We start from the raw sequence: 117802 nt of genomic DNA, 5'->3' as shown, positions 1-117802 counted from the left end.
GAAAGCCAAGGGGCCCAGACTCAGACCAAGAGCTATATTTACAACCCCCGCCCTCCTTTCAGCAACCTGCGCCCCCACCTCACATTGATCCACCACAGTGCCCTCAAACATAGATTGACATCTAAAGTGGTGGTCTCAGAGGGACAGACAAGCAGAAATGACATTCATAATGATGTGAACAGCTTTCAGGAACTGTGACATTTAAGGCAGGGCCAAACAGAAATTATTTCCTCAGGGGTATGGGTATGCTTACTGCACCTTTAAGTGACATAGAGAGTATGTAATCATATATAAAAGAACATGTTTTGGTTTTAATTATTGCTACAGTGATGGTGTAAACAGTCAGCAAAGAGATGTTAGTGAGAGCTTTCTGAATTCAGAAGATGATTCTGAAATTCCCTGACAGCCATTGAAGTGCATGTGGTTTTGTGATTGTGTGTGTATGTTGGGGACGGGGGGGAAGGTCGTGTGGCAAGAGGCCAGAAAAAGAAGCAGACTTTCACACTGGGAATTTCACCATCTTCTACTACACCCAAAAGAAAAAAAAAAAAAGAAAAGACCTAAAACCCCAAACCCCACGAGATTCACAGACACCTGCTTCCACTGAGTGAGAAGGCAGCTGCCTGTGTACGAGTGTGTGTGTGGACGGGTGGTGGTTTATTGGCAAAAACAATATACTGGAGACCCAGATGAACACAGTAAGACATAACATCCTGTACTGTGTAAAGGATGGATCGATGTCAGGGCAATTTTACTATCCAAACTGAGGCCAACAGGAAGAAAATTGTTGGTCATCATAGATCTTTACTATAAAGTGACCACTGATGCTGCTGACCATTCAACATGTGACCACAGAAAACAAGAACTCATTGACTGAACCATGAAACAGCTCTGAAGTGTTTGCTCATTTTATCAAGTGACAAATTAAGGAGTATACGAGGAATGTGATTATGTTATCATTAACAGTGCAGCCTGGCAATCATTGAAGAGAGGCGACGGGAGAGTGTGATACTGCACAATATCATCAAAACACTGGCCTACAGTGTATTCATGCTGATACTGTATTTTGTCAGTGTTTTTTCATGCTAAGTTCATTTCAGTTCAAAAGAGTTATTGTCCTCAAGAGGCAAACAAACATTAAAATAGTGCAAAAAAAGTGTAGTTTATATACATGTAAATTAGCATTTGACAACAAATAGACAAAGTACTGTATGAGCAAGTAAAAGGCTGAAGTTGCTATAAAAACACAGCCCCTCAGTGCACTAAATAGATGATAAAGGTCAGATTCAAAAAGGTGACAAAGACTTTAAGGTTAAGGTGTATAAATATGTGCAGCCACTGTAGTCAGAAAAAAAACTGACCTTGCAAAGGATTTCAAAAATATCAGATGTCACTGACACAGGCCCAAATATGGGTTCTGTGGTTAGTGTTCCCAATAGAGATAATGTGATCTCTCCAGTTGTATCCTTACCTATTTGGATTTTGGTTTTGGGCCAAGGTGACATGGCAACAAGGATTTAAAGACTTATGGTACGGTAGGTCAAGAAAAACATGATCTGGGTGAAGGGTGTGACTGGTAAAAAACTTTTTGGATGTAAACAGGAGTTTCAGGTTTTCAGAATTTATTGGACCATGTTAACATTTTGACAAAACCTGCAAATGTCAAAGGTTAACGTTCTTTTAAGAGCTTTCAAATAATAATGGTGGATTTTTAGTAGAATATTCAGCTCTAAAATGTCACTCTCACTACTGCATTTTTTTTTATTCAATTCTCCTTTCCCTTTTCAAATCAAACATGTCTGTCGCAAGCAGATTGGCTCATAAATTCAGTTTGACGTGTCACAATAGATTTATAGCCGGATGTTGCAGAAGTGGCGGGCTCCTGAACACGCGCGTGCATGTTCCCAAAAAAAAAAAAAAAAAAGCACACGCATACACACACTCACTCATGCACTCACATGATGGCCAGTGTGCCCTGGGCCTGCATAGATTACTCTAGCCTGATTTCCTCATTCCCTGGGTGCTGTTGTGGTCGGAGATACTCAGGCAAGAGCAGCCGCTCCCTGCTGGCAGCGGTCAGGTAGGAGGGCTGGGCTGGGCTGTCCGGGCCTGATAACTACCCTACCCATCCATGAGGAGACGAGCTGGGGGCAAAGAAGAAGAAGTGATGAAGAGACAGGAAGAGAGAGAAAGAAAAACACATGGGGGTACAGTGGGGTTAAACATAAGCAAGCTAATAGCTGTCTGGTTTCTTTCTCTATTTTATTCAGCACATGCTTGTAATTGTCATGGGGGACTGGGGGGCAAGTCACCCCCAGTGTATGAAAGAGGGAAATTTGACCCCCTCTGCCCCCCAAAAAATTATTAGTACACTCAGTCAGGTGGGGGAGGCATTTATTGCACTAAGCGTTGTGGCGCACCACAAAAGAAACAAGAGAAGAAGATACTCCACTCATGAGCATGTGTGTGTTTGTGTATGTGTGTGTGTATATGGAAGCATGATGTGTGCTGCATCGAAATTCATTATTTCAGTTCGTCTTGGGCAAAGTCTCTGTCTGTCTTTGACTTACTCACATCCATACACAGTCGGATACATTAACCTCACCCCCCAGGCTTCCACGCAAACATACAATCTCTCTCTCTCATTTGCTCACTCACTCCCCACTCAGTCGCCCCCCAAAGTCTGAGTGAGGATTTCCCCCCTTGATTCGGCACCGACAAAAAGTGAACCAGAAACAAATGCTGCACATAATACAGCTTGTTTTAAAGGGATAGTAACACAACATTTTGGGAAATACAGCCGTTCACTTTTTTTTTGCCCAGAGTCTTGTGTTGGGGTATGAAGTATGGAGCTAGAGCTGGGCAGTAGTTAGCTTAGCTTAACAGAGAGACTGCAAACAGAGGGAAAAGAGCTAGCCTGCCTAACCTGAAACAGATATTTAAAGGAGTTACTGTAAGCACGTCTAGGTAAACATCAGGCTGGTGGAGTAACTTCTGGTCTTGTTGACTCTGTGAGGACAGCTCTTCCTGAATTCACAAATTTTTTTTGAGGTGAAGCTTGGATACAATCAGTCACCTCACATTAAAGTTTGAAAGTTAAGGAGCGTGGGCAATTATCTGTGGTTTCATGTACAGCTTATAGAAAATACTGTATGAGCTTGATCTTGATTGCAAGGTTCATCCAAAAAAATGCTTACTGTGGGGAAAAAAAATGTGGGACAAGCCTGCCCTCCGTAGACTCAACCAAACACACAGATGGGATGGTATAACCTATATCCTATATCTGACCAAACACCACTATAATATTTAAATTCAACAGTTACAACAGAAATGATGAATGCTGCTGAGATGTAACTTGTTTGTATATATGAAGAAGGGTGTGTGTTGTTCATCTTGGGTCCATCTAGGGTAAGAACAAACAGGCTTTGAACAGTTTTTCTGTTTTCGGTTGTCCGTTTTCAGATAGAGGTAAAGGTGCAGGACCCCTGCCCAAAACGTCCAAGTCTGCCTGCAGCCACGTGAGGACCATAACACACGGACAGTATACAGTATGACCCACATGTACCCACTGACTCACAATCACAAAATGCACATACATGCATATACTCACACACAACCAGAACACACAGATTGAGCAGATAGAGCATTGTCATGTGGAAAGAGAGACTGAGGGTGGAGAGATAAGGGGGGGAAGAGAGGTGAACACATGGAGAGAGAGAGAGAGAGAGAGAGAGAGAGAGAGAGAGAGAGAAAGAGAGAGAGAGAGAGAGAGAGAGAGAGAGAGAGAGAGAGAGAGAGAGAGAGAGAGAGCTATAGAAAGCTACAGAGACAGAGAGCGATGGGGACTGTTGGAGCTGCTGCTGAGGTGATTAGACTCGTCTCTAACAGTTACTGTTTGCCCAGATTTGGCTGCCATTCGTTGGGCCGTTTGTTTGTTGTTTTTCAGGACCAAAAAATGTATAGAGCAATGTGCCTGCTGCAGATAGCCCAAAACAATAACTGTAAACATTTCAAAAAGTGGGTCAGGGCTGCCAAAGTAATGCCAACATCGTCAAAGGGCAAAAAACAAGGGCCATTTAATAAAAGACCAACCAAGAGGGGAACAACAAAATAAGGGAGGAGATCTGAGGAGAGAAAAGCAAGAAAAGATATTTGTTTACTGACATCTCAAAATAATGGAGGGCCAATGGGGTGACATATTTTATTAAATACAGCCCAGACATAGTTCTACCATGGGTTCCCTTGACAGATTTCCAAAATAATTTTTACATTAGGTTTTGGATGAATAATGAAAATAAGATCTGTTGCAAACAAGGTCTTCATGTATGCACACGTATTATGAAAACCACCCCCGTTTTTATGATTTATGAACCACACTGGTTTAAAATAAGTATACAGCTACATACAATTTCAAAACAAGGGTGTAACTCATGTTAAAGTCTTCAAACTCTGTTCAAAATTTCTTCTTATTACACGCTGATACTTTATTATGGGCTCTCCTTTACATCTGGGATTCTTTTTACCATATCTTTATATAATTTTAAGCAGGATTACACAAAAACATCTTGTTACTCTAAAATGTATCACCAGTGGTAAGACAAACTAAAATGGTCCTCAACGGTCTTTTATGTGCAAATTTCCAAAGATATTGATTTCTTTGAAATATTTATATCCAAGATATGAAAAGACGTCTTGCATGTTTCCTCTGATTATCATGACAATCCAGCCTGAGTCATCTGAAATAAACTGAGTACTTTATTAACTTAACTATTATAATGTAGACTGGAGAAGAATGCGCTTATACTTTGTTGTTAACCTCTGACCACCTCAGAAAGCAGTTTGCTACAGCCCATTCAAAGTCCAGTCACCCAGGATAAGGTGCTCACAATAGGTATGAAGGGCCATACATACTGTATATGACTGTGTTCATGCTGCACATAGAACAGTACATATGACAGAAAGACAAGAACCAATTCCGGAGAACATGATGACTTTTGCAACTTTTTCTTGAAGCGCGAAGAGAAAACAAGAAGGAAGATGAAAAAAAAAACCTTCATCTACGCTGCAAATAAATCTAATTCATTGAAGCAGGTGTCATGAGTTAAACAGGCTTTTTATAAATAACCACAAACACACTGCACAGAAATGGACACACACACGCACACGTAGACATCCCCACAGCCTTCTGGTACTAAATGTGTGGTCAGGTTTGTCACCCAGTTTCCTGACATGCTGAGGCTATAAGGCCTTTTCCCAGTAATACCCCCAAACACACGCCACACAAACACACACATGGCAGACACTTCAACCTAGACCCCGTTTTGTCTACTTTCACATTGGCTCTGTCTAGATTTTCTTCATTACACGCATGAAAACAGAAAGATAAAGAGAGAGGGGAAGAGAGTGTAGAAGAAAGATTTTTGTCTAACAAAAACTTAAAAGTAGTTTTATGATACTATGAATTCACAACATGTCTGGGAATTTCTGATGTGTGTGTTGTTGTGCTCCCCTATGTGTGTCGGGTTGTGTAGGGTCATGTGGCTAACTTTTTGTCTTGAGAACTTGTGCTTACATACAGTCACAAGTACCCACTCACCCACACAAACACACACACACACACATTCACAAACATACACACACACATTCACAGTACAAAATGGCATGTTTTCCCGCTCAGGCTTGGTCCAGCTTCCCTATTCACCTGGGTAAATAGAGCAGAAGGAAGCGCCTTTCAGTGGAGCCCACTGCGCGCATACACACACACACACACACACACTCACCGTAACCCCACCCCTACTGCCACCACTTACCAACACTGCAACTGCACACAGATACTCATATTTCAATTCTTCCTCAAACTAACATGCAATAACACAGACACTCACACACACTTATAATTCTCTGGTAAAACACCCTTCTCCTCTTCTTGTTTCCTCTCCTCTCATTTGTCCACTTCACTGTTGTCGCTAAGTGATTCTGACAAGTCGATTCACATGGCATGATCACGCCTGACCGCCCCAATTTAGGACACTTGTCACCAGGATCCCCCACCCGTCAATAAATCTGCCCTCCATCCGCCCTCCGCCCCTCCAAAACACACTCACACACCCCCTTCAGATACACCCCCTACTGCCCTTGAACTCATTTGGAGGGTGGGTGTGGTTGGAGGTAATGGGGTGAAAGTTGTGTGCATGTGTGTGAGTGGGTATAATTGCACCAGTGAGATAACAATACTCAGATCTCAGGCTTGTTTGTGGTCTTCAGTCCAAAACACAGACAGGCTGAAAAGGCAAACACACACACACACACACACACATGGATAGGCGCACACACTTGCTCTTTGTATGTATGACACCTGTTATGAAATAAACGGATGAATAGAGCTATGACTGTCACGTTCTGACATCATCGTTGTTCCAAGTCAGACAGCTGAAGCAAGCAAATGTTCCTCCATACAGGCACGTCACTCTTCCTCTGTTGGAAAGGACATATGGGAGGAAAGTGCATGATGGGAGAAACAAAACAAACAAAAACAAACAAACAAAAAAAAAAACAGCAGCACAGCTGGCAGTGAATGCATCATGCAGCTTTATAGGACAGTGTTGCAGTGTTCTGTGAAATGGTCATTATGGACACTCACTTTGTATCACATACACAAAAACACATAAAACACATGACTTCTATTTACGGTACCAGTCAAAAGTTTGGATACACCTTCTCATTCAGTGGTTTTTCTTTATTTTTATTACTTTCTACATTGTAGATTCAGACTAACAGCCCTATTTGACTACTGTTATAATCCATATTGTGGCAAGAACCACTCAGCAAAGTAAAGAGAAACGGCAGTCCATCATTACTTTAAGATATGAAGGTCAGTCAATCCAGAAGTCAATCCGGAAGACACTTCTGAGGAAGAACAACGAGAAAAAGAGAATTGTTTAGGCCAAGAAAGGTGTGTCCAAACTTTAAACTGGTACTGTATGTTTATGTGATATATAAGACATACTACAGTCACTGTAAGAGGCTATGGTATGTGATGTAGCCATAAAATAAATATGGCCGGGAAACAGGGAAAATAGTAAGATAAACCCATTGCTTGATTGTGAGACAGAGAGACATGAGAAACAGACACTTCGTTGGGCCCAGGCTTAAATGTGCCTAGTCCTGATTTATGAATTCTGCCTTGTTCTGCAGCTCAGTATGAAAAATTAAGGGCCGATTACAGAAACATTCACACACACATACACACACACACTCCGTGGCGACTCTTGACTAATTTCACATCAATTTTCAACATGAATGCTGATGTAATTTAGTTTCTTTCTTCTCATTTCTTCTATGGAAACTGACAGGAAGAGGAGCAAGTGCTGACAAAGTACAAATTAACCCAAACATATGAGTGTGAATCTGAGTTTGCACATTTGGTATGTACAAATCCAACATGCTAATAATATTCTTCTTCAGCTTTAAATGTTAACAAAAGTTGTAAAAGGCCTGTGTGCTCAGCAGTCATGGTGACAGAGGAGGTGCAAATGTAAATAAAAGAGGAAAAAGAGGCTTAGTTTTTGGAGAAGCAGAGAAGTCTTAAGAAAGTGATACACTTGATAGTTCAAAGAAGATACTTATGGCAGTCTACTTTTTTTCATACATTTGTCTAAAATTGTCTTTTTTCTTTTGGTTGAAGATGTCTTGAGCTGTATATCATTCACCGTAGATATATGTTCTTGGCTGAAGTTTAGAGGGCAAAACACAGGAACACTGTAGCAACACTGAAAAAAGCTGCGCACACAGACTATTCAACAACAAATATTAAAATTACTATATCTCAAGTATTGTTCCCTGTGTGGGTTATCCACACATCTCCAGTGGCTGAAGAGAAATGATGTTATCAATGGCGGGAAATTCTAAGCAAACAGCTCTGTATGTGCGCGTGTGGGTGTGTGGGTGATAAATGTACTGAGCAATGCAGACGGCAGGCTTTGAGACACCTGTCCCCCCTAAAGATAAGACCGGCAGATATCAGAAAGGTGGAAGGTGTGTTTCAGAGGTCTTATCTGAGCTGATGTATCTTGAGAGTCGGGAGGCTTGGAAACATGGTGTTGACACACACATGCACACACAGTACACAGATTATGCAATATGGGGCAAAGAGCATCTATCCATCTAGATAGATAGATAGCCTTTACTTAGAAAGTGTCTTAGTAAGGTTTTGGCCACCAGAACAGCTTCAGTACGCCATTGATTCCACAAGTCTCTGGATTCTACTGGAGGGATGAACACCATTCTTCCAAAAAATATTCCTTCATTTGGTCTTTTAATGATGGTGATGGAGAGTGCTGTGTAACACATCAGTCCAGAACCTCTTATAGATGTTCAATTAGGGTGAGATTGAGTATTTTCAAACTCATTAAACCATCTGGTGACCTCCTGTACCCTGCGGGTGGGGGGAATTCCAGGATGGCAGATCAGAATGGTACAAAAAAAACAAACAAAAAAAAACAAACATCCAGCGAGCAGGAGTTCTAGAGGAGAATGTAAATGATCTGAGGATTGTTTTCTTGGCTCACTTTAGGTCCCTGAATATTAATCAGTCATGCTTTGAATGCCACAGTCTGAGTATTGCTGCTGACCATGCTCATCCCTTTATGGCCACAACTTACCATCTTCTAAAGGCTACTTCCAGCATGATAATGCACCAAGTATGTGAATGTCAAATATATTATCTGCTAGAGTAATGAATAAAATGTAGGCAAAATATCAGTGCCATTACCAGTGCTTGTCAAAAAAAATGAGAGATGCATGTATGGAGAAGGTGATGTGTAAACAAGTCCTGATTTACTCTGATGAACATGTTGCGTCACAGCGCTTTTAAACAGATGTGCTATCGTCAGCATTAAGACTGATGAACCAGCAATGTACAATGTGAAGAGAGAAGAGACATTTCACACACTGCTTGTTAGCCAAGTTTTTGTCATTTCTTATTATGAATCCATTATTAAAATAACTGATTGTGATGTCATATGTCCTGTTTCTCGATGATCAGCTGCCTTTATCTCTTTTACTAAAAAACAATGTTAACTACAAGGTTTACTAGTTAACACAGGCAAATGAAATGCAATACACCACAATAAATATTACCTGATACATTACACTGATGAAAGCCATTTTTACATAAAGTGGATTATAAACAGATTTAAAATGCAGCCAATATACAGCTTTTGCAATTTTCTTTTTGTTTATTTTTTAGGTCTATGGACTTTACATTTTATAACTAATCTGCAAATGTAAATATACAGATTTTCTCTCTCTCTCTCTCTCTCTCTCTCTCTCTCTCTCTCTCTCTCTCTCTCTCTCTCTCATAAAACCACAGGCTTCACAGTGTAGTTATCTGGATGCAACACTGGGGTAATGTGACCAAGCAGAGGCGCCTTAGCTCATCAGCAGAATAAGAAGGGTTTGAGGTGTGTGTGTGCGTGTGTATGTGTGTGTGTGAGGATGTGGAGAGTGTGAAGAGGAGGGGGGTGGGGGGCAGGATTCAGGGTGGTAGGAACACAGCCGTGCACAGAGATAAGAAGTTGTGGGATTGTCGAGTCGAGAAGGAGAAAAAAAGCAGAGACAACAGATGGATGTAGAGACTGTGTGTATGTGTGTGAGTGCGCGTGTGTATGTATACCACAACTTCACAACTTCATTGCAGCCATGCCAATATTAGAGGTCATATTTTGAGCAGAAGCCCTTCAGAATAATAACTTATTCCTTTTCTTTAATAATATTTATTGCAGGATGATTAAGATGTTGCTTTCATAAACAGAAAAACATTGTTTACAGTCAACATGCAGCTCAGAAATGACTTTTGTTGCATAAACAGAGGAGCATCATTTTGTAGTGGTTTTGAATGCTAGTGAAAATACAGGGAAAAAACTAACTCATGATATCTTGGACAAGTAATGTGATTTACATAATGTCAGTATTTTTATTTCACTTTATGCATCATGCTCAAACCCAAATTCATGCCACTCTAATAAATGTTTAAAGCCTCTTTTATTCTGAGAGTTAATAACACACATCTGTCATGTGCAGCCCTTATCCACTCACCACATACCATCTGCTAGGTGCAGCTCTCTACCTTTCTATTATCAAAGAAGCCGTTAGCTGGGGGTTCCCAATTCCTCCCAGAGTCTTATTCCAGTGATTCGAGGATGAGAAGTCCAGTGTAGGCAGAGAAAAGATTGAAGGTGAAAGGTTTGTGTTAGATAATATTCCTCAAAGAAGAGACAGTGTTAGAGAGTGGACCCAGAGCTTGAATGCTGCTCCACATGACACTGATATCCAAATAAGCGGTGAGGATTATAGTCCAGGTAGCGCATGCGTGTACGCACTGTTGCTACAAATACATGGACGCACATTCATGTAGGGAAGGTCACACAACAGTGACATAGCTGCTGTGTGTCCTGCATACATGTACATACACACACACACACACACACACAAACTGGCAGATCTGTCTCACACCTGGCTTTCATGTACATGTACAGTGATAATGTTAAAAAAAAAAAAAGTGAGAAAAAACACAGCAAAAACTGTTACAATACTTGCACACGCATTCTCCCCAAGCAGGCATTCTCACTACACAGAGCTGCAGCACAGCTCAGCTGAGGTAAGCAAATTTTGTCTTTGTTGTGAAAACCAGCTCTCTGTCTATTCTCACACAGTGGCTCACGCCCCTCAACACATGCACGCACATACGTAGAATACCTGTCATTTCCTGTGTTCCAGAAGAAAAGCGTGATTTACTCCTGAAGGACATCCACGCGCTCGCATGGTGGACATTAGGGCAGTGGAAAACCATGGGAAGCGAGATGAGAGAGCATGTGAGGAAAAGAGAAGCAGGAGTTATGCAAAAACAACCACACGGCATAACTTCATCACACAATCAGCATGTCATTATCTGGATGTGTAAAGAAAAAACGACTCATTCTTCAGTAAAAATGCTGCTTTTGGATTGTAATTACTAGTATGTTTTAGTAGAGGAGATTACTGTGAATGGGCATTTATGCAAATGGAAAAAATATCCCACACTTTTATGTGTCCGTCTGTCTCTGTGTGCACACGCATTGCAAGCAGCAAAGGTAGGTTCAGTTTAAATCATATTCTGAGAATCTGTGGGCCCACATCAGATACATGTGCCAAATGTATTAAACACACACACACACACACACACACACACACACACACACACACACACACACACACACACACACACACACACACACACACACACTGTCATAAACAAAGGGTCCTGTGGGAGGAAGTGTGAGGGAGGGAAAGTACCTCACCAAGACAACAACAACAGCAGAGGTGCAGGGAGTGACAGCTGCTCACTGAGAGAGAGACATGAGGGATCACCTCTGTACCATAACAATAAACACAACACCGCACAGCATGGCTGCCACGACTCTGGCTAGCAGGCAGAGTACACTGATAGGCACAAATGTCAGGGACAAAGTCCTGTTATTGGGTTGCAGCCTCTTTTACACAATGCACATCACGGTTGTATCAGAGCCTAAAAATTTCTTCTCTAACTTCACTGATTAAAAAAAAAAATTCTAAATCTCCTCTTTCATGACTGGTTTGGATTTACAAAGAGATTTCATCCTGCTCCTGTTCAGCTTTTTAAATTTGCAGTTTTAACCTCACTGATCCTCTGGTCAGGCTCAACCTTGCTTTGGTAAGGTCACAGAGGTCAAACCTGAAGATGCTAATTAGCATAGCAAAAACATGTGAGCACATGTGAATTTGAATGTTGCCTCTGTCTCCCATTCACATCATGTTCAGGTTTCCTGTATCTATGCAAACTCCAGCAGACCTGTAGTTCAGAGTTCACCTTTGTTTGACTTTTTCCCTCCAACAGGAATACTCATGTGCTGTGTTTGGAAATGGAGAACTTATTCTTACACACAATCATCCTGCTTAAAACAGTAGTTTGTGATCGATCTGCTCAATATTATTTTATTACCTGCATTTCGAGTTTTAGGAAAAAACAATAGCTTAGGAAACTTCCTAGCTTGCCTTACCCAGTCCGTGATCACAAATGTATATGTAAATGCATACTGCATGACTGACTGTCCGATTGTTGCTAACCAGCAGTTCACAAAGAAGAAAGGACTGAGTGATCCAGCAAAGGCATTTTAGTGTAGACAGAAATCTTAGTAATAACAGCCTGAAAACACTGAAACTTTCCAAATTTAGCCAGCTTAATGTGAATATAGTCTCTGGGTGCCATTATGTAAAGGCTTATAAACCACAGTTTGTTTAAAGTTTCATACCTGTCTTGTGAAAATCATGCAACATCAATCAGAAACATGTGCATATGTGTATTTTTAAGTTATGCAGAGGAATTCCCTCTGTTAACATCATTGCCATATGAGTTTGTTTTGTCTTTCTTCACCTTTACAAAAGCTATACTCCAGAAACAATGTATTTGCTGAAACACTGAGGATTTACTTCGAAGTACTCTAAAGAGTGCAGTATTCATCACAGACATAAACAGACTCTTGGTCAGACATCATGGGCATTCATTCGACAGACAATGCATTTGGCAAACAGTTGCTGTTGCTTTGGCCTTTATCACTTTAATTTCTCAGTAAAGAGGCCCCAGTCTTTTGTGGGTATGATAGGGGCAAAAGGCCCTGCCCAGCTCCACCCATCCTGAGCCTAAACCACATGAACACACACTCCCACACATACAGTATCTGACCACAGTAGGTACATCTCTTGACCACAATTGACTACAATCAAACCTACCCCCAGCATAAACCATGGCCACACCTAGAGGCCCCATGCTGGTCCAGCCCTGCTATTATGTAAGACAAAGGCAATGGATATTTAGAAGTGATAATTATTTCACTCACAGACACTGTCGGTAGTGTTTGTTGTTACACTGGGAATCCCTGACTTGCTGTTTGGCTGCTGTAATATGAGTCTTACGTAGTCATTTACTCATTTATCAATCTGTGATATTGATAAGTGAAAGTTGTGAATTACTTACCTCAGGGGAACTCCTGGCTGCAGAGTCACTCTCACACACTCACCCATATGCAAACATGCACACACCTGCCTCCAGGGGAAAGCACCTAAATGGGCAAGACCTTAGATAAATTGATTATTCATTACAATACACAAAATGGCAGCAATAAATGTGGACAGAAAACCCCGGCAGTTACATATAACAGTGGCACCACAGAGGTATTTGGCCTGACTCAGCTGTCATTAGTTGTATTGTCTGACACGTTAGTCAGATGAGTTGTAAAGTACAGGTGCACAGCCCTCTGGACAGATAACTGCAGGGTGAGGAGAATTTTTCAATATGCAAACACTCATGCACTCACATACATGCACAGGTGCATCCAGGTAGATAACCTGGTGTCATACAATTTTATCATCTTGGATGACGTTACAGTTTCCCACCTGCAGCATAAAGATAGCCACTCCCAACACCCACACTGTGCCAGACTCTTTTGAAATGTATAGGTTGCTTTTTGTGCGAATTCCCAGCCTTTTTGTTAAACTGAATAAAAGAATAATAATAATAAACACTTGCACAAACCTATTCAAGACCTATTCACAAGGAACAAAGATGTAATTTTCCATGTCTTAGCCTCCCCGTAGGAGTTAAATTTGACCACTGAACTGTTTGTGCAGCCAGTGTACAAACATTACAAACTGTAGCTAGCTCACAACATTCAGCACTGTGTTTATGTGTATTGTGTGAGTGTGTGGCACAGACTGTTCTAAAAAAAAAATAAATAAATAAAATAACCAGGAACTCCAGTTCTTTCTATTACTTCATGTTCTACACAGCAGTATAAGGAAAATGCCTGTTTTCTATGTGAATTATCAACTCGTGACTTTCTGCCTACAACAGGTAGCTTCAGCCTCAGCCATCAAAAGCATGTTTAAGACCCCTTTTAAAAGATTCTTGTATTAAAACGAGTTGGAAACAAAGCTCATGAAAACTGTTAGCGAGAGTTGTCATTTTCAGCAGGCAAAGATCTGTGGTTTTTGGCCAGAAATGAAAAGCCTATTTTTGTCTACCTGTCTGAAATCAAGGATCCACTTCTTCAAAATTTACGTAGAATTTCAAGTTACAATCAGCCACTGTTATCATTCATCACCTGCATATGTAGTGTACGAGAAGGGACAGCTTGGCAGTTGTGTTAAGAGTAACTGTGGACAGTGAATTTGCTCTGCACCTAATATTTGATTTTTGTTCTGTCATGACACAGCTCTTGGAGCCCTTTATCTTTAAGTTTATTATTCTTGTTAAAAGGATTTGGATCATAACAACCGTATTATGAGAAGAAAGACACAGTCATCCAAAACCATTTTATTGAAGCGATTTGTAAACGTAAATCAGATATTTATGCTACACTTTTCTAAGAGGCTGTATATGTACATATGCCTGAATGACCCTTCTGAGGGGGGCAGAAAAGACGCTGTTCCTGAAGCAGCCAGAGGCAGACGTTTTCTGGGAGGGCATGGTGAGGATTGCAAAACAGGAAACACAAGCCCTTGATAACTCAGTCCCACACATGCATGCACGCACGCACACGCACGCACGCACGCACACGCGCGCACACACGCACGCACACACATGCACACACACACACACACACTTCCAGGGCACTTGCGCATACAAAAAGCAAAAAAGTGTGTGGGGATGTTGCATAGGGCCTTTGGAAATGGGTTAGAGTGCAAAAGAGAGTATGTGTATGTGTCACAGCAACAGGGCCCCTTCTGATGCTCTTCTCTACACACCTCAGTAAGTACAGGATGTGTGTGCGCGTGTGTGTGTGCGTGCAAGCTGTGAAGTAGAGGATGCATTTAGGGCTTACGGTATGTGCCAAGATGATCACAAGGTGTGATTGATGGTACTGCGGCTGTTAGCTTGTGGACCCTCAACAGGACAACAGGTACCAAAGCAGGGAGGCCTAAAAAAAAAAAAAAAACATACAGAAAAAACGTCATAAACGAAAGAAGGGAACAGTAACATGAGAAAGTACCCATTAAGATGGATGAGTATGTCCTTCTCTTCATCTCTGTCTCTGTTGTGTAATACACACAAACACACACATTCGACACGCTGTTCTGTGAATCTTGGACAAGTTTAAACATGCACATTGGCCCTTGATGACTTAAACACACACTGTACACACAGATGCTGAACCGGTCAGGCAGCACTTAGCGCAGCGTAACACTTCATCAGAAACATGATAGGGTTGTGTCATGAGGGAGTTATTGTTGCAGTTGTTATAATTGTGCTAGAAGATCCTACATCCTTGAGTGGTACAGTTATTTGGCTACCATTCTGTTTATATACCAGTTTCCAAAAAATGTAAAATATAATTAATAATTTTATCTACCTTGATTACATCTTAAAGGTTAATGTTTTCCTCAAACTGCATTAAACACCCACACCTCTTTCTTTGCCTATCCAATTATAGCTTTTACTTTTATTTCTTTTATCTCTTAAGAATTTACCTTTAACATTCTTACTGTTCACAAGCCTCTATATGTTTTCTGAGCTGTTGAATAGATTTGTGCAAAATGTGGATTTATCAAAACCTTTAACTGATCTACACCTCTATAGATGGATCAGTAGGTAAGTCAACACATTGCAGCTGCTTCACAGTGAAAAGCCCTTTTCAGACATGGAACATGTAACATTGCTGTTGAAGTAATAGCATTTTGTCATTCAGACATGGCAGTCTGTTGCCTAAATGTTATGACTTAACCACAATGCTCATGTGATATTTTGCTCCCAGCGCATTTGAAAACTGCTGGAAAACAGCGATGCATTGAAAAGTTTAATGTTGGTTTAACAGGGTTGTGTCTCAGGTGGTAGAGGAGGTTAGCCGCTGATACCTGGGTCTACTACCTATGCAAAATCAGATATGCAAAAGGTGATCTGCTATAATTTAAGCAGCAGAAAGACAAAAACAATGCAGAAGCCTCCTGGTCTCAACTCTGGGCTGTTTGGTTTTGATCTACTAATAAACTCAGCTGCACTTGGATATGAAAACTGCTTTATCCAAAGTGGGATTAATGCCGTCTCTCCTAATCAGACTAGGTCTTCCTCAGAATGTCTGCCAATTATCTACAAAACCCACACTGTTTGCCAGACACCACCTCAACAGCCAGCAGCTGAACACACTCATGTCATCACTAGTTGTCAGGGTTGGGCAGCAAGGAACACGAGGGAAGAGAGGACTCAAATGCAAAAACCCCAGGAGAGGCGGATGAATAACTAAAGGCCTTTTAATTAAACTCAAAATCACTGGAAGAGTCCAGGGTCAGAGAACAAAACAGAAACAACTAAAAATCATCCACACGTGGAGAAAAAGGCTCAGGAAGAAAACTAAACAAAAAGACAAATGTCCTTACTGAAGCAAGCTAGGTGCAGAGGAAAATCCACAGGCAAACACTGGGATACACTGGGAGACAAAACCAGGGGGAGAACATGGGCAGGGGAACAGGAACTCCACAGGAATGAACAAAGGTAATACAGATGCAGACTCGGGAACAGACACAGATGAACTGACCAGAACAGAGGCAAGCAACCAGACTTATATACACAAGGTAACAGGCAACAGGTGAAACCAATTAGGGCGGGGCAGACAATCACAAAGGAGGGAAATGAGACAAAGACAGGAAGTAGACAAAGACAAGATACACAAGGGCTACCACTTCAAAATAAAACAGGAAATACACAACACCCAAAACGAGTGTGTGTCGTTTAGTGGGGATCACCTGTTTGAAATGTGAATGAGTTGGTGGTGAACCATGGGCTTTTGTTCAGGGCTATGCTTCCTATTTCGGACAGTCACCCACCCACCACCACTCCTTAGCAGCTGGAAATGATACTACACGTTTCCTCAGCATGTCAGAACGTCAGCATCAGTCCGGTGTCTGTTGTTTGACATTGGTTGTGGCGATGGTCGGAGCTCTCTGAGGTTTCTTCTAGTTACATTTATTTTGCCTTAATTAATGGTCATCATGGCCTTTTTTCCCCCTTGCCCAGTCAGGGAAAAAGATACTCAAATGAGAGACATCTCTTCAAAAACTTGAAATAGCCTAATTTTGATTCATTGCTGCCTAGGTATGTAAATGAGTGTACAGTATTGGTTTACATCTTTTACAGTTAGAAAACAAGCAGTCACCGCCGCTTTATAACTGTGAAGCAGCCGGTGGAGGCCTACGCATTTAGTTTCTGTCATGTGATGTTCAGCATTTTCTTTAGAGGAGAAGGTAAGGAAGACATGTATATTATCAGAAAGAGATCAAAGTGCCGCTGCACATCTAAAGAGCATTTATAAGACGCAGTTATTCAAATTGAATTGTTTTTTTTTTTCATCCCTGAAAATAACATGAAAACCACTACAGCACAAATCAAAATAGCTTTTTTCCCCCTGGTAAATCAAGAGGTAAAGTTATGAAGTCTCCTACTGGAGCTGGACCCTGAGACAATATTTATCTGGCCCCTGTTACAAAAAAAAAAAAACTATGCAAAGGAATGGTTTTATCTTTGCCATTCTGGGGAACTTACCATACATGCTGTGGGTTGTGTGTAGGGGGGATTCTCTGGAACAGGATGTAGATGTGCAAACGCCTGAAAGCTAGCTTGTTTTACTTGTGTTTGCACAAGAGATGAAGCAGCAAAAGAACAGGTCCTTTACTGTAAGCCTCAGGTCCACAGTGGCAGGGACTTTACCACAACCTGTCATCCTGTCAGTCTGAGGGAGGAAAGAGTACTAAGAGATAAAAATCTCAGTTTGGGATTTAGTTTATCATAATGTCGACCTTGAGGCACATGCTTAAATATTTTACAGATGTACTGCTGAATGGATAACTTGGCAAGCAACAAAGCTGAATGCAAAACTATGCAAATAAGATGCAAAGAGTGAGTCAGAGTTCGGATGGAAAATTTCTCTTTGGCTCAGAGACACTCTTTCAACATAATCGTGAACTATTAAAATATTACTAATCTCAATGTTTTGATCATGACAATACTGTGATGACAGTAACACATGTAGATTTATTAAAATATTGTACTTAAGCACAGTTTTGATGTACTTGTACATTACTTGAATACTTCTGTTTTTCTATTGTTCTCTACTCTGACAGCTATTACACAAGACCCCTGACCCCTGCTCTGGGAACCACACCAGACACTGACACATCAGTGTTAACATAATATCAGTAACAGGGGCCTTTTTTTTTTTTTTGCTTTTGATACTTTAAACACATTTTTCCAAAAGTACTTCTGTACTTGGGATGCTTCTTTCCTCACTGCAATAATGTTACAGTTTAACCTATTTTCATGTAATAAATTTAGTTTTTTGTTTTGTTTTCCTGTTTTCTGTTTTGAATTGACTTAACTGAACCAACCTGAGAGACAAGTGCAGCAATAAAAAAAAAAAAACAACACATTAGGTAGGTAGGTCATGTTGTTGTTTTCCTTCATGAGTGTAACGTTCTTGTTTCAGTTGTACCCTCCACAGGAAGGTCAAAGGTCAGGGTCAGCCACAGTTAGGAACCTTGCTGGAAGGCATCTTGGCTGAGCAGGTGCTTGTCATCACCAGTCTGAACCAATCCCTTACAGTATGTTTGTAAATTATGTGGTATACATATAGTATATACAGGGATTAGGAATCTAATAAACTATGTATGCCCTTACTTAGCTCATAATAATTCCCCTTTATGTTCCTCAAAAGAACAGGAAGAGGTGGTGAAGGAAAGACATCACTCCAGATCCAGCTGATAAATGAAGAAAACGAACAGGTTTGACAGCAACAACAAAGCCAGCGAGGGATGGATGGCCTTGTTGGGAGGAAGATGGGAAGAAGAAGAAAAAAGTCACGTCACCGCAGTTCCTGGTACATTAGTGGGTCACATGAGCATGATGCACTAGATGAGCCACACCCTGGCATTTTGTAAGCAGGTGTGTGTGTCTGGTAAACATCAATGATGCACTTCACCTCTTATGTTGAGCGTTTTCTTGGCATTAAGTGTCTCTAGCCAAGCTGAACACAACTCAGCAGACAGTTATGAAAACTTTGTGGTCCAGAGGTGGCCAGCTGATGCCTATCTACCTTTTTTTCTCATGAATCTCATACTTAATCCCTTTGAGTATCTGTCTGCCTGGCAGTCTCCAAATGTCAGGCTGTCAGACCTACACCCCACCCACCTATAATACATCGAAACATATTCCTGGTTTTGTCTCCCATGCTGCCGCATGTAGTAAGTATCTATATATCTATCTCCCTTCTCTGCTGACTGTTTTTTTTTTCCTGGATTGAAAAACGCCGCAGGTTTTTCTCGTGGGAAACTCTTGGGAGGTATGTTGCTCCGTGAGCAGGGAGTGAGAGTGGAATCCCGTTTTTCTGGGTCTAGTCTCACTCCCTGTTCCACGATCCCATCCCGGGCTCGGTGTCACGACCGGCATCATGTCAGGACTCGCCGTGGTGTTAGGAAACTCTTGTTTGTTCTCGCTTAGCCGGATCTTTGGGTTTTGGTTGCACAAGGCAACCTCTGCACTATTTCACTTTGACACTGAATCTCTTTTACTCTTTTTCTGCTTGCTTTGTGTTTTTAATCATCCTTCCTTTAATCATCATCATAATTTTCTCCTTTTTCCTGTATGCAGCAGAATTTTAGCCCTACATTTCCATGGAAGGAACACATTAGTAGTTAAACATTCAAACTTCCTGATTTCTTCCATTCAAATAAAATTCATGCTGCTTCAGCACCTTACGATGACTATTATCTGTTCATGTTAATCAAAAGTGAAAGTGAACTAAAACTAAAGCCTTTAAAAGAATAATAAATTACTTTAACTGTATTTTTTTTAAACTCATGATAAAACATAACTAAACTATCTATGGTGGTAAGTGGAAAAGATCTACTGTGTCTGTGTCCATGCATCTGCTGTCAGACCTACTCATCAGACTCCCCAGTCAAGTCAAACAAAGGGCTTCTTCCAAGTCACATGATTTTCAGTAAGTGGCTTCATTATCAAGGAGGAAAAATTATAGTGAAAAGCAAAGTATGTTTTCCAGCTGTACCATTCGTCCAGATTATACATGTAAAACTGATGGTAACGCTCACATATTATTAGTATTTCAAAGGATATATCGTTATAATGTCATTATTCTGGACACCCCATGAATTCCTCTCTGGCTTCAGATTTTTACACTTGTTTTTACAGTTGTTGTTTTTTTTTTTTTCATTTACATTCATGTAAATTGGTATTTAACAAATCAGTGTCATAGAAAAAAGTTAGTAACACTCTTTAAAAGATGTATTAGATAATTTTCACTCAGTTATGTGAATATGAGATGATATTTTTTAGTAATTTGCATGTGAAATCTCAGATCAGACTCCACTAACTGCACTAAACTGAATACTTCTGAGTTCAGTTGATTTAAACAGACATTTCTGTGTTCTGGAAACCTGAAACAGGACTTGGGCACGTAATGATATCAACAACATCAAAAAAAAAAAAAAAAAAGAAAAGGTAGATACAGTCTCTCCTACTAACTTCCTCATTCCTCTTCTCTTCTCCTCTACCTGTTTCCCAGAAAGTGAAAAGGAAACAGGATTAGCCCAGGAGGAACCCTTGAGTGTGTAAACAAATTTATTTTTGCAATACAGATGTGTATGTATGTTGGCATAATCAACCTGGCAAACTATGAACCCCACTAGGGTCATTTTTCTGGATTTTTTATTTAGATTTTCATATTTCTCACTACAAGAGTCTGTCATTGCTAAATTTAACACAGTTGAAAGGAAACCACCAGCAATAGCCACTGATGTATTGTTACTCTGAGATGCTTTCGAATTTCCCGAATTTCAATGTACGGTATACCTTTAAAGAAGTAGGGCAGTTCCACATCCCCATACTGCTTGCAGAATCGTGTTATTAAAACAAGAAACATCTATGCTTGTAGTTTTTCTGCTTTGGGTCAAAATCAGCCATGATAGCATGGAGATAGACATCCAATCACACAGCAAAACACACAGGCACAGACAGACAGGCGGTCAAGCAAGCCATATGTCCACACTTCTGTGGAAAGAGGGACTCTTAAAACAAGAGACAAAGACAAGAGAAAGGACAGGGAGGTGAAGAATGAATGAAGTCAACAAGATACAGTCACAGACTCACTTTGAGATGACACAACAGCCGATGTCCTTTCGCTTTCGTTGTGTGGAGACATGAAAACAACAGGAAACGAAATGAACCCATGGATGTGAGTCTGAATGAATGGACGCAAAGAAGGTGGACAAGAGGAGACAGCAGGAAGTGAGTGCAATCAGCTGCGGGGGGGGGGGGGGGGGGGTAGAGTATGAGAGAGATGCAGCAGCGCTTCCTGGGTCACTCAGACAAACACACACGTGTGCATACATGCGTGTGTGAGGACGAACGCAAATGGTGATGCAAGTGACACCATGGCAACATAACCCCAATTACACATCAGACTCACATATGTTAAGAGGTGTTTTCTATTTCTGCTGCAGTTTCACACAATTACAAATATTCTCCTGCATCAACATCTTTCACACATGTGAAGTGTAATGATGAGTGTAAACTGGAGAACACTGGTCTCTTAACTAGTGGAGAAGGTCATGGCAAAGGGTCAGATTCAGACTTTGTGAGCCTGTGCTGTTGGGAAGTAAAAACGTAAAACCAAATTCAAGTTTTATTGGGAAGCAGTTTGGGCAAAAAGGGGGAACCATCTTAATTTTATTGTACAATCACCGCATGGAGAACCTTGCATTAGAGGAAGTGTGATACAGGAGGAACAACAAAAGCAATATCCAGTCATTTTATATGTGTGTTACACTAGTAGTAGGGCACTGGGTGTATCCTTCTTAATGCAATATGCACACACATGCAATAACAATAGACAAACACAAGAGCACACCCACCCTATGGCACATGCACAGAAGAAAAAGAGGAAATTCTCTTTCAATGAGGTGAACAATACTTGACATATCTTGACATATTTTTACTACACACTTCCCCTCTTTGTGACAACTTCCCCACAGTTTTCACTACCAGTACTACTTACTACCAGGGGCTGCATATGAATGAAGAAAGATGCGCATGCACAAACACACACACACGCAGAGGGAGAGAGAACGAGAAGAGAGTTGTTTTGCAACTAGAAAGAGGAAGGTATATGTGTCACTCATTCTTTTGTGATGCAACATGGACAGCTCAATGAACACACACTCTCACACACAGCCCCACGTTATCCCCATCTCTTATCCAAACTTGTATGCAAAATATTATGGATTGCCTGGGTACATTACAAAAAAAAAAAAAAAAAACTTGTTAGCCCAGGTACAATGAGGAATCTGAGGGGGGCAAGATAGAGCATGCAAGCAAGAATCCCTCTCTCTCTTTCCACACACACACACACGTTTGGACTGACCCACCCTACTGTGTGCACTCAGTCACCCATCTCCCCCTGCGTCCACCTCACTGGCACAGAAAATTTGCATACAGTGATTTGCCAGTCAAATGAGATGCATGGGAAAGCAGTGTAGCTTTGGAGAGCAAACTCCCTCAGAATTCCCCTGGAGACTCCCAAATTACTTTTTCCGAGAAAAGGGTCACATAGAACCAGAGTCTTGTGCTCTTTGTTATTCGTGCTTATGATGGCGCCATCATTTCTGGGATTGGTTACATGGATTTACACAAAAAGATGCGCTGCACCTGCACACATGCATGCAGAACTTTGAAACAGCTACAAATACACAGGAACATTACACAGTAAGGTGCACGTGCGCACATCTGTGTTGTTCATATTTTTTTGGGGGGGATAAAAACAATGTGTTGATGTTCTCAGTGTACCTCACCCTAATCAGCTCAAGGGCAGATTCCTGAAACCAAAGCTTTGTCACCGTCATTTGTTTTGCTTGTAGATACACTGTTGATAGAGATGGAAATGTCGTCTTTGTTTCCTGCTAATTGACGCTTGAGGGGTCAAGAACTTGCTGCCCTTCGCAGGCTCAGTGTACGACCAGTATGGCTGTGACCCCTAAATGTGAGGTCAGGGTTTTAAATGTCCCTTGTTTTCCAAGTTTGCATACAGGACTTTTATTTCTCATAAACAGACTAAGAGGTACAATGTTTCAGGGGTTTTATAAGCTGTTACCTTTATAAAAATGAATATTGTATTTATTTGGCTGGTTTGGTCAAGTTCACAGACAACCGTTTTACATTTAGCTATATTTCAAACATCTAGGTATTAGTTTTATCTGACAATTTTAACTGTTTTCCCATTACTTTGGCTGGTTTGTTTATACCATTACTTTCAGTTAATCACTTTATAGTGCCAGTTACTAAAGATCAGCACCACACCAATTTGTAATCCTGTTTGGTTGTTTATTTTTCTTCTTGATACAAATGTGTACTTTAATTTTGTGAAATTAGCAGACTCCAAAGTCTTTCCACATAACCTCTTGAGAACTGCAGTACTCCTGTATCTTATGTTGTTTACTTAGATATTTATATAATTAAATGAAAAACAGGTACTGTACTGCCAGGAAAAAAAAATCTAATTACTGAACAACAATTTGGATAAATGAATAAATTACAAGAATTTTCATAATGGGCAGTTTATCACAATTGAAAACAGTAATTAACTTTCAGCAGTCAAGCCTCTTTGAATTGACCGGGTAACATTTTGATTATGCAAATGTGGGTCTGCCCTGTGGCCTATTTGGTCCTTAAGTTAAAATACCATTGAAGCTAATGCTACTCTATTTTGGGTAATTAAGGATTCTTTTCAATCTTCCACAGGCTCCATATCGGCCTGTTGTTTAAGCCTGGTGCCCTGTCTGGCTTCATTTCAAAGATGGGGCCTTTTAGTTTAAAGGAGAACATGACTCATACTGAGTATTTCACACTGCTGTTTCTGTAGTTTAGGGTATTCATATCTGTGGGGCAAACATGAACACAACGCTCTTTTTAGTTTAAAATGCAAACTCTAGAGAGTGAACTGCAAAACAAAACAAAACTTAATTTAAAATGATTCGGGGGGTGGTGGTAGTGGTGGTGGAGGGACTTTTCTGAAAATAAAGGTGTGTTTCCCAGTTTAAAACTACTAATGCAACCCAAACATAAAACTCGACCATGCAAACAACGAACAGGCGTAACACATCCTCAAATCCCCCTCCAAATCTAGAAAAAATAAACAAGAGCATGCACGGATTAATCCAAAAACGGAGCGCTGTGTTTACAGCAGCAACAATATTACTGAGCCTGTATAATTGTGACTTTGATAGCAATATGATTTGACTAATGATGCAGAGCCGGAGGAACAGGCCAAGCAGGTTGGACTGTACTTGTAATAACAAGAGGAGACGTGACTTACGGGAAGCTGCTTGTGCAGTATTCCCTCAGCGGGCCTGAAGAGGAATTTCACAGAGTGGGAAAGATTTGGCTTCATGCATATGGTGAATGTATGTAATAAAGCATCAAAAGTGATTTTGAGGGCCGCCAGCAACACAACAAAAATAATACCTTCTCATGTATTAGTAAGAATTCCTTCAACATATCTTGAATTTGAAGCCAACCAAAAACTTGAAAACTTGAAATACTCTCAAAAAGCCTTTTAAAGGGTACTCTCCACAAGGAATTCTAACAGTCGGATATTGTCTTCTGTTGGTAATGAAATTACATTGTCAGTTGCACCATGAGAATTGTAGGATCCAGCATTCTTGGAGCTTGACCCACCCTATAGGACTTAAACATCAGGGCATCTCGGCCTCTGCTACTTTGATTGACAGTTCTTTTTATTTTTCTCTTTTGAGTATCTCAACTTAATGGGAGTGCAAAAACAAATCACTGAACTACTCACTTAACTCGCTGTTTATTTCTTTGGAGCACTTTAATTGTGCAAAATAATGAGCAAATCACTTCACACTAAACTGTTGCTGAGACTTGTGTCAAATGGTCAGAAAACACTGGAAAACCCAATATACATCATGTACTTTTCAGATTGTAAAAAGTCTCTCATCTGCCCACACATTCTTACACATATTTGCAGTATGCAAATTGTCGAAAGCAGCCAACAAATCTGTATGCATACTTAAATATTAACCCCAAAAAAACATAAATCACCATAGTGTGAAAATATGAGCACAAATGACTGTACAGAACTCACTGTCCATCTTTTACACACACACACACACACACACATATAAGTGGAGCAGGTGAAATGTGGCAGGTGTGCTTCTACAGAAGCTGGGGGTTGTGTATCTTTAGGTCAGACAGCAGAAGGATAAGGGTTTAGAAAGTGAGATAAGAGATCTTAACATGAACACACACACACACACACGCACACGCACACCCACACACAGTCATTGCTGAAAACAGGCTTTGCTCCTGGATATTGATCATGTACATATTTGTTTGCAGAGTGTTTGTGAATGTGTGGGTGTTGCATGTCACATACTGCATGACAAATTAACCCTTTATTTCCCCTAAGTGTACGCTTTAGTCATTCCACAACATAGAGCGCTGTTTGGAAACCACCTGCTGCACAGAGATACTCAAATGCAGGGATGTACTGGAGTGTAAACCCACCACAACCCAGCCAACAATTAATTTCAGGCAGTCTGTGTGACCTAAATGTATAGTTTTTGTTATAGCAAACAGATGTAGAAATTATTTGAGATTTAACCAAAAACATTAATAAAATCTGAAAAGTATTAAATATATTAAATATATGTGGATACCTTTGATGATTAGTATAAATGGATTCTTACTTCTTACTGACCACTTGAAGCCTAGGAACAAGAAACATTCAGCATGTAAGAACAACACAAAAGTCAGTCAAAAAAAAAAAAATCTCCAAAAAAATGAAATAAACAATTTAGTCTCAGCACAGTTTGCAGTTCAAGGTTCATAATTACCCGGAGCTGGTTCTGTCAGGATTGGTGAATCCATTACATGTAAAATATTTAAGGTTAGGAAGTTATTGGATTGTGTGCTGAAGGGTTTAAATTTAAGAAGAGCTTTGTAGATGAATGACATGAGGGGATTATTCTTAGCACATACAGAGTCTATAAGGGGCACTAGTTATAAACCATACTGCACACACAGGATTAGGTTCACACTTATGTTTAGTGGTTTTTTTTTTTTTTTTCCACACAAGGTCAAAGTAGAGCACACTAGAGGGGCACTTCAACGGCCCCTCCAACATGGCTTTAAGGGGAGGCTGAGTTCCTCATTTTATGAATTTGAAGATAAAATACTCCATCTGGTCTCTACGGTGACATTTACTGTACAGTGCGCACTGTATCGTACTGTATGTGCGTGACAGTGGGTTAAAAGGGAGAGAGAGAGAGAGTGAGAAATCCTTCTCATAATTATATTTCACATGTGACTTCCTCCTGCTTAAGTAGAGTGGAGTGAGCAAAATAAGAGACATGCTTCAGAAAAGTAGTGTTTTTCTGCTGTGTTTTTGGCAACTGATTGCAGAAAACAGACAAAAAATAATGTTTTTCAAAGAGAGAAAAAAGAAAGGAAGGAAGCAAAGGCAAGGAACATATACAGTTTATATGGCAGGTATGCTGACTAACAACAGGAGATTAACCCTTTCAATGCAGAGCCCCACAGACAGACAAAATGAGACAGACACAGCATATGAACACCCCAAGTTTCATTTTTCGCTTTCTAAACACAGTCTTTACTCTTCATCTCACAGTAGTGAGACCAGGGAGGAGTCAAAGCATGAGATTTTCAGCTCAAATTCTTTTACTTAGGTAAAATGGTTTATAGATGTATTCCATATAAGGCAGCGATCGATGCCTGTATAATCCCACACAGCTATTGATGACAAATGCCAAAAAGCTCCATTTACAGGTTTGCATTTGGAGGTAGATGTTTATCAGCACAATGGGCCGATGGAGTGAGTGTTTTCATAAAGGGAGTGGTTGGATTGGTTGACTGTCATTTAAGGGGCAAAAGAGGGGGCTTTGTTTGCAGTGTCAATATTTACAGTGACACATGCTGGATGAATACTGATTGACTGGGATGAATTGTGTGTGTGTTTGAGTGGGAGTCAGAAGGACGGAAAGACAGCATTATCAGTGCCAATGGATGTCAGATGTCATGCTCTGATGAACGCAAGTCTTAAAAACATAACTTCTGTCTTGTCTGGAGAGGCCCTGGGCATGTGAGACCCTGTGAGTGTGTGCACTCCCATCTATCTAACAGCAGTACCAGTGAAGTCCCAGAGTATTGGAAGAAAAAAGCTGAGCGGCAGCATCTGAAAGAAACAAGATAAAAGTCAACCAGTACTGTCTCATGTGATCTGATAGGTGACTAATCACAAGTGGACTCTCCCTCTGCCACAATCTACATCGTATTGTATCTCAACCCTGTATTTATAGTAGTTTCACATTTCCTTATTCTTCTCTTTAAACACCAAGTCCACATTAATCCTCTTCACATTTAATTTCCTTTCTCTTACTGTTTTTTTCACTTTACATTTCCCTCCCTTTCCCTTTTTTCCCTCTACTATTCTGCATCAAATTCTCCTTTAAAAATGTTCTGTGGTCCATAAAAGTATGATTTTCAAAATGCCAGTGATGTCCCTAGAGTATCTCAGTGTACAGTTTCATGATTCAGCAGCGTGACTCATTCAGCTTCTCAAATTCTGTTGTTTGTTCTGCAAACTAGAACTTAACGCAATTTTATGCTATGTGATTCCAGCCTGTCTTTCTTCTTACTTCTTTTTTTTTTTTGCCCCCAGCTATGCTTACATCAGAAATTGTCACGTTGATTCACAGGCTGTCTGTTGTATTTATACTGTATACAAAGCAGCAGGTAGGAGCACACACATAATGTGTCCCCTGCCATGAAGAGTGATGGTGCTGTCCCCTGCGCTCTTCTCTTGTGCACAGAGCCGCTGAAATGATGTTGTTGCCATCTAGTGGTCAGTTGCACTCATAACATTTTCTTGGAAGACAAAAAAAAAAAAAAAAAAAAACCTCCATACAAAAAACACACACAGGGCAAAACGTGTCTACTGTTAATTGAAAAACATTTATTTTATTGTTCACAGTGCTCAGAGGTTGGTTGTCAGAACAGAAATATACAGTCAAGATGTCACATGATCCGTTTTGGATACAATGGGCTTAATCTCAAAGGTTTCATTCAAAAATTCTTTAATAGTTACTGTGCTGATGACAACTTGCTGATGATTTCTCTCCAAAGACATTAAGTCCTTAAGGTAGCTGGCATCTAACTAGCTAGCGCGTACATGAAAAAACAAGAAACTAATTGGACATTATGAAGAAACTGTTTTGCTGATATCAAGACCAAGAATGAGCTCTGAACTTGAAGCCAACATGAAAATGGAATACAATTCCATGACCCCTGGGTTTGGGAAGATCATGTGATATGATCGACACAAACGCCAGAGCTGCTACTAAATGGACGTTGTGGTGAGATTGTTTTCTCTCACAGCGGCATGTTAAGTTTTTCACATGGTGCATCACTCTCAGCGCTACTCCTTTCACATCAGGTTGATCACAGTAAATCAAAGGAAAAACAATAGTGGAAAAACAGAATTTAAACTTCTCTCAGTAATAATGGCCCCAGATTGACTGTAACCTTTTAGGTCAAACAAAGAAAACTACAAAAATCCTTTCAAGTTTCTACTGATTTTTGGGAACTGGTTTGACAATCTTTCAAACCATCAGGAAACTGATTACACAAAGTGTGACAATGGGAATCTATTATTGGACAGCACGGTTGAATCTGAGGTGGAACTGCACCACAGGATTAGTTTGTTGAAGTCAGTGATTATTTTTGAACATTGATGACCCTTTAAGGGGGCAAAAAAATGGGAGAACATACCTCTGCCTCAGTGAATATGCATAAAAATGTTCATAGTTTACAGACAAGTTGGTATATCTGATAAATTCTGTGTCTAAATCTTACAATGGAAACTACTGTATCGTATGTGTGTATATATATATATATATATATATATATATGTAAATACCAGTTGGTTGTGATTGAATCTCTTTTGACCATCACAGTCAATTCACTGATTTTATGAGAATAACTTCTTTATAATAAGATGATACTTATGCTGAATCTGATATAATAATCACTCTGGTATAAAAACTTTTATTAAAGACATACAGTACATATTTGTACTTGTTAGTAAAACCAGTATGGCTCAGTGACCCTGTATCAGTGCTGATTCTGAGAGGTATTCAAATACAAGGCAGCCTGAGGCCCGCTATCCTGACTACGTCTACACTACGGCAGTAACATGTCAGTTAGAAAGAATAAAATACTGCAGTTTTAGGTAGCGTTAAGTAACGTTTCAATGTTCTACGTTTACAATTAAAAACAAGTTTGCTCTTGACTCCAAAGGCTGAACTCGGAGGAAGGTCTTCAAAAATAAAAAATAAAATCCGAACAAGACTCAATTCCTCAGAAAGCTTTCTCGGTAACTACGGTCAATCGAAGAGGCAAGTCTGTAGCTTAGAATCCGTCAACAGTGTCAGGCTTTTCAAAGATAGTCTAAGAAAGTAGAGACATCAAAAACACTGACAACAGTGTGCACTTCAGACATGTAAGTGGCTCACATATAGTTGGGAGTTTCAGCAAAGCCAACAGAGTGCTATAGTGAGGACAAAGGAATAATTTATAAATAACCAGAGCTATAGATAGATATGAATACGGCCACTTTCAAACAACTTGGCCAGTGACTTAACTTTATTGCACTGCGCCTAATAGAAAAGGCTTAGTTAGTGTAATGTTTTTAAAAACTCACAGAAATTCATTATCATGTCACTGGTTTTAAACTTTTTATGAGCGTAGCTTTTCCATTTTTGAACTGCGATAATGTTATAGAATACACCGCATGTAGAACATATTGTGGGTTGGCTGGGTTGTTAGATTCATAAAGCTCAGGTTATTCTTCTATTATGGTTCAGGGAAGACGTGGGGCCTGGGCCTCTGTTAGCACTGTGTGTACGCAGCCTCGACCATGCCGGACGTGAATCTAAAATGTGACAACCTTATCTATACATATTCAGAGCAGAGTGGCAAAAAAAAAAAAAGTACTGTTTTATATCAGTACATCTTCCACTTGGCCCAACTAGTATTTACAAATACTAGTATAAATATATGCTTTAAATTACATCAGCTACATATGGATCAGTTTCACCAATGAGATTTTATATATATAAGTGCCATTGTAGACAATGAATTATACATATTTTTTTTAATGATAAACAATGGTGACAAACATCTTAATTGACTAGATACTTACTGCAGGATATAATAAATTAGATAATAGAATTATAGGTATCTGTAGTTACTAATTGGCCCAAGTCTGTTTATAAGATACAGTGCACACAGTGCCTGCAGCAAGTGTAAAAAGAAAGCAATATAAAATCCTTAGAGAGGTAACAGAGCAGTGAGTCAATGTACCAGAACTGTACATTGGCACCTTGGCAATGTTCACTGAGTGTACGGCCCAATCTGACCCTAATACTGGTTGAGAGATCAAACAGGAAACAAACTGCTACAGTACTCTGTGCGTCCATGTGTGTGTGTGTGTGTCTGTGTGTGTGTGTGTGTGTGTGTGTTTCAGTATGCTGGTATGGCAGAATAAAAACAGGCAACAACAATTTGAGTGTGTACGAAAGCTTGTCCAGAAAATGGTAAAACACCATTACAAAATGTGTTTCACAGACAGACCAAGTTGCTGTTAAGGCTTTGTTGTATATGAGCTTGTAAAGTGAGGTTATCAGATAAATAAATGCACCCATTAAGTTGTAAGAAAGGTAACACCAGTGTAAGGAGAGTTATGTTTCCCAGTATCTGTACCCAGTAAGAAGGTTAACACATTGCTGAGATTTTGGCATGTGAAGTGCTGAGGTCGTACATCACAGTATATACAGATTATACTGTTTATAACACTACATGAAAAGAAAAAAAAACAAAACAAACCAAAAACAATAATGGCTCTTGTTTGTGTTCTCCACGTCGGTGAGTCAGCTCAAGTCTGAAAACATCTGGCTGACGGCTGATAACAGTTCAAGCGGCTCAGCAACACCAGCTGAAGCTGCTTCATTAATTGTACAAGTCAGTCTTACAGGTTACACAGTTAAAACAGAATACATGTTACAGTTTACAATACCTTGACATACCAAGTTAGTGCTTGAGTTAAAACAAATTTCAGTGAAAAGTAGACAAGTGAGACACTTGTATGAAAGAGCATCCAATAGAAGTGCAAGCTGTACAAAAAAGAGAAAAAGTGAAAAGAGCTTAATATGTATTGTCTAAAAGTTTAAAAAGCATAGTATAGTTTTATATATTCATATATTCCTCTTATTTTTTCATATATTTTATAACATCTTTGCCAGAACAGTCCAGCTGACTTGTTAGAATTGTATATAATTTTGGCTTTTCCTCATTGTTCTAGCAGCATTGTGCAAACACATTAATATTTGTCTTTGCTGATCCCTCTTCTGCCATTAGCCATAACCCTTCCATATCTACTCCTGCTTCTCAGAAACTTTAAAGCAGATATCACAGGGTTAAAGAGCAAGGCATGACTTTGTCAAATTGGCATTTATTTACTAAGATTATCCATCCATCTCCTCTACCATGGATCTGTCTCCATCTTTTTTTTTTCCCCCCGCAGTGCTACAGTCCTTCTCTTCTCCCTCCAAAAGAGGGAGCCATTTCTCATTAATCCAAGTCAGACTCTCAGCCTGCACTCCCACTGTCAGAGCCTGTGAACTCCCAGGAGTGGGAGGAAAATATGCTGGAGGACAAACGAGGAGGTTGATAAGCACTCCTCTTCTCCATTTACAAAGGAAGATGAAACACCCCGAGAAACGAGGGAAAGATTAAGGGATGCTTTCTCCCTCTCCGCCTCCTCCCTCAGGCTCGGGCTCGTCAGCGTGGGAGTGTGCATGCGTGTCAAAAGGTGTGTGTGCGTATCGTTGGCGGATCCAGCGGGCCTTGTTCTTGTGCAGGTGATCCATCATGGTCTGGCTGAGCAGGCTGGGCTCGGTGAAGCGGTGCCACGCCTCAAACAGAGGCTCCACAATGTGGGAGATAAAACCTGGGACACACAGTAAAGTCAGGGAGAGTGAGCACTGCTGACTCTGAGACTACATACAACCCCTTGCCATCACTCACTGAGTTGAGGCACATCTTCCGTCAAGGACACATGATAATATAATGTTCTTGGTGTATATGTGTGTGTCTTTTGTACTCACCTATCTGGATGACTGGGACAGAGTCAGCCAGCTGGTTACACAGAGGACTGATCTCTAAGTCAAACTTTCTCTCCAGGTCACCTGATAATAAATAAAAATATAGATAAAAATAAAACACTTGCTGGAAAAACATGTAAAAGCAAAGAAGAGACAGAGAAAAGAAATATAGAAGAAGAAGAGGAAGAATTCATACTGGACTTCAATTAAAGTTACACTAAATGTTATGACTTTTTTTCCCTAATTTATATTTTTTCCTTGAATTGAGAGAAGACACTTTACTCACCCTGCCTGTAGAATTCCTCACACACCCTCTCACTCCACTGTTTGCTAAGCTCCCAAATCCGACACGGGTTACAGATGTCTGCACACTTCAGAGCAATCTGAGGGCAGAGAGAGTCTCACACACTTTGGTTTACTGTTTAAATGCAAGTTATGTGATTAAGTATACATTATGATTATAAATTCTGTGAAACATGCTTGGATATATCATCATTGTTGGGTGGGCGTCCAGGATACCTGCAGCATAAAGTGCCTATGTGAAGCCAGTTGAAGGTCCAGGTCCTGGTTGCCCAGGTGTTCTCTGAAGGTCAGCAGGAACTCGTTCTGCCGGCTGATGTCTGTAGCCAGGATGAGAGAGCCCAGCTGCTGCTCTATGTCTTGCCTATAGAGTGGGAGGGTGGACACACTGAGCCAAAAACAGGAAAAGCACATGCTAACTGACCCTGACCTCTGACATCGCTAAGTAGGCTGGTAGGTGAAAGGAGATTATGATACTAAACACATCATGATTATTTGATTTTTATGTGTGTGGTTATAAATTATGAGTGTGTGTAAATTGGGTTTTTGAATATCTGGATCTTGGTTCCAGCCCCTTAATGACCAAAGGTGTGAGGTATCCTTGTAATATATTTCTTTATGTTTCTGTGTATGTGTGTTTTCTTACGACATGTCAGCAGGCAAGTGGGACAGCAGTCCTGACTCTCGCAGCATGCCTACAGTGGATCTCCAGTGGTGACTCTCCAGCACAGATGTGTTCTGTTCAGGACGAGTAAGATTTAAAAAAAAAAAAAAAAACTTCTCCAAATAGACCCCATTGCAGCTTTGACACTAAACCTATCACAAGTGTTGAAACACACATTTACATACAGCACCGCTCCTGGTGTGTACCTGGTAGAGTGATGCCAGGTGGTGTCTGGTCTTGATGAGGAAGGGCTGGTTGACTCCAGGATGGTCCACATCGTGGGCAGCTGCTGCCATCAGACCCAGGAACACGTCCAGGGGGCTCAGCTGCTCTGCTAGCTACAACACAGGAATGGTCCATAGACTCATGCACTGATTTCAGATTAAACCTGATTGCTAAGCAGACTTTTTTGATGATGGTTATGTAATGTAAGAGATGTAGAGGACATCTGGTGAGAAGTAGAATAGAAAAAGCAGATATAACCCTGTCAGCTAAGAACAGGAAACTCAGGCTACTCTGCATATTGGAAAAAAGCGGCAACATAATTAAAGTAAAATAAAAGACACATTTTAGATGATTCTAGAAATAAATTTACCTCAGAGTTTAAATTATCTCATGTCTTGCACTCAAACCTGAAGTGCTCACTCACAGTTATGGATTTTAGCTCATAACAGGTCTAGGTGTGAGTCACAGTGTGGAGATGAGAGCTTAATGGTCACTAAAGGGCAAAATGGTATAGTGATTGCTTGTCATCTTATATGAGTGTGTACCAGTTACCTAAAGCACACCAGCGTGAGTGCTTTTAACAAAATATGTGCATCACAAAGGACACAAAACAATTACTGCAAAAAGGGAACAAGACAGAGGCACTTAATCTGGTCAGAGGGCTTCGGGGATTTCTCCAGGCTGTGGATGGATGTGTTGCAGAGTCTAAGTGAGCAGGAATTATCCCTCAGGGAGCGAAGCTAATAGAATATGTCAAGGAGAAGTGAATCGCTGCAGTTGTGTGTGTGTGTGTGAGAGGGAGAGACAGAGAGTGAATCAGAAAGGGTGTGTGTGCTGTGAATACCGTATTATTCATTACCTTGGGCTCCTTCAGGTAGCAGTACATGGCTTGAGTGACATCCGCCGCATGAACAGCATTGTGATAGGGATTCTGGGAGTGGTAGTCCTCTTGCACCATGCCTGACGGGACAGCCCAAACGCGATTAAACTATTTAACCTTTCACATTTTAATCTGATAGTAATGCAATTCAGGCAAAATGCTGAAACTGTCACGTAAAAGGCCTTAATTTGATTATCAGATCAGTATAATCCAGTTAATTCATCAAGATGTTCTGATCTAATTATGCAAGTAAATGCAGAATTTAGAAAAAAACTGCATATGTTCACCAACAGCTGCAGCAACCCCCTAAACAAATAACTTGACACAATACAGTAGGAAAGCTGAGAGTACCAGAGGTTGCCGAGATTAAAGCGTTTTCCATGTGATAGATGTATGGCACAGGGAGAAACTGAAGTCACAACACCTCTAGGTGGTAATGTAACATGAGTATTTATACTCAACTGATAATTATGAGGTCAACCGCAACAACGGAAAACAAAGTTTGTGTTTTGAGCAATACAACAGTATCAGCTCCCAGTTTCCACTGTCCAGTGACATTCCATAACAACACACAGGTCATTGATGCTCTGCTGTATCTGATAGCCCCTCTTAGCATGCTATGGACACCGGATTAATATTCACTTACGAACACAATATCCCCAGAGTTACTTTATCCATATTTGTTGTTACTGTGGGGAAAATAAACCCAGTGTCCCCTTTGTGATGACTTTCTGACTAACAGAAAAAAAGCAGTTGACGTCAGTCTGGGCTTTCCTGAAACATTAAACCCTGCTCAGCTTTCAAGAGCGTTCTGCTCTGCCAAAACAGCCGGCGGGTGAACCTTTTCCACAGCAAATGCTTTCCCTTTTTTTCATGTAAATGTGAATAAGCCATCATTCTTTTAGCCTAAAAAGTTTTATCGAATTTCTTAAGTTAGTAGCCAACAATATTGGGATGTACTTTTACATCTGTTTTAGCTTGAGAACTAAACAGGACGGGGGGGTGAAGGGTGGAATCACTGCCACTTTCCTGCAGCTTACCCAGAAACCTGTGCAGTTTGACCATGTCCAGCTGGAAGTGATGAATGAGGCCGTAGACATTGAAGAGATGGCACATCAGAGTCACCAAGCTGTTACCTACAGCACACACACACAAACTCATAGGTGAAAAGACACTACGATAAAGTAGTTTAAGTCAACAACAAAAATTTAATTTTATAGCATATAGTTTTAATAGAATGTGACAGTGAAAAAAATTATTATAATATTATATAAGTTGCATATTAAAATACAGTAGTAACAACAAGGTAAAGAAAACAACGACATCTAATGGCAACATACAGCAAGTAACATGATTTTATTTCACAAAAATTAAGAAAATGAATAACCTTGATAAGTCATCTTACCATTTGTAAGACGGTCGAAGAGGAAAATGTCAAAGTTCCATGTGCCTACTTTTGATAGCATGTGCTGTAACAAAAAGACAAAGTGTCACAATCAGTCTGTGATTCACATGTAGTGTATGCGTGACCCAGAGAGCTGGGGATACCAGTCTCTCTGCCCCTCTGTCTGGACGTGGACGTGAGTGTGTGTCCTTACCCCTGCCTGTCCAAGGTAGTCGTCGTCTAGCAAGTGCAGCGACCCGGGGGTGTGGGGCACCAACCCCCTCAGCAGCCTGGAGGCGTGGCAGTACCTCTGGAAGCTCAGCAGACGCTTCACCTTTCTCCTGGTGCCAGTCTCTACCTCCCCCTGCTGGACATTGGCTGAAATTACAAAGACAAAAATTCATTTTAACACACCAAACGCACACAGCACCTGACAAATGTTATCCACAGTGCTGCAGTAGTGACAGAGACACATCTGATAAATGCAGTTAAAAGTTTTTGTGAATTGTATGCGGCTTTGCCACCAGCACCAAGAGTTTTGGTCTCGAGTAATCAAGTGAAAGTCCGTGCTCCCTCAGTGAAGTAGACAACTGTGTGGCCCACTTTTGAAAAACACACAGTCCACTTAACCCACATTTAATGCACAATTACCCTGATTCTGTCTCTGAGCTGTATTCAGAGACGAGTGTATCCCATAATTCATCACGGTCTACCACTGGCAATAATTAACAAGCACAAAGAAGTTTGAAGTTCCTGACCTCTTGGATTCAGCCTTAACACAATCAAATGCTGATTGTCTACACCTGCTCAAATGATTAAATATGCCAGAAATATTATGAATATTTTATGAGTACATATCATATGAGCTTCCTTCTTTTATTTTGAGTGAGTTTAATTAAAAAAAAAAAAAAATAAAAATAATAATAATATCATCTTATTTTTCTTAATTTATGTACAAAACCACTCAATGTGACAACCTCATCAAAGAAGAATCAGAGCTGGAGCGACACATATCCATCTGTTTATATAAGCGGTGGGATGACCTCATTAACCACGTGTTACCCTAATGTTCTCTGAAAACCCTCCACACATTTACAGTCTTAAAGGGTATCTGCTGTCATTTCCAAGAAACTCATCACACTAGTAGTATGTGACTAAGTGCAAACACTGCATGCGTAGGTACTGGGACAAAGCCTCTGTCTCATTTTGAAGAAAGGAGAGTGAACCGAGAAATGTGTACTCAAGAGTTTCATTTACTGTATCATCCTCGTACAACTGAAGTACCTTTATGAGAGCATCACATTTAATATACTTATTATTGTGGTATGGGCAGTGGCAAAAAATTATCATGCTTTGTGTATCACTGAATAACCAGACAGAAACATTCCTGTAATTCTGAGTGGAATTCCTGGAAAATAATATCATAAATTTTACTATAATGAATAGATGGGAGTTGTGTTACTGGACTGACATGGTCAATTAATGTGTACTGTGTTGTAGGCTTACTTTTCAGGATGTGCAGGTCAATCAGCGGGTAGGAGCCTCGTCTCTCCGCCAGCAACACACCAGCATGACCAGTGCTCAGTCTGCCATCAGCTAAATGAGAGAGAAAGAACAAGGGGAGGATAAGGAAAGGGTGGGATAAGTTGGGCAGCCGGCGGGGTGACGGGAGGACAGCAGAGCGAAGTGTTCCCCCTGGTGTCGTACATAGATGTTCAACATAATCAGCCTCATAAAAGCAGATTTAGAGTCGTCTTTAAATCAATGTCCATGAAACAACAGGATCTTTGACTTCGCTGAATCACCAGGACATCGTGCATCTGGTCCGAGTTTGCCCGAAGAGAATGGATTTCATGCCATGGTGCAGCTGTTATGGTTGCAGCTCTGACTGGTGCTACTTCGACAGCATATGTTCTGTTCATGCGAAAATTATTCTTGTTTTCACTGTAGAGTCACACAAACGCTGATTGTTTGATATGATTCATTTTCCATCAGAGGTGGTTCATAACCTGTGTGTCGTAACAAAAGACCAAACAGTAGCAGTAGTTACAAAGAGTTTCTGTTTGAAGAGTTTGATTCCAAAACATGACTTTCACTATTTAAACCCCTGACAAACATTTCCTTACAAAGAAAAGGAAATGTTTATTTCTCACATCTTTGAAATGCCCATGTATTTCTGACTAGCTGACAGCACATTTTCTCCTAAAAGGATATCAAGAGTTTTTATCTACTGAAATTCTTTCCACGGGAACTGTCTGCAGTCTCACAAGTAACCTTCTGGGTTTTAATCCTTGCTGTGTGAGCACCTATCAACACAACAGCAAGAGCACAACAGATCCCTAAACACTGAATACTGCCTCTGTTTAAAATGCGCAATCCACACACCCAGAGGCCTGTGACAACAAGGCACAACAAAAGCAGGCTTTAAGTCACAGCACACATGCACACACAAGAAATTTACACTTGAATAAACTAAAAACTATGGGAATGCTGAATAATTTACAGATCAGATGAGAGGAACTGGAGCGTACTATGTCCCAGAGGTTGCCAATTCACATCACCTCTGTGACTCCCACTAACAAGAGCAGCCAAACTACCTGTTAATGGGGTTGGAGTCACTGTGGTAACTCCCTCGGGTTGCCAGATCTTGCCTTGCGAGTACGGGCTGCCAAAGAGGCAGAGTTTGCAGGCAGGTGTTGTGGGTTTGGTAAAAGCATGTGTCCGCTGTGTAAGCAAGGCGGCTATACATAAAACATATGGTGGAAAAGTGGCATCATTCCCTATTTATGCTTGTGTTATAGTCCAACAAATAAATATAAACCACTTGGGGGAAGTGAGTCAGCCTGTTAAAGCGAGGCAGAAGAGTCCTGCTGGCCTAGTTTGAGCAAGAAAAGGAGAAAATGGGGGAAAGCCTCTTTGCTTTTTTATCCTGTGTGCTGGCGGGGAAGAAGGGGAGGAAATACATCATCTGGAAAAACCACCGCAGTAACACTCAGATCACCCCCTTCTAACACGCACACACCACCCGTCCTTCGCTCTAGCTATCTCTCCATACTATTTTATGTATCAGTCCACCTTTCATTCCTCCTCTACTTCTGGATCATGTCTCCACATCCTCCACTCTCTCTCTACCCCCTCCACTTTCCTATCATCCTTCATTCCTTCCTGTGCAACAACAACACCGCCTCTCACCATCTGATCCATCCTTTCGTCTCGCCACCCCCCCCCCCCCACCCCCGCCCCTCTCCTCTTTCCCTTTCTCTTCTTTTAACTCTCCGTGTGGTAAATAGGTCATTGTCTCCACGCTAAGCAGAAGTGGGTCATTTAGGATGAAAACGTGAATCAGTCGGAAAGGGTGCTTGTGTAAAGACGCGGCAATGCGTACACGCGCCGCGTCATGGACTTCTGTGTGAACACTCATGGCACGCACACATACACACACGCACACACACATAAAAACACTTGCAAATGAGGCTAAATCCCTGATTCCAAAAGCAAAAACAAGATCGGACACTTGGCATACAGCTCGCACACACACTCACAGACACACACAGACACACAGGGCTCTGATAGGAATATGTTCACTTGGCTTCACTGAATCTGTGGGTGTTCACGGCACAAATTGTGCTTTGGGGCTGTTTTCCTTCTCAGAAAGAGACAGTCAGACCCGAATACAAATACATTTTAAAACACACAGTGACAGATGATGTTTCCTGCTGCCTGCAGCTGCTGCTGCTTTATCTGGATGCATAGATACATGCGGTGCATCTGCATCCAGATACAGTTAACTCAGTGGCGGAGCTAACAGGTTCTCTTTCTTTGTGTTTGCACTGAAAATGATTTGTCATCCTTCTGATCTGCCAGTGACGAGCAAAAACATGACATGCGTAAGAAAGGTCTTAGATGCTTTGTTCACAGACTCTCTAAAAATCCACGTTTTAGATGTGCTAAGCTCAACTCCAAAGATATATTTTACTGGTTTATTTTTTGCTATATTTTTATCTAATCACCAACAGGCAGAAAAAACACCAGTGCTCAAAGGGAAATGTCTATAATCTAGCTAGTTATTTTCTCTATTAATTGATAAACTATTTAGTTGCCAAAAAATACCAGAAAATAGGTAAACATTCTTAAGACCCATGTTGACACATTCAAATGTTTTTTTGTCCAATCAGCAGAACCACATTCCAAACATATTGTGTGTAATAACACAGAAAGACAGAACCTGCGAATTTTTGAAATTTTGGATTCAAAAATGGTTTTAGTAAATCAATAAATCAACATAGTTGCCAGCCCGTAGGTGAATTATTCTTCATCTGCAGCACAGCCAACCCCCAACTCCACTGCTGTGTTATGTCCAAAATCCTAATGTCAAGAAAGGAAAATTTGGCAATTATTAATTACACTTTAGGCATTAAAAAGATCACAGCCTGAGCCTTCGGTAAAATGCTGAATTCTAAAACACTGTCAGTTGTACTTTTTCTGCCGAAATCTCCCTGAACATGGTAAACCCACTTTCATTGTTTTTTTGTTTTTTTTTTCAGTCTACAATTCGTTCAATGTCAGAATGACTCACTATCACCACAGACAAGGTATCTCACAGTGTCTCCACACATGTTGCATATGGTGAAATCAAATATTGCGCAGACTTTCACACTCTGTAAGGAGTAATCAAATGAATGGGTTCATCACGATTCAAAGGAAAAGTCACAGGCAGTGAGCAGCACACATCTGTCCATTTTCCACCTTATGAGTCAGAACTTGCGCACAGGTAATTCCCCACAGTGTGAATCATCTCTTCACCTTAACTCTTCACAGCACATTATGCACTTTTTCCATTTTTTGATCAGCTGGTTACGCTAATATCTAAGTCAAGTCTTTCACTGCATCATACTCATAACATTAAACGGTAATGCGATCAACATTAACAATAAACATCTGACAATTAGATCTGACATTAACAGAAAAATCCTATCAATATATGAGTCAGAAAACCTAAGATCAGGCCAAAAACACCACTCAATAAAGTCAGCATTACATGTGTTTCCATAGTCAACATACTGTTAAATATCAATGCAGTCACTGTTGTAATGCAATGTCACTCATTACCATAACTGTTAAATATAAAATGACCTTATTTCCTGCCATTACTGTTGACATTAAGCATTGGTTTATTGTCAAATCTGCACTAAAGTAAATTCATACCAAACTGTAAACAATGTCACTTTGCGTCATGAGTGTTATGCTCCCAACAGACGGACAGAGGCTCGACTGATGGCGTCACATCAGTACAGCTGCAGCTCAGCAGATGGTTACACAGCTTTATTTAACGGACACTCTGGGCTTTACAGACCAAATCCCTCACTTCACCATCCACTCTGCCCGGGCTGTCTGAACTGCTCCGAGCCGCGTCTCGACCCACGCCATTTACGGACACACACGCCCGTAAACATACGGCCAGAGGCGCGCTTGTCAGAGATAATCTGTCACACGCAAACACCCACACACATGCACCCAACATGCACTTGTCACAGAGTCAAAAAGTCGAATATTCAAATGCAAAAATGGACACATAAAAACAAGATAGTGATGATAATGAAGGAATGTTCCCAAAAAGCCCAATGCAAAGTCACACTATTTTCATGTAGGTTACACAGCTGCTGGGTCAAACTAAAACAGACATGAGACGCATGAGACATTAAACATTTATCAGAAATCTGACTCCCATAAGCTTTACTGTACTTGTAACATGTATTATGTGGAAGTTACCTTCCAGATGTGTACTGTCCTCTGTGTCCTGCTTCACCTCCTCTACCTCCTCCTTCTCTGCTTCCACCCAAGTGCTTGCCTCGCTTCTCTCTGACCCCCGAGGGCCCCCCCTTCGTGCCCTCCAGGCTGCCCTGAGCTGCCGTATGAGAGCCGGAAGTTCCAGGGCCAGAGACAGGCCCCCGCAGGTAACTGGAGGAGTCCTGAGAGGACCCCACACCGGCGAGCGCGAACCCTCATCTGGACAGACCCCAACGTCGACCCCGACACCAAGACTAGAGTCCCGCATTCTAAGATCGGGGCCCCAGAGCTCCTCTAACACTGGCATCCTCACAGAACACAAAGAGAGATAGATGGTGGACAAGTGCAAGGAAAGCAAAGATCAAAGTAAAGAGGGGAGGGAAAAGGAGGAAGAGGAGAGAAAGAGGGATGATGGGACAAAGAAACCAGGAGAGGAAGAGACGACAGAAGTAGAAGCTCACTGTCAGGTAGCCATGGGTGAGACAGAGGAGGACAGATTGAGAAAGTAGCAGGTCTGGATGTAGGACAGAGGAATAAAGGCTGCAGAGAGAGACAAAATCAGCGGTAGGAAGAGGAGAGGGATTGAAAGATTGAGAGCAAAAGGAGTGCACAGTGATAAAAAAGATGAAACAAAAAATGCAAATTGGGGAAAAGCCAGAACATGGAGAAGAGAGTCCCTGTCTCCCAGAGTCGGCCACTGACGGTCTGCTCCCTCCTTCTGCCGCATTCTCTCTCCCCTCTACAGCCTCACTCGCGCCAGCGTTGTTGTGGAGTCTAAAAGCCCCTCCTCTCTCCACTCTGAGCTCACCAGCACGCTCCCTCACTCTGCCTATACGCTGCGACCCCAGCGACAGACCAATAGGATTCGTGTGACCGTTCATAGGGCTCTGGGTTCACAGACACATCCCCTGTCTCACTGTCAGGTCAGTGGGACCACAGCTATGCGAGGTGAACACACACAAAAACACTTTAATTTCTATAAAATATAGCAATATTAGTATCCAACATAAAGTCTGTTTTTTTAAAATTATGTTTAAAAGCAGATTATGGGTTTTTTTTCCCCCAAATCATCAACTAATTGTTTGGTCTATAAAACGTCAGTAAATAATAAAAATAAAGAAGGCTGCCAATCTAAATTTCCCAAGAGCCCCAGGTGAGGTCTTTTTTTTTTTTTTTTTTAGGAATTACATAAATGTTATTATATAAATAGATCAGCTAATCATTTAACTGTCTAATCGTTTCTGTACTAATTGTGCACATTGTTTGTTTAACCTTTGAGAACACAAGCTCACACTGCGGGAGAACAAAATAATGAACTTGTTCTGCTTGAAGGTAAAACAAGGTACACGGCACAATGTGAGTCACTCTTCATTGAGGCTTCGCTGGCACAGAAACACTCGAGCGGGGTAGTTTTGATTTATTTGTTCCGAATTCTCCTGCTCAGGTGACTAACCGGCCTTGGGCTTAAACACAACTGTCATTTCTGAAGACAGAAGCAGAAGAACAGGATTTGTTCGAAACATTAAATTCTTGGAAAACGTTCAAAGAAATGTCAGAGGAAAACAGCGAAATGGTTAAAATCGTGATGACTAAAGCAAGCACCGCTGTATGAACACTAACTGTATCCAGGACTTATCTAAACCAATCAGATTCCCACTCTGTACCACTTTTAACGTTCAGTGCCTTACTTACACTAGTATTATCTTCTATTTGTGCTCTGCTACTGAGTCTCATACCATGATTTTAATAGCCTAAACTGAGCCGGTTTTAACTCAGATGAACTGTATGACTGACTGACTGAATATTCCTTTGGGGGTGAAACCACTCTCTGTCTGTCATCCTCAAATGTCACAAACACCCGAAGGCTTTCCTGTGGCTGCTGAAAACCAGACATTAATTATAATACTGCAATTGAGTGAATGTACACAGACCTGTGTGTATACATGGAGGGGTGCAGTGCTGCAACTACTACACTTTTCCACTGAAGTGTTCCCTTGAGAAACAGTCACATGCTGACAAAAGTACAGACACACACACAAACACAATCATAAAGGCACAGGCAGACACATAGCCTTGAATGTCACATATCAGACGCAAGGAGTGAAATGCGTGGAATTATGAAAGCGTGTTAAGATAAAAGATACATGCTGTGGGAAACGGTGAGAGGCAGTCAGTGAGATAATGTACAACAGGGTGAACATGCACCATGACTATGTACACTACAGCTTTTGTTGTTACTCTGATCAGCAGTTGGTATTCAGTGTGAAATATTATGTTTTCTTATAGGGTGCAGCGACATCATGAGGAACAACGCAAAGTCTCTTACTTTGTATCCTCCGAGTAAATTCTATAATCAACAGAGAGAACCTGATGTTTTCAGACCTGCTGATCAGAGACAGTCGACGAGTTCTTCCTCGGTTCCTTCCCTCGGTTTAGGAACATGTCTTAAGATGACTGTGGGCTACGTCTGGGCTACGCCCACCAGATGAGATGGTAGATGACAAAAGCGCCGTGAACTCTCCAGAGAACTGGAGGTGAATGAACTGGGAGACTGAGGTGAACCTTAGGTGAGCTGAGGCTCCGCACTGAAACCTGATGAACTGGATCATAACATAATTCTCATTCACGACATTTTGTCTCTCCTGAAACATGACGTCTACTCATTGTAAAAATCTGGCACATTTTAAAAGAATGACAGGCAGCGACAGGATCACAAAGCAAACTGATTCAAATTTTTGAGCACCACGCAATGTATGATTTTTATCTCAAGCTGTGACGGACTTTACAAACCTAAAGCAGCCTTTATCTGCACTATGAATGAGTGCAACAGTGGCAACATGAAGAGGGATAGTGTTTCTCATTGCTGGCGCTTGAAAATAAAATTACTAAAGTCTGTGTAAAGTGACAAAGATGAGAACATGTGAGTTAATCTGCAAAAGAACAGTAGCAGCATACAAACGGGTATAAATTGTAACTGTGTGAATATGTGAAACTTAGGCATGTGGCAGAGAAACAGTGATATAGTCACAGAACGAGAGAGAGAAAGATATCAGAGAGTCGACGAGGTCAGTGGAGTCTTGATGAGTACACTTTGGGAGTCGGCCAGTGGACTGCTGGCTCCAAATGACCCCTCGCTCCCTGTCAGACACACACACATACAGGGTATACAGTACGACTGAGGCACCACTCAGTCTCTGCACCCTGTGGTGTGTGTGTGTGTGTGTGTGCGAGTGTGTGAGCGACTCTTATTTTTTATTCTTTTTAAGATGCCACTGGTCACGTTTTCTGGCAGGTCACTGTTGAGAAGTGGGTCAGCTGGTGAATGAAATGGTCCATCTAAAGAAAACACTGCCAAGTGTTTGTGTTTGTGTTTGTGTCGACATTTGTGCTTGTTTGTGTTTGTGCATGTGAAAGTATGTGCACCTTTTTTTGTCATTTGTTAAAGGCTGCTTCACACTTTCGCTTTTTTTTCCCCACTAAAGTTTTAAAACAACTCTGACATTAATGTGGAAAAATAACAGCTTTGGCTATAGTTCAAGGTCTGAGACTGTAGTTATGATAAAGTGCTACTTTTCACTGTCTCCAGCTCAGGCACAATTTCGAAAAACACAACTAGGAAAAAAACTCAACACTGTGAGAACACTTGCAGGCGAAGAAGTTGGATTTGTGACTTTTACAGAGTTGTGAAACTTACTGTATTGAACAGAAGTCATTCAACTTGACAGTGTAGAGAGTATACACAGATAGCAGAAATATGCTTCTCTGTTTGACACAGAGATTACACTGGGCCAAAGGTTAGTGAAAGCCTGAAGCCGAGCTCCCAAATATTTGGAAACATTCTCCTCCACCAATTTGCAGCTGACAACATATATTAACAACCTTTTGGCACGGAGGTATTCAGGTCAGTTAGCATTCTTACCCAGCATGCGAACTTGTATGGCATTCTGCTCCGACCTTTTAAATGTGACAGCTCCACACCTCTGTGGCAGAGAGAAGGAGACGAGAGAGAGAGAGAGAGAGAGAGAGAGAGAAATACGGGAGATTAATGTTACAACACCCAAAAATACACACTGCTATCAAAGAGCATCAATGAACCTGGCTAATAAATAGAAACTGTGCCAAAAGTCACGGTGACCCTCTTTGCGAGGCTTCACACACTCACAGACCTCTTTCGCACCCGGTGTGCCACCCTGCCAGCACTGCACTGTTTTCCAAGCCCTCAAAATCTACAGCAGGGTTTAACTTAATATTTTATTTATCTAAATTAGTTAAAATATGGGATACTGATTTAGACTAAATGACTGAGTATAGAGGTAAAAAGAGGTGAATCTTGTATCACGTTTGTCAATGTAACATCCTCACTGTCTGTAATTAATAATAAAATCCCAAACTGAGTCGTGAATTTGGAACTGGATTACAGACATCTGTTCAAAGAGTATTCATCGTCTTAGTGAATAAGAGAGTAGGCGCGTTTTGGCCACAGCGGCATCTGCCGTTCTGGTAGCGACATGTCTGCACGTTAGCCAACAACACTGGAAAAGTGGGTCAGGCAGCAAACTGGCATAAACTAGCAACAATCTGCACATTAATCACATGCTTCCACATGGTTGGTCCTCATGGTCAGGGGCTTTAAGTCATCCTTTGTTTTTTAAATTTCCCATTAAAACGTGTGTTTGTATCAAGTTCAGGTCACATGTTTATCTTTTTCTTTTTTAGAAAATACAAATTAGACAGACATATTGGAAAAGATGCAGTTCACAGAACTGTTCATCACATTAACGCAGTATCACTTTCCATGAGAACTTGACCTCACTAACAGCCTTTTAATAGTGAGACATTCATCAACACCACTGAAAGTTGGTGAAAAGTTGGTGAAGACTACAATAACCATAATTAAAATAGCTGTGACTAATATGTGAAATATTCAGAAAAAAAAACCTGCAGTAAAGCCTTAAATTTGAGAAGCTGGCACCAAGAAATGTTTGCTTGAAAATGGATGAAAATATTAATGGATTATGAAAACAGCTGCTGATTAATTTTCCATAGATCGGCTATCTGATTAATGTCAAGCCTCTATTTGTGAATCCTGACTGATCAAGACTTCTGTCGCGTCACTCCAACCCCCTGGAAAATGACGTGAGTGGTAACAGTAAAATATTTTCCATCGACAGCTCTGCCCTGCTTTTGAGTCAGTATCAACACTACCTTTCCCATCTCTGACTGATGAGTTAAAACTGATAAAATACATCAGCTGAGTGATAATCTGCCACTGTACCCTGATATGAACTCGGTTCTGAAGCCTAATTAGAATCCAATGTACTGTGCTGCAGTTCAGGCAGACTGAGCTTGGTACATTTTACCAATTGAGGTCATCTATTTATAATAGGTAGTAATGGCTATAATAGTTATAATGACTAGACATCTGTGTGCATAATAGACAAGAGTTAGAGTTGACCGAGTGCACCAAGCAGTGTTGGTTTAGAGAAACATGACAGCAAAGACACACACGTGTACACATTTGATAGAAACCAGGCAAACACATAACAAATCATCTGCTATCTGTTTTTACGTAGCTATTTGTTAGAACTTCTCTGGAGAAAAACAGTCATAAACAAGCACCTTGAGTAGGAGGATTTACGTCTAAAGTAGCTCACTGCTGTTTACTGGCGGGAAGGAAACGGGTGGATGGAGACAAACCAGAGGCAACGACTGCTCACTCATCCAGCCCACGTGGTTATCGCATGTTTACAGGACGTCCTCGTCTTTTTTTGTTTTTTTCCATGATCTGTCACTCTGTGCTCGCATCATTATTCACCTCATCTGGCCAACTCTACAGTCATGTCTCTATACTGTATCTGTTTGTGTGGGGCCATCTGCAGTCAGACTGTTTAGATTGAGTAGGTCCACTCACTGTCTCCTCTATGTTCACAAGAGTTTGGAAAAAAATAGATTTTGATTTCAAAGGCTTTTGCTGTGCAAGTATCAATTGCAGCTCTGTACTTTAATCACACATTAAAAGACAAACACAATGTGTGTATGGCCAACTTCTGTTGCACAGATTCCGTGATATGTATATTCTATTAAATAATACTTAGTATATTATTTGAACACAAAAAGACAAGAAATGTATAGAAGGGGATTAAAATAAGGTTGCACATACACCCCTTTTAAAAATTCTCAATTAATTTTTTAGACAAGAAATATAATTACATATAATTGTAATAACACAGGACAGAGAAGAAATTGGAGAACAAGACAAGTTGGAAAAATGGGGATGCAAGATCTCCAACGATCAACACACATTAAGGGCTTATTTAAAATATTAGATAGTGGATGACAGTACAGAGTATACAAGTAATGGCAACTGGGTGATCTCCATGACAACCGAGGAAACTCCATCTGCCAAGGAAAATCATAAAATGTCCTAGAAAGCTCTGGAAAGAAGTAGTTGTTAGCCTAAATTGTTTTTGTCATACCATTTCCAAGCTCAAGAGGAAAACTCTGTTTGAAAGCTCTGTAAAAGGCTAGAAAGTGGACCTTGAGTTGAAATTTTCCTAACAAAACATACTGATTCTAAACTCAAGAGTGAACTCTCATGCTCAAACATGCTAATTTGTCTACACGGGATAGTCACGTTACATGTACTGTAAATAATATTAATAATTAGCTGCCTTGTTTTCACAGTCAACAGTTTTCACAATATCAACTTCTTCATACTGTGTATGTGAAGATGCCTCATTAAGCATTCAGAACTAACATATGTTTGTTATAAGTATGTACACATACTGCCTGTATACAGTATGTGACAGTCTATACTGAGTTAAACACAAAGACCAAACCGGCCTTATAATGTAGCCTATTATAGATCCCTCCGCCATACACCTGCCCCCTTGACTACATGTGGTCTGCAGTGTCCAGGCTGCAGGTTGACTGCTGTAAAGCTGTCAATACACTGACGTGGGACATTGCAATAATACACAAAGCCTACTGTGGCTAACACTGCAGCTTATGTTATATACATAAGGAAGTCCGCACCAAAAAAAAAAAAAAAAAAAAAAAAAAAAAAAAAGAGGCTATTCCCTTACCATTAGACCCCAAGGTCACCATAAACTCACTACCTAGAATCAAAACAGGTTAGCCCTTATGAGAATACTACCACACTCATACAGGAACATTAAAAACGCCGTAGCACATAGCATTCACAACGCAGACTTCAATGCGGTCATATTAAACTCTCTAATGAGACTCAAGACATCCTTACGGGTTCATTATAGGAATGTAACACAGGTTTTTCGTTGGGTCTTACCGGGCCTGTTCTAAAACAGCTCTGTGTTTACAAGCCTGTATGTGTATATGTGTGTGTGTGTGTATGGCTCAGGAGGCTCGCAGCACATACGTCTTTAAAGTCACAGTCTACGTACCTCGACCATTAAACAGGACATTTAACCATCGTGGCTGCTCGTGGACAGCGAGTGAATGCGACGGAACCAGGCGCGTGCTGAGTGTTTTCATATCACGGGAAGCGCAGGACTGGAGCTCGAACAGCAGGATGAAAGCTGACTGGATGACACCTGTTTTTTCTTTCTTTCTTTCTTTTCTTTTCTTTTCTTTTTTTAAATTAACTACTTCATCCTCCCCCCGCGGTTGTGTCTGACCTTACTCGTCCTGTGTGGACAGCGTCGGCTTTTAGAGAGACAAGGTGAAGTTGCTGTTTCCCCCCGCCGCGCCTGTCCGCGTGCAGTGTGTATGACTTGGTTGTGAGCCGCAGAGAGAGGAGAGGGGAGGGGCTGGTTGTAGCACCACAGGGGCGGGACATGGGGAATAGGACCAATCAGCGCTGTTTTGAGTACAATTAAAGTGTTTAATTGGGTTTAGAATTTAAGTATCAGGGAGTAAATTTGCAAAGCGTTTTTCCCAAATGAAAACTAGACTGACGCAGATCCTAGATCTACCCACAAGGAGGGGGAAAAAGAACCTGTGGGCCCCTGTTGACCTCCATAGTTCTCAGGTTCTCTGTGCATTGTGTGCACACTTCATTAGGAACACCTGTGCTCCAGCTTATTCATGCAGTTAACTAATCAGCAAGTCGCGTGGCGGCAGTATGATGCATAAAATGATTCAGATAGAGGTCAGGAGCCTCAGTTAATGTTGACATCAAACACAACAACAGGGTAAAAAACGTGACCTCAGTGACTTTGGTATAAATGTAGTCTGGTCTCATGAATCTGGATTTCTGCTGTGGCTGCAGAGGGTAGGGTCAGATTTAAGCAGAGTATAAATTTGTGGACCTAACCTGCTGTATATCAACAGTCCAGACTGTAAGGGTGTGAGGAATGTTTTGTTGGCTCACTTTGGGCCCTTAATACCAATCAATCCTGGTTTGAATGTCACAGTCTGTCTGAGTTTTGTTGCTGACCATGTGCACCGTTTTATGGCCACAATTTACCATCTTCTAACTAGTATAACAAGTATGCGAAACACCTGCACATCTTGAGCACAAAATCTGTTCACGTCAACACACTATTGGAACACACTGATGCTTTTATTGCAGTTTTAATAGCCATCTGGATAGTGAACACTGTTTTTATAAGTGCAAGAATTACTTGTATAACTTTTGTCGTGTGTGTGTGGAAGAAAAATGCTGAGTTTGGATATATTTAAAACGCATACATGAGGTAAACATGTAACCATAAGGAACGGAAAACTGCTCACACTCACTGTGAGGGCACATTTAAACTCTTCAGTCAGCATTTCAGGATAAAAGAAGATGGTAGTTTGACTGAACCAATTTCTTGTCAATAAACGTGTTAATTAAAGTATAGTAAAATATGGTAAAATTACCTCATAAAAATGTAGTCAGCTGAAACAATGAGAAAATGTTGTCTTAATATGTAATGCTGACACCTGGTGGAAAACAAGTTAAGATACAATAGAGAGTACATACAGTACACTGTACACTATATGTACATGAGTGAGCCAAGGCCATTCAAAGACCTAAGAAACACTTTTAAGTGTTAGGTGAACAGCTTGCTCTATAGCAGTGGCTATAGAGTGGCTTCTACTTCACAGGTTCAAAGGTCTTCAATGTAAGTTATTGCAAACTTTAAGTCACCTACCTATCTCAGGACAGAGGGTTGAAAATGGAGCACTTCGTGTACTTTTTCTGCACAAAAATGGTGTTTTACCTTAACTTGTATTTGGAGGTTTTCTAGTAATATTTACAGCTTGTCTGTTGTTATGCACTTGTTTTGAGTTTTGTTTTGGGTGAAAGTTTCCCATTTCCTGTTTTATTGTGAAAGCTCAGCATATTTCTAACAACACCCAGCGAAATTCTGCACAAGTTTTGGTTGTTTTAGAAATTCTGTACGTGTTCTGGTGGCACGTGCAGAGCCAACACCTTACAAAGACACTTTATGTTGGTTATTACTTTTATCTATGGTTGCATTTATTTAGAGGCTGACTTTTTATCACTGGATTGAAAAAACGTCACATCATCAATAATTGTTTTCATGTAAAAATAAAATTTATGTTTGTGATCATGCTTGGTATGTTACTTACCATGGTTTAGATTTATATGTAATCTGATGAAATATTTGATTGACCCACTGTAGCTAGCTGTGAGTCATTTTCACAAACATTTCCAACCAGGAGAAATTAAGCTTAAATGCATTTATGCACAGACACAAAATTGTGATGGAAGTGCCAGTTTTGTTCTATATGTTTATTTTTTTCTTACCAGCCACCACTTGTGGTTGAGCCATTAATTGTTATAGCTGTCTTCAGCAGCATTTTGCAATGAAGCTGCTATGATACTGATGAATTGACTTTATCACCACAGCTTCAAATACACATCCTGTCTGTTTTTATAAGAGTGATCTTCTGTGGGTTTTCTACACCACCATCTTCTTTGCAAAGTTTCCTCTAAGAAGTGAAACGAGCCAACTTGCTCATCTGTAACATGCAAAAGGGAAAATACAGAAGTCAGATTTCATTTTTGCTCTTCATCATAGGAAAGAGCAGGTCTCCTTTGGGCAGTCCAGTGAGCTTAGATGGTATAATTCAGAAGATAGATACTTATTAGAACATAGGATTTTCTATTCCAACCAACAAGTATGGATATTATTTATCTTTTTTTTCTCTATATTGAAATGATGGACCAAAATGAACCAACATGACCAGATGAAAAATCTTAATAATCAACGTTCTGTAGGGTCTCAAGAAAAAAGGTATGTATTTTTTTTTTTTTTTTTTTTTTTTTTTTTTTTTTTTTAGGGTTCTAAGGGGAATTAATAATTTTATGTGTTTAATTTGGAAACATATGTTAACTCAAGTGTCATCAGTATATAGGGAATCCATAGTTGTGAAGGTGCTTCAAAAGTAGTAGTTTTGGTTGTTTTAAGATTATAGAGGAAGGGATGTATTTTCATGTTTTTCGAGTAAATGTTTTATTTTAAATAAATCATGTTTTATTTTATAAGGGAAACTAAGAAGAGGTGCATTCTTCTGAAAATGAAAAACAGTTATCAGAAATAACTTATCAAAGGGTTTTATTTGATTATTGAAATAGCACTTTAACATTCTCAACATTGCTGGACATTTTCATACATCGCAATGCAATGTGTGACACTAACATGGTCTGACGTAACTACGCCTGTGACATAAAATGGCTGCATCGGATAAGACAACTTGTGTACGTTTTTTAAAATAATTCAGGCTGCAATGCACATACTTGTTCAAGTATCTGGTATAGTAATGAAGTTGTAGTTTGGGAAGTTACTGTTTGTATTTGGATGTGAGTTTGGTTGTGACTTTGTGAAATGACTGAATTAGAGTCTTGTGCTCCTTTGTTTGATACATTAGCATCATTAGCCTGTAGAGTGATTTAACCACACTGGGGTTAAAGTGGTACAGTTTGGTAGTGTAACACGGCCATTGGAGGGCAAACTTAATTTTCAGACATTTTTTGATTTTGTTGCAGATCTCTATCCAGTGTGTGGACAATCCTCATGGATATCGTGGTGTAGTCGTCTTTGACGATGTAACATTCCCCATTTCTTCCCATCAGGTAAGGTCCCTACAAGCCTTTTTTTAAAATGCACATCAAAATTCAACTAAAGATCTGGTTTTATACAATGGCTATATTTTTTATGTGTTTTGTGTTTTTGCTCACTGCTTGGTCATGATCCTGCACAGGGGACAGGGACAGGGGACACTGGTGATGGACAAGGCCCTCGGAGGTTAGTGTAGTCAGGTCTATAGTCAGGTCCACTACACTTTGCATATGCAGCACACAGACTTAATTTCTTACTTATTTTAAGTTTTACTGTGACTGTATTACTGTAGTTCTGTGACGGTTTTCCAATTGGCCTGTTACGAAGATCCACGGCTGTGGAGCTCTCCAGAGACTGTCTTGGATTCCAACACTAGGTAAAAATAAAAACTAACCTTTGATTTTATTGATAGACCTACTTGTTTTCTAAAATAAGGGCAAAGAAAGAGTTAATATCACCACAAGCAGTGTTTGGATCTTCTGAAAGCTGTTCGTAAAAACAGTAATATATTTTATAATACATAACACATACATAATATAATACATTTATTAAATCACAAAAGCATCAGTGGAAAGTTTTAATTTTTTATTCATTTTTCTTGGTGTGTCCCATTACAATAAGTTTACTTCCTGTAAGTCTATGTATTTGTATGTATTTACTATTTTTATCTCTTGTCTGTGATGATTCTGTTTTCACAAGGTAGCATGCAGTACTGTAGAACTGGATAATGTGATCATTGCATGTGATTAAGATACAATGTTTATTAAGTCACTCTAAACTTTTCTATTGTACTTTCCACAGTGTTGAGGAGGATGTTGATGAAGAAGAATAACAAAAAAACAGGCATTAACATACTAGGTTTTAAATGTCTGTTACAACTTTATTTTAGATGATAAGCTTTTTGCATTTTCTTTATACTCCCTACTTTTTTTGTGTTTGTGTTTATGTAATCCACACTAAGAGTTGTTTTTTTTTTCCATTCATATACATTTGGTGCTTTTTGTCTGAAATTAGGATTGGAGAAAAGGAATGTATCCTACAAAAAAAAAAAACAATTAGGCTGTCTTTCATTTATTTAAATTGATTTGTGTGTTTTTTTTTATGTTATTAAAGAGATGAACACTCAAAAGTCCAGTGTGCATTTTAGTTCCAAAGAATGCGAGTCTTCTGTACTATGGAATATTTGATTCCTTTCATGCTTTAAGACAAATATTAAGTTTCAGTTGAACTGTAAAATGCATTTTTTGGATTTTACAGCACTGTGGATTTTCAAGGCTAACATGGACAAGAGGGGCAATTGCAATAATTCTTTCTTTGTATGGGCAAGTATGTATCATATGATAAACTAATAGGTAGACAGGTGGACAGGCAGGGAACAGGTAACTAGATACAGGTAGCAGAATGTCATGACTGAGCAAGGACTTGAACCCAAAAGCACGACTCCACAGACAAAATCAAAAGCAATGATTTTAACAACCATAAAGGATAGTATTTTCTCTGTAGCTGCCAGGCATACCAGCATACCAGCAGTGTGCATGCACATGCTTTTTACATGGAAAATAACAAAAATAAGTTTCAACACTGGACAGGTCAGAAACTACCTTCCTGATTTCCATAGGCAAAAGTTAAACAAATAAACAAAGTATATACAAATGATCTATACCTGTTTTCCACCAGAGCTCATACAGAAGAGCACAGAGGTTTCTCCTCGAATTTAGACGATTTAGTATTACTTAAAATCTTCTCAGGTGGGATATTTTTCTCTCAACAAAGACAACCATGAACAAAGGAAAACCAACTTTATCAAGATCTTGGACTTTTTTGGGGACTTTGAAACAAAGAGGTGAGTTTTTCAGGCTTTGGGGAGGACACACTTCCACACTTCATTCCACTTACACTGATTAGAGTGTACAGGGAATGGCAATTTGAAAACATTCTTAATCTTAGGGATCTGGAAAACATCAATACACACTTATCAAAAATAATCTAGGCCAAGTGAAGTTTCATATAATTGTCTTACCATTCATTCATTCATCTTCTATACTGCCGTCAGGGTTGTGGCAGAGCTGGAGCATATCCCAGCTGACTGTGGGCGAGAGACAGGGTACACCCTGGACTTGTCGCTAGTCAATCGCAGGGCTGACACACAAAGACAGACAACAACACATGCACACACTCACACCTAGGGGCAATTTAGAGTAGCCGATTAAGCTAATGTTTTTGGGGTTGTGGGAGGAAGCCGGAATTTCTGGAGAGTACTAATGCAAGCACAAGGAGAACATGAAAACTTCGCACAGAAGAGTCCAGCCCAAGGTTCAAACCTAGAACCGTGACAGTGCTAACCACTGCACCACTGCGATATGATATGCTCCAAATCCCGGAAATGTACCAACACTGACTTTAAAAAAAAAAAAAAACTAACGTGGTTACGTGTTACGCGTGTTACGCGCGTCACGTGTTATGGGTGGTGTCTTACATCGTAAAGAAGAAGACAAACTATAAAAAATGGCTGATTGTAATGACGCTACAGTAAGTTTAAATAAGCTGAAATGCAAGTACTTGTACTAGCACTTGACAAAGTATGTGGAAGTTATATGTTGTAATTAGTTTAGTTAATTGTAATTATTGGAAGGTACAGTTAGGATCTAGGCACAGTCGAGAGTGAACATGTGAGCGAGTGTTGAGTTAGCACTGTTAGCATAGTAGAGGTAAGTGGCAGCGGGCGAACCAGGCAGCCACCACTGTATAGAGGAGCTTTTCAAAGTCGTACCTGAGGTCAACCATGTCTCAGGAAAGGCTCACTGGCCTTGCTGTCATCAGTATCAATCACTCAATAGGGGAGCAGATTTCATATGATATCATTATTGATGATTTTGCATCAAGGAAGGCCAAAAAGGTCAGGTTTTAGTTTTTGTTTGCTGCTTTGAAGGATTTGTGCTGTTCAGAATATTTATTCTATATTTCATTTGTATATTATACTTTTATCTTTATTATTCTAAAATAATAAAATTATATTGTTTTTATTTCATATCATTGTTATTCTCTGCTGTTGTTATGTATGATTGTGTATATTTCTACCACTTTTATGTATATAGAATATATTTATTTAATTTCTGATAACTTTAATTTCAAGGTTAATGTTAGGGTTAGGCCGCTTGGAGGGGGTCTCGCCCACGGAGTAATTCAATCTAGAAGGCAGAGGTCTTCAACCTGTTCCTCAAAGGCCCGTGTGGCTGCAGGTTTTTGTTCCAACCAAGCAGCAGCACACCAGACTGACTCATTTAATCAACTGATCTCAGTCTTCAGACAGTTTATTGGTCAAACTGTGTGCTCTTGGTTGGTTGGAACAAAAACCTGCAGCCACACGGGCCTTTGAGGAACAGGTCGAAGATCTCTGGCATATAGTATGATAGAGTAACTGACATTAAAGTGATATATTTCACTACTCTTCTGATGACATTGCAGATTCCTGCTCAGTCTATGGACAATCCTTGTGGATATCGTGGGGTAGTGGTCAATGTCCACGTAACTGTTCTCACTTCTGCCCAACAGGTGAGGCCTCTGCAAGCTTTTTTTCAAGTGCTCATTGAAAATGAATGAAAAATTATACATTTTAATGTATTTTGTGTTTTTTTCTCAATCTTTGACATAAGGCTGCACAGGGAACCACCCACAGTGGTGGACAAGAGCCTCAGAGGTGAGTGCATCTCACTGTCAATTATCAGTTATTTTGACTTTTTCCTTGTGTTTTATTGGGCTGGAGTATGTCAAGCTTGCTTGCCCAAATAATGTGGTAGTCTATGAATAAGTTACCAAAAGGTAAATATGTTCTTCTTGCAGCACAGTGGCACCACCTGACTCCTCCACTGATAAAGATGAGGAAATCCCCATGGAGGTAGATTAGCAGGAGTAAGAGAACCCTCATTCTGGCAAGGTATTGCAGTATTATCACAGACTGCTGACTAATGATGCATTAAAGCCAGTTTCCCATTCCTAACCACTGTAAATACATCAACCGAGTAATGATTGTTTAATACATGTGGCTTTGTGATAATTATAAACTGTCAAATACACATAGATTTACAGACTTGATCATTATTCATCCCCCGACCACCCCCACTCCACCCAAAGTTAATTTTGGTATTAAGTTGTAGTTTCAGTTGCTTAGTTTTAAAACACTTATTTAAAACAGATGCCTTAGTCTTAACATAATTTTGTCATGTACGGCTCAGCATTTTGTTTGGCCGTTGGTTATAATTGAACAAATTTTTCTTCATCTGTTTTTGTATTTAGAAACAAGAGGACTTGCCTATGGGTGAATAAAACACAACAATATTTGGCAAAGTCACATCGTCCTTGTTTTTACTGTGCCCCAAACCACATTTTTATAAATATATTTTTTTAGTGCATCTGCTCTAAAATCAAAGCACGTGGCAATTTGCTTTTGTTGAAATAGAGGAATATTATAACCCTGTAAAATGAAGCAAATGCACATTTGCAAAGTGAGAACAGTATTTTTGTGACCCCTGGAAGAGTCCTACTCTTATTGATAAGTATTCACTATCCAGTCATGATTAAGATATTTAAAAATATTTGAGTACGTAATTTGCTTTTGACCAACCATATAAAAAGAAAATAAATAAGGAAATTGGAAAGTTCAGCCATCGGTCATCACCAAAATAGTGTGTTAAAATTTGGAAGATTATTATGACTCATCGTGTCTCTGACTCCAGCTGATCACCTGTGTCTCCTGTTGTACCTGTGCAGGTAAAAAGGTAAAAAAGAACTTCTTGGTGCGATGTGACAATTAATGAGCTTCACCATACTCAGACTGAGGCTGTGATTAAGGATTAAGTTAAATGATATTTAATATTCAGAACAGCAGCCCATAAATAAGTGATAAGAATAGGGTTTGCAATTTGGTGTTATTTCATGAAAATTAATTCCTGTTTTAATTTATTCTGATTTTAACCATATTGATATGGAACATTAAGCTATTAGTATTCATTAGTATTCAAGTTACTGATCATCTGTGCAAGAGTGTCTTTCAGAATCCTCCACACCCCAGACAGTCTCTGTCATTTCTGTACTAAGGTGCAGTTATAATGTAAGAATGTCCTGTGCACCTACTTTTCCTTATCCCAGTTACAAGTCTTATTTGCAATGTGGATCATATTGAGTTTGAATAAATAACTGGTTTGAATAATCAGTAATCTGGTTATTCATACATGATTCTTAAAACTGGAAATAAGCAGTGGAGTATACGTGTGTTTTTCACTCAGTATGTTTTTTTTTCTCCCCTTAATTTCAACAATCTAATGCACATTGCACAGCAGAAACAGACTTTTAAACTTTCTGTAGAAAGGGCATCTGAAATTAATTTTATCTACTTTGCTCACCTATGCTTAAAAACCACCCTTAATGCAACAATGTGAAATGACATCACATGCATGATGTTCTATAATCCTTGTACTCAAACGTTATTTCAAAAGGCAAAAATTCCAGCGTTCACTGGATTCAGACAAACTGAACTACAAAAAAAACAAACAAAACAAATTGGTCAGTGCACTTAAACACTTTAATTAAATAAAAGAACCTGAAACAGCAGTTGCATAGGACAGAGCTAGGTGAATCTCAAAACAGTTATTCATTTCACTTGGTTGAGGAACGAAATAAGGCCTCACAAAGTGATTTTTAGAAACACAAAGGCAGGTAGCTATAAGCTAGAGTGGATACCTGCTTAAATACATTATCTCCTTTAAAAGGAGCTCTGCACCCAAAGATATCACTGTGAATAACACTGAAAACATAACTCCAATTGACAAAAAACAATCGTACCAAAATCTTTGTTTACAACATTGGCTTTCACATACATATACATTCAAAACTCCAAATGAAAGAAGAACTTAGCAGTATCAAGCCCTGTGTTCACTGTGAAACAAAAACACTCCTACAAGAACAAAAGAACAGACAAACAAAAATGAAATGTAAATCAATAGATGCAGCAGTAATCCGTCTGTGAGGCACATCTGTGGGAGCTGTGACTGGCTGGTGAGATGTCTCACATTTGACCTTCTGGGACAGAAGTTATCAGTTAACAGGAAACAAGCAGGGACGTCCCTGACTGCGCCTGGTTTTGTGAGGAACCTGGAAACAGAATAGTGAGGTTAGCAGCCCGGCATAGTGACAAAGTGACCAGTATTCCAATAAGAGTGAAAATGTTTGAGAGGAATAAGTGAATACACTAGAATAAACAAAAGTCTATGAGTGTGGGGTGTTTCTGTGGAAAACAAACCTTAGGTGTGTCCGGACTGCCGAATGGCGAGAGCTCTAGTGAGTTCTCTTTGTCAGAGGAATTATTAAGGCGATGCTGGTTGAATTTTCTCTTTAATGCTTCTGCTATAAGAGCAGCTGGGTCATCGTGCAGTGCTGCCCCTCCCTTACTGTGTCTCCTACTGACTGGTGTGCCCCCTGGTGACCTGGAGAGAAACAAAATAGAAATATTTTGTGAAGGGACAAAGGTTAAATTACTATGGAAAAATAATGGAGGAAAAGAGGGGAAAACTTAACTTAAAAATCAAAAATTAAGTGCCTAAATCATTGGAAAAACTGGGGACTGATTTCTGTAGATCAAGACATAAAGAGCTATATTTTGGGATATTAATATTGTCATAACTCAGTCAAAAACACTGACACACACACTCCTGATGCCTACCTCTCCACAGAGCGCAATTTAACATTATTCAAGTCCTTAAGAACATCCAGCATGGAGGGGACCTGTTTAACTTCCAAACCCGTGCTGAGGCTTGCACCCTGAGGTTTGAGCTGATCTTTCTTCCTGCGCTGGTGGATCAGCTCTAATACAGACAAAGTCTCAGTGGAGGAGCCAGGACAGGGAGGAGGTGGAGGAGGGGGAGGAGGAGGAGCAGCACTGCGAGGTGTGGAGGTGTGAGCTGGTGGAGGGGGAGGAGACATCAAAGGTGTGTCTGGGACATTCTGACACTCGATAGGACCTAAAATATGTTGAAAGACAAAAAATAGAATATTGCGTTTGCTTGACGTACTGAGAACATTTGTATGTTTTGTGATAAGTTGAGGCACAAGGCACAAAGAGTGTGTACCTGCAGCTGGAGCAGCAGTAACAATCATGGCTATCTGAGCTCGTAGTTTGAGCAGCTCGCTCTCCAGGGCTGTGATCTTCTTAAGGGCATCTGGATCGGTTGTCTGCCTTACAGGTCTGCCTCCTCTCTGGGTGTGAATCGGGGCCGGTCCTGGATATCTCACCACATCTCGATTCACAGTACTTCGCATGTTTGGAGGTAAATGGTTCCTGGACAGGGACATTTTGCCCGTTTAGTTTTTGGACCAAATTATTCTGCGTTACCAGTTTAGGTTGTGTTTTCGTAATAAGCCAGGAAAAGGAGGAGGGGTGTAAACAGTAAAACTGTCCAGGGTGTTTGCACTATGTCTATTTATGCACTTACCTGGTCTTGGCAAATCTGTCCCCCTCATCCTCAAAGACCCACAAGACATCAGCGAATGAGGGGATGGAAGGTGTATCCATGGTGATGTCGACATATCCATGGGGCCTATAGGTGAGCAGGGGGATCTAAGGCAAAACATAAAAAAAAGATTACGCACTCCGACACTGACTGCATGAAAAAAAAACATAGACCTGCGATAAATTAGGTTACATGTTTTCTTTGTTAACACTGTTGTAAGCAAGCAAAAGGTGATTGCATAAATATTCACCCCCTTCAAGTCAGTATTCAGTAGATGCACCTTTGGATGCAATCACAGCACCGAGTCTGTGTGGACAGGTCTCAATCAGGCTTGCACATCTGGATAATTTTACTCCATTCTTCTTTGCAAAACTGCTCGAGCCCCATTCTTTTTACCCTCTACCCTTACAAGCCTGTCAGGGCCTGCTGCCGAGAATCGTCCCCATAGGATGATGCCGGTGTTGTGCAGTGTTTGGTGTCTGCCAAACGTAGCATCTAGTCTGATGGCCAAAAAGTTCCATTTTCCATTCATCAGACCAAAGAACCTTCTTCCAGTCTCCCTCAAGCCTTTGGGTGAACTCTGGTTGAGATTTAAAATGAGCTTTCTTCAACAGTGGCTTGTCAGAGTAACCAGGATTGCTTATAAATCAGTGACTGGACCTTCTACACACAGGTGTCGTTATACTACAATCACCTGAGACACACTGCACTCAGGTGATTTCCATTTCACTAATTGTGAGACTACCAGCACCAGTTGGCTGGACCTCTGCTGAATTAGGTCAGTCACTTTAGAGGGGGAGAATATTTATAAACTACAATGATTTTGAGAGACAAGCTTCACTCTGTTAGAAAGTTGTCTAGTACCTGAAAGTGGACACGTGGCGTAGGTGTCAGTGGGAGATTTGTCCCAATCATCCGTACAATGCTGCGATACTGACCGCACAGCTGACTGTCCCACACTGGAACCAGCTACAGAAAAGACAACAACAACAATAAATAAATAAATAAATAAATAGATAGATAGATGGATAGATGGATAAATAAATTGCTTAAAAACCCACCCTTGGCTGAAAATTGCCAGCCTAACTACACTAATTGCACACATCAAAACAACTAGTAAGCCCCCAGATATTCCTTGATTTCAGTTTGAGATAATCGGTAACACAGTTATAACAGAGGAGTATCTGTGCAGTTACCATCTCTGGAGGCACTCCAAAGTACTCCAGGACGATGCACAGCACATCAAGAATATCGTCTACTAAAGACATTGGAAGGACTTTTTCCTGGACCAGCTGACGACTGCAAAGCTCCTCTTTCTGCTGACTGACTTGGTACGTGGCCAACACAGAAGGGATGTCACTGAGTCACATACTTGGTGCCTGAAACAAAACACAACATACAAAACTTAACAATGAACATCCCCCTTGAGTCCTATACATTAAAGACCACAAATCAAGCCAGATATTTTAATGTAGTTATGGGCATCAATTTTAACATCCACAGAAGGACAGTTACAAAATTTACCTAATACCAACTTTAACTCTATTACAAGAATTTAAGAACTTAAATTGAAGCAAGAAATTTTTATCATTAGGAGGCTTGAAATTACAGGTCTCTCAGAACTTGGATCAGACAGCTGCTGCAACTGATTCAGAAGACAAAGAGGAAGACCCCATCAGTGTCAGATGTCAGATCCTGACACAGGCTTCTAGTGTGTTTAAAAATATAATTTAAATTTTTTATTTTTAATTAATTTTAATCTGCTACATCATCATTAACCATCCTGACCTGTCAGAGTACGTGGGACAGGTCTGCTCTGCTTACTGTCCTCAGAGTCAAAACCGAAAGTGGAGAAGCACCAAGGCATGATGCTTTCATTTAGTTTACCACTGCCATTTATCATATTAACTTCACCCCTATTCATTCACATCTTGCACTTTGATGACAAATATACAGAATATTTGATTTAATACAGTGTAAGACAAGGAAAAGCACGATATGGATCCATGAGGTTTTATTGGATTTTGCTTGCAAATTGACTCAAATGACCAATCAATTTACCAAAAGAGTTAGTGCTTAACTTCCTTTTACCTACACCATCTGTACATCAAAATTATAAACGTCTGCTTCTTGGACCTTTAATTAATAAAGAAACAGCTGCAAGCACAGAAATCACCCACGGTGGTTTCACTGGGACAGTTTCGAGCTCAGTTAAAACTGGCATAGATGAGATATTTGAATCTAAAACTCTACGTGTCCCCTGGAGTCCCTCATTGATCCAACTGTCAAAGTGTCACCTGGGGGCATCACACAGGGAGGCTCAGGGACGCTCAGAGAGGCAGCCGTCTCCCTCTGTACCGCTGGATGCTGACTCGGCTGCGAAATCGCGTTGGATCAGCTCAACGGATGGTTCACAATGGGTTTTAGTTTTAAGATAAACAGAGAAACCTTCTGCTCAGGGACGTGCAGGTAACGTTAGTTCCGCACCGCAGTGTGAGAAGCATGCAGCAATCTAAACGTGGGATAAGCAGAAATTTATATTTATATCCTTACCGTGAACTCGTTCTCTCGTCAAAACGCGATTTAGTTACTGCATTTATCAAAAACCCTCCTAAGAATCAACAACATGAAATATAACTGCAGATAAACACTAAGAGGAACTCGTAGATTCCCTCTCAGCTCACGCGTCGGGGCAGCGACTCCGTGAAGTCAAATAAAGCCGCAGCAGCAACGCTTCCTCTGATTGGCTGCCGATACCAAACGAGTATGACCAGCCAATAGGACTGGGTGACCGTCCAGTGTGGGTAACCTCCGTTCGACCAATTGCGTGTCGCGAAAATCAAGCACCAAATTCGTAATTTGTGTACACGAGCTGCTTCTTCTCCTGAGTAAGTAAACTGAAAATCACAACATTTAACGCACTTTTATGGCTTTCATCGTATTTAATTCATGTTCATTTCGAAGCTTTTAGTCTAAACGGCGCGACAAAGTAAATAGACTTGTCTTTTTGTGCCGTTTGTCCGTTTCTTAACGTGTGAAAAGCAGTTAGTACTTTAGCTAGCCACAGCTTTAGCACTAGCAAACACGCTAAGTTGACAGGCTAACTTTTAAAAACTAGCTTCGTTCCTACCTTCAGTTATCCATCGAACGCACATAACTAAATATAAGTCCATGATATATTTTGTTTACCACAACTTTCAAGTTAAAGTAGCCCGTTCAACTGAAAATGTCGCTTCCAGTTGCAGGTCTGGTTCAGTTAAACAAAGATGATGGACGCACTGTCAGTGGTGAGTCAACTGCGGGACCTGGCCTCTGAACCGCAGAACCGAGAAGTGATAGTCCAGGACCAGGGCTGTCTGCCTGGGCTGGTTCTCTTTCTCGATCACCGGGATCCAGAAGTTCTGCTCGCAACTTTGCAGGTGGGTAGAAGAGGCTAGACTAGTGCGGTGGTTTAACGTTACTGTGTTTATATACATTAAATATCCCTACCGTGTTTTTTGCATACATTTGCCACACGTTAGAGATACTTCTCTTCCCACGACATCCTGCTGTGCTGTATGTCTTTCGTGGGGGGCTGCAAGGTGACATCTTGTAGCATATTTTTCAACTAACAGTACAAAACCCAAAGGTATTCAGTATACTATCACATAAGGCAGAGAAAAGCAGCAGATTCTCATAATGGAAAAGCTATAAGGAGGGAATGACTGATCGGTTAATAGATCGAACCCGTCAATCAATTTTTTTTGTTTTTTCATTTTTATTGTAACTGTTCTCCCTGTGATATATATCCTACCAGTATACCATGTTCCGTCTTTGTGTGTCCCCAGGCCCTACGTTACTTGGCCGAGTTACCTCCCAACATTCCCACCATGAAGAATGAACTGGGTATGATGGTGAGCTTGGAGAATCTCATGGGAAGGTGAGGAGATCATGGGTTTTTTTTTTTACACTCTTGCATGATAGTAAGCATATATTTTTGTGTGGTTGTACATGCAATATTAAATAACACTTGGAATTGTCTACTGCTTAAATCCCATATTTTTCTAATATGCAATTAATATTTTATGCTATTGTACATAAAAAGTACCATTTTAGCTTTCTAGTCATACATTTGTTGTTATGGGAAAGGTGATGTTTAGTCAAGCCTGACATGATTAAATATAATGTTTCTCCATACAGGGCAGGCCTGTCTGTTGACATCACAGCCTTGGCCCAGGAGGTGTATAACATTCTGTGTACTCCTGCTAATCCTGTACCCCGCACAGCTGAGAGGGAGATAAGAAAGAAATCTCAGTTCTTTATCAACTCCTCCAACAAGAAGGCCAAGTCTGTCACTCTGCACATCCAGGGGCTGGACAGCACTGTGAGTACCCTGAATGACAATCACACAATCCTGCTGATTCCTCCCGACAGTAGCCATTGCTATTATTGGCAGCAAGTTAACTAATAAAGTCTCCCTCTGTTATCAAGGACCAGCGAGGCTTGTGTGAAGAGGCTCTTCTGAAGGTCAGAGGAGTGATCAGCTTCACTTTCCAGATGGCCACCAAGAGGTGCACTGTCCGAATCCGCTCTGACCTGCCTACTGAGGTAACAGGCAAAGACAAACATTTATCGTCAGTGTCTGCTTAGGAAACAAAAATGTGTTTAAATACTTGGTGCAGGAATCAGGTATAAAAATGAAAACAGACCATACTGTCTGATTGATGTCCATTAATCTCAGACACTGTCTTCCCTGATCTCTCTTCATTTGCAGAGTCTGGCATCAGCCATTGCTGCCACTAAGGTGTTGTCAGCCCAACAGGTGGTGAAGAATGAAGCAGGAGAAGAAGTGAGTAGAGTACACTGAGCGCTCATTTTGAGGATCCACTGGAAAATAGCTCAAAAATAGTGTGTGCAGGTTCACATTTAACTTTAAAACATGAATTTTCTCTCCTGTATTAATGCTTTTTTCAGGTTTTGATCCCTCTGAACCCATCTGGAGTGAAGGTGCAGGAAAACTCAGCTCTACCAGACTACCTCCCGGAAGAAGAGGAGAGCCCAGAGAGGGAGGTTGACCGTGCAATTTCCCGCACTACAGCTAAGGAAGATTCCAGTGGGAGCTGGCTCAACGCTGCTGCCAGTTTCCTCACAAAAACCTTCTACTGGTGAAACTGGAGCAGTTTGATTTTCTTGAGACTCAGTGTCACAGAGCTGAGTTAAAAGACTGGTGCTTACAGTTGTGTATGTTACTGGAATGGACATTACTGGATGTGAGCACACCACAGGACTACACCCTAGCTTTGTGTGCATGGTCACAACTTCACCAACCACCATCAGTTCCTGTGAATAACTTCAAATATCAACATGCTCAAAAGCACTTCAGATTTTAGGATCCAGCTCAGTTCTATTTTGAATTGAGTGGGGTCCCACACACATGAAAAATATCTTTTTCTCTGGAGTTACATAATTGGTTTTTTTCTATCCACTTTTTTGTGGAAGTGTAAATATTTTCTCGAAATCTGTCTCTTCTTGCAGTTTCTTGCAGTGCAAAAAAAAACAAGGTTCTTATAAGTGTTTGCTACTTTTCTGTTGGTAGTTATCCTGGATTATGCTAAAATAAATGTACAAAATATTACTACGTCGTCAATTTGCACTGCAATTTTTTCTGTCATTTCTCCACTGGATGACAAAATAATTGTAAGACCGTGTCAATGAATAGGTAATCAATTCAAAAAGTTTTTATTTTCTTGCCAAACCGTACAGCTGGGACAGTTGTACAAAAATGTCAGTTTTACAGTGGTTCAAAGATCTTATCCCACAGCCCCTTTACTTTAGAGGAAAAGAACCTGTTAGTTTTAAACCTCATGGTAAGTCTTAGTAAAATATATCAACTTTTATACATAATTTATAGGATATCTATACTTTACAAGAGATTTTGCTTGTGATAAAGCAATTTCTCTGCAAGCTAAGTCAAGTTAGCATGGTGATAACCGCATGCTATGTACTACTGGCAGAAACCAGCATTTCAAAACAAAGCTATGGATAATCTGTCTGAAGTTTCCTTCCATTTTGTTGGAACTGCAAGATTTCAAACACAGAGGAAATTAAGTGCAAAGCTTTGAGAACCAAATGCCATGAGAGCAGCATTACAGGGGAGCTGTGTGTAAAAGGTGGAAGTGAGGATCACCGTATTGTAATAATTGGGTTCCAGTGTTTCACTTGAGTCTCTCTCTTCAGTCTTTCCTTTGTGAAAAGCTGTTAGAGACCCAGATATTTGATGTTACAGCTCCTCTGTGGTCACATAACTGACATTTCACCATGATCTACTTTAACAGAATGTCAAAGCTCACGCTGGGAATGCATATTTTCATTTCAGCGAGACTGAGTACATACAGTCACCTCATTCTTTCTATAAATGCGGTAAGGCAAAGGAACATCAAAATTAGCAGCATTTCTTCTTAAATCCTTAATCAAAAAAGATCAAATTAATGTGATTATTTCAAAATTAACATCGACAGTAAATTATTTTAATCCATTTTGTACTCACTTGTCCAGAACAAAGGACGACCTCAAACACAAGGTGGCCAAGCTACAGCGAGGTCCTCCGACACTGCTCACTGGCTCAGACAGCGCGACAGGACGGGAGGATGCAGCTTTGACAGGGTCAACAAGTGAAAGGGCAGAACTTAAAGCAGATTCTCTTTTTTGTCTCAATCTGAACAGAACGTGAAAACAGGAGAGTGAGGACGAAACAAAGAATCACATTTTATCTGTACAGCAATTAAATAAAACTAAACAAAAAAAAAAAATCAGTAGTTTACACCCTAATTCTCAGTTGTCTGAGAAAACAGTATTTTAATTTTGTCATTATCGTACTTAAACTCCATGACACTTCAATGCTGCTGCCTCACCCCAGTAATAACCTCTAGTTTTAAACACTGTAGACACAGCAAAAAATATTTTACATCACACGAACCTTTCCTGTAGTCTTAACACAACTTCATGCACTGATATCAATGAAACCTTAGAATTCTGAGCCTGCTGTGCGAGTTCCAGTTATAACTTCACATTGCTGATTCAGTCGCTCTGAATACAGTATGTTCTACAGAAACAACTTCAAGTATCATGACTGATCTCATTTATGTTATTAGTCTGTCACTCACACATACACACACACAAACTTGGACTTCTATCTTTGTGAAGACACTCATTGACATAATGCATTCCCTGGCATCTTACCTTAACTTTAGCCACCCAAACTTGAATTTATTCTATTCCCACACCCGACCCTAAACTTAACTTGATTCTAATCTGAATCCTACAACCAAATCTTAACCCTCAAACAGTCCTCTGAAGGTGTGTCAGAAAGTGAGGACTGGACAAAATGTCCTCACTCCGTAAGGTCCATAACTCAAACTGGTGCTCACAAAGATAGAAATACAAGTACTCACACACGCACGCACGCACACGCACGCACAAATCACGAGGGTCAAAAGATGAAACTGGCATTCAGTGCCCTCCAGTGATTTCAGGGCATTCACTTCAGAATTGGGGGGGTTAGTTGGGGCTGTACACAGAACAAACATTATGACCAAGTGTAAACATGGTCAGAGACAGAGAGACGATCTGTTCCCCCCGAGAGTCTGTTCAGGGAAAAGTAACTTCTCTCCGGAGATGCATTAGGGAGATCTTTGGAAGCACCATCTTTGGAAAATGGCTGCGGTGCTCTGCTGTCGAGGGTGGGTTAGAAAGTAAACCTCTGGTGCTTCAAGTCCTTCCTTTGATTCAGTCCAACAGCTCTGTGTTTCTCCACCTCTCTCTGACCACCTCTCTTGCCGTCTCTCTGGGTGTGGAGTCATCTCGGTCTCATGGGGCATCAGGCAACATCTGAAAACCAAACAAAAAATATAAAAAAACACATCAGTCCATGTGAAGGTTAAGACAGAATGAAAGGAAAGTATCTAGAAAGTCTGCTTCATCATCACCACTTTTTAACCACCATTTGTGTAATATATGCTGTTATATATTTGGTCACTAAAAAAGATTTTGCTCTGTATTTTCTAAAATGCCAAACCTGTATGTGCTAAAGGTAGTTAGCCACTCATATCAGGGAACAGGTGCTACAGGGTGTTATTCACCCTGTAGCACCTCCTGTACTAATGGGCTGTTAGGGATGACTTGATTCCTGCCAAATGTCTGTTCTGAATTGGTATGATGGTGTTGCTGTACTATTTAAAACTAGTATTTTCAAGTTACTCTGGACAAGGTGATCTGCCAAGAGTCATAAATATAAATCAATATGTAAATCAAGCCTTCTCAGCTGGCAATGAGTGTATGAAGCTCAGAGGAAGAGGAGAGGATGGATAAAGAGCAGAAAGCCACAGAACGATTAAATAAAAGGCAGCATACTATGACAAAAAAGGAAATGTGTAATACATTTGCTATAAAACATAAGTCTAAGTGTAATTTCATTGTGCCTCTTATGAAGTATAGACCTGGATAAAGCACAGATTGAACAAATGACAAAGTAGATCTGTTATCACCTTTTCCAGTCATGTTAATAGGGCTGCCAAAACTGTCACGCTCATTTAGTGCATCAATATAAAAAACTCAGAGAGACGGTTTTTTCATGGTCTAAATCAGTGCAGCAGAAGCTGAGATATCCTGGGTTTTAGTAAAAGATTCAACTTTTTAGGATTTGGTATGCAACCCTAACCCTCAAACCAAGAGTCAACCACAATGACAGACATTCTCTGTAACTTTATCAAGAGAATAAAGTGAGGAAGAAAAAGGAAGACAAAGAAAAGAACCAGAACAGAGAGTTTCTCCAAAAGAGACTCTCCAAAGCAGAAAGAAAATGCTTGTTGACCTGGTCCCTGCTGGGCCGAGATATCCTCTATTCCACTCAGAGGCTTTAGGAGACCATTCTCCCTGAAGGCTACGACTGGAGCTCTCTCCTCCTCCTGCAGCTGATGCTGCTCCTCCTCTCCCTCAGGAGGAGACAACCTGGAATGTGAAGGCAGGACGATCACCTCCTCAAACTCTCCGTTCTCCCTGGAAAAGCAGAGAGAGATGGGGGAGGAAAGGTAAATTTTTAAGATATAGAACAATGACGACACAAATTATTTGCTGCGCTGCTGGCCTACAACTCTACCTCTGGTCAGGATGGCTCAGTGCTGCGGTGCTGGGGTTCGGGTTGGGCTCAGGTTGCCGACTACTGCTGTTGCTATTGTGTGTTGGTGACACAGTCTCTGCAGATGGAGCAGGAGAAGCTGATGATGAAAGAACACCAACACAGCAGTCAGAAACAGCATCATGGGGACAACTGAAGTTATTCCAGCATAGGTAACAATTCATTATACATTTTTCAAAATAATAAAAGAATGTACACAGGTAAGATCATAGAAAAGGGTCAATTGCATTACCTGCACTGTCTCCATTCCTGCTAGGAATAACTTTCTATAAGAGGGAGAGAAGAAAAAGAAAATAAACACTCAAAAACGTCAAAGATTATCCACTGTTAATCAGATGTCACATTTCTTTTAGCCTTTACCTTCTCTGCTGTGTCTGAACGTCTTGTTCTCTTCATAATCTCCTCCAGGCGCTGGTGATTAGAAAAAAAAAAGAAAGAAAGAGTTTTCATATGCACCGTAGAGGAGGAGTATTATGGAAATTACGCGTGTGTCAACATGAGTCACCTTCTTTCTCTCCAAGCGTTCAGCTTCCTCTTTCTGGAAGTGTTTCTCTCTCTCCTGCCTCAGCCGCTCTGCCTCCTCTCTCTGTCGAGACTCTTCTTCCTCTTTCTAACACACACACACACATATACATTTCATGTTGTGAAATCTACAGATTTCTTGGTTCGGTCTCTAGCCTTTAGTTCAAAAATCAAACGTTGACTTGTAAACTTTCCCTGACCTGTTTCTGGAGTCTCTCTGCCTCCTCTCTCTCTCTCTGAAGCCTCTCTTCCTCTGCCTTCCTCTCCTCCTCTTCCTTCCTTCTCCTCTCCTCCGCCTGCCGCTGGGCCTCCTCCTCTCTCTTCGCTCGCTCCTCTGCCTTTCGGCGAGCCATCTCCTCCTTTGCTAACCTGCAGAGACACACAAATGATTCAAGGTCAAGGATGCACATACACACACCTTCAGTATTGTCTGTCAGCAGTCTAGAGATCATACCTCGCTTGCTCCTCCTGTAGCCTGCGCTCTTCTTCCTCTCTCTCCCTCTGCTCGCGGGCCAGCCGTCGTTTCTCAGCAAGGATGCGACTCGCCTCCTCTGGGTCTGTGGTGCCTGCTGAAGGCTTATGGGCTGGCGGACTGCTTACACTCTCTAGAAGGCATAATTGAAAATTTGACCAGTGCATCTTACAAACTGACTCATAAAAAATTGTTAACCCTCCAGGCTGCATGTTAATGTGAACGTGAGAGTGGTTGTAGAGTGGTAACAGACCGCTGGCTGCTGTAGGTGCTGCTGGTGTCTGCTCATTCGAGGTCTTGTTCTGACCCAGCGGCTGAGGTCGAGGCTGAGGAGGACTGAGAACCTGCTCTTCCCCCTCCCCCTCCTCCCCCTCCTCCTCCTCCTCTTGTGCTCTGGTGGGCGTGGGGGGCTGGGGGCTCTCCGGTGTGATTCTGACAGGACGAAGGTTTCCAGGGTCTTCTGTCCCTGGGGACTTAAGCAGCTTGGGGGTCGGAGGGCGCCCTGTCTTCTGTGGAGGCCTGTGTGCAGGAAGAAAAAGCTACAAAACACTGGTCCAAATAAGAGCAAATGCCATTCTCTTACGAGCGTTGAGCATTTTGAACATTTTTTCTCAGTTTAGCAGCCACCTTATGCCAAAAATCTTAAAAAACAGTCTTCCTACTCCAAGTAATTCAAAACTTAAATCTGCTTGTTCCCCATTTTGCAGAGATAGAAACAGTTCTCCTACCTGCCAGGAGAGGGTGCTGTCACTTTGCTGTTCTTCTTGCCTGGGGATGAGGAGCGTTTGCTGGGGGGCAAAGTTAGAATGGGGGCCAGTGGGAGTGACAGGTTGCTCCAGGACTTCCTAACATTGTCACGGTCCTTTCGCTGTTGATGCAAGAGATGGAGGGGAAACAAATTATTATTTAAACTGGGAAGGATTTTTTTTTTCCCCACTTAAATCAGGAGATGAGTAAACCACCAGTATAATGTCACCCAAGTGGCACTTCACAAAAAATGTTCTTAGCAATACACAAAGTCATCAGGTGGTAAAGACGGTGCCCAAACACAAGCGCCCTACTGACAGCAGCAGAAGATGATTAGTAACTGGATTAGACTCAGACGGCCTTCCTTTGGCCGTGCATAACCTCTGACCAGCTGAGCTGTGGCACCAAAAAAAAAAAAGATCTGATACCAAAATTAAAAATCAACCAAATAAGAGGAGTGGGGCACCAACCATGTCCATTTTTTTGATGAAATTCTGATGTGCAGGGAAACAAATAAAGGACAAAATTCAACGGTTAAAAATAAAACAGATAAAAAACAAGTGCATGTGAGCGGACTGTGTCTGCTATGAATGTATCCGGACAAATGTATGCATGTGTCTGTGTGTGGGATAAACAGTGCAGAAGATGTCCTCCTTCTAAGACCTTAATGGCATAAGCTCTGACACAGCAGCAGACAGATGGACAGTGGGTGCAGTGGTGTGCGTGTGTGTCTGTGTGTGGAGCAGAATAAGACAGAATCTCTGATATATTGTGTCTGACTGATCTGGAACATCATCAACATCTTCAAAGATGAAGATAACGCCACAAATTAAGAAAAGTGAAAGAAAGTCGCACAACCACACACATTATTTTATATCAATATTAACCTTACCATCAACTGGAAAGTTTAAGAGTTTACATTTCAGACAATATCGCAGCTGTCTTAAATATCTGAAATACTATTCTCTAGATATACATTCAAACTCGTGCAGGTTAATGACATGACCTACCTGTGTGGTTCCTGTTGTCCTCCTCCGTGGGGTGGTGGAAGAGGATGAAGCCGTCTCCCTGCTGAGGCTCCTCTCCTGGCTGCGGCAGTGAGGGAGTGGCTGGGCCTGCAGGGCCTTGAAGGACATGGAGCCCATGGGGTGGCAAGACACTGAGCGAGGACACACAGGCATGGCTACAGTGATGTATGAGGTGGGAGTGTTTTGAGGACGGTAATGGATCGGGACAGTGCGAGGATTTACAGAACGTTGGTAAGGGTTCGATAAACAGGAGCAAAAGATCAGGAAGGAGAGGAAGAAATGATAAGGATGGGTAAATTAATAAAGAGAAGCCAAGGGGTTTGGGAAGATCAGCGGAGGAATGAGAGGGATGAAGAGAGGTTTTGGTGGAAACAGAACAAAAAGAAAGACGGCATTAGTGCTACTGACTGGAAGAACAGCCGTGAACATACTGCGACCATCACTTGGGCACTGTTCAGTGAAAGAATTAACGTAAGGCTTTTAAGAGAAGGATATATTAGGGCTGACTGATCAGGTTAGAAATTGAGAAAAAAAAAACTTCTAAAACCTCCAAAAATATAGAATATGGTTTCTATTACTTTGTATTTGTATTACACGTAAAGGTGTCTAGACAGGAGCGGTTTTGTAAACCATTCCCTGCTACAACAAATCCCAGTGTTGGAAGCATTTCTACATCCAGTCAGAATCAACTACTATTAACAGACACATTAGACTCAACACCACAAACACAGGGACTGAGCATGCAACAAAATACACGAAACACATGCACCAGCTGCACCTTCACACACCGTGGATAATACCAAATGTATAAATGTGTGCAAAGTAGAGGAAAGGAAAATAAGATACAGTGCGATTTCATTGAGTGCGGGAGTGAGTTCTTGTGTACGTGAGCGTGAGTGAGAGTATGATTATTCAAAAACACACAAAACAGAGAAAAACAAGATTCCGTTAAGCAATGGAAAGAGGCAGAAATAGGCCGGAGTCGCTGAGCAACAACAAGATGCCGTAAAATGTCAGGAAAAATAAGGGCGCTACACAATTCACAACACTTCAACAAACATTTCAACAGTCCTTAACAAACTGGATTTTATTGCACAATAAAATCCATACACTCATTTTGGTCTATCAAAAGAAGTGACATAACTCAAGTCATATTTCAGCATTGGGCTTCACAAAATTACAGCACAAACACACACACACTCAAATCACTGCTGCAATGGTAACAACAGAGGGAGACAAGGAATGATATCAATAGTGGAATAGTTCCTTGACTTACTTGTTTAGAGCTGTGTGTGAGTGTGAGTGTGTGTGTTTATGTGCCAGCTTTGAGTGCCTGATACAGGCTGGTGAAGGAAGTTTCAGACTGTATAATGCTTTAAGTCTGGGCAAATCTGATTAACATCTGAAACTATTCTGGCCAAGAGACCAAAATATAAACAGCATAAATACTCAGAGCACTATGAGGTGCGATTTAAAGTTTAGTAAATATTCATCAACATCCTTGGCATCACTCAGTGTGCTCACCATAAGAGCCCAGGAGGGGTCTTTTGTGAGGGGTGTGTGTGTGTGTGTGTGTGTTACCTGTTTGCTCTCCAGACAGACTCATGGCACTGCGGCTGCGGGCCAGGTAGGAGTGTGTTGGCTGCTGCAGGCGGTTCACCACATTGCTCTCCCATGGCGTCAATGGAAGACGGCGCAGGCCTGAACACAGGTTACATTTGAGATTTGATAACTAAAGCTATTTAACGCCCACAGATCACCCTTAGCAATCAGTCAAAGCAGATTATTAATGATGCATAATTACTGTAGTTGTTACCAATTCCCTCCCTCGCATTGCACAGCAGTGTAGGCGAGAGCTAAAGTGAAGTCATAACCATGCATAGGCTGTTATGTTACACCTACACCTGCATGCACCAGACTGTTAATTAGGAAAAGAAGCAAACAGCCTGAAGCGAAGCTCAAACCAAGAGCAAACACAGAGAGGAGAGCATTCAAATAAACAGGACATACTGCATGTGCATTTTAAGAAAATGGTCTTTAACTAAGGTCAAGAAATCTATAAATGGATCTGGCAAATAATTTAAAACGTGCTGAAAGCTTTTATGAAAGCAAAAGTTAAAGTATTTGGCCAAGCAGAGTCCTTGGTACCTGGAAATGATGCAACAATTAATTAACCTTTACGGTAACCTGATTAAACCTTAAAAGAGACAAAGGACAATTTATCAGGCAAAACATGCAGCATTGCTGGCTCTGATAAAACAGCAGGGTACATGGTTGCAAGTTTCACAGTGAGGCGCCAAGATACAACTGGGCTGGAAACTGTACAAAGGAATCAGAGTCTTTAATATACACCACTTTGTATTCAAGCACTGTTCGAGTGTGGCTCTGTAGTGTCTACATTTACGTGTCCGTCCCATTGTGGAAATGTGGGTGCCGATTTTTTATCTGGGATAGAAACGGCATACAGTGTTCCCACAAAAACAAAAAGATTATCCTACGGAGGATTAGCGAAAGGGGTCACGCTGGAGGGGGGGCGGGATCTTGATCCCTCTGATGAAACACACACAAGTGCAAACACGCACACGTATACAGTACGTTCTGTTAGCTGAGAGTGGACATTTGATATAATCTCACATCACATCATTCTGTAAGAGTAGAACATCTAAATCTAAGTTTAGTCAGACAAAGTGTTTTTATTAAATGATCAAGGACTGTTCAGCTGCACATTTCATTATTAAGTGAACATCCACGTTTATCTCACGCAGGGTGGCCACTATTTATTTATATTTTTGAATTCATTAACAGTTTCCAGCCCACAATGTTCTTGCTTTGCAACAAAGTGTGTAAGGCGTGTAAAATGAGGGACCAAATTGCAAAAAGTTTCCCAGAAAACACCTGTGTCTTTGTGCTGGGTGGTCTTTCCCTGGTGTAGGCGGGGTTTGGACTGAGCTTTGTTAATGACAGGGGAGGAGGCTGTTCTCATCCGTAAGCCTGTCAGCAACATATGAACATCAAAGAATGTATAACTAACTGTCAATTAACATTTAAAAATATATACTTTAAAAAATAGTTGGACATTTTGAGAATTATGTTTATTTCTTTCCTTGAGAGAGTTAGATGAGGGGAGAGAGGGTCAATACAACTCTGATATCTGTCTGCTACATATGAAGCTACAGCAAGCAGCCGATTAGCTGATAACTGGGGTAAACAGTTAGCCTGGCTCTGTCCAATGGTATCAAAACCCACCTAGCAGCACCTCTAAAGTTCCCTTATTAAGAGGTCATATTTCTTTTGTTTAATCCATACAAGCATCGAAATGCAAAAAAGGATAAGTTGTGGTTTTATGGCTTAAAGCTGACACAATATGTTAACTAGGTGCTAATTATTGAGCTTTAGAGGTGCTGGTAGGCTAACTTTGTTACCCTTGGACGTAGCCAGGCAAGTTGCTTCCCCATTTCTGTTCTAAGTTAAGCTGTCTGCCAGCCATACCTTCATATTTACCGTACAGACATGGGAGAAGTACCAATCTTGTCATCTAATTCTTAGCTAGAAAGCAAAGTGCATTTCCAAATTTTTTCCGTTGAGGTCAGTGTCATTGTACTTCCAAATCTCATTATGAAAAGAAAACAATAATGGTTATGAGACTGAAAATTACGAGTCTTATCTTACAACAGACACTAATGGCATAAGATGCAACCAAAGGCAAACCATCACAAGGGAATGCAATGAATAATCCCGGTATTTGTGTGTAATGCTCATTGTCATTACCTCGGTCTGGTGAGTGTAGGAGTGTGGCAGAGGAGGAGGAGAGGCGCTTGGTAATGACAGGGTCCGCATGTTTGGACAAATTCATCGTGGACACTGACCGTCTGTCAGCATCTAACAACAAAGCAGCACAACAGAAGCAAATTAATGAAGTATTATTGAAGTGAAGGACCTAGAGACAGAAAGGAGAAAGATTGCTGGAGACAGCATTCTCTCACTGAGGGGCTACTCTAATCTAGGACTTCAGAGTCAGGGGTTAGGGTTCAGATTAGGTATGAAAAAACTACAAATATGTCGCTAAAAGGGATAAAATATTAAAACATGAATTAGTGCTAAATGGGTCTTATTTCATCTAAAAATGGGGCTAAAATGGTTTGAATGAATGGTCCTCCGTCCTAAAATATAACTTTAAGTCACAAACTGGGTTGCTACATGCACATAAGACAACAAACACTAATCATGCCAGACACAATGGCCTACATTTACACTAATGCCAGTGTGCTAAAAAAAGTGCTGTACAGTTACAGTGCTAAAGTCAGCAGTCTAATGCTAGCCAGCTAACTGACACAGTGCTAAAATATTCACATTGGGAGGTCATTCCATATCTGTGGTAGAGACTGAAAGCACTCTGCATGTGCTCCAGTCCAGCAAGGTCGAGTGGAAAGAGGAAAGCCGACTCGACAAAACCTGGACCAGGAGGGGGAAGGACAATGGCAGAGAAACAAAGAGCAGAGAGGAGGGAGATCCAAGAGCGAGGGTAAGAGAGAGAGAGAGAGAGAGAGAGAGAGAGAGAGAGAGAGAGAGAGAGAGAGAGAGAGGGAGAGAGAAAGAGAGAGAGAGAAAGTGAGTCAAGGGAGAGGTTTTGAGAATAAGGGAGAGAAAGAGGGAGAGGGTGGGAGAAGCAGAGAGGTAGAGCAGGGTGTGAGTCAGCAGTAACAACAGAGGGCAGCGGATCTGAAAAATTCAAATATAAACATGGCAGAACAATACTGACACGCAGAGGCAGGCAGACATATTTACACAAGAGGCATCACATCAGACACCAGGGAGATATTAGAAGTAACCAGTAAACCTGGAAGCACTGACAAGTAGATTTCTCACACCTGTATTTAACACACTGTAATGACTGTGGGAGAGTGTTATGAGTTTATGCAGGTAATGCGTGTAGGGGTGTGAGGTGTTAAAGTACCGGCTGGTGTGCTGGGAGTATTTGTGTGCAGTGCCCCTCCCCACGACCAGCGGTTGGGCTTCTGTTTGGTTTTCTGGCTCCTCTCCAATGTCCGACGTATCACCGCCTCATGACGAATCTTCAGTCACAAAAACAACAATGACAACATTGTCAAGTTATCAGCATTAGAAAAAAAAAAAACCCACAAATAGTGATGCAACACCGGAGCAATCTTTGCTCTGAATAGTTTAGTCTATTGCCATGAAGTGTGTTTTGTGTATACCAGTTGTACCAGTATTTGGCAGATGAAATCAAAATTCTAATTACGAAACGCTCAAAATGAAAGCAAAACCACTCTGTGGCTCTTCAAGCTGTGAAGACACTTTCTGGGCGGCTGCAATGCCAAAAGTCTTTGAAGTCCATTGGAAGGTTCAACATCTTGAAGTATTCCTACAATGTACAGTAAAAACAAGTCTAGTGGGGTGTTCAGGTTCTGACACTATCCTGTGCTGCATGTCATGCCACTGTCTCACTCTTTCCTTGCATTTCCTGTACGTATTTCAATTGTCACAAAATGCAAACATCCTGCTCCAAACTTAATTTGCAAAAGTAAGATTTTAGAGATTTTGTAACATTTTGCCTTTACTTGACAGAACATAGCTGAGACAGGTGATTAGATGATAGATCACTTGACCACAAAGAATCAACCTCTTAAAAATTATTTACACCTGGAATATATGTTGTGTTGCAAAGTCATCAACATGAGCTGCCTCAGAATCATGTTGTGGATTTCCGACAACACAACAAAGACACCACGCTCCTACAGTCTGTGAGTGAAAACTGGTGGTAAATATGCAGATAGGTGATTGCAGGAGAGTTCAAACTCCAATTGACTAAAGAGGGAAGGGGCAAAGATCGTGTAAATGGTTTACTGAAAAGAGATTTTAACTAGTTGGTTCAAGGGGATACTATTAGCAGAAAATAATGAATGAAATTATGAGAAAACGGTGTTGCACTCTTAGATCTTGGAGTGAGAAGTGTTGCAGGTGCGAGTCTGTTTGCTTATTTAAAGCGTGAACAGAACTAGATGCACAGGCCAGAGTCAGTACCCTGTCCTCCTCCAGTTTCTGCCGTCGTTTCTCCTCCACGGCAGCCCGTCTCTTCTCCTCCTTTATCCTCTGCTCCTCCAGCTTTTTCCTCCTCTCCTCCAGGTGCTTCTCATAGTGCTGCCTGGCTCGCTCCTCACGTGCCTGCCACTGGGCCTCTTTGACAGCTGAGGCATGATGAACGCACACATACACACAGTTAATAATGATTTGATGCATGTGCGTGTGTTCACATGTGCTTGCAAAAAAAAAAAAATCATACAAGTGTACCTAACCATATGCACACACATGGCACATGGACACAAACACGGGCTTAAAGCAGCAGTGTGATGGGTCAGCTGTAGATCATGTGACTAGGCTTTAGCTCTCAACACAAAGCAAATCCCGCAGCCCCTCAGCTGGGGCCAGAGGTACTGTACAATACGACAAACACAAACACTCTTCAGCGATAAAAACATACAATACACAAACAGGCCGTGACTCCCTAAAACCCATCACTGGCGGTATGTCACTCACACACTTGTACAAGAGCACACATTCAAACCACCAGCCTTTCTAAAACCTAAAGTCCCATGGCCTGACCCATTATGTAACATGGGTGCCATGGCAACGGGGGTGCCGGGCTTCGGCCAAGACTTTATGTAACAACGAGAGAAACAAGCACTTCGCCACAGCTACCAACCAAGTTCAGTCATGATATGTTGCGGGAAAGACAAAAAAAGAGAATGAGGAATGCATTTAACGCCAATTTACACACACAGTGTGTCTGCTGTCTGCCTCACACCTACACCCACACACACACATCCACCCACACAAACACAGTTAAAGAATACACACCATTCTGTTTCTCACGCTCCTCTCTGCGCTCACGGGCCAACCTCTGTCTCTCATCAATCTTGTTGAAGAGCAGCGAGTCTGCAGCACATACAACAGTTAAACAGCAGAATAAAGTACAGCTTGGTTGAGAAACTGATGAACACCAAACCAATCCTGTGTTATCTCTCAGACTAATTTTTTGAACATGAAAGAAATATTTCCCTGTATACTAGTCTCACGTACCAGTTTTGGTGGCAGCATTGTTACTGGGGCTGTTGCTGTTGGTGGTGCAACTAGGGGTTGGAGTGGGGATAGGGGTCAGGGTGGGAGTGTAGGTCTGTCCGGAGCCCGAGGAGTCTGGGCGGGTGGCTGAAGACGTGCTGCCATCCTCCGATTTATACTGGGAGAAAGACGCTGGGAAGAAAGACAAAAGAGAAAAGTGTTACTGGTTTCCAAGACTGCTTATGAAAAAAACAAAAAAAAAACTGTACAATCAGTTAAACCCAACCATTCAGCAGCATTTCCATAGGATCTTTACCCTACAAGGATAGTGCGGCCATGACATACTGAGCCAGGCTTTGTTGTTTCTTGAGTGTTTCTTGTGTCTTCTTACTTCTGGTGCTTATTTCGGTGGAAAAAAAAAATTTTTTTTGGGCACATTTATTTTATTCAGAGAATAGAACAGAGTTTCACAGTTTCTCTCATACTATATGTCTGTTTTGTTTTAATGAGACCATACATAAAAATGCCTACTAAAACACTGTCATTTGCATTTGTGATCTAGACTTGAGAGTTACCACAAGAAAATCGTACATTAGCCATTAGGGTGTGATGAGACACATGGTAATGTAAAGTCCAAACACAGACTAGCTGCATGTGTGTGACATGTACTGCATGTATGAAAACACATGAAAAAAGAGAGTTAAAAAAAAAGAACAATTATGCAAGGAAAAGAGAAGCTGCAGAAGACAAGACGAATCATGTGAATGAAAGAGATGGATTAAGAGGGGCTTGATAGCCCGATAGTCTGCATGCTGTCTCTGCTGCATTGTCAAGCCCTGCAGTGTAGCTTGACAGGAAACAGAATGGGGTGAAACAACATATACCGTGTTTCCTGTATTCTCAGATGTTCCTAGTGTGTTGTCCTGCTTCAACTCAGCTCGGAGCTAGGCTATTGATTAATGGTCCTATCAGGCTCAGGGTGACTCAGCACTTTCAGGTCAGCCTCCTGGACACAGACACAGAGCTTAACATTGGGCTTTATGCAGAAACAGATGGTCCTGTCTCAAATGCGCCAAAATGAAAACATGCACATGCCTTTGTGCTGTGGATTGGGTAGGCTGGCTTAAACCAAGGACAAAAGGACAAACAGTATTACAGTGGCAAATATTAAGATTATTAACTGACACGATTGTTTAATAAATCACACTCGTGTGTGTGTTACCATGCAAAAACACACAAGGTGAAAAAGAAATTGTACTATATTGTAGATGTGCAAAATAACAACTCTATGCAAAACACATACTGCTCCTTTGTGTGAGTGTGGTGAATAGTGAGCGAGACATGTCTCCAGAGACCAATCTGTCCCAGAAAGTTGAGGACCAAATTAAATCAGTCCACCTGACCCAGACTAAACTGACAAACTGAAACAGATGGACTCTACCTGAAATAGCACAAGTCACACACCCCATTCTACTTCTGTCTCTCTCTCACTTTTTTCTTCACGGCTTCTTTATCTCTTCATGTCAGTGACAGTAGCTCAGTGGGGTAATTAATGATGCCAGTGGAAGAGAGAAGCAAAGTACAAATTTCATAATCAGTCGTACAAGTGGACTCTCTTGTGCCTTGATGGACACACTGGAGGGCACTTTGCATTTAAATGTAGCAATCTAACTTTCAACTACATCCTTAAATTGTTGTGTTATTTAAAGCCACCACATATTACATCTAAACTAAACTGCAGTTAATACTAAAAAAACATAAATTATTAGGAACAGATAAAGGCCTGCTGCAGAAAATGATATAAATCTATACTGCTGATGTTGTCTCCACCTTAACACATTCAGATGTCTTATGGTAATTCACAAAAGGACACGCTAGACAAAGACATGAGGTCATAGCTGCAGAGGTATTGCATGTCACAGTCTGGGACAGTTACAGAGGTGTGTACTCAAGTATTAACAAGCATACCCTGCCTCAGGTGCGGCAGCCTTGGAACTGGTTTCATAATGGCTATTGTTATAACAGGAAAGGCTTGGCTGGGCCAGGTTACAATAATGTCTAGTCTATGTATTCCTTTCCCTAAAATCATTATCCTTCAACAAAAGATTAGCTCATTCACAGAGGAAGATAATGTCCTGCAGACAAATATTGAACTGGGAATTTGTTAATGGGCTTTAGATTAAGTATAATAGCAACATAAATGAGATGGAGTGAACTCTGAATGAGAGGTCATATGGCCATTAAACAAAAGGACAAAATAGGGAGCTCATTCCATGCAAGTTAACTTCTGGAGAGCGATGTAGTGGGCCCTCTTTACAGATCGAGTGTGCAACTACACAATAAGCCAGTGGTGATGGGCTGAATGAAGACCCACTTTCTTAAATTTGACAGCTTGAACTGGAGCTTCACTGAAAAGACCCTGGGAACACTCACAACCACACAAAAGAGAAAAAAATTCCCTTCCTTAAAAAAGAGTCTGGCTCAGAAACAAAAGCACGTAGAAGAGAACAAGAGGGGGACAAATAATGAGCAGTCAAGAGGAATTAAAAACTACCTGTTCCATTTACAGTTGAAGATAATTAGTAATTGATAACATATAGCACAAATTAGGAGCAATATAATCTATGGATCCACTTCAGCAGAAACTGGCTGTATATTACTCTCTGCAGCAAGAAGCACAGATATGATAAAACCATTTTTAAAAAAGCAATGAAAACAGGTGTGCATATTAAGAGTACATACAGTACAGCAGGTGTGCAAGACAGAATGTGGCCCATATTCACATTTCATTAATATTTGACCAGAACAATCTGATTAACAGCCTGATGTTCCCTCATCAAAGTATGTGTGCATATGACACATGCTGTCTTCTGTGGTAATCAAATGCAAGTTACAGGATCTCAAATGACGGTGTGTTTTTGCATGTAAGTATGATACAACACTCATCCTTTGTTTATTTATAAGGGCTGACTGATGATACTAAGAGTACAGAAGATAAACAGATATACATTAAAAAGTCCTACATAACAAAAAACATGTCCCACCCATACTGCACTAAACCTAAAAACAAGTCTATGACCTGTTACAGAGTCCAGAGTTGATACAGAATCCAATTTGGCTTTGCTTTGCTCTGTTTACAGAAAAGGTTAGCTGAGGTCAAAGGGCATCCTGTGGCTCGAGTTGCAGATGAGGCTGTGTGCAGATCAGGGCAGCATTGGGTTTTAGTTTAGCTATACTATTACCCTACAGAGAGAGTGGCTTAAAGAAATAGCCTTATAAATAGGAGGAGACTGGGAAAAGTAGGGATGAATGCTTTGGATACATGATTAGACTAAGACTTTGTGATTAGTGTGGTGGGTCTCGTCTCTGCCATGAGCAAACCCTGAATCCTGCATTAATCTTGAACTGAATGTGTAAAAGTGTCATGTCATAGACACGCTGTAGGGAATAGGTACCTATGTATTTATGTACTCACAGGGCTCAACTCCCACAAAAAGGGTCACTAACCTAGTATTTCAACACTATCCCTACTTCCTCTTCTCTCTCATCTAATCCTACGTTGCGATTTGCACAGGCAAAATGTTGGGAGTTATGACAAAGGCTGCTTTTTGCTTTGATCATTGCAGTGTGCACAGGGTGTCCAACTGAATTTTACACGGAAGCGCTGCCTCCTAATACACCATCACCCGCGATGTTTCTACCGTGTAATGTGTTAGTTTTACTTCTGGTGCAGTTTTGTATTCCCACTGCTTCTCACCAGCTCATCCATCTGTTGTAGAGGTCATTAAACAAACAAACCTCAAAGAGCAGCAAGTACATTTGCTCGTGCGCACTAGACAGCTGTTTAACAGCCTTAGCAAACACACCAAAGTCAATTTAATTTGGTGTGTTGTGTCAGCTCCTAGTAATAAATGTCCACCTGTAAACCTCCAAAGATCCTGACCACCTTTTGCCATGCTCCGAGATGAGCTGTGTATTTCCCAAACAGTCAACCAAAAAACCATGTAAGCCTACACCAAAATGTCATCTACAGATGTCATGTCCCTGTGTCTCAGCAAAAGGCCATTACCTGGATTTTGGTTCATGATTCCAGGAGAGTCAATCACAGGATGGGACCTGTTGAACCCCTGGCTAGCGTCCCACTCCGACTAGTCAGATCGGAGGGCCAGAATCAATGTTCCTACTTCCTGAAAACATCCCACACGATGCAAGATAAGCTCCAATCCAAAGTCCATGGTGCAGTGAGAGGTGTGGGGTGAAGGTACAGCAAAAAGAAGAAATTCCAAACAACCCAAAAAAAGTGACCACCCAAAACCAGAACTGTCCCCAGAGTAAAGGGGAAAGCAGGACGGGAGAAAGAGAGAGAGATCAGTTGTAGTTGGTGTCACTGTTGTTGAGAGCCGACTGAGTGTGAGACAGGTTGTGGTGACTCTCCAACCCCCATCCTTTTGTCCATGTGTGTGCGTGTATATGTATGTGTGTATAAAAGAGACAGAGAGTGAGACATAGGGAGAGTGTGACTGTTTAATCTGGCCCTCCCTCCCCTCATGCTGGTGTGTGTGTGTGTGCACGCTCCCCACCCCCAATCTATCTGCATTCATTGGCAGTCAGATTAAATGGTCAGAGTTAGCGATTAATGCTGTGCTGTCCGGGCCAGTGGGTAGCAGGCAAGCACGCTGTGTGTCTCCTGCCTTCCCTGCAGCCTGAGAGGATTAGCAGCTGCTAATGCTAAGCTAAACGCTAAGCTCTAGTCAGCAGAGGCCTTTCGGGCCTGGGTAATAGGTGCAAGAAGGGTGGGTGCTACTTTATAGCATGTAAGGCTGAATTATTTCCACACTGCAGGTCCGCATTTTAGCTCAGATGATGGGAGGAATGTCTGGTGTCATCACTCACTGCGGCTTCTGATAAGATGTTTGATGAAAAGAGCCATGAATAATAGAAACTGCAGTCTTCCGATACTGAAAATTTCCTTTTTTTTCCCCTTCAGGTTGTTAAGAAGCTGTAATGTTATTAAAAACTTTGTTTAGCAACTTGTCACAACATTAGTTTAGAGTTTACATACGAATTGATTTGAAATGACAAATTCAGAGATTAAGGATCACCAAAACTTTTCCTAGTACTTTTCCAGTACTTTTCCTCAACCAGTGTGATTCAAAACTCTTCTCTTTTTCAACCAAGCCATATTTTTACACTTTTAAATGCACATAAAAAATCCCCTAATTTAATCCATTATTCTTAATAAATTAAAAGGCAAGCTAAGGCTGAACTAGACAAAAAGGTCTTGCACAGAATGGATGAGGGCAGATATATAGATATATTTGCTGACTGCTTAGCCTGTTCCATGCATAATAGCTACACTTGGCATCCTCAAAATACAGACAAGTGTAGCTGATATTATGAGCTCATACTGCTACAAGAGCTTGCAATCATCTCTTCATTCTCCTCTCTATGTTTCTTCTCCTCTATTATTCATGGTTTAAGTGAGCCCTACGTGCATGCTTGTCCTATAAAGAAACTGCAAAACCCTTAGTAGGAGGATCATGTCATGTCATATCTTGTTCTTTCAGTATCATATAGCTGATGCAGACAATCTGTTTAGATGGAGTCACGTTGGCTTTGTACAGTGTAAAACTCAGGATGAACTTACAGAATTACAGTATATATGGCTTAGGTTAAGGTAATATGGGTGAAAAACATAAAAATGTATTTGTGACATTAATATTTTATAAGCCTCGTGTCTTCCTAAGTCCAACTCTTCCTCAATCAATCTGTTATACAAGTTAACCCCTCTGATATCACTAAAACCGAGAGAGGAAATAAAAAACATACAAGTGAAAGGAAGATGAAGGTATGTTAAAAGAAATCCTGAAACTGAACTAAACTTGGAGCAACTCCTAATGCATCACAATAAAGGCACTACAAACCCTTCCATGCACTGCTGACTAAACTGCATTACTGCCTTACAGGATCTTACGTTTTCAGAGAAGCAATGTACTGCTGATTCAGGAAGTACCTGAAAAGCTCAGTATAGGTAGGTAGTATAGGTATAGGTATAAAATGAATGAATAAAAATGAATGAATGAAAAAGTAAAAGGATAAATAGACAATATTTCATACAGGCCGTCAGATGTCTGAAGCTCTGGAAAACAGGGCAAAATACCACGAGTTAAAAGCGAATGCGTTGAGTATTTATACCAGCTGAGATAGCAGACACCCGCTGTCCTGTTGACTGACTGCTGTGCTTACTGATGCATTACAACTACATACACGTGTGAAGTGAACGGCACCTTCACTCTCATCTGTTGCCCTTGTGTTGACCTAATCTTGCCTTGTCAGCTGGTTTGTACACAACACACAAATCGTGCTTTCTCATCAGACCTGTCAACCACCTGTCACTGGATGGCTGAGCATGATGGGTTGAGAGGTGATTTTCTCAGCTACTGAAAACCATATACACACACACACCAAAAATAGTGAGAACAAATACACACTTTAATCCTCCGCGATTTTAGATCTTTTTCCGACTGTCTACTGCTGTGACTCTCCAGAGAGTGGTTAAACATGCCTCTGCCCCAGTAGCCTCCCTGTCCCAGATACTAATGCCTTCGCTCTCACACACACAGACACACAAACGTGTACGCACACACACATAATTTAATAGTTTTAACAACACAAAGTACCTGAGCATACAAATTCATAGTGCCCTCCAACTGTAGTTTCCCTTTCTTCTTTCCCTCCATACCTTTTTTCTTCCTCCTGCAAGCATCTCTCCGCTTCTGTCCCTCCTCCTCCTCAGTGATGGTGAAGAGTGCTGGGATGGCTGAGCGGCTGCTTCCCTTCCTCAGCTTCCACTTGCCCCGCGAGCACCCGCCTGCACCTCCTCCTTGTCCTCGTCCTTTACTCTCTGGCATCGCCTGCCCTGTTGCTAACCCTCGAGCCCCTGGCTAACTCACCCAGCCCCTGCCCATCCCACCCTGCAGCGGTGGGTGGGTGGGTGGGGGCAGGTCAGTGCTGGACCCCAAAGAATGGTGGAGGACAGGGTAACCCCTAAAAGCCTTCTTCTCAGTGAAGACGTAGACAACAAACAGCTAACAGTTAAAGCTAACAGCTAATTTCTACTGGCTGCACATTGCAGCTCTGTGTCTGAGAGCAAGAAGAAGACAGAGAGGAAGAGAGAAGGGGGGAGGACAGAACAAAAAGAGCAGGAGAGATGAGAAATAAAGAAATAAAGGTAAGGAGGATGAACAATGAATAAAGTAGAGTGCGATGCTGAGGGAGAGTGTAAATGAGACAAGCAGAGCAGCTCACTGTGCCATGTCCATACTGCCTGCGATGGCAGTGCCAGGCACAGAGAGAAGAGTGAAACAGACAGAGAGTGCGAAAGAGTCTGAGGATGAGCTCTTGTAGTCTGGCTTAGAAGAAGAAGACTTAATCCACAAGACTGGCTCGGCCCGAGAGCTGGAAGGATTGCACTGCTCTTGGCTCTCTCACTCCTCAAGAGATGCTGCTGCTGCTGTCACTACTGTTGCTGCAGCCCCCCGTCTCCCTCCTCGACTCTCTTTTGCTAGGCCTACACTGTAAATGCAAACTTGTCAGAAAAATCTCATCACACAGACACACACTGTACAGTACACACATACATACACACATTCAGGCCCACACATACACGGGTAACAGGGATGTTAAAATATTCAGTGAGAATCCAGCAGTGGAAGGTGAGCCGGTACCAGTGAAGAGTTTCCCTAACAACAGCAGCACATGGGCCAATGACGCAGTGGGAGAGTGGAAGTGAGGGAGCAGGGGACAGGCACACTTTAATGTAATGTACACACACACACACAACTATGGATGCACGCCTATGCACACACCAAACCAAACATTGCAGCACTGGAGGAGTATCTGCAGGAGGGGTGTGCTCATAGAGCACATGGTATGCGTCTCCGCCCCATTCCCCACTTAAAGAGCCATCAGCTATTTGATAAACCATGGCTGTATAGTAAATAAGCAAATCCTCCCAATTTCATGTCTGACTGGTCTTCACAAGGACAGGGTGACACAAATGTAATAAGCATGAAGCAGAAGTCGTATTTACAGAGCAAAGTAGCAGTTGCACTGCAGTAGTGCTGAAACCATAATCCATTAATCACACAAAAATACCAACCATTCTCCATTTCTACCCCATTTGCCGCTTTTCTGTGTTTTATAATGTTGTAAATTAATTTCTGGGTTTTGGACTGACTTAAACAAGAAGATTTAAGACGTCGATCTGTGCTCTTGAAATTAATGATGTGTATTTTTCTCTATTTCCTGGTATATTATATACTGTGTTAACCCATCAATCACAGAAATAATTGACAGTTAACTTAATAATGAAAATCATCTTCGGCTGCAGCCCTGTAACCCTGCAAGGGGCAACTAAGTTATCACAGTAGTTAGAGACCACATTATTCGAGGCCTGTTCAGTAACAATGCAAACACCAGCCTGAACAACCTTTACCGGCGGTGTGTGTGCTTGCACACGTTTATCTCACGTCTACCAAAGCAAATACACACAGAGATTAAACAACCAGCAAGACAGCTTGAAATCTTAAAGCCACTTAAGACGCTGTGGCTCAAAACATCAAGGTGACAAAATGATTAAAGACACAACCTCTGATAGGCATCTTGGCTTGTAGCTGGCCTTATATACGTTTGTAAAGGGAATAGCCCAATGAGCAGTCTGCCATACTGACTATTTGCTAACAAACACATCCGAGTCACAACTTTTTCACACACATTTAAAATATAAAGGAATTCAGGACAATTCTTGCTGCCTCATCTCCTCGGGGAGCACATGCTGTACAAACACATATTCCTGAAAGGGCAATCTGATCTTTGTCCCTGCAGGATAGAGTAATCCTACACTCAGACTTTAACCGGATAGCCTAGGCCACACACCCTTCTCACACCTATTGAATGTGTGTATGAGACACAGACATGAGAACAAATTAACTATTTTGACTGCAGATATCTTTAGAAATACAAGCGTACAAGTTTAAATATACAGATAAGCAGCTATTTTCATCAATTTGCTTACTTCAGGTGAAGCATGAACATACATTTTATCTTGTTTTTTTCACAAATATAATACACAAGATACATATTACACCCCTATATACAGTAGCTAAAACCTAATTCTCATGTGTATTTCCTGAATTGGGTTTGATACAGTCTAAAATTAAAGAGCTATGTTATTTACTGAATACTTCAGGTTTTATTTGTCCATGGATGACCACTGGCATCTGTAGAGACACGTACTCACAAGAAAATCCTACAAGATGTGGACAAGATGACCAAGCAAAGGGGGCCTCCCACCCCCGGCACATCACCAGAGCGACCCACTACAGTCGAGAAAGCAGCACCTATCCACCACAGTGCTGTTTTCCAGATTGGGAAATAATATTATTATGGTGGTACTGTTGGTGAAGCACGGCTACAGAACAGCTGCAACAATGAGCAGAGCGCCTGAAGGCTCAGAACAGAACAAACCTTAATACCACAGGTAACTCCAACAAGATATATAAAAGCTGTCTATCATTAAAATAAGGTCCAAAATCCTTGTTGAAACAAACTGGCAGTGCCAGCTGATAGGAAAGGAGATATTAAAACCTGTTTTGCCCCCAGAGTGAGAGAAGAAATACAAAACATTTTTTTGTGCAGACATATTGTGAAGCAACGAAGGGATGTCACAGATTGCCCTGTAAGATGCAGGGATCACAACACTGCAACGTGCTGTGGATTGTGCATCTAGTGCAGTTCACAGCAGCATGGGAATACATGATAAATAATGCATATGGAAGGAAGTTGTTTATGAATACTAAGCTAGCAGCAGGATTGTAAATCTTGAAAGCACCATGTTACAGAAAATGGATGCTGAGAGCTTGCAGCAGGACCATATATTAGATACTAGATTTCAAGGTGAAATAGGAAATAGGAAGAGGAGCACACAGTGACGAAGGAGTACAGCTGAACTGACAATACAAACATGCTGAATCTAAAAAGCTGAATGTTTTTAGGTAGTTTAACAACATTTAGTCCTGTTAGTCTATAAAACTGCTCAATCAGCAGTGTGAAGTTGACACAGTGAGCTGCCCTTTTATCCTATGATTTTGACCGATCTTTTTTTTTTGGAGCTATGCAGTAAAAATCTGAAATTGTAGCTGTAGCCTAACTGCAGGTGAAGCTACGTCAAACTGGGATGTCTGTGGGAGAGCAGAGCATGTTACTACGTCATCTGGAAGTGTTAGGGACTTGCTAGTGAATGATGAGGATGCTTGTTTCATGGTATGTATTCAAAACAAATGAACAAATTTCCTCAGTAGTTTAAAGCTTCAATTTTTTTTAATTAAATTAAATTCTCCATGTTCTACCGACAGAGCATCTAGTGTCAACAAGTTTGTGAGGTTAATTACGGTGGTGATAAGGGTATAGTCAACACCCATGATCCTGATCAACATTTTAGTGTTTTATCAGGCTCTGCCACGCAAATGGTTAGAGTTCAGCTTTGAAAAGTAATTGAACACTGTACGACAAAGGGAATTAACAGGCTGTTGCACTGCTCCCACCACATCCCAACCAGTGGAGTCAGAGCAGGTATTTACAATTAACAGCTGATGGAAAACACCTGCTGTGTCGTCACTACTTGAGGCACAGTCACAGGTGAAAGCTGGAGGTATGCTTCAAATAAATTTTAAACCAACTGTTCAACCATTTTTTGATTCAGTTCCAAATTAAAGATTTTTTTTAAATCTATAATGTCCTTGTTTGTTTGATTTTGGCGACGCCTCTGGCTATATTGTTTTGATGGTTTGACCTGAAGCAAAAATGATTAGACTGACAGCACCTCCCACACAGCCAAACACGGGGTCACCATTTTATTTTGCTTTTAGGGCTTTATATAACATTTGTTTTTACAATGTAAGAACGAAATGGGATTAAAACTGCACATCAAAAGACAAAAGCCCAACACAACAGTGGCTAAAGTAACGCACTGCAGTCAAGCTATGAGTTGACATAACTTTAATATGATAAAAGACAGCACCCGTAAGTTAACACTATGGGTCTCAGATGACTGGTTAAACGGTGTTTTAAGAAAAGCTAGGAGTTTAAATTGTGGACTAAAAATAATTTTAAAATTATGTATACAATCTAGAAAGGGAAAAAAAGTTTAAAACAAAAAACACGTAGAAGCAGTCTTCTACTGAAACCGTCTACTTATTTCCATTAATTCACCTGTCTCGTGAACTGAAGGAGCGTTTCGACCAGTTGACAAAATGTCAGCAACAGGTGTGTGCCAGCGCGAGAGCAGCTCAAAATATTATATCTCAACAACGGTAACAAAGGTAAAAAGCTGAACAAATATATATATTTGAGTACTTTTGAAAACAAGTCGTGTTTAATAAACGGAAAGTAACCGGTTGGGTGAGTCGGTTGATAGTTAATCCCACTCCCGTGACCGACCGGCTCCGAGTACTTGAGTCTCCCTGTAATTCATCGTCAGCGTTCAAACACCGACAAAAATCTTATTTTCATAGAGACCCTCCCACTGACAAGTACCTCATCGTTTAATGAAGAGTTTGTCCATTTAGAAAAGTTTGTCTGAGTAAAGTTTCCTGTCTGTTAGAGCTCACCTTGGGACTCGGGAGGAGATGCGTCGCTGCCATCCAGGTCCGCCATTTCTCCTGACGTCAGCTGAGAGGCAGGAACCCGAGGGACCTGCTGGTGCTGGACTGATCCTGAGACAAGACCGGACACCCTCCCACGGACAGACAGGTGGGGAGGGGGGGGCTACACAGGCTAACATCAGCGTTAGCGCCATAAAACGAACGGATAATGTGTTATAGTGACAGTTCTGTGCAGGATAAAAGTTTGTACACCTTTTATTTACTTTCGTTTGGGCCACGTAAACCTCATGTGAGCTTTCAGCTGTGTACCTGCAGGAGCTAAAGTCTGCTTATATTAAGAAAGGGTTCAATTAGGTTCATATCAGGATATTTTTTTACTGCTTTAAATATGTATGCTTAATGAGCTCGAGATGGGGTAAGGTGTACATGTGAAACGACGTGGTCTCAGGTCTACGAAACGGTATTCTGCTGACACCTACTGGCAATCAGGGTATATCAATATGGTGAAATTATTTCCATGGTTATTTGACCTTCAATTTCAAGTTCAATAAACGTGTCAGTCATATCAGTCTGTGTCAGTTTTCTTTGTTTAGTTTAGTTTAGTTTAGTTTAGTTTAGTTTAGTTTGTTTAGGCTTGAGGGTGCCAAACACAACAGTACACTATTTTCTAAGAATTACCTTAAGAAATCATCAAACCATTGCGTCAGAGGGAGGTCAGTAATTAAACAGTAAACAGTGATGTAAACAGTAATGTAACTGTTACATTTTAAAGCATCTCTTTGTGAAATAGGCCTTGAAATGGCAGAGTACATTTTCTGGTAAATAAATGTGTTTTTAAAAGTATTATTTAGCTTAAGAAGCAGGAGATTTTTTTTCAACCCCAAAAGTGTATTTAATCTTTCCATTTATCTGAAAATTTTAAAAATCACCAGTGATTATAAAACAATCCATCAAGCCATTGATGTTGAATTTACTATTATCTCATACTACCAGCAGAGGGAGCTCTCTTCTTACATGAAAATTCTTTGACTCATCAAAACTACATTCAGCCTCTTTATGGGGGTTCAGTACCTCTCTCATTAGGTTTCATTGATACATCAATAAGATGCTTAATTCACAGCATTCAGCTAATTGCAGAGCTGTTAAAAATCAATAAAGCATTATTTAACGCGCAATATATAAATACATGAATAACAGTGGCTTTCTCGTATTCATTATGTCACCAAAAATTACCATGAATTTATCAATTCACCAAATTCTGTATTTAGCTGAAAATGTCAATGAATAACAGAGTGAATAGAAGTATGGAAGCTGTTTCACCTCACAGTCAACCTTTAACAAAGAAGCATTTCTTTCAAAACAAAAGCAGTGAGCAGTGAGACAAAAATAAAACAGATCACTGTTATTTTAACTAACCCAGTGATATTTGAGCCAGGATTTACTATTCCTGGTCGAATGTATACTAATCTCCACTCATATCGTTGCTATTTGCCAGACTGTGCAGGCTTACCCCCCCACCGCCCAGACCCACAGCAAACTGGCTACTCATTGGTGCACGGGAAAACTGCAACCATGGCAACCAGCTGTTTGGCAATTCTTCAGATGGAGGAAGTGGAGGGAAGAGATTTTGGCCTCTAGGTATGTACTCACATGCTGACAGACAGACAGACAGACAAACACACACACACTTCTGGACATCACTGTGCTTGTTTCTCAGACAAACCCCCCCCCCCCCCCCCCCCCCCTCGAGATGAAGCAACCCCTTGCCTCTGTTTATCCCCTTAGCATCCGTTTTGTGTTTGTGCTTGATGTCTGCTTTCGATTTTTTGTTTGTTGTGTCAGAAACCTTGAAGGTTAGTCATGAGGTACTGGGCTAAGTCAGTAGCTGGTGTTTAAGCCTGGGGTGAGGTTCAAGGTCATATGTGTTTTGAGTGTGTTCACATGTGCATGATGAAATCCTCCCCAAACTGTCTGTAATTGGTCCCCAAGGGAATAAGGCCTTGAGCATCAATAAATGCTCACCATGAAAAGAATACATACACTGAGTCTCTGCATGGCATAGGGTATGTACTTGCTGACCTGCAGTGATGGAAGATGCTGAAAGATTTTGTGCCTTTATTTTTCCTAAATGTGCACAAGACTTGAGAGGAATGGATGTCAGACATTTCCACTTGAGGATGCTGATCCTCTGTAGATTAACGCTCAGGGATCTTCATGGAAGACTATAATCAACTGAGAGTGGGGGTGGGCTGCTGAGGAATAAGCCGATCGAGGAACGGATTGATTTTGAGGACAAGCGGCCTCTTTGCTCCTCACTGATTCATTTGGATTAATTTGTGCGCTTGCACAGGACCAAGCCCACAGGCCAGCGAACATCGTGGTGGAGCTCAGATGAGTTTCTAGATTAAAGCAGGCTGGTTTAACAAGCAGGATCAACAATACAGGGACAACATATTTTTAAAAGTCCCATTAAAACCTGGTTTCAGATCCTACATTAAGCCGTTCTACGCAACAATAAAAGGAAAATGAGAATGTCATGTCTTGGAATATTAGGTGTCATGTAAAATTAAACTTTCTGTTTGTGTTTACATCTGTTCAAGGTTGCTATTTCTTGCTGTGCCTGTAATTGCAATATCCAACAGCAACTGAAGGCAGCTTAGCAGCTAATTATGTGGTGCTGAGCAAATGCAACAAAAAAAAAAATCAAGGAGGTAATTAGGTAAACAATGCATAGGCTGCAAAAATTCATTTCAAACCAGCTTGCAGAGACATGCCGCTGTGTTGACGATAGTGACACATCGCCACCTACAAAACGCTCATCTCATCAACAGAAAGTACAAGTAAACAGATGTCAGTGTAGTCGTGATACCACTTCAGCAGTGGATATTCACAGCTTGGCTGTAAATTTTCACACGGCTCTCATAATCGTTTTCTCGTATTTGGAGCCTCACAAAACAAGAAGGTACTTGATTTTTCATTCATTCTGTTTTGCAGATGTTCTTATGATGGTGAAGTAACACATACTGTGGCAATGCATAACGAAGCGCACTACTGTAGAGGTTTAACTGCTGTTTCCAGCAGCCCGCATACTGTAATAGTACTGTATTTTCATAGCAGAGATGAAATATGATTAACTATTAATTGATATTGCAGTGATTGCACCACACATGTAACCTGAACTCGTTTATCACTTGTGTCTCTATCTTATCACTTTCCCTTTAAGACCGACTCCATCTGCCTCTTTGTTGCTGCTTCTGTCTCTGTCGCCCTGTCTCTTTATCCTCATATTACCTTTTAAGGAGCAGACAGACAGGATCATCTCTCCATAGCAACAAATCATTTGTCTCATTGATTTGACAACTGAGGCCAGTTTCTTTAGCCTCACTCTTTATTTTCCTGATCACATTTATAAAACAAAGGAAACCAGCCAATCAGAGGATCCATGCTGCTTTAACCTGCCCGGGAATACCATTCTGTGGTTTCCTATTGGTCATTGTTTAGTTGTAATAAAATATAGGTCTTTTTTTTTTACTTTTGATGAGATAATTATTTGTATATATATTTTTTTATACTGCAGTTCCCACCCGTTTCTCCTGTTACACGCTTCTGTTGTTGTTTGTACACGTGTGAGGCAGTAGCCTGTTTTGTTTTGGTAGCATAATGATAATAGCCTGTTTAATTATCTCTACATAATTCACTAGAAACAGATGGCATAATGGAGAATGATCTGAACTCACCCCCTGCAGACAGACAGATCCCCCACCAGCACTCCCCCCACATTGCCTAAATAGACTTGCCCTGCCCTGAGCACACACATATACACACACACATACACACATAGTCAGCTGTGCACTGCATGCTGTATCTAGGTATGAGACCCTTTACAGCGGACCAATCTCAGCCCTCTGGGTATGCACAGAAAGGACCAATCACAGCAAAGAAAACAAACCTCAAAAACAACTTTGTTTATCACAAATGTTGTGTTCATACAACAAACAGGCCAGCAGACATATGGCTATGTGACCCAAGTAAATAGTGCTATTAATTCCAAATCCCTGCAATTAATCCCTCGGGGGGCTACAGCGGTATTGTCTACATAGTGTTCATAACAGCAGTGTTTACTGTCTGACATCTAGGCATTTATTGTGTTGGATAGGCTTAGGGGCCTGGTAAACTGCAAAGCATTAAATCCACAACATCTAGGTTTTCTATACCTCCCTGCTGATACCGTCTACTACCTGTCTAACTTAATGATATAGAAAAAAGACATAGACATTATTGAGCACTAATGGTCTGTAATAATGTTTGACTTCTTACAAGTCTGCCTAGCCACTATGTTACCATTAATGTAACCACTATGTATAATAATCCCTCAAAGGACCATAGATTGTTCATTCTTTCCTGAAAATGCATACTTCATTGCGGATAACATATGTTTTGTTAATTACGCAGCTTTAATTTTATATAGCTCCATATACTGTGGTGAGTGAATTTTGAGGTACTCATGCTTTACTTGAGTATTTTCATTTTATGCTACTTTATACTTCTACTTCACTGCATTTATTTTACCGTTAAAATCATAATCTTATAAAATATAGCACATTGTTAAAGTTGATACCAGTGTACACCTTTTACTTGTATTTTAAAGTGTGGTGTTGGTACTTTTACATTAAGTAAAGGCTCTAAGTACTTTCCTCATCACCACATAATACACAATGGATACTCTCTTCCATTGTCCATCTCATTGTCTACTCCCAGTGATCACATTAGTTATGGACTAAATATTAGTATAAATGCTTTGAACCTGTTCTTACTAAAACTGTTTCAGACAGCTGCACTTTTGAAGCAGTTCCCACTTATTCAGTCAGATGTTTTCTGTGTATTCACCTTCAACTGTAGGAGTTAAAGTAGTAACAGAAATGGTCAATGTTGGCAACAAAGTCTGTGTGATCTTGTACACGCCTACATGCAGTACTTTTATGCTTGAAGAGCAGGAGTTGTAACATTTATGTCTGGAGTGCTGGAAAATTGAATGAGCTCAGTGTAGCGAAATTAACCAGATTTCCCACGGGATGCACTGCAAGTTTTACGCACACAGACACACACACACTCTCACACACTCACACATATGCAAGATGAGCAAGCATAGTGCGTGCACGTGCATTATGTAGTATTTATAAAGTAACAAAAGGAGGTTGTTCCCAGGGATTTGGTTGAATTTATGGCTGAAGTAGAAATTACTGAATAAAATATTCAGTAAGTTTCGAAAACACATAATCTTGCTGGAAATTAATCAATGTTGGGTAACCTCTTCTGACCCTCTACATTTTATATTTGTTTCTAGTAATGTAGATCAGTTTCAGGTTATGATGGCACTGGTAGGGGGAGAGTGCTGCGTGCCACATCCTCCTCATACACAATGCAGCAGTTCTAGTGGGCAGCATATGGCGACAGAAGAAAACATCTCCTCCCTTCCCTCCTTCTCTGTCTGGATAATAAGGGATGCTGTATGGCTGAATTGCCTGTCATGTGAATGAATGATCAAGCTACAACAGCGTGACAGCATTTGTCTGATGCTGCACTTGGGTTCCACAGCAGTGGAGGCAAGATGGGATCTATCTTCCAGCTGAAGGGAACTGGGGAGAGATGCTGCTGGTGTCACTCTATCTCTCATCTCTCTCTCTTCACCACCCTGGTCATATACAGTAGCTGTCTGTCTTTTTATATGTCTCTTGGCATGATGGATCACTGCATCCACAAGGGAGAGGGAGGAAAACAGAGAGAAGTAGATGAAAAGAGTAGGGAGGGGGAAACATAGCCTATAGGATCAAGATGGCAAAATGAAGAGGGGGATGGGAACACATAAAATTTACAGTATGGTCTGCTGGGCTATTTCGTGTAAGGAGATATGATGTATTGCTGTTGTATTCCTTGAAAATGTACACTGGCTTTAACACTCATAAAAAAATAGAATTAGAATTAGCACAATCTCATTTCATCTCATACATCCATACAATTTTCTCTCTTCCCATAAATAACTGCCTCCATTCCACATCAGTTTTAATATTGTGAAAAACCATGACCGACAGCGACTTGAGAAGTGCGCTGGTGTGAGATTTGCTGGTGTGCTGCCAGCTGACTGAACCAGGCAGGCAGTCTAGCGGGGGGGTAGCTCCCATCCTTAACTATTCTCCTCACATTCACCTTGCAGTCCCAATTATTCAAGGCAGCGTGCACGAGCGCTCCCTGCCAGCCAGCCCCAGCTGTGAAAAGTGGGTCATGGAATTTAAAGGCACACGCAGCCTTGTGGCGCTGCACAGTAGTGCTGGCACCGCTTCGGCATTCTCTTCGCCTCCAACACACGGCATCAGCAGCAGAAGCAGTAGCAGTGTGTGTGCAGTTCTGTTTCCTGCAGTGAAATCCACAGGGCTGTTTGGGAATGTGTGTCAGTGAATCAGAAGACATTCATTATCACATTCTCTGCGGGAATAAAAGCTGTGGCGCATTCACTGAGTGTGTCTTTCTCTGTCTGTTTTCCTCTGTAAACTGGCCTACATTCTTCCACATGACTTGCGTTTTGAAAATAAAACATAGGAGCTTTGATTTGCGGGGAGATTGTCTTGTCCTCTCCCAGATCAGTGATCATGTAACATTGAATCTGACCTCTTCTTAGGCCTACACAACGGCCTTTTAAATATCAGAGATAAATCTTTCTCAGAGATCAGTGACAACTTTCTACCTAGCAACAGTGTACAGCCGGCCTGTCTAGTGTTTCTAGTCCATATGGGGCTAGACATGCTGCAGATAAAGGCTACCCATGCGGGCAATGAGCAATAATGTCATACCCTGATTAACCCTTTACAGAATCAGACAGTGCAGGCAGTGTCCTCCTAAACCACCGCCACACTGTGTTGAACTGAGAAGGAACACATTGGCAACCGTGATTAACCGTGAAGGTTAAATCTTGTATCTGTCCTATATATGTATGGCGACAACCAGTTGACAGTTGGCTTAGCTTAGCATAAAAAAATGGAAACAGAAATTTGTCATTTTTACATTTTACTCTTCTCATAAGTCTCCGCAAGAAGGCAAACACAGAGGGATGTGTGTTTAAACAGTACAGAGTCATTCTGCGTTTTTATTATCAGCAAAAACAAACCACACATCACATCACATTTTAAAAACAAGAACGCCTATTGTGGATGTACAGAAAAACAAAACCGCAGCTGAAAAACGGAATATTTTAGTCATAATAATAATAATAATGATAATAATAGTAATAATAAAGGTATAAAAAGGAAAGTGTTTTATTCTGTGAAATAAAAACCTCTGGGCCAACAAAATTCCCTTCAACATGCTACTTTAAAAATACATGCAAATGTAAAGCTTTCTAGTATGGACACTTTCAAAATACTCTCCACGTGAAATCCCATAAATTATAAAATATCAACCTATTGCCCCTGAACTGTTTCTTGATGGAGAAAATCCTATAGAGTACCTCGACATGAATTCTGGATGCATTTCAGCTGACTATAATGGCTTCCTCTTTGACTTTTCCTTCCTATTCACTGATCCAGAAAATATATGATCTTTATAAACAAATCAACCATTTGTAGCTGAGAGTAGTGACAGCCCTGTTCAGACTGAGGAGAGGAAATGCAAGGAGGATGCCACTTTAGACTGTATGCACTCCATCAATAAAGACAGACATATTTCTTTCAGACACATTTGTCTGGCATCAGTCGACAGTGAAAACGCCTTTTACACAACCGAAACCTGGGAAGAACATCAAAAACAGCACCATTTTTAAAATTTCCTGGATTCTCTCCAACGTGACGGTCACGTTGTTTCAACACAAAAAGTTCTACAAAGTCGTACATGGTAGCTAAGTCAAAAAAGTATTTTTTGCTTGATTATAAGTTTAGAATATCTATACTCTTTATCAATGTTTTCTCTGTTGTAAGCATGCAAGACGGGTGCATCGCAAGTGTTATGTTAAAATCAAACATTGCCCTGCTTTTGTCTTTGGCAGCTGAGGGTATTCATATATATATATATATATATATATATATATATATATATATATATATATATATATATATATATATATATATATATATATATATATGTGTGTGTGTGTGTGGCAGGTTTAGCTCTGCTCCATTCCAATTGGTTCACGATTGACTGCTCGGAAATGAAACTGGGCCCAACCCAATAACATAGTCATGATTGTACCAGAGCTTACAGGTTTTTGAGCGTGTTGGTGCACAGACGGTCATTAACAACAATAAATAACTAAATCCACCTCTGAAACCTGGGATTATGCAATTACAACTTATTTTCTGCAACCTGGAAAAGTTTTGAACATCCTAAAACTCTGTGCCCACTCGATGATGTTTCACAAACTTAACAAACAACCTCTGTGGAAATGCTGTGTCACACTAATGCCTCCCTGACGTACAACATTTAGGATGTAATGCTCCCAGTTTGGCACACCTTCCCTGGCAGGACCTGACAGGTTTAAGTGTCAAAGTTTCAAGTTGTATTCAGGCTCTGACTCAACCGTATTTGCCTTTAGGTTGTCAGTTATTAAGGTTCAGTGCTGAGTAAAAGGTGAACTGATCCTGAATGTCTTTAAAGGCAACATCAACCACTATTAGAGAGGCTAGTTAGCAGAGTTAAGTGAAGCCGGGTGTGAGAAACAACTAAACTGTTTGGGCTTTGTACTTAAACCTAAACAACCAACTGATATGTTTTTTTTTTATGAGGGACAGCAATGGACTACACTGCGTGACGTGGTAGGTGAAAGGCTGCCAATCATACAGGTGTTGTAGTGTCATATAGAGAACAACAACACCCATCATGCCTTGTTGTGGTGAAAACTGTACTAGAACAGAGGGTAAAAAGCATCTTAACATAATTTCGCCTTGTTTACTAAAATGTCCCAGCTCTTTCCAGAGTTTTACACATCACAAAAATGACAGAATTGATGTATTGACGCCCCGTGCTTAAAATAAAACGTACATTTGTTAGCACTGACGGAGTAAGGGTAAGGAGGTTGACTTTAAAGTTGGACAGAAACAGAAACTGTTGAAGACCACATTTCAATCACGTGAACAATAAATGGCAACATACAGTACATTTTTAAAAAGAAGTAACAGCAAAACACCTCAGTAAAAATAAAGACAAAATAGTGAAGCACTGTGTTTACATAGTGCTACAGCTAATTTCACACCTACTGCAGTACAAACATTTGTATTTACCACCTCCCTTTTTGAGATTTATTGGTGTTTTAGTCTGTATGGCTGTTTGGGATTACAGCATCAGCTTGAGGAGTTTTAACATGGCTCTGAATTATGGAATTAGGTGGTATTCATGTTTAAAGCACTGTTGCAGTTCTGGCACGTTGCAGGGTTTTGACATTTTCATCTGGCTGTATGTGATTACACCATGTTGGCTCTGTTTTGCTTAAGTACCTTTCAACAGTCAAATATATTAATACACCTTGTTGTGCTATATGCATGGATTTTATGGTGCATGTTTGCAGGTTGCAGAATAGTTACTAATGTTTTTGATAAGTTATTCTGTGTGATGACAGTCCATGTTGAGTGGGTTAAGCAGGTGGAGCTGAGATGATGTAGTTTATGTGTGATTGATGTTGACATGACAGCCATTATAGGCCCTTCTTGGTTGGTGCACTGAGTTTTCTCATTCCCCTTATCCTGCCCAGCAACTCACGGACAAAGTCCTGCAGGGGAGGAAATTAAAAGCAAGTCAGACAGACAGCTTCACTAACATGCATTCACAAACATATTTCTTTCTTTAATGATTTAATATGCAATTTAGATATCAGAACAGATTATTAAATACTCCCAGTAAAGACAACCAAAATTAAGATCTTCAGATTCTGTTTCTAATATTTTCAGCAACATTTCCAAAATTTGACTTTCTGCTTCTCATTCATTACAAAAACATTCCAGTAAAGGAATTAGTGGATTATGAGTCAATAAGGAAGGGGGGCAAAGACATTCCTCGTCTTGGGTTTAAGGAAGAGGTTGTACAGAGGTCTATGATAGTGTGACAGTGGTGGAGAATATGCTGGAATATAATCCCCCTTCATTATACCAGTGGTGACACTGCTCGTGACCTAATTACTGATGTCTCCTCCTCCTCTCACTCCGTCTCTACCTCTCCTCCTCCTCTCTCTGCTATACTCTGGTCTATCTTTCTCCCTCTAGCTGTCCTTTCATATATCCCTCTGCATCTCTCTCTTCCCATCTCTTTGTAATGGCTTCTATCTCTTACTTTTCTCCCTTAATGTCCTACAGTACTGCACATTTTCTAACTGTGCTCTCATTCCCTCTTTCATCCTCCCTCGGTTGCTCTCTGATTTTGTCACCTTCACCTCTTCTCTCCATTGCTTGTGTTACACTGTTTATTCCCTGATGGTGTCTCAGTGGGAGTTTGGTCAAAATGGCATCTGTGCTTGTACACAAGGGATTACAGTGTGTGTGTGTGTGTGTGTGTGTGTGTCTGTGTCTGTGTGTGTGTGTGTGTGTGTGTGTAGGATTGACACGTCAGTGGCTGTCAACCTGGATGGACACTACTGTAGCTTTGGATACTAGTGGGTGACCTTGTAGTGGTTGTCACAGGATGAACTAATGTCACACACATACACACACAGATGACAGATGGGACATTCAGGCTGGACGGCATCGCCGTATGTAGAGGTAATGTGATTGGTCTGTACAACCCATAGTCACCAAAATAGCTTAACCTCACCTCCCCCAACCCAAACACTTAACACTTTTTACACACACACACACACCCATTCACACACTCCAAACACATGCTAAACATACTCAAGTCCCTTAAGAAGTAAACAGAAACAGTGTGTGTGTGTGTGTGTGTGTGTGTGTGTGTGTGTGTGTGTGTGTGTGTGTGTGTGTGTGTGTGTGTGTGTGTGTGTGTGGTTTCAGGGTCCTTTTAACCCTGTCATATTTAGGTCGGGGTGACAGTGGAAAGAGAGGAGGACTTGTTCGTTATTAGACATTAATTAACCACACACATACATCTGGGACATGTTGGTTCAACATACACTGCTCTATAAACCACAAATCATCAATAATGTCTAGGTCACTGACATTGACCGTTTTATTGTATGTATGGGTGACAGACAAACACTAAGCATACTAACCTCTGTTGGTTTGTAGCAGTCTATTAATGATTCCTGTGCAGAGAAGGACAAACAAAGAGAGTTGTTGAGGGATTAGTTGTGTTCCAGTATTGTCTTCAATTTGCTAGTTAATGTAAAAAAAATGCATCACAAAATATTGCAGCTTGGTGATATAAGGTACAGCTCCCTCCTCTCACCTCTAAATCCCCTGTACATTGACACTTGTGCTGCATATTACAATGGGTTTTGCTAAAAATAGACATATAGGTACAAAGATAGACACACACACACACACAGTCACCGGGGTATACCTGCAGTTTGCTAGCTCTCTCGTCATCACTGTTGACCTCCAACAGGTCATCGATGTCTATCTCCACCTCTGGCATCTCCTCCTCCTGAAACATAAAGACGCTCTTGATTAGTGAGCTGCTGAAACAGAGGCACATTAAGAAGGCAAGGACATGCAAGAGGAAAGGAGGCAAACAGGAAATTAAAATGGACAACTAAACAAGAGTCTTTGTGTTGGAATGGTGTTCACCAAACACTGATACAAATTATTATTGTCATGTTGTAACATCCTTTTTCTTTTTGTGACACCAACCTTTCACCAAAACCAACCTCAATTACACACTTTCCCTCACTTTCCATTCCTTCATTTCACCTCTCAGCATGAATCCAAGTCTGTCTTCAAAACACTGTTCTCATGTCTCTGAACTCCAAAGTTCCAAACAGCCCAAACAGATATTTGCCAATTAGGGACAGACATCATGTGGAAATGTCATTGTGCAGGGGCAGGGCCATTTAGTGGCTCTGTGGTTAGAGGCTGTATTCAGCTCAACACCACTTCAAAGGTCCTGTGTTCCTTTGGTTCATTTTATCCCACCACAAGGCTTGTGCAGAAGAGGCATTCAGAAAGGATCAACCCTTCCCTCCCAGCTACCGCATGATGTATCTTCCAAACTCTTCCTTCTGGGAATTAAAGCCATAGAAACCATGTACAAGTGCAGGTCCCTCGTCCAAGTGGTGGCCTTTACCAACAGCTGAGCTGCTCACTGAACATTATGCTGGAGGATTGCAGCAAAATGGCCTCTACTGCTACTGTCCCACCCCAGTATACATTGGAAATGTGTCCATATTCACTATTTAAGTCTAATGCTAACATTCAGCACTAGTGCAGGGAGTAATATGTCCTTTTTGTAAAGAGGTGGAAGGTGAGGGTGTGGTGGTCAGGGTGGTGGATGGGCATTGTAGCATATCAGACTTTCTTGCAGGAAATCGCAGTTGGCATTACAGGCTTGCATTACAGTTTTTATGAACTGTGTGGAGGGATGAACATGCTTTGCTTTATGCAAATTATGCTGACTCTCTAGTGATTTTCCAAAAAACAACAAGAAAATAATAATGAGGCAATAGTGGGTCAGGAATTTTAATCTTTATGTTTGCCAAAGAACAAGCTACTTGCTTAAGAGCTTTGACTTGGCCACAGCATTTCTACTCTCTGAAAAAGAAAGACCCTAGTTTTCCGATAATACTGCAAAGCTGTCGTATCACATTGGAAGGTTATATGCCATGAGCCATATGGGCCATAATCTACACCAAAATTAAAAAAAAAAAAAGTTTTACTTCAGAGAAGCCCATGCTGTTATTTACCCCTGCTACAAGGTTTAGACTCATACAGAGTGAGTATATCATTGACAGGAAATATTAAAGATTTAACACCTTCTTGTTTCTTGCATGTTACCCAGCATTCCTGAACCAGCCAGGATGCTACAGTACTAAAACTGACTGTAGCTGTGGGTTGTGTGTGTGTTTGTGTTGTGTGTTTAAGCTTCTCCAAGGACTCTGTGAATGCTTTAGCCTGGAGCATGCACTGGTATTCAGACACAGGAACAGGGGGGATGGAAGGATGATTTGATTTTAGCTCTCAGCATTAAAGCTCAGTCACTGTGATTTCAGTTTTTGCGTGGGTGGGTTGATGTGCACAGAATAGAATTAGCTTGCAATTATACCTTTGAAATTACAGTACCAAATGTATGAGAAGTTGCAAGAGGCAAACACGGTGCATTATGAGCAGTATGTTTGACAGCATGACTACAGAAGAATTACTGTACCTAGGGCAATTTAAGTTTTTCATCTAAATCCTTAACTGTGAAGATGAATATGAAACAACTGAGACCTAACCTCATAACTCTTGTTTACACAGTTAAAAAAATTTCACTTGACATCAGTGGCACTCATACCTGGCTCGCACATATCTCATCTGCATTTGTTCACTCACGCACGTAACACTCGTACACAGACTTACACACATGGCTAACCCACCTTCATCCTTATTCCTGAGCCGTTAAGAGGCATTTACACAACCAGCATTTTAAGCATATCAGTCTCTCTACAGACAGCGTCCCCTTCAACCTCTTCCTCTGAAATCTCTCTCCGGGTCTTAGTGAGAGGGTCTTGCTCTTAAATCCCCACTCATTAAGGAAACAGAAAAGAAAGGTGGAGAAACGAGGGAATGTGGCAGAACATATCAAAGGCTGTCATCTATTAGTATTGGAGTGTGTGCGCCGTGGAAACAGAGGACTGAGGTTATATGCAAATGCAAAACATCAGAGGAGAGATGAGCTATTTCAAACTGAAGAAAGGAGGGATAAGGAAAAAATAGAGATAGCTGTGTTAAAGAGAGGGGAGCATAGTGCTGTTGCCATTTAAAATTCTCATACTAGTTTTTGCACACCAGAAAAATTAGTCCTGCTGAAAGGTAATTAGCCTAGCTTAGCAGAGTAACAGTAACAGCTGCCGTTGCATGCTGTAGTCTACTGGTTTCCAAACAGAGAAAGGCTGAGTAACGGTGAAGTGAAAGCCTCTCAGGAGGGTGAATTTAACACATTGACCTACTTCTTAAGGGGGTTGAGGACACAGGACAATCTATCTATCTATCTATCTATCTATCTATCTATCTATCTATCTATCTATCTATCTATCTATCGATTGATCTACTGATACCTAGTTATAACTCTGTCATGTTTGAGTGTGTGTGTGTGTGTGTGTCTCCCTGACTATCCCACTTGTCACCAGGTAGTCCGTCACCATCTGTCACTGTGATTGGTGATGACTAGGGCAAGCATGGCCTGTGTGTGAAGCACGACTGCAGGCAATCGGAGACGTGTGCAAGTCTCACACACACATACACACAAACACACATAGTTTTTTGCCACCATCAATCTTCTGCAGTGAAACACAGGGCCTTGTCTGTAGCACATGTGAGAAAGTACCTCAGAGTGTTAAATATAATCCATGCACTGACAAGAATGGAAATACACTTACACAGTCACACACTTAACATGCAGATAAACACCAAAGTTGTTGTTGTCCTGCTGGTGATCGAGAGCCTAAAATAGTGGAGGTCACACCCAGTACTCCAGGGAAACTAATTTTCCATCTTGCCAGCAGTGGAAGGGTGACAAAATGACAGCAAGCAATGTCAGGGGACAGAAAGGGACAGCTAGACACACAGAAATACATTCAAAATAATGCAAAAATATGATCTGATTTTCTGCTTATTTTATAAGACAGTCGATAGAGGCTCAGGTTGAAGAGGCATCCAGTCAAATCAAACTGAACCTCATCCTAAAAATATATATTTTATGGGAGATATAGGTAGGTATTCCTACACTACATGTAACAAAAGATGTTTTTGTTGGTTTTACAATGATATCAAGTAGCAAAAAAACAACAAAACTGAAAGAAAACTTTATTATGCCTGACAGCATGCAGATGACTGACAGGCTGTCAGTTGCAAACTACAAACAAATTCTACCTGTGTTTTGTTGAGCATGTAGTACAGTCACATTGGAAACACAACAGAGAAAATACACCTAAAAAATGCTGGGATAAAGATGAAAAATTACTTGGTTTTTGAGTGTGGTGTTGTGGCACACTATTGGCTCACACTGCAATGCATTACAGAAATAAAGAGACTATTCACAGGTGAAAAGGTGAAAAGGTGAAAAGATGAAAACTTATGATCTGTTTTATAAGTGAAAAAATATTGCTCTATTAAAATTAGTGTTTAGTTTATGATGTGCATGTAATGTGATATTGGGAAGAAATAAATATTGATCTGTGTTAGAAGCACAGAAGCAGCATTTGTTGCAGATGAGGGCAAATTTGCATGTTTGCATATGCAGAAGAAAGACATAGTGATGAAAACAGGAAAAGAGAGTTAGTGTGTTTATTATGTGTAAAGGATAGAGTGTGCAAGAGAGATAACAAGGAGTGAAGTGTTTGTTGAGATGAAGGCAACTTTGTATAGACTATGTTTGCGAGCCAACAAGCAAAAGAGAGTCTGAGGGAGAAAGAGAAAGCGAAACAGCCAGCCAGTGTGTTTGTTGTGTGCAGAGAAAGTGTGTGCATGTGTGCCAGACTTGTTTTCACCAACAGTTAAGGAGCCGGCAGCGTTTTCAGTCTGGTTTGTCTGCGATGAGGTGAATCAAAGCTAATGTAAGCGGCCCGACCCTGTGACTCACCACAAACTCTATTCAGACTCTATTCAAACGCTCAACATGAACAAAACTCCCTGTGACAGGGAGTCACTTCACTCGGCCAAGTGATTCATTATTATTCCTATTCATAGCCTACTTGTACCAGAACCAGAACTACCAGTTATATTGAACAGTGCTTAGATGTCCTGAAGAGATAATTGCAAAAGGATCAAGTTGAGGTCAGCTACACATGAAAGACATGTTAGGTAGGTTTATTATTTAAAAAACAATGTTTTATTTTTAGTATCCTATGCACAGGAGTTCACAATCAAGAATTAATAATTGGATACTGGTTTTATTGGATACTATTTGCTAGCTTGTGCTTAAGATACCTCAGTAAAACTTTGTTGTTTACTTTTTGCCAAAAACAAGAAGAGAAAATTACTACATTCTATTAATGATGAAAGGTTAATTATTTAACTAAGCTGTAGATGTATTATGAGGTGAGAAATTATGCCACTGATTATTTTAGCACTAAGCTGTAGCATCACTGCAGCCCAGGCAATTGGCAAGTGGGGCGCTACTGTAGATAAAAGGTTTTGTCTGGGGGATCATGGCAGCTGTCAAGTCCAGATGCTGGAAAAGGGAGGCTTAGCAGTCGACACCACTGTCTATCAGTTGTCATTTTCTCTCCGGTCATTTTCAGTGTGTGTGTGTGTGTGTTTCATGCATGTATGAGCTGGACAAAGACAGAGGAAGTGCGATCATGCTCCAGTGGTGCAAAGAGCACAAGCACATTTAGCCTTTTCCTGTAAAGGTACTGAAGTGCTCAAGTAATAATACACACAAAATGTGGCTGACAGTGACAGATCCCACATAACTTAGATTATATGGAACACACACACACACACACACACACACACAGAGTCTGATCCTGTTTCAAAGAGAAGTTAACTGGTATTTAAGATAAAAACACCTACGTCTTTAATCACAGCGCTGTATGCTAGTTATGAGATAGTAGGACAAGAATTAAGCGAGGAGAATTTTAATAGTAAAGAGATGCTAAAATGTTCAAATGACACTGTAAACATGGAAACTTTAATAAGTAGGGCACAAAAAAGAAAAAGAAAAAGCGAGAGAAGGAAAGATTTAATAAATCAAACACTGATGGTGTTAAATTAAGGACTGTGCAGAGATGAGAGTTAGAGAGAGGTAAAAAAAACTGCAAAAGGGAAGTAAAAGGAAATGTATGTATGAGAGCAGTCATTAGAATACATAAGAGGAGAAAATAAAGATACAGGGAGATGGGGAGCTCACAGATAAGTGGGTCACTGTGATGATGAGGCAGAGGGGAAGGAAGAGGAGGATTGTGCAACACCGTAAAACCTCACAGCTCAGCTTTCTTCCTCCCTCCGCACTGCCATGCTGTGTCACATCAAAGCGAGGAGGAGCTCAAGGTTGGATGAATTCCTCTTATGAGACCAAGTGAGGTGAGGGAGAGGGAGAGAAAATGCTGCACAACGAAGAATATGTGGTGAGGATGGGACAAGAATAAAAAAGATGAGAAGCCTGGAGAATCGAGGTGAACAAAAGGACAAAGGCAGAAGACATGTTTTACAAATCATGAGTAAATAAATAAAAAAAACAGTAGTGGCAGATGGTTCAAGGGTAAAAACAAGTGTTTCTACAGCCCTTTTTCCTCTCCATCCACCCCCCTCTTCCTCCATCCCGCTCCTTCCAGCACCTCCCTATTGCCCCTCCAGCGATGCAATTTGCTGAAACCATACAGCACAGATGAAGTGACTTCACTGGATAAAGTTAGCTGCTGCAGCAAAAGCTCTTTCCCACGCTGATTCAGCTGTACTCTAGACGACATTGTATATCAGGGGGAACTGGTAGAAAAAGAAGGTTGGAGGGAGAAATTAGCCCTCAAAGGAAAATTTCTGTTTAAATGATTATGCATGACAATTTTAGAAGTTAAGCATAAGCATAACCTGACCCTTACTTACGGAAATGGAATTACATCAAGGTAACTTCTGTTTTGTCTTTGCCTCTCGTAACTTGGACAATTGTCTTGATTATGTTCTTTCATTCACTACAATAAAGAGCAGCAATCGCAGCAAGCAAAAGTATTGTCATGGAGATAGATTTGTTTGATGGAGGTTACAGTAGACAATTACGAGTCGTTCTTCAACTTGCTTAATGCTGTATTCATTATCAACAATCTCAAGCATCCAAACCTGACCAATCACAGTTCTTGCAGTCACCATGTGGTGTCTCTGTAGCCCCTAGCATGTAGTTACATTTTGAGGAGGCAGATGTCACTGCCAATGCTAAATTAAAGTATGATTGTGGATTGTCAACCATGAAAATGCCAGCATCTGTCTTGTGACTCCATTTCACAGTTTTGTGGTTCAGGTGCACATGATTCATTTTACTGTATTTACCAGGCAGACAGTTTCTCCCTCGGGCTCATGTATTGACAGCTGGGGCCCATTTGGACCTTTGCCCTCAGTGCAAAGCAATGCCTCCAGCCAAACTGGACTTAAATCATCAATAGCATCAGGGTCACAAGCAGTCAGCAAGCATAACAACTAGCTAGTCAAGGCATTAATGGATTTATTCAAACTCAGAGGCAATTAGAAAACCCTCTGCTGTGAAGACATAAGCAGTGCTATAGCAGCAATAAAACAAAGATGACCAAGAATATTTTTTTTTTTTTTTACGCTTTTTATAGATAAAAGTGCTTTCTTACTGATTGGATCTATCACTTCCAAATTTGCAGAGTCATTCGACACATGCAAAGGTAGAAATCAAGTAAACAACACACCCACACATGAACACACCCCACTGACTTTGAAAGTCAAAACAACAATCTTCCCTTCTTTCCATCTTTCCGTCATCTCTGTCTCTCTCAGTCTCCCTCTCTCAGAGATGTGTGAATGATGACAGTGTTTTTCATCTTTTCACAGAGCAAAGCATAGACTGAGTCAGTGTTTTGTACTCAGCCAGTTTATAAATTGTGCTGGCGCGCTGACAATTAAACCAGTGATTAACTGGATCATCTTGGGATGGGGGGAGATGTCATAGGAAGACAAGAAAGTCAGTGTGTGAGTGTGAAAAGTCAACATCTCTTCCTTTCTCAGTCTCAGTGGCTGTCCATTTCAGCAACTCTGGTTGCATACTTCACAGCAGGTTCTCTTGTTTTTCCATCAATCTAATCACTTTGCAGCTGACATGTGAAATCAATATGAACACTAATTCACAAAAAAAAATCAAAATGATTAAAATGGAAAGCATGTCACTTGACAATGATTACAAATAGCACTTGACATTTTAAGATCCTTTTTCTTGTACCATTATGTCTTGGGACATAAGTGTCATATTTGCAACGCCCATAATTCAAGTTAATAACCTGCAGATATTTTGTTCTTTCCAGGTCTTTTTATTTTTCTCCCTATCCATCGTTTTTTTTCTCTTGCATGCAGACTGATAGGCCTCCCCAGGGTTTAGCAGTAATATCTAAAACCACTATGACAGCATTATACAATGTCAGCTGAGCACAGAAATACAGCATACAGGGTTAATAGAGTGGGAAACCACAAAGGGCGAGAAGGAAAGGGAAGAGGAAAGAAGTGAAAGACGGGCTGACAGCAAGACCAAAACTAAAAGTGCTTAACTTTTTTCCTTTCAACATTTTATCATTTTACATTAATTATTTTTATTTTCTGAACATTACTTTCTCTATTTGTTATTTGATTGCTTGTCTTTCACAAGTTATCACATTGTCAATCCAGCAATTAAGCCTACTTAAATGTTACACTCATTGGAGTCACTCATCATATGTGATTAGCTGTGTCAGCTACAGGCATAATATGTCTAATGTACGAAAATGTGAAAGCCACAGGACTGACAATAGAACAACTGCTGGAAGGAAAATTGCAAAGAAAAAGGCGGATGAGGATAAAAAGCAGGCGGGTAGGTGTCCCGGTGGGTCAGAAGTTGAGACAAGAGAGAGAGGAGGAAAAGTGCGGAGAATGGCAGCAGGATGGAAAATATAGAGAGATGGCAGCAAAGAGGAACAAACACACTGTAACCTTTTCCCTCGGTTTTTTACTTTGGAAATAGACATTTGACACCTTTCTACTGCGCGAGCGTTTAGAACTGTTTCAGCAGCTGGTGGCTATCTGCTCACTAAAAGGCCTCCGTGTCAACACCTTTGATTTGTTTAGCAGCAGATGCACATGTCTGCAGGTGCTACATGAAACGTGTCAACACGTGCTCGGACACAGACGCCAAGCAAGTATCTATTTTTGTCTGTGCAATTGAAATGGCAGATATGATAAATGTCTGCCTTCCCAGGCACAGACAGCAAAAACAACAACGACCTTCCCCTTCAGATCCATAAACACATCAGGGTCACTCATTAAAACAAACATCCAAATTGACTGATGAAATCACCCAATTGTTGGAGCTGTCAGCCCAGCTAATGGCAGTCAGGCTGGGTTGTATTTCACAATGATATGTCTTTTGCTCTCCCTTACAGCTTTCCCTTTTTGTATGATTTTGACCTTCACAGATTTTAAAACACATGAGGTAATCAAGCTTAGCCCACTTCCTGCCATCAGTCAGAGTGAGATGTGTTCGATTGATCACATCCATCAGCTGTCACAGGAGATGGATGCACATCTGAATGGGTCAGTAAAGTGGGAAATAATGAAGACAGCTTCTGTGTACCTGCAGCATAACCTAGATCATAAAAGATTTTCTGCCTACACCTGTATGTCTACAATATGTGTACATACAGTATATCTAGTAACCTTAATGGCAACACGATGCTTCTGTCTTTGTGTGTCAATATGTGTGTGTTTATCCCTGGCATGCTATTCCTAAACCTATTGAACATCGCTAATGACTTGGCTTGAATTGCACTATTTACTCCTCCTCTGCTACCCTATGAGGTTCACATGATACATCGTTTTTCCTTCCCAGCAAGAAAAACATGAAAGGTGAGCAAGAGGGGAGGTTATTGACAAGGTCACAGGAGAGAAGCGGAGGAGGGGATAATGATACAGACTGAGAGGGATGAAGATGCTCAATTTTTTCTACTTAGAAGTCAGTGTTGATCCTTGGGGAGGCAGAATTCAGCACACAAAACCCAGATTCCTTTGTCCACAACGCACACAAACACCGCCTTGAGACAGACTCTCTTACACAAAACAGTGTGGAAAATAAACCCCCTGCCCAGCACCAGACAGAAGAGTAAGTATTATCCACAAGAAGATGCTCCTAATGATCTTCTACTTCCCTTTGCTCCATTTGGTCCAAATATGTACACTGACCTGTACATGTGTGTGTGTATGTGTGTGTGTGCTCATCCATTCATGGAAAGTACCCCTGACTGCTTGCCACCCCATAACTGCCAAATAACAGCGGAATATCATCAGCCCAAAAAAAAAAAGCATGCATGGCATTATACACACATCCATACACACCCATAGACACAGACATGAACACACACACACCCAAGGCCTGAGGGCTGAGTGCTGTATCTGTGCTTGTACACATGAATAAGCTTCATTGAGTGGGGCTCTGTTGAAGCTGAGCCATGTAAAAGTAGGGCATTACAGTGTCTCTCTCCCCTTGTTCTGCAGCTTGCACCCCAACAACACATATATAAAACCACAGAGTCTGCGAGCCTACGTGAGACTCACCACTCTATCATTCTCTGTCATTCTCTCTAACACACACACAAAGTTAAGGCCTTTTCCTCAACAGCCTTCATTGATTGTGTTGACATGCTCTCAGACAGACACTCATCACCGTGCTGACACATTATGCCTTTTAATCACCTAGACTTGACCTCAGCGTTAAACTGTACAATCTAATCCGGTGTCTCGCAGTGGGAGGCAGTGAGTGTGTTGGTGGGTTTTCATTTCCACAGGTAGTGGTGAAGGTGTGCGAAGGAGGGAGAAATGAGAATTGTGCTGAGTTTTTGAGTTTTGAGTTTTTGATCAGATATCTTCACTCCTGCAAAATGGATAGATTATGAGAAAATGCGCCCCTGTGGACAAACAGGTAAAAGACCCACCACCCCCCGTTTACAGGGTTAGGCTTAGTGAAAGAGAGCGAACACGGTTGCATTGCTTGTAGTCGCTTTGGGTCTCTTTATTGGTTGTTTTGTGTCTCATTTTGCTCATTTCGTGTCTCTTAACCTGAGCTGTGACTTTCAAACAAGAAATATTAACAGTCACTTCAAATGGAGACTCTCCACATGTCTTTCAGACAATGAAGACCAGCTTGAAAGTAGAGGTGAATAATTGGTCAGTTAATCTATTAGTTGACAGAAAATTAATCAGTAACATTTTTGATCATCAATTCATCATTCATGCCGTCTTTTAAACAAAAATGGGAAAAATTCTTTGTTCCCAGCTTTCAGCAAATCTTAACATTTGATAATAAATTTAATATTTTAGCCTTCATAACACTGTCACCTGGTTTTTAGTGTTGTTACATTAGTATGTCCTGGGCAGAGATCCCCTGCTAAAATGGTTTCCATATAAATAAAGTTTAATTTTAAAAAAGAGGCTGAAATTTAAGTATTTTCTAGAAGATCTGTGTAGTTTACAACTGCTGCATTAATCAACAATGAAATTATTATTCATATTCACTAATATATAATTAGTCACAGCCCAATCAAGATATACAGTTTTTTTTACATCAGTGATTATTAGCAGCATAGTAGATGGATTTATTTATGAAAAAATATTGCAGTTTATCACTTAAATTTTAATTTGTGGGCAGAAAAAAATTTTCATCCAAAAGCCAGTGAAGAGAAGTAAATGTGCTGGAGGGAGATGTTCTCCAATAACTTTTTTATAGTGTGAGCAGTGGCTTTTGTCAGATACCAGCATAGCAAAAAAACGACAATAAGTCAATAAGATACTATATTCCTATCCTCCACTGTGTCAAGAGCTGTACTGGGAGCACTCAGGTCCTTGGCTCTCCTTCTCTCTCCTTCCCACTCTCTCTCTATCCAAGTCACCCAGTCTCTCTGTTCTCTCCCTTTTCTCCTCTCTGTCCTCTGAACAACGAAATGTACAGAGGAAACACATCCCAAGAGACAAGAGAGAGAATCCATTTCTGACAGAACTCACAGTCTGTTATCCTATAGCCCAGAAAGAGAGAGAGAGAGAGTCCTTTTTATTTTTAAATATCTTCTTTGTTTTAAGGTTAAAGGAGCAGTTTTATATATTTTTTAAAGTGGTATTTGCTTTCTTACAGACAGTTTGATAAGAAGTTAAGAAGATAAGACGGTTTGCTTGGCTTAGTGAAAAGACAGGGGAAACAGGTAGCCTGGCTCTGGCAAGCACGTCATTTTACGTAAAACCACAAATTGTATGCTTCAGTTTCTCTACAAATTAAACAAACAAGAGACAAAGCAAGGCCAGCCATTTTCCCTTTATTTTATGCTAAGCTATTTTATGCTAAGATCAGTTAACCTATTTAAAATTTCTTGTGCTGTGTTGTGTTTTGTTGTGTTGTGCTAACTCCTTAAGTAAGATAATTAGAGTTAACCCTTTGTCCACTCTGTTGCTTCCAGCGTCAGTACACCACCCCCACCCCCACACAAACACACACTGTGATGTTCTCTAGTATCAGGTGGTCTTATGAAACAGATACACAGGCTGACCTTTAAGCCAGGCCAATGCAGCCAAATCAGCAGTCTCTCCCTCACTCTGTCTCTCTCTCACACACACACACATGCACATTAACACAAAATATACACCTGTGTCTATCATAGGTTTTAACATAGAAGTGTTAGTAGGCATGAAGGTGGTGTGACTTCCAGTTTACAGTCACGTGCCCAAACATCATCAGTAAAGCACAGCACGGATGAAAGAAAGCTTCAACAACGTGCCACAGTGACGACGTGTCAAAAATAATGATGTCCTCATTTCATTACCTGCTGTCCTCTGAAATCCTGCCAGCTTCCATGTGTCTCTACAGCCAGTCAACACTGTGCTGATTCCAGCATCCAGCATGATATCAGACTGGCAACAACGCCACTGAGCCAGGGGATTATCATGTGATATTATCCCATTTGCTGTGTGAAAGACATAATATGAGGAGGTGTCATGCTGCTGGGAATATCTATACCGAAATGTGGACTGCAGAATTCCCATCATTAAGCTGAAGTCAAGACAAAGGGGATGTCTGCAGACAAGAGAGTGAAGTCTTTTGCAACAATTTGTACATCAAGAAATCAAGGTAGGGAAGGTACATTGTGATGTGAGGAGTGTTTTTGATTATTCATCTAAGAGGCTGGAGTAAAAAAAATAGACATACATCGATTGGAAGAGGAAGGCAAATGTTGCATGGCAGAGATGTGACTGTCCAAGATTAACACTGGGCCAATGAACCCCAGCCCTTATAGAAGCATCAAATAGACCAGTCGATCTGTGTGTGGGGAGGCATCATACAACTTGTAGATCAAGCGCACCTGCTGACAACACGCTGACATGCAGCCAAGAGCTCAGCCAGCTTTGAAATGTAAACCAGTCCACTCTCAGACAGGCTATACGGCGCTTTTCAACTTGAGTGAGAACCACAGCAGGACCATAAAGAGAGGAGGAAGCTTGCAAACAAGGCAAAAGCCATAAAAACAGCAGACGGTTAGACAGCTGCAAAAAAAGATTCACTTTTGGTGATATTTTAGTAGATAAGAGCTGACTGAAGCTACAAGAGATCACAGTGGCTTGATTTGAAAAGTCTATTTGCCTCCAGTATGGGGGAATAATATTTGCATTGCAATGATGTGTCAGTAGAGGGACAAGCCACTGGGACGGACAATAATGTTTTCTTGTTGACGTTCACATTGCTGTGATTTGTGCAGGTGTTTCCCGTCTGCACATTCACACACGTTGCAGTCAGTCTTTGCCATAGTCTGAAATGCAGCATGTTGCCTACATGAATGACCACATGATGCACACCAGTGTGTGTGCGTGAGACACATGTCTCCTTGTTAAATTGAAAGGCATCCCCCCACAGGTTAGTCTGTCAGGTTCATGTGAGCAGGCACGTGTGGATGCACGCTCACACCGCCTGTTTCATCTCTGATTGGCTGAGTCTGAGGTGACAGACACACGGTACTGTATGCTGCCTGCAGTGTGTATGCATGCATATGTGTATGTCTGTGCAGACCCTCTGCTGTAAGGAAGGGGGTCAGAGCCAGAGGAGGTGATTGGCTGGTGAGGAGAGTCACAGCATCAGCACATCCTTAACCCACTGCCCTTCTTTCCTCTTCTCCAGTTCGCCCCCTCCCCCAACTTGGCTCTGGTAGCATATTGTGTGTGGCAGAGGGCACACACACACCCACACGTCTTTCTGAACCCCCGTCTCTCTCCCAGCGCATAAATACAGATCCGCACGCACGCAATGCCCCCCCCCCCTTTAAATGTTAAAGAATTCGACTTGTGAACGTGAGAGCGCAAAATAATTGGGCTGTCAGTATCGTCTGGCGACAGATCCTCCCTCGAAAGGTGAAAAGGGTTTAAAAGGTCAGAAATCTGCCACAGAAACGGTGGAGGAATTAATCCCGATTAATGTTGTTTCTCTTAACGCAACCAGAAGGAAAACTGAAGCACTGTCACGGGCTCTTGCGGTTTAACATGTCTTTTGCTCTCGAGGACTGCCTGATATAGTAATGAATACCAAACTCAGGGAAACTGGTGAGCAGTTTAAACAAATTAAATGGAATCGGGAAATGGACACATTTTCATTAAAAGACTGGGGTGACTGGTGCGTAAAAGGCGCAACCGTGCGGTTTCTCTCGCTCGCGTTGAACCAGCAACCCCTTCCCTCTCCCTCCCGGCAGAGCCGGAGAGAGAGGAGACAATACATCATTTCAGAAAAAAGCCACGTTAATAAACCAGACAGCTTTGTGTCGCTTAGACTCTTCCGCTATTCACCCCTCACTCATAACCCAGCAGGTGTCAGTGCTGCGGAGGACAAAGAGACACCGGTAAACGTTTGGGCACAGGCTATTTAGTGGAGGATGTTCGGGTCCATTGTAAATGTGGGTGCATTCTAAGCCTTTCTTTGCAAAGAGGGAGTACTGGAGCATCTAAAATCACAAATGGGAGAAAATGAGTTGCAGTTCTGGCTGATCCAGATGATGCAATTACAGCGAGTCAAACAGAGAAGGAATCATCATCTCTGGATGGATGAGGTTATATTTGAGTCATCAGTCAACAAAACTGACAAAGCGGGTGTTCAGGACCAGTGTTTCCCCACATATGTCCATATGGTTTTAAAAGGTGTCGGTGACAAGTGCGCGCACTAACCGAGTGTGAGTTAAGGTTTCTGCTCCACTCACCTCACAGTCATACAACTCGCTGAGCTGCTCAATGATCCACTCCTCCAGGACGAGTCTTTTCCGCAGCTCTTTCCTATCGTACTTGACTGTCACTTTGCCTTGTTTCTTCTGCACCGGGTCGTCCCCGGTGATGGGGCCGGACCCCACGCAGCCAACCCCGGGCGCAGATTGGAAGAAGACCCGGCTGCCGGCGGTGGGCAGCGGGGCACTAGTCTCGGTGCTGGCGGCCGACATTGCGGGATGCGAGGGCTTATTATTAAAGAAATGTGTGAATGAGGGGGGGACTGCAATGCTGAGAAGGACTGTGCGCTGCACGGCAGACAGGAGACTGGTGAGGAGCTTTTAAACAGCTGCTATTTAAAGCGCAGCGCCGGAGACAGCCGAGAAGGCGGAGCGAACACTGCAAGAAATGAGCATCTTAGGCGCCTGTCATGTGTTAAAATTATAATCAGTGTTTCCCTTAAAAAGAAACCCTTCTTTCTTTAGCGTGGAATCAAATAGTTTACAACACCATGTTTAATAAGGCGACTTTCAAGGAATAAAGTTAAACAAGAAAGAAGATGGCCTGTCCATATATTGATAAAATGGCAGAGAATCGAGGGAAACTTCTTGAGTGATTTTAATTTAAATCTCTGCCACTAGCAGTTTCTAAAGATGGGTTTTTAGAAAACTATAAAATTCTTAAATAGTGATAGGCAATCAAATATTTTGTTAAGATGGTCATTTTTTGCAGTGTGTCAGCTAAATTCCCTCAATGGTGCTTGTCCGTGCACCAGCGCGCACTGGAGGACAAGCAGATGCTGGAGAGCCTCGGCAGAGGGTCTTTCCTAATCCGATGCATGCTCCTTGGCCATATTGTGTTTTTATTTATTTGTTTATTTATTGAACTATACGGTGAATATTGGACTTTTATATCTTCTTGTGTGATGTACAGATGTGTACAAAAGGCTGGTATGCCAAGA

At 41.0% G+C, this 117802-nt stretch overlaps 5 protein-coding genes and 1 long non-coding RNA gene across 9 annotated transcripts; 2 read left to right on the top strand and 4 right to left on the bottom strand.

Annotated features, from left to right (window-relative positions):
- Positions 1–29199: 29199 nt before the first annotated feature.
- LOC121199890 (cAMP-specific 3',5'-cyclic phosphodiesterase 7B-like) lies at positions 29200–49316 on the bottom strand. 2 transcript variants are annotated; one of them, XM_041064873.1, is made up of 13 exons: positions 48993–49316; positions 45491–45551; positions 37291–37380; positions 35999–36162; positions 35806–35869; positions 35441–35536; positions 34380–34480; positions 33502–33633; positions 33278–33369; positions 32851–32995; positions 32618–32714; positions 32335–32415; positions 29200–32177 (listed from the first exon to the last, which is right to left on the bottom strand). In XM_041064873.1, exons 1-13 carry the CDS (start codon positions 49011–49013, stop codon positions 31960–31962), a joined length of 1362 nt encoding a protein of 453 aa, XP_040920807.1. In that variant the 5' UTR covers positions 49014–49316; the 3' UTR covers positions 29200–31959. The 2 variants fall into 2 exon arrangements, with proteins under 2 accessions (XP_040920807.1, XP_040920808.1); XM_041064874.1 differs by lacking the exons at positions 45491–45551; positions 48993–49316 and adding an exon at positions 41554–41878.
- A 4962-nt stretch (positions 49317–54278) lies between these two features.
- Positions 54279–56963, top strand: LOC121199810. Its single transcript, XR_005896471.1, has 5 exons — positions 54279–54465; positions 56088–56174; positions 56276–56319; positions 56463–56556; positions 56916–56963. It is a non-coding gene; the product is annotated as an uncharacterized LOC121199810 (long non-coding RNA).
- A 1225-nt stretch (positions 56964–58188) lies between these two features.
- Positions 58189–62834, bottom strand: mtfr2 (mitochondrial fission regulator 2). Its single transcript, XM_041064547.1, has 8 exons — positions 62678–62834; positions 61321–61503; positions 60989–61093; positions 60107–60231; positions 59744–59952; positions 59338–59635; positions 58918–59101; positions 58189–58769 (listed from the first exon to the last, which is right to left on the bottom strand). Exons 2-8 carry the CDS (start codon positions 61390–61392, stop codon positions 58713–58715), a joined length of 1050 nt encoding a protein of 349 aa, XP_040920481.1. The 5' UTR covers positions 61393–61503; positions 62678–62834; the 3' UTR covers positions 58189–58712.
- Positions 62835–62956: 122 nt separating this feature from the next.
- Positions 62957–65747, top strand: armc1l (armadillo repeat containing 1, like). The gene is made up of 7 exons (XM_041064301.1): positions 62957–63012; positions 63364–63543; positions 63952–64043; positions 64304–64487; positions 64595–64711; positions 64878–64952; positions 65078–65747. Exons 2-7 carry the CDS (start codon positions 63391–63393, stop codon positions 65270–65272), a joined length of 816 nt encoding a protein of 271 aa, XP_040920235.1. The 5' UTR covers positions 62957–63012; positions 63364–63390; the 3' UTR covers positions 65273–65747.
- A 72-nt stretch (positions 65748–65819) lies between these two features.
- map7b (microtubule-associated protein 7b) lies at positions 65820–90897 on the bottom strand. Of its 3 annotated transcripts, none has more exons than XM_041064298.1 (19): positions 90812–90897; positions 79164–79334; positions 78942–79019; positions 78108–78271; positions 77020–77137; positions 75834–75944; positions 74961–75056; positions 73647–73766; positions 72048–72196; positions 71019–71158; positions 70544–70809; positions 70273–70423; positions 70019–70187; positions 69802–69906; positions 69657–69707; positions 69529–69562; positions 69258–69354; positions 68973–69157; positions 65820–67990 (listed from the first exon to the last, which is right to left on the bottom strand). In XM_041064298.1, exons 1-19 carry the CDS (start codon positions 90855–90857, stop codon positions 67980–67982), a joined length of 2262 nt encoding a protein of 753 aa, XP_040920232.1. In that variant the 5' UTR covers positions 90858–90897; the 3' UTR covers positions 65820–67979. The 3 variants fall into 3 exon arrangements, with proteins under 3 accessions (XP_040920232.1, XP_040920233.1, XP_040920234.1); XM_041064299.1 differs by lacking the exon at positions 90812–90897 and adding an exon at positions 83212–83272 and having other exon boundaries at positions 69258–69375; XM_041064300.1 differs by lacking the exon at positions 74961–75056 and having other exon boundaries at positions 69258–69375.
- Positions 90898–98283: 7386 nt separating this feature from the next.
- ppp1r14c (protein phosphatase 1, regulatory (inhibitor) subunit 14C) lies at positions 98284–117153 on the bottom strand. The gene is made up of 4 exons (XM_041065105.1): positions 116841–117153; positions 102293–102376; positions 102003–102035; positions 98284–100553 (listed from the first exon to the last, which is right to left on the bottom strand). Exons 1-4 carry the CDS (start codon positions 117072–117074, stop codon positions 100479–100481), a joined length of 426 nt encoding a protein of 141 aa, XP_040921039.1. The 5' UTR covers positions 117075–117153; the 3' UTR covers positions 98284–100478.
- Between the last annotated feature and the right edge of the window lie 649 nt (positions 117154–117802).

The sequence above is a fragment of the Toxotes jaculatrix genome, chromosome 19 (assembly GCF_017976425.1).
Source record: "Toxotes jaculatrix isolate fToxJac2 chromosome 19, fToxJac2.pri, whole genome shotgun sequence".
NCBI classification, from domain to species: domain Eukaryota; kingdom Metazoa; phylum Chordata; class Actinopteri; family Toxotidae; genus Toxotes; species Toxotes jaculatrix.
Note: the sequence above shows the minus strand (reverse complement) of the source record. Positions and strands in the feature narration are given on the sequence as shown.

Excerpts from the sequence above, each read along its gene's own strand:
- armc1l (XM_041064301.1), top strand. The coding sequence starts at position 63,391 with ATGATGGACGCACTGTCAGTGGTGAGTCAACTGCGGGACCTGGCCTCT. Across the intron at positions 64,712-64,877 it reads GCTCTGACCTGCCTACTGAG|AGTCTGGCATCAGCCATTGC; the intron begins GTAACAGGCAAA and ends CTTCATTTGCAG. Across the intron at positions 64,953-65,077 it reads AGAATGAAGCAGGAGAAGAA|GTTTTGATCCCTCTGAACCC; the intron begins GTGAGTAGAGTA and ends TGCTTTTTTCAG.
- map7b (XM_041064298.1), bottom strand. The coding sequence starts at position 90,857 with ATGGCGGACCTGGATGGCAGCGACGCATCTCCTCCCGAGTCCCAAG. Across the intron at positions 75,057-75,833 it reads CCTACACTCACCAGACCGAG|GCTTACGGATGAGAACAGCC; the intron begins GTAATGACAATG and ends TGTTGCTGACAG. Across the intron at positions 69,355-69,528 it reads CAGGAATGGAGACAGTGCAG|AGACTGTGTCACCAACACAC; the intron begins GTAATGCAATTG and ends CTCCATCTGCAG.
- ppp1r14c (XM_041065105.1), bottom strand. The coding sequence starts at position 117,074 with ATGTCGGCCGCCAGCACCGAGACTAGTGCCCCGCTGCCCACCGCCGGC. Across the intron at positions 102,377-116,840 it reads GCGAGTTGTATGACTGTGAG|GAGGAGGAGATGCCAGAGGT; the intron begins GTGAGTGGAGCA and ends TTTATGTTTCAG. Across the intron at positions 102,036-102,292 it reads AGAGAGCTAGCAAACTGCAG|GAATCATTAATAGACTGCTA; the intron begins GTATACCCCGGT and ends TTCTCTGCACAG.
- mtfr2 (XM_041064547.1), bottom strand. The coding sequence starts at position 61,392 with ATGTCTTTAGTAGACGATATTCTTGATGTGCTGTGCATCGTCCTGGAG. Across the intron at positions 59,636-59,743 it reads TACTGCTGCTCCAGCTGCAG|GTCCTATCGAGTGTCAGAAT; the intron begins GTACACACTCTT and ends AACATATTTTAG. Across the intron at positions 58,770-58,917 it reads GCAGTCCGGACACACCTAAG|GTTCCTCACAAAACCAGGCG; the intron begins GTTTGTTTTCCA and ends TTCTGTTTCCAG.
- LOC121199890 (XM_041064874.1), bottom strand. The coding sequence starts at position 41,878 with ATGCCAGTGTTAGAGGAGCTCTGGGGCCCCGATCTTAGAATGCGGGAC. Across the intron at positions 33,370-33,501 it reads ACCTGGCATCACTCTACCAG|AACACATCTGTGCTGGAGAG; the intron begins GTACACACCAGG and ends CGTCCTGAACAG. Across the intron at positions 32,996-33,277 it reads CACTTGCCTGCTGACATGTC|GCAAGACATAGAGCAGCAGC; the intron begins GTAAGAAAACAC and ends CCCACTCTATAG.